Genomic DNA, 136,457 nt, shown 5'->3' on the forward strand with positions numbered 1-136,457 from the left:
TGCCTCTTAAAGCGATCACGACGTCTCGTCTTCCCAGCCGTGAGATCACTTCTTGATCTTGACAGACTGCCACGTAACCAATCCAGCTGGACTGTGTTGCGACCCAACTTGGTGCCTTTTCAATCCACCAGCGTGGAAGATTGGTACCTGACGTGGCACGTAAATTCTTCGTCAAACGGTAACCGGTTTTAGGAAGACCGGACCGGTCAAGCAATGTGTTTTTGGGGAAGCGGCATGTCGCGTATGAAGGAGACGAAGGGTCAAAGTCAAATGACTTATAAGCAGCTTCTACGAAATCACCATATCGAAGAATCTCGCCGCGCAAATTATCATCCAATGGATCAAGAAGCCCTTCCCAGTTTTGCATGCCCTGATACTCCATCCATCGGTCACCGAGTTTAACTGGCACTCTACTGCTAAACCGGAAGCAGTCCGAGTAGTTATAGTTAACTGGGTCAAGCAAGCGTTCCAAATCCCAGCAGTTCTTCATTACTGCAGGTTGGTTCTGCGTTAAGGGTTGGGTGATGGTGCAGCAACGAAAACGAAACGTTGCGCGCTTTGAAGGTGTAAGTGGAGATGAGAGTGTGCATGGGAGCACAGGTTTCAAAGAGAGCTTCATTTTAATTTTGTGTAAGAGGAAATGCTGCTGCTGAAGCTGAAGCTACTGAATGAATGATGCTAGCTTTATAGATCGATGGGAATTGGCTGGACAGGGGGCTTTTTTTAATTTAGTACCACTAAAAAAAAAATGAAAAAGGTGGGACGGAGAGAAAAGGTGATCAATGGATGTTGATGAAAAGAGCCGAAAAAATATAAATATTTTTATTAATATTATGCATTTTTTTGTGACTCTAGATTTGAAATAATTAATTATGTGTGTGTGTGAGAAACTGGAAAAGGTGGTGGTGGTATACGAATCGAGTTAGTAGAGAGTAGAGAGAGGGAGTGAAGATGAAAAAAAGAAAGGTGGGTACATACGGTTGGTGGGGAGAAGGATCGGGTTATATAACTGGAAAAACCGCAAAATGGGAATCCACCAATTTACTGATTGAGGATCAGATGATGAGAGAGAGAAGCAAATGGGATTTGTAGGGTAAAAGTCACATCGAACAGTCCACATTCAATCAAGCTGGATGCTTTGACTCTTGCCAAAATTTTCAAACAAAAAAAATAATGGCAAATTTTTTCACTTTCGGGAAGTATCGGGCATTATAGCATGCTAACTGTAGAGCCTTGAGACGGATTTCTCGATCGGCTTAGCTGGCAGACACACACACACACAGAGAGGCTAAAGTGTTAATTTTAATGCACACATATATATGCGAACTAGCTAGTTTGAGATTGAGAGAGTTTAGGTTATGTTTGCGGTTAAGTGGTTGTAGATTCAGTCTTATTGTAACCACATGTCTTGTTAGGACAAACGAGGTAGCCAGCAATAATACACGTTCTCTTATATGATCTTGTTTGTTAATTTACGTGATGAGGCATCGAGACTTCACAGTTTTACATGTTAATCTCACGTTTCAATTTTTGCATGTGCCTAGCTACAGCTCGATCTATCACGTTTGAATAATTTCCCCAAGTTTCTTTTCTTTTAAGAGTTAATTCGGCAGTAACCTTCCTTTGTGAATGTGTTTTCATTCCCTTCTTTTGGTTGTTTCAATTCATACACATCTTTATCCATTTTGTCACATTGTGTTTTCATATTTCTTTTTACCTGTTTTTTCCCTCTTTTTCTTATCCTTTTTTTAATCTATGTAATCGATAAATGTCGTGTATTCGTTATTTCCGTATACGTTTAAGTATTTCCGCTCAACTCAGAAGCTCAAAATGATGTGGAATTTTCCTTACAAGAAGATTTCTTGGTAGCTTGCCAATAAATTGATGCATCAGTTTGTATGGTATAATTTAGAAGATGGTTTAACTTATACGTGTTAAGACCAAACACTTTGCATATTATATGCTTAGAAGTTGACACCATGTCAAAACTTCCCAATTTCTTATGGTCATAAAACTGCGATCTTGGAAGGAGCAAAATGAAAATAAATTTGTGCGAAATAATCTTGGCTTGTTTAACTAGTTTAGAATTTCTATAAGACATTTTAACTTGTCTGAGTCTCTTTGTTTCAATCTCTTTATTAGAGTCAAATAAGACCAAGCTAGCAGATCCCGATCTGCTTATAGATTCTATAATACTAATCTGTCATATAAGTGCTTAGATCTTCGCGCGAACATCTACGATTTGGATTTCAAGCTAGCAGCATCATAATGACTCAGGTCTCTTGTTTATTTGCAAACTTTATGACTTAATTAATTAGTTAGCTGCTACAAGATTTTTCTTGCATAAATTTTGATTAATACTTCATTCAAAAAAATTGGAAAGATCATATTATTTATTTCTTCCATGCATTCTGTCAACTTATTACATATATAGTGAATATATACCATTTCTCAAAATCTGATGTGATGTCATATAAATTAAAATATTGAAATAAGAATTGGAGAAATTAATTTTTCTTCAAAATTTTCTTGGCTGCAATGAAAGGGAAAAGGAGCCACAAGTTTATAAGATTGTGAGAGTGAAGGAGTCCACACACATACATGCAAGAAAACCTATTAATGGTTTGTCAAATATTTCCTTTTCGAATGCGATTTTTATGTTAATTTTTTGTTCTTGGAGAGAATTAAGCTATATTTAGGTACAAATATCTCCTGCGAAATTGATGAAGAAAGTTCACAAGAAGGCCCGATTCCATTATTTCTTACTCTTGGTTTGGTAGCATCAGAAACCGTTAAGGCTTGTGATTATTGAACTGTTACTATATAAACATGTAGGTCATGTACTATAAATAAATTGTTTCTATTCTCAGGAGCAGATCCAAATTCCTATTTTCATGTCCCCTAAGAATAGCAAATAGCAATTGGCGAAGGGACGATGTAGTTACGGGATAGGTGAATTCAATAATTACAAGATGGGCAAAGTGGACCAATTCATGCTATAAATATTGGTTTGTGTTAAGCAATAATTTCATGGCCATGGAAGTAATGGAAAATTAATTAACTACATGAGACTTCAGAATATCTCCTAGTATTTGTATGAGCATCCTCGATCTCTTAACTAATCCGAAGTCTCTACTTCTTAGCTTTTAGTTAAGGATCTTAATCTTCCTTAATAGAAAAATAAACTGAATTAAGAGCCTGGTGATGAGTAATATGAAGAATTTGAAAAAGGGATAAATGTGAAAGTTGTAAAGCACATTGGTAGAGATCGGCAGTGCTAGCTGGTCGCAAGAGCAATAACTGCTCAAGTTGATACTTCAAATTAAATATGTAGTTAGCAGGTCTTATTGTACCCTTATACTGTATTTATTGCACTGAGAAGTCCTATGTATAGTTTTTTTAGTGAGAATATTTACTTCGTTAAAATATGGAGCCACCAAAATATAATATATATATATAAATATAATGGAGACTGTATTTTTTGTATGTTCATATATTGAAATTTGTGTTTTTTTAAATTTGTTAGTAACATCTTCACTTTGTTAAAATGAAAATGTTTTCTTTAAAAAATTATTAATTAAGCTATATGGTTTAATATAGTCGGTGCAGATAAACTATTAAATCATATGTCTTTATAACGTATCCATCAAAATTCTTTAGACCATTCTAATCTAAATAATTTGCAAAGGAAAAAAAAATTGAACTGTTGCAATTATTATTTACTTTCTTGTGCCTACCATACTACACAACTGCTTTATCCTGTTTTAGTTTCAGGGGTAAGGTTTATTACTTCCTCTCTCCTACTAAATGAACTTCTTTTTAGGGTTATTATATTTAATTACTTCAGAAATTAAAAAATTATAAATGGTTGAAATAAGTATTGGTGATATACTTTACTATTATGTCTTTATAGAATCATACATTCTATTATGTTTTTGTTACCACCATTAGTTGACTTGTTATACGCAAAAAAGTTTTTCTTTTTATAAATCAATTTATAATGGGTTAAAAACAATAATAGATTAATATTTGAAGTTAAAAAGAAGTTTTCTTGTTCAAATTCATCTTGTATTATAAGTTTTGATATATTTGAAAGTAAAGTCATTTTTTCCTCTGTGACGTCAGTATGACATCATAATTTCAATAAGGATATTAAATAAAATATAACATTTTATATATTACGCTTCAATATTTCTTGCGCCAGTTAATTGTTTTACGAATCTTGAAATAATCAAATAATTACAACTCTTATTTTTATATGATTCCAGCCTTTTTTTTTTTCCCTCCCTCTATCGTCAGTGCACTGTCAAAAAAAGATACGGAATATACAAAGTCCGAACAGTGCAAGAAGTCTTATTGGCAATTCCATGCACCCCTCGCTAGGTAACATTCCAAAGCCAATTCATCTCCATTGTCTAATAGCCTCCACAATTTTAGCAAATATCAATAACAATAGAACATCAAGCCAACAATACATACCAAGCTAAGATTTTTTCATATTTACCTTATAAATCTTTTTATACATGCATTAATTAAAGATTAAAAGAGCAATTGTACATGTGAAGCGCTTGCTTACCAAGCTAAGATTTTTATATTTGCCATATAAATCTTTATATATATATGCATTAAAGATCAGATGAGTAACTGAATATATGATGCTATCTTGAAATACTTTGTGAATACAATCACTCATGAAATCATTATCTTATATATAGAAATTCTTAATTATTTTACTCTACTCTTTAGCTATTATTCCTTCTTTATACATAATAAGCTACCGAATAAATTCTCCTTTAGTTGATAAGGTTATGGCTATTCATATGTTTTTGCTTGATGATCTTCAATTATCACTTAATAGAATCAATATATTATAAGTTAGCTGTAATACATGTTGCCGCTTATAAGTTATAACGAAGGGAAACCATATTGCACAAACAACGCATACTCGTGAAAATCGTGGGGGAAAAGAGGAAAAAAAAAAGAAAGAAAGAAAGAAAGAAAAGGAATTTATTAAAAGCGCATATGCATCTCATGCAACTTCTAATTCGGGCAGTCATTCAATATCCACTCTTGTCACTGCTTTTTGTGCCCTACAATTTTAGACCTTTTTCTCACGTTTTATTAGGTATGTGTGTGTGTGTGTGTGTGTGTAATTATTTGCGCTAACATATTTGCCAACCCATCTTTCTTTTAAACAAATATGGCATAATTAATGGGACCCAAAGTATTAACCATTAGATAGCAGGGGACTCACGTTGAATAATTTGAAGTAAATCCCGTTTGATTATTTATTCTAGCAAAAAAAAATTCTTTTGAAAAGGTCCAGACATACACAAGTGTGGGTGTGTGTATGTTCATATCTCACGAGGACGTAAAAATATAGATTTCATGTAGATTTGTTATTTTATTATATAAATAATAATATTTTCATTCATTTAATTATTATAGGCACAAAATCCACATTTAAACATCTCCACTGAATAAAAGTAAAAAAAAAAAAATTAATAATTAGAGACTGTACATGCGCGTACGCTCATATGCCTCATTCTTTTTCATTTTTAACCTAACAGATAGTTTAAATCTTTATTTATAGATGACCATATGTTATGATATATATTTACAATATATCATCACGAGGCATAAAAAATAATATGCATAAAAAGTTAGTAGACGAAAAATGCATGAGATGCCGTGACTTGCACATTATGCCAATATTCTTGGTACTTATAAAATTTGTGTATTTCTAAGATTTAATTATAAATTTATACATTCTTATCCATAAAATATGATTTTGTATTTTGCTCCACGAAAAGTACCGTCGTCATGGAATCGAATTTCGCTCTACATGCATACATATATCATCTTCATCATCTCATAATTACCTTATAAATATACATAATTTTTTCCATTTTCAGAATAAAACAATTCTTCAGCTGGCTGCGGATGCATATTTTAAATTATAAATTTGAAGTTATATTACAACTAAATAATAAATTATTGTGATCTCCGCAAGTTGGTTTGTAGCCCTCAAAAAGTGTTACAAATTTGCAATGAATCACTACAATTCTTCGTCAAGTAATTTAGAAAGAATCTTAATAGATCATTCAATTATACAAACCTTTTAATAGATTAAAGAACATGAAATAATCAACTAATATCCTTGCTATGTAAATGAAAATCGATTGGTTGATACGACAAGGTAAAGGAAAGGCAGGTTAGCTAGATTTGTTATTTTGAAACTTTTACTTAGCCTTAATTTTGTTCCAATTTCTAAACAAGTTAATTATCTACAAGAAGTTTGTTAATTAGTGGAACAATCACTCGTCTATCAACTATATAATCCAATCGATCGGGGACCCAGAGGCCACGATTGAGACATATGATCAAAATTCATAAATCATGGCTTGACATGTGTACATATGATTGACTGGCGATTAAAAATTTAAAAGAAACTAATCTTGAAAGCCTTTAACACTGTTTTAGTAAAAGATATGCAATGTGCTGGCTTCTATTTTGCTCTTCCTGCGGACGGATCAGGTAATTTTTCTTGAGAGAAAATAATATTAGCTTCCTATTAAATACATGGAAACAACTTTCTTTTGAGCATTTTGGATGAAGTAGCTATCAAAGTATCAGTTAGAATGGAAGTAGCTATCAGCAAAATGGAATTTTCATTTGTGATAAAACAATTAGGCATCAGCCATTAGGTTTCATCTAAGGGTCATTTTAACATATAAATTAGTGGACCTGAAGAGATAAATTAATTAGGGTTAAATATCACCATCGCCCAAGATTTTTGTACTCATCAAATCCCTCATTAAACCCATTTACTCTCTACACCCACTAACGAAAATAATATTTTCACTTTTTACTCCTTTTATTTTCATAAATACTACGCTTAACCAAATTATCAAATGAAATCTCATAGGAATTTTAGAAAGAATTGTTTTCATGAATAAAAGTCCTACAATTGTGAAATTGATTCTCTATTTTTTGAATTTTAGTAAATCTAAAAGAACCACTTCTCCCACTAATTTCTTGCTTGGGTTCATCGGCACTTCCTTCCCTGAGCTATAGAATGGGATGGTTCAATCCTGCCAATGCCGAACTTAAATGGACTTCAATTTGTTAGTTTAAGTTGGGTATGTTGAACTTTGATTGGCTTTGGTCATATTGAATATAACATTAAAAAAAAAAACTAGTTTTACTTTCTAGATATGTCTCTAAGAATTTATAAATATAAGGATTTTTAAAAAAAAATTATGAGCACGGTTGATTTGGTTTTTAGATTTTTCAATTTTCCAGAAATATCCCAAGAATATTTTAATTTTCTCTTTCAAGTATGGATGATTCCATCTAGAGCTATAATAGAATATAGAAGAAACTGATTTTCAAGAGTATAGTCTTCAAACATGTATTGTATTTGATATTGCTTAAATTCCAAAGTTTTAGTTTGAATGAGCCACTAATTTTATTTAGATTTAAATATTTTCGATAATAAATAGATGGGAAAATTATCATTGCACCACTTCTGTTTTATCATATATTCATCCAACCACCACAAAATTCTAATACGTTCTCTGCACCACTTTTTTTTAAAATTTGTATTAATTAGCCACTTTTACATTAACACTATTAAATAATTTAAACGAAATAATAATTTTACCCCTAAATAAATTAAAAGACCATTTTATTTTATAAAAATTTAAAAAATAAAAAATTATAATTATAAAAATACCCCTAAATTTAATAAAAAATAAATCCCAAAATTAGAATTTTTATTTTTTTAATAAAAATTATTTTAATAAAAAATTATAATTATAAAAATAATTACAAAATTTTGGGATTTATTTTTTTAATAAGTAAATTTAGTTATTTTAATAGATTTTGCCAAATTATAGTTTTTAATAAATAAATTCAGTTATTTTTTATTAGAATTTTACAAAATTACAAATTTTTAATTTAAAAAATTATTAAAATTTTAAAAATCTAAATTTAATAAAAATAAGTTGAATACCTCTATTCGGGATTTTTTAAAATTAAATTTAGGGGTATTTTCATAATTATAATTTTCTTATTTTTCAAAATTTTTATAAGATAAAATGATCTTTTAATTTATTTAGGGGTAACATTATCATTTCATTTAAATTATTTAACGGTATTATTGCAAAAGTGACTAATTGATACAAATTTACAAAGAAATGTGGTGTAAAAAACATATTAGAATATTTTAGGGTTTGATGAATATAATGCAAAATAGAAGTAGTGCAATGATAATTTCACTAAATAGATGTAAAAGACATGCCTTTTATATTAGAGTCGAACTATTAGCACCCCTCCAAAATCCTATTGAAACCCTTTTTTCAATTGTATTTCATTTAATGCCAAAAATATCTTCTTCTTTTTTCCAATGAATACTCTTTTTATTTTTGAATTTTTTAGTTTCTAATATTTTTCTCACTCTTTCAACCTTACTATTTGTATTCATCTCTTCAAACTTTCTTTATTAATTAATTTTTAAAGAAAAATTAAAAAATAAGAAAAACATTATACTTAGAAAATAATAAATATTTTATGGGTTTAATACAATTTTATCCTGCCTATAATATTTTTGGTTAGCAATTAATTTGAGAATTCTTAAAAAATTATTTGCAATAGGATAAAATTTTATTTCACTGATTTTTCCACTGTATTATATCTTAATTAAATTGTTATGTTTATTACAAGAATTTTGTTTTAGCTTAGACGATTACTTCTTAAATTCATATTATTTTATTGATAATAAAATATATTTATATTGTGCAAGTATAATAAAATTGAAGAGAACAAGAAAATATAAATGAGTTAATTCTATTTATATTTATCCTTAAATATAATTATAATATAATAGGAGTTTTATAAGATTAATAAAGGGGTGCCAATAGTCCAACTCTTAATAGTAATCTAATCAAAGGGTATCGTTGTAACATAAATTTTTATTAAAATAAGTGTTTAAGAGTATTTTACCCTTTAATTTATTGTGGGGCTATTTAAATCCACCAAATTTCTCTCTGCACCCATTTTAAAAAGTAAATTTATTATTAAAAATTAAAAATCTCAAAATCTCAAAATTACCTTTCACCAAACACTCAATTGTGTATTCTATCACTCTACTCTCAAATTCTGCAAGATATATGAATATTATAGCATTATAGTATTCTATCACGCTACTCTCATATTCTGGAAAAATTTTATTAAAGGGTTATATTGAGATAAAAGATTTTATTATGGGGTCAAATATTACCATTCTCGATGCTAACAGGTGAGATACAAGACCTTAAGAAACCCCGGTTTTTATTCTTTATATCTCTTTCCTCTATGAAATTACAAAAAGGGAAATAAAATAAAATTATAATTTTTATCTTTACTATCATTTAGAATAAATAAATTAAATTCTAACCATACTATTATTAGGTAATTTATTTCTTCATTATTTTGATTTTATCAGAAAAAATAAGTTTTCATATATTAGAAATAAGAAATAGTTGGAGGCTTATGATTTATCCAGAAACTTTAGTTTAATTAAATTTATATTTGTCATTTTATGTAATTTTCACTGACAGTAAAATTATGGTTATAAAAAAATGGAGTGTTCGGAGGATATTAACAGGGTGTGAAAAGCATTACTAGAGACACAAACACTGCATGTATAGGCCCAGCTCACTCGTATAGCAATACCTGGGCTCTCAATAAATTTTACGGGGGCCCATCTTTACCGGATCAAAATCATCCCCCATGCGAGATTCAAGTGCAAGATAAAATATAAAGAATACTCGATGCAAGTTACGATCACTTTCGGTCTTTGAAACTGACTCACCAAATCATGGTAAAAAATTTTGGATTTCAAGACTTCTATTTCAAGCTGATAATACATTTACACATTTCTTTTTGTTTGTCTTTGTCCTCTTTATGAATGTTTGATGACATGTAGCAATCGATTTTGATCTCCAAGAACTCAAAATGACAAAATCAGAGTATGAGAACTTAATTTACACTACTATCATCTTTTCTGATCCATTGTCTTTGGTTTCTGAGATTTCTTCCTCTTCGCTTTCTCATTCCCGAATTCCAGTGCTTACTACCACTGGCCCTATTTGAGGAACCGGTGGCATTTATCTCTGCAGGGGCAGACTGCTCTCCTTGTTCCTGCTCAGTGGTTTCTTTGGTTGATGTTGGGGTAGGCAATGTCGCTGGTTGTGGGAGAAACATACCAGGCAAAACAACTAAGTCCCTTTTGGGTTCAATAAGACCACTATTTTCTTCCTGCAATTTCAGTATGGCCTCAAATTTCTGTCTTCTTATGTTCTCCGAATCAGAATGAAGGTACTTATCATCATCATCAACTTCATTTCCATTGGAACTCTGAAATTCAAGAAATAAAATAATTTACTTCACCAGATTCATACAAGGAGGAAAAAGATTACAATGATGAAATTTTGAACAGAAGATCTGAGAGAGTATAATTTACAAGTCAAACATTGCTACTGCTGAGCAACAAATGCATTAAGATTGAAGGTAAAGGGAACAATAAGCTAAAATGTGATGACAAATTTTATTATACAATGAGATAGACGATATACCAGATGACTGGATTGACTGCCAACCAAGTTGAGCACATGTTCAAGATCCTTGACATGAAAAACCTTGCGGCAAACTGGACAGTTTCCCATGTTTCCATCAATTGGTCCAAGCATGTCTAACGATAACAGTTACATATGAGATATAAACATCATAAAAGAATATTAAAATAAACAAGATCTTAAATATCTTCACTTTTAGAAAAATAAAAACTGCAAGATGGTACCTCATGAAACAATGTTTTACTCGTCAAGAAATGTAATTCATAACACAAGTGCACCTTAATAAACAAGAGTGCAAAAACAAACTGTGAAAGCCCACCACAAATAGAACAAACTTCTTATCCATGAAGTAGAAAATTTTTATTCATGAGAAAAGGATAGAAATAACTGGTTATCAGTTGTATCAATCTTTAGAATCAATTCTAGTATCACATTTCAGAAGCATACTATGCAGAACTCACTCAACTGAACAATTAATACACCTAGACTCTTAATAAAAAGACACAAACTCCCTCGTCAATTTAGATTAAAGTCAAACCTTTTTGGTTCCGCATGTCTGTATTAGGATGCACAGTTGCACAAGAATCGGTTTCTATCCCATTCTGCAGCCAATTCCACCACCTAACAATGCACTCACTGCCATACTAAACAAATTTAGAAACCAAAACGAGTGCCTGATACCAAGTAAAATAATTCAGTGCCAGAACTCTTACCTATGAAAGCAATGGAAGCAAGACATCAACTTCATAAATGGCAAGACTTCAACATTCTTGTCTTTTCGGAACAAAGGATACAAACATAATGGACAGTCACCATCAGGGTGATTCATAGCAGAAAGCTTTGCCACTGCTTCCTAAATATAAATATCATAATCAATGTTTACAAAAAGAAAAAAAAAAAAAAAAAAAACTCCAATATGGAATAACTGCACAAACCACCAACCCAAAGTAATTCATCAACTAATAATGCTACAAAAGTAAATGATTCATATGTATAAATATGAGTAAACGAATAGTATCACCAGAAGGGGAGCAACAATTACCTCACAAAGTGCTACAAGCATTAAACAAGAGGTGAGCTCATGAGCTTTGTCTTGTATACAACTTATCAAATGTTTTTGCCTTTGATCATCAAGACCCTTGGATTCGATAAGATCAATGCGAGGTGGATGCTCAGGATACTACGAAAACAAGTAGATTTTTTTTTTTTGCTTTAAGTTAGCACATAAACTAATAATGCTATAAAATGAACTTTCACATTTCAAATAAACATAGAAAATAATATTTCAAATTAACATACCTTAGGACTTGCTCTTATGCCAATAACTGCTTCCACAAACTACAAGAGAAAATAGTACAATAATGTTTTTAAAATATTAATAATAATCAAGAGCAGAATAGTTTAATTTGTTTACAACAATAATCATGGAGAAATAAAAGCCTACGCTATTACTTACACAATAATGAGTTAAAGTAGTTAACTACTGATAATTTAACGTTAAAAAAAAATCACTGGATTTATTTTCTATTATGCTTAAATGTAAAATTAGAGAGAGAGAGAGAGAGATGGACCTGCTGAGAGGAGACGTCGGCTGTTCGAGGTTTGATGCGAAGATGAAGATGTGGAGGATATGAATCGAGAACGACACACTCGTCGCCGTATACGGCTTGTACGGCTTCCAATTCCATAGCCACTTCTTCCTCCGCCATATTGCGTGCTCTCGCCGACTCGGCCTTCTAGATTTGTAATCTCCGAGTTTTGTTGTTAAGGCTAGTGTTAATTGTTTCCTAATAAAATATGGAATTTAAGACATTCATTTCTTGCGCGTATTGCCGTTCAAGCCCCAAGGGGACAAATTCCTCCGTAATCGGGGGTAGATTTTTGAGTTATTGTTCTGTAACTTTGGTATATGTATATCTGCTTTTCTATTAGATTCCAGATTAAATATTTTTGTAGATGTAATAATTCCCCCCCCCCCCAAAAAAAAGAAAAAGAAAAGAAGACTTTTAGTTTGCAATTTACCGGTTAACTTATTTATTTATCATTTTCTTTAACTTGTTTATTTCTTTCGTTTGTATGGTAATCTCTTATATACTATTAACAAAAAATCAATTGGTTATAAAACAATTTAGTTTTTATTGTAATCTCTAGTATAATATTTTTTAAAAATCAACTAGGTATTAAGATAATGTTAAAGGTTTGTTTGTAATTATTGTACTTGATAAAATAAGTTATTTTTAGCATGCTAATGAAATGAAGATAAAAGCGAATTAATAAATTATATTGTTGAAATTATTGTGGATATGGGGTAAAAAAAGAATTGGCAAATAATACTATTGAAATCATTGTGAATTTGAAAAATATAATACGTATGTTTGATCAATTTTATTCTTAAAATGTTGTTTTAAAAAGAAAAAAAATAAGTTGTCAAGACATATCCCTACTTTTAAAAATAAAATTTTTACATTTAACCGATATATATGGAGAGAGAATCATGTTACTTTAGCTTAAATGTTATAATATAAGTTTTTAGTATGTTACCAATCACTGTAGTTGAGAAAAATTTTATAGCTTGTCTATTTTATAAATTTACAAAACCCTTTTTTATTATTAAATAAGTTTTTTTTTTTTTTTGGTGTTCTAACCATATTTACAAAATTAGGTTAAAAATTTTAAGTTGCAGTTCTAGGCAAGAAAGTTATTGCTTACTCTTCTGAACATTAATTGAAGCTAATTAGTAATTACTGTTCGTAAAAATGGTAAAACCCTAAATAAAAAAAAAAAAGGAAAATGGTAAAACTCTAAATAAAAAAAAAATAAAAAAAGGGAAAATGGTACTCGTACAGTTTACGATTACGATATCATGCTGCCATTACCGAAGGGGATGGTAAAACTTACGGCCGAGAAGCAGGAGTACAAAGTAATTTCCAACTGTAAAGAACATTTCACTAGGAGTCTCCCTCATATGACTGCTACTGGCTAAACGCTAAGGCTCATTTGAAGCCTCTGAAATACTGCGAGCGAAAGAGCCAGCCATGGCAATTCTGGCATTACCGTTAGCCATTTCAATTCTCAAACCCCGCGCTTCACATCTCTCTTTCTTCTGCGCCGGCAATCCAAGCCCTAGCTGGTTCTGCCTGTCGCCACTATGTCGCCGTCAGTTCCACAGAACTTCGGTCTGCGCAATCACCACTTCAGCAATTCAAGAGCCGCCGTCGACTGAACCGAATAACGAGCGGCAAAAAGCTTCGGTTCCTACTTTTCAACAGGCTATTCAAAGGCTCCAGGTCAGTTTACTTTCCATTCGCACTTTCTTGGACATTTTTCCTGCGCCTTCTTTTCTTTTAATTTTTTTCGGTTCTTTTTACTTTGTTCTTTTGTGAACTTTTTGGTAAATATATATAGGAATATTGGGCTTCGGTTGGATGTTCCGTAATGCAATGCAGCAATACAGAGGTAATGTTTACTAATTTTAATTTTTATTTGCATTAGAAAATTAGTTTTTTTTTTTTAAATTTAATTTTATACTCTTACTGTGTTGACCAGGTTGGAGCGGGAACTATGAATCCGCTGACGTTTTTGAGGGTTCTTGGTCCAGAACCATGGAATGTCGCGTAAGTATGCTTTGGAATGTAAGTTTGTCAAATATTCACGCCATTGTGATAGTAATTGTACTAATATTTTGGTGTGAAGAAAAGCTGATGTGGCATTTCGGTTGAAAGGTATGTGGAGCCTAGTATTCGTCCAGATGATAGTCGTTATGGAGAAAACCCTAACAGGCTCCAACGCCACACTCAATTTCAGGTTTAGTTTAATTTTGGTTTTGCTCTTGTGCATGTGTGTGGGTGTTCTTTTTTCAACTCTTATGTCATATTTTCCTTTTCCTTTGATTGTTAGGTTATATTGAAGCCTGATCCTGGAAACTCACAGGACCTTTTCATTCGCAGCCTATCTGCTTTGGGTACTGAGCAATTTTCTTTTCTTTTCTTTTTTTTTCAAGAAATTTCAAGTCAATTCATTGTATTCTGGTGAAAACTAATCATGTCTGTGGGTACCATCTTGAAGGTATTTTTTTCATCTGTATTTCTTTTGAGTATTTGTTTATTGTTTTGATGCTTATGTGCTTGGCAGGCATTGATGTAACTGAACATGATATACGATTTGTGGAGGACAACTGGGAGAGCCCAGTAATATATCATCTTTTGCTGCTGGATTTGCAAACATTTGGTTCAATTTTCTTGCATGTGTTTAGTTATGAGCATATCAAATCTATCGTACTGTTTATTTGAAAGATTTTATAGAGCTAATTGGTGGAATGATGCTTACAGGTACTTGGTGCATGGGGATTGGGCTGGGAAATCTGGATGGATGGGATGGAGATCACCCAATTCACGTACTTCCAGCAGGTGTTTTTTGTTGTTTTAGAAGTTTCAACTTATGTGTTAACATTTTATTGTTCGGGATGATTATTTTCTTTGGTTGATAAGTTCTATTTTGCTACTCTCTCTAGGCTGGAAGTCTTCAATTGTCACCGGTTTCTGTGGAAATTACATATGGTCTCGAGCGTATACTCATGTTGCTTCAGGTCCATTGATATTACTAGAATTCTTTTGCTTCTCTTTTGTCAGCTTTATAAAGTTTGCCTGAAGTTTTCATTCGAAAATTTTGCAGGGAGTTGACCATTTTAAGAAAATTCAGTATGCTGATGGAATCACATATGGGGAACTGTTTTTGGAAAATGAGTAAAGAGACACTTAAATTACTAGTTATGGATTATAATTGTTGTCTTTTTTGTAATCTTTTTCTTTATAGTAATCCAACTTTTGCACTATTGATATTGTTAAGCTTGGGTAGTGAATAATTTTCTTCTGGTAGAACTTCAATTCATCACATAGGATGGAGCTACTTTTGTTGGAAACTTTATTGGTGACATGCCTTCTGCTAGCAGTTTGAAACTTACTGTTCCTAGAAATATGAAATTAGTTCTGTTTATTTTTGTGATAACTTCAAACTTCTAGATAGTTTCATTATGGACTATATATTTTGCTTATACTCTTGACAGTTATCCATGCTCCATCGTTTATCTTTTCTCTTCTGTGAACTGTGATGTCTGCGGATAACTTGTATGTGCTATGTTTACTCTGATTATTTAGTGTAGATGTAACACGATTATGCATCTCTATTTCAGGAAGGAAATGAGCGCATATTATTTAGAGCATGCCAATGTTCATCATCTTCAGAAACAATTTGACTTTTTTGAGGAAGAATCACGTTCCTTACTTGCTTCGGGACTTGCAATTCCTGCGTATGTTTAGGAACCTTCGATGTATTTTCCTTGTGCAGAGTAAAATATCTTGATTCTACTGTTTTCCTGCCTTAAAGCTAACATTTGCTCAAAACATGCTAGGTATGATCAGCTGTTGAAAACATCCCATGCTTTTAATATTCTCGACTCCAGAGGTTTTGTTGGAGTAACTGAGCGTGCCCGCTATTTTGGTCGAATGCGTAGGTGAGGTTACTATCTCCTGGCATATGTAGAAAGAAATTATCTCATTTGATCAGGACACACCATATAAACTGATGAAATTGGTGTCAGAAAATTTTTCGCTGCGTCAGATTCAGGTCTGAGTCTGTAGGGCACTCTTAATTTTAGTGCTACTCTGAACATAGTGGTTTTTTTTTTTTTATAACTCTGATATTACAATTAGACTACAACTGGTAATACATCATACTTTTACTAATATTTATAATTAGAGAACTACTGGAACTACTTTACATTTTTGAAAGCACTACACCCTCACTAATATTTGAGGGACGTCTACTCCACTTACATTTTGTAAGGGAGAAGGCTGTCTCTACTCAATTGAGAGGGGATTTAAGTCCCCAAATTGCAATATGGGGACTCGAACTCATGCTCTTACATTTGTGGCTGGTATTTTTTTTTTTTTTTTTTTTTTTATATGTTGAGATCAAGGCAAAAAAGTTTTCTATCTTGAATTTCTGTTGATCCATTAATATTTTCTGCTGTACCAGGGGGGAATTATGTAAGATCTGCCATACTGTCATTTAGGGCATATTACTTGTGAGTAACAATATAGAGGAGTCTTCTTATGTTAAGCTAAACCAGGGGAATATGGACCATCACAATATAAAATGAACAAAAATAGAAATTGATTATATTTTACTTTACTCTCTGTCTTTTTCCTTGAGTCCAGAGTGAGCAGTTTTCTCCATTTCTCGATCTTTAATCATAGTTGTGAATCTGGATGAAGATGGAAAAATTATGATACAAACAAGAGCCAGTACTTTGGTGCTTTTATGTCTTTTGGACTTTTAGTTTGTTTCAGGTCTGAAGAGGTATCATAACAATCACACAGAGGGACTAAATGCAGGGTTGCTAGCTGGAAACTCATTATCAATGGAGGAAAAGATAACTTGGCAGTTGAATGAAATTAAGCTGCACAGATCTAATCCTTGAATGAAAATAGATTGCTTGATATGCAAAATAAATTTTTTTATTATTCCTTCCCCAAATAATTTATTCTGTGTTTATTTTTACAATTTATCAGTTTAGCTCGCCAATGTGCCCAACTTTGGTTGAAGACCAGGAAGTCCCTTGGGCATCCACTTGGTATCGTTTCTGAACCTGTTGATCTTCCATGTCCTAAAGAGTTGCTGGAGGCTGCAGTAAAGAAGGTTAGACTGCATGGGTAGATGGCAATTTCTTTCAATAGCTATTTAGATACAGATTAAAGTTCTCTTGTGATGTTTTTCAACTTTGCTTTTTTTTTTTGTTTTGGTTGGGGGGGGGGGGGGGTGGGGGGGGGGGGGAGTTGACATAATTCTGTCATTTTTAGCTAATTGGTTATAAATGGCTTGTCAGCAATATGCTTTTTTCCGATTCTACTACTCATTTTGCAGTTGCCAGATGATCCGAGATTATTTGTTCTTGAAATTGGGACTGAAGAGATGCCGCCTCAAGACGTAGTTAATGCAAGCCAGCAAGTATAGTTTGTTTTCTTGGGAAATGTCATTTTCTTTTTGTAAACATTTTTATGCCTCAGCTTATATTTTTCTCCATCTTCTCCTTTTTGGTCTCTTTTGGGTTTTATCGAATGACTTCAATTGAATTGTTATCGAATTATTGTTCTTTGCAGCTTAAAGATTTAATGTTGCAGTTACTAAATAAACAAAAATTGAGCCATGGGGAAGTGCAAGCATTTGGTACACCTCGCAGATTAGTGGTACAGCTAATTTAGTATTAACCTAAACTTTGCAGCTGCTAATAATTTTATGTTTATATATTCTTGAAACCATATTCAATACTGAGAATCAGACTCCTGTAGTATCAATACTATGTTCTGAGTGTCATTTTACTGTCTAACTTTTAGGTTTTTGTCGAGAGTCTTTGCCAAAAGCAATCTGAGAATGAGTTTGAGGCTCGAGGACCTCCTGTTTCGAAAGCCTTTGATCAACAAGGGAATCCCACAAAGGTTTGCATTTTCTTGCATGTAAATTTTATCTGAAGGTCTTTGAGCTTAAGGAAACTTGATTTTCTGTCAAGTGAACTAGTTGGTGGGTTAGTACATAAAGATGGCAGTGACTGCCGAAGGAGCATTCTTGTTATAATTTGCATAACTTTGTTTTCCTTATTTTATGACCCCCCCCCCCCCCCCCCCACCCCCCCCCAACCAAACACCCCACACCCCCTCTTTTGGGTTTCTTTTCTAGTGTCTGGCTTTTTTGTGATGTGACAGAAACAATTATTAGTAACTCTCCCTTGATGCTTTGCTTGGTTATGATAGTGACTGCTTTTGCATCTAGTTCTAATGTTTTAGCTTTTCCTTTAGTTTCGCCCGGTGTAAAATATGAATTTTACTGTCGTTTAATTATAATACTTAAGACACTTCTTCCTGCAGGCTGTTGAGGGTTTCTGTCAAAGATATGCTGTTCCGATTGACTCATTGGTTACAAAGGCTGCTGGTAAGTCAGTCTAATGCTTACACTACATTCTGATTGATGTTATAGCTACTGACTGTCATTGTATCTTGATTGTATTGGAACAATTCTATCCAAGTTGTTTGAAACAATGTTTACACTTGCATTACATCCTCGTACGACTTCCTTCACACTTTTCATACGTTCCGAATTAATCATTGTTGAATTGGAATTGCTGCCACCATCTGTTATCAAAGATCAAGATTTGGTTTTAATATCAAACATAAGCTACTTGCATATGGCTTGCTATTCATGATGTCTTGATCATGAATTCTCCAAGTGTTTTCATATTGCAGGGAAAACTGAGTATGTTTATGCCCGTGTGAAGGAGACAGCTCGGCTTGCATTGGAGGTTTTGCATCTGATCTTTCTCTAGTTATATTTTGGAGGTTCGATTGATCAGTTTTAGGAACCCCCACGCATGGTTGGATTTAGGATATTTATATAAGGGTTGGGTTCCCTTAACTCAAAATTTTGAATTAAAACAATGACTTAAATTTCCATCCATTGGATACATTCAATTTAATGGTGCAGATCTAACGTAAAGAAGTAGCATCTAAGTGATTATTCATTTACCATGGAACTGAATGGATCCCTTGAGATAACTCTCTCCTTAACCTTTGGACGATCAAAGCAGGACATTTCCTCCTTTCTAACCTGGATTGTTCCTCTGTCCCATTAGTAGTTTATTCACTAAGTGTGACACCATACAAATATTCGCTAGGTTGTAGCATATTTTATTGAATTTGACTACTGATGCAATACATCAATAAATGATGGCAGTATCTTGAATGTTTCTTTCTTTTTGCTGATAAATGAAAGTGTCTCTCACCATGTAACATGCTATATGATTTGTATTTATGAAGATTTGCTTTTCTAGTGATGTTTGTGGCGATTTATAGGATTTGAATTCTTTCTAACATTAATTATTTTCAAGTACCTGTTTATTATCATATTCTAATGTCACTTCTACTATGACATACTAGGTTTTATCTGAAGATGTGCCAAGTATCATTTCTAAATTATCATTCCCAAAATCAATGCGTTGGAACTCTCAGGCATGTGCATTTTCAGTTATTTTTATCCGAAATACCTTGAAATATCTGGACTAGTGGTTATATTTTTAATTTTTGATAAATTAGGATTTCAACTGTTTCCTTGTTATTTTAATGTAGGTAATGTTCAGCAGACCTATTCGGTGGATTATGGCCTTGCATGGAGACGTGGTTGTTCCATTCATGTTTGCTGGAGTCTTGAGGTACGTATTGTTAAATGTTTCACATTATATCCTTTATTCAGAAAATAATTCTGTTTATAATACGTATGTTCTTTAATAAAATTAAGTGGCTCTAATTAGCTCTTGGGGGTGTTGAACTTTCTGCTTACTGTTTTCCATTTTATAATGCAGTGGCAACCTATCATATGGTCTTTGTAATACTCCTTTAGCTACTGTTAAGGTATGGGAACTTGATTGCTTATTATTTGACCTGCCGCTACATTTACATGAAGTGTAATGATTGTCTGTAATATAGCAATATGGAGAACTCATTGGATAATCTCTCCACTTAGCTGGTCAAAAGGTTAGGCTAATTAACTTTTTGGCTATAAATGAAACAAATTCTTAAGAATGGTTGGAATTCGCCCCCGTGTCAAAAAGGAAGCTTTGGTAGCCCATACAAGCATGTGAGGAAAGGCTTCATATTAATCATCCAGTCTCTCTTCCTCTTTACCGCTGAGGGTTGCCAACTTTGGAAGCCCTTCATGCAGTTCATAATATCTATCTGTCTATCTACCTATCTATCTATATATATATTAACCTCTCTCTCTCTCTCTCCCACCTTGGGAAGGGAATTTTATTTATATTTTTATCTTAAGCTTTTGAATAATTGAATATGGTACTGGTCAATGTCCTAGATGCATAGAAGCTTTGGGTTTTATAATTGTTGGATACAATAAGGCAAATGGTTAAATGCAGATAAACAGCAATAGGATCAACTGGATCTTATACAATAGGTCTTGGGTCTAAATAGAACGCAGGAAAAAAGAGGCAAAGAGTATTGGTTGGTGGTAAATTCCCAGTGCTTGTGAAGCCCTAGGTGTCTAACCTATATTCAACCCAATCCAATAACATCTAACTGTTACTCAGCAACTATTTCCTGAGTCTAATTGAGCTATCCATAGTGATACTCTTTGTATGTTTATTTAGTTTTTAATTATTCACTTTTGGAGTGACTTTTACTTACTAAAGTTGTTTTACATATCAGGTACAGAATGCAGAATCTTATGCAGGTGTGATGAGGAACGCTGGAGTAAAGATTAAAATTGAGGTATCCTGAAGTAATTTGATTCTTTCCTTTTTTTCTACAGATCTGCTATTTCAGTCCTATATTTAACTGTCAGGAATGAGGTTTTTTGACTGTAAAGTGGTCTGTAAAAATTACTTCTATTTGCAGGATCGAAGGAAAACAATTTTTGACCGCTCCAATGCATTAGCAAAAAGTGTTAACGGACGCATTATTTTTGAGGAAAGCTTACTTAATGAGGTAACGGATTTGATGTTTTTATTGGTGCATTCAAAAGCACTTCCTTGACATATCTGTTCTCAATATATACTAGGTTGTAAATCTTGTTGAGGCACCCGTTCCAGTTCTTGGAGAATTTGAGGATTCCTTCTTGGAGCTTCCAGAAGATCTTTTAACTGTGGTAAGCTGTCAACTTTTGAGGACTTGTTTGATACCCGTTCTAGAAGGAATAAGCAAAAACCATGTATCCATCTTTGATCAGGCTGAAGTTTTCAATAGATTCCATTGATGTTATGTCCTTTCTCGTGTTCTGTTGTCATTGAGGATGAGTTCCTTGGGATGTTGCATTAGGTTTCAAATATGTGATGATATTGATGTTGGCTGTGGTTCCCGATTTGAATTTTGCCAGATTGAAATTGTAGTAGGGACGTAAAGAATTCTGGAAATATGAAATGCTTATTCCTTCAGTTGTTAACTGCTGTGCGCCTTCATGCAGGTTATGAAGAAGCACCAGAAGTACTTTGCTTTGACTGATGATAAAGGGAGGCTGCTGCCATACTTTATTGCTGTAAGTCTTTGCTTAATATATGTTTATGCTATGAAACACGGTTTTTGCTCTTAAAGGGGCTAAGTTGAATTTATCACTAGTAATTCAGATGATGTGGGGCTTCATTTTAGGTTGCAAATGGAGCAATCAATGAGATGGTGGTAAGGAAAGGAAATGAAGCTGTGCTTAGGTTGGTTTTGGTCTTATTTATCTAATTTTTTTCAAGTTGAAAGGATTAAGATATGCTTCTAGATAGGGCTTCAACGTGTAATCCATGTCCAAAATTGTATTCACTCCTCTAGGCCAGTTTTCTCATCTTGTTTTGCCTCTTTTTAACTTGAGTTTAGCTTATTATTTGGAAACAGATAAGCTCCTTATACTCAGAAAAATTTTCTTTCATATTGTTTAGGCATTTATTGGAGATTAACAATTAGGCAAGTATTATATTTGCAGAGCTCGCTATGAAGATGCTAAGTTTTTCTATGAGATGGATACACGTAAGAAGTTTGCTGATTTCCAAGGTCAACTAAAAGGGATTCTTTTTCATGTAAGTTGCATCACGTTGGTATGATATTTTTGTTAGCCTTACCCTTGTTCTACATTATCGCCATTGTCTCTGATTTCTTAAAAGATTGTAGGACTATTGCTGAATGCTAATTTTATGTGAGATGACTTCATAGAATAAAGCTTTTAATTTTATTGTATTGCAAGCTTACTCTTTTTTCCCCCCTTTTTTTCCTGAATGATGGATGTCGTTCGGTATGTAATAGCTTGTATACTTTGGTAATTTAAAATGACAGGAGAAGCTAGGAACAATGCTGGACAAGACAATGCGTGTACAAAATATGGTTAGGAAACTAAGTTTGGACCTGGGAATTAATGAAGATATGCTTCAGATTGTTCAGGAAGCTGCATCACTTGCAATGTCAGATCTTGCAACTTCTGTCGTGATGGAGTTCACTTCTCTTGCAGGAGTAATGGCCTGTCATTATGCACTTAGGGATGGCTATTCTCAGCAGGTTGTTTAACTTACTCATAATTATTTATTTTACTTTTCTCGTACAGCTAATGTATTATCTCATTACATTTGTTATTCATGTATTGTTCCCACATATTCTGGCTAACCACAATTCTATTATTGTTTTTTGTTCTATATGCAGATTGCCGAGGCTCTATTAGAGATCAACCTTCCTAGATTTTCAGGAGATGTGCTTCCAAAAACTGATGTGGGGACAGTTTTGGCAGTTGCTGACAGGTGAAGTTTAACCACTGATGTGCTTCCAAAACTTTGCCATCTAATGTACTTGATGGAAATCAACTTGACTTTGGTTTAACGAATGTATGCCATTTGGGGATGCTTATCTCTTAACAGATTCTGAAAAAGAGAAGTTTGAAATTATGAGAATTCTAAATTTAGGACAAACGAAATGGGGTGGGCCGTACCAAAGTACTTGAAAAATTAGGAAAGAAGTATCTATACATAAATTCTTTGCCTTTAGCAAGTACAACCTTTCAATTGTACGTGTAGATCATGCATTACATTTTTATATTCTTCGGAAGTTTTGAAGTTAAACTTGTCCAACCCTATCTCTATCTGTGTCACCTCTTAACATCTGCAGATAAAATCAATTGTCATCCTCTGTCATTATTGAATTCCTTGCTTTCCTAAATCTCTGACAATGGCAAAAGAAATGAGGTTCTGCAATGTCTTTCTTCTAGTGCAATAGACACTAACATGCTTAAGATAATTAATCGTGTCCTCTCGCCATCTTCTCCCTAACTAGTACCTACTGCCTGGGTTTCTATAGAAGTCTTCTCTAACCTTTCTCTCCATGGTTTGCTTCTTAGAAACTTTTCATATGCTTTGCAGTGTCTTTCTGTGCCCTTCACAGTGATTTTTGTGTGGTTGTCCCATTGCAGATTGGATACTCTTGTTGGCTTATTTGCTGCTGGTTGTCAGCCTAGTTCCACTAATGATCCATTTGGTCTACGAAGAATCTCCTATGGTCTAGTATGTACATGATTCCAAAATTTTTGAGGAGATATTGGATTACTTTTACACTAAAGTAATGCTTCTTTTGTTATACAGGTCCAAATACTGATTGAAAAGGATAAAAATCTTGATTTGGAGCTTGCCTTAAGACTTGCTGCTGATGTTCAGCCTATTACTGTTGATGCCAGCACAATAAATGATGTAAGAACAGAGAAAGCTCAATACTTGTATTTTCATGGTTACGATAAGCTCTGCTATAACCACATAAATCCTTTAAATATGGCAGACACTTCATTTATCATCCATAAATTTTGGTAATCAATGGAATCACTACATCTTCTGTGGCAAAAACCTTCATTTATCATCCATAAATTTTTTATTATCAATGAAATTACTACATCTGCTGTGGTAAAAATGCCATTGCATAAGCCATTTTTCTGATATATTTGACAAAGTTTTAACAATCAAATTGGATATAGTGCCACAGCAGGTGCTTCCTTTATTTGGATACTGATATTAACATTTTTTCCCTTACGTATTGCACCAATGGAAACCAAATAGCTTTGCAATTCATGTGAGTATAGTTTGAACCTGAAAACTCTTAGATGTCACTCTAAGAGGTTTTACTAGTTGAACCAACTAACCAGTACCCACATACCACTATTACCTTTTACATATTCAGTCTGTCACTATTTGTTTGTCATTTCTCTGTAATTTGTTCATAGTCATTTGTCATGAAATCATGACGGTTTTCTTTCATGATTTTTAGGTACATCAATTTGTTACTCGAAGACTAGAGCAATTTCTGGTATGTAGAAGTTTAGTATCAATTAGTTCTATGCTTGATTCATTAATCAGTAGGGCAGGAATGATGTTGGTGGACTTAATTCATTGCACCCTTCATAAAATTTTGTATGATGTGCATGGGCATGCTCATAGCTTCTTTGATAGAAAAGCAGACCAAGCTAGGTAAGTGAGCGACTGGAAAAATGAAAGTGAACCCAAACTTTAAGCTGGAAGAGAGGGGGGAGAGAGTAGAAGTTTTCTTCCTTTTAAAGGCACTATACACATATTCCCTGACACCATTCTAATATCGGTTCCAAAAAATGGCAAGGGTAGTAGGAATTGTGTTGGGCCAACTTCTTTTAAAAGTGCTGGTATCTGATTTACTAATTGACAGGTTCCTCTTTGTATGTTCAAAGATTTGTGTTTGTGCCTTTTTTGTTAGTGGATAGTTTATTGATGCAGCCTGCGGATCGCCACTTGTTACTGTTTAATCATGGCCAAAATTGCATTTCTTTGTAGTATAGGGTGAAATGGAATATTTTCTGACAGGATATAACATATCTATACACACATTGGCTGCAATTTGGTTATAGGTGGACAAGGGGATAAGTCCAGAAATAGTTCGTTCTGTCCTATCAGAGCGTGCAAATCTACCCTGTTTGGCTACAAAGACGGCATATAAAGTAAGTTTTGTATTTGTAGCTCTTTAGTATTGGTACTTATAAGATACAAGTATGATGCTTGAGCATTCATGAAGTGTGCTCTTATATGATTTTCATGTAATGCTTTTTTCCTAAATTGTTTTTCTAAGTGGACTTAATTAATATTAAGAAATATTTTGTGGAAGCATCATTCTTTTCTTAGTTAATCAATGTGATGAAAATGGAAAAGACATTCTTAGATTCGGAAGGTGTATCAGAATCCCTTTTGTTACATGTAAACTATTGTTTGTAGATGGAGGCCTTGTCAAAAGGCCAGCTTTTTCCCAAGGTTGTTGAAGCATATTCTCGTCCAACAAGAATCGTCCGTGGAAAGGATGTAGACACTGCTCTGGAGGTAATTTTCACCCAACCCAACCCAATGTTGAATTTAGGCCCTTGAATTAATTCCTCCAATTGTCATGCCTGAAATTTATGAGTTATGCTCTTTCCCAATGTTCAGAGATTATTATACCATATCACTCTTTTTAACGTATTTCTTATTGGATAACATACAATGGAGTAGAATATATTGAAGTAGAGCTAAAATTTGTTTCATTCATTATCAGAAAAAGGATTACAGCCCTTGGTTTTGTAAAATTTAGGGTATCTTTTCTTATTGCATCTAATTAATCTTTTTAGGTGGATGAGACTGCGTTTGAGACCATTGAAGAGAAAGCTTTATGGACTGTTTACCTGTCAGCCAAAAACAAAATTCATCCTGGTATCTAATCATAATTTTTGAGATGTTGCATTATGAGCTCTATTTTTATATTAATTTGTTTGAAGGACCTCCCTTGTCACTTGCCAAGTGAATTTACCATTTCTTCCTGCAGGTATTAATGTTGATGATTTTATTGAAATATCTTCAGAGCTAGTACAACCACTCGAGGACTTTTTTAATCATGTCTTTGTAATGGTGGTATGTATCTTCATAATCCATTCAAATAATTCTCCACTTGTAAGTTTTATATCTAGTGCCTCCCAATGCATCGAAAAAAATTGATAACATGAATATCATCCTCATCAAAGCTAGAAAAATATTTTAACAATTTGAAAAGTTGCTTAAGAACAACAAATTTGAAGTTCTAACTCATTAGTTACATATATTAATATATAAAGGGATCAGCATTTTTTTTTTCTTTTGTGGGTAAATCTAAAATATTAAATGGAGGAATAAATTAATAAAAGATGTACACTAACTGGATTATATTCAGTTTTTATTTCTCAAGAACCAACTGATCTGCCAGGACTGGGTCAATCCAATCCATTATTTGTGTTTGTTTTCCGGTCTCGTGTTCTTGTGTGGCTGGGTCCATCCCTTTGGTCTTACTATAACCATCTATGCCTTGAATCTCTAGTTTTACATTTGTAATCATTCATATCATTTCCTTACAAGGCTGCTCTTTTAGTTGTCACTGTATCCATTTTCTATATTTGGCAGTAAATGAAGTTACCGATATTGATGATCAGTGATCACATGTATTAATTTTGATCTTATTTTCTCATTTTATCTTTTTTTCAACAAAAAAAAAAATCTGGAAATTGTAGTTTGTTTTCGAAGTTTGAAATCTTAATTGCTTATAGTTAGCTTCAATATGGTTTTACTTGGCTATTTGTTATGGAGATAGAGATTAATTAGCATACAATTGCTTTGGCTCTAAGCAGGAAGAAGAAAGAATCAGAAAGAACAGGCTTGCGCTGCTCAAGAAAATTGCAGACCTTCCAAAAGGCATTGTGGATCTGTCGCTTTTGCCTGGATTTTAATTCAATTCAACAATTTATTAAATTATCATTTTTTTTAAAAAAGAAGGCGGTAAATAATGTGCAAGAATAAGTAACGAAAATGAGGAAAATGATTTTTCGTTTCAGTTTGTTTTGAAAATTGGTAAGTTATCGACGGTGTTGAGGATTTTATAATTTTGTAATACTATCATACATTGAGCAAAGTCGTAAAAAATTGCTTAAAAATCAGTCAAACCCCTAACGGCAATTAATTGGTTGTTAGTTATTGTTGCTTTGTTAACGTTGTTTGGTCATTTAAATATTTAATCAAAATTTGATTACTGTAATATTTAATTTCTTATCTAAGTTCTACTGATTTTATGTCTCCGGTACATTTTATTTTGAACCAACAAATAGAAAAAGAAAAAAAAAACACCTTGAAGCAATTGGTAAAGAATAAGGACTTAAAATTTAATTGGTAAACAAGTCATTTAAATAAAATTTAATATTCACATTAACGAATTTGGCTGATTTTGCTTATCAGGTGCATTTTATTTCTAACTAGCAAAGAAAAATGTAAAGAAATTGATGCGTATGGGAAAGAACGTATGAACTATGAAGTGTTGCATCTTCTTCTGCAATTCGAGTATTTACCAACATCTATCCGCTGTTCCATTTCCCAAAATTAAACGTTACCCCCAATTCAACGGTTCTCACCAAGCCACGTGGCACTCGAATATGTTCATCGAAAATCAAACACGCGTGTACTTTCAGTGACGAGATGACGTTTTTTGAAGTTTAGGATAAGCCCAAAGGCCAGAACCCTTCTTCCGATCCAGAATGGTAAATCCGTAAATAACACAAAAGCTAGCACCAAAATTAATTAAAAACCGGGGATGTAATACGGCTGGTACTTGATTTCTGTAATTCATCAGATGGACAATATAATTATTTAATTTGTATCAAGTGGAGGTGGCAAAACAGGTCACTAAATCGTGTTGATGTCGTGTCAGTCAGTGTTGTGTTATATCAAAATTAAGTTGATTCAAATCCAATTCATTTTTTATTCGTATTAAAATATTAAGACCAAACACAATATGAAAAATATACGGACTAACCAATAATTCATTTAATATCTATATATTTAATAAAATTTATATCAAATATTTACATATATATATGTATGTATGTATATGTGTGTGTGTGTGTGTGTGTGTTACACACACCTTAAAATATTACACATTTATACTATTAAAGTTCTAAATCTATATAAATTTATAAATGAAACACTATTTTTGTGTCTATCCTTATAAAAAAAAGAGAGAAAATTACATCTAATATTTAAATTTTAATGAAAAGAACCTATAAATTAATTTAAAATAAAAATATATAATCATTTCATTGATCGAGTAAATAAATCAAAAATTTTAATTCTAACTCAGCACAAAAAAATTGTGTCAATCCCGAACCTAATTCATTTAATAATTGTGTCAAATTTAACTAACCATACACATTTATTCTTATTGTATTCGTATCAAATAATCAAATCATGTCAAATTTTATCAGTTCTAAATATCAAGTAAGTCTCAAACGACTTTTGGGCTTTTCCTTTCTTTCTTCATATTGTGATTTGTGCGTGTATGTGGATCTTTGAATTTGTTGATACTGAAATAATCACGAAGACTTGGGACTATTTGATACTAAGAGGTAAGTAATGTCCTCGTTTAAACAAATCATAAAAAAAAAAATTAAAGACTTACATGTTACTGTAATTTATCAAAAGAAAAAAAGAAAAAGATAAAAAAAAAAAAAAAAAACTCACTAGCTCCTGTACAAATCGAGAGGGGAAAAGAAACGAAAAAGAATCAATATTAAAATGAACGCGACACACCACACGAGTATGGGAGTATGGAGACCTAATCCAATACGCTCAATTTATCGCCGTTGTTTGTTGCTCTAAATTTAAATTTTTATAAGTAAAAATAAATTAAATTTATTTAATCCTAAAAAATTTAACTCAAAATAAAATCAAATAATAAAAATATATTTTAAATATATTATACCAAACGAACACAAAAATGTATATTATTTATTTTACATTTTTATTTCATTATTTTCTAATATAATTTTTATATTATGAATTTATTAATTAAAATAACTTCATAATTTGTATTAAAAACTCTCAGTTACAACTAAACAACTAAAAATTTTTTTAATAAAAACTATAGTTGTAGAAACAAATTCCAATTAAATAAGCTGTCTATACCAAACAATGTAGCATACAATTAAACAAATTATTGGTTCAAGTCTTCAATAACCGCTGTCAAAACGGACAAAAGGTAGTGCTATTGACAGTATTCAAACATGCTATTAAGGCCAATTCACAATAAAGAATAGGACAGAAAGAAGAATACTAACATCAAATTAGCATTTCTACTTTGTACAGGCCTTTTCATAAACCACAAAGGGACTGGAAGGGGATCATCTTCTGAGTGTTGGTCCTGTAAACCACAAAGGGAGAACAATTTTTGATGAGGTTGGTCCAGATGACATAGCTTTCAACTGAAAAGATGAAAAGCATTACACACCATTAGGTCCAGCAGACCCACGACAGATATATTACAATGATACTTAAGTAGAGCAGCAGCCACTCTTCTGTGCAACAGGCTGCCCTTTGATCTGTACAGTTGGAGGCCTTGCATTGTTCATGGATGGTTGACTTGCCATTCTGCATACAATTATAAACTTAAAGCATTATTAAACACTAAACATGCACAAAATAAGCAATAGTAGTATATTTAAAGGCCTTTCATGTGGAAGCAGGTAATATAAGTAACTGTATGAAGTTATGGCGTTATGTAATCTGAAGACTTCTTCAAAAAGAAGGCAAAATACGATACTCCTATCAATCTATTTCGCGTTTAATATAGAAAACAAATATAGCAGGTAATATAAGTAACTGTATGAAGTTATGGCGTTACGTAATCTGAAGACTTCTTCAAAAAGAAGGCAAAACACAATACTCCTATCAATCTATTTCGCGTTTAATATAGAAAGCAAATATGCATCAATACCTATCCTTGATTGAAGCAGCCATGGCCATGAATGCCTGTTCCACGTTGGTAGAATCTTTTGCACTAGTTTCCATGAAAGGTATTCCAATTTCATCTGCAAATGCCTAATAAAGAAGAAGAGTACAAGGGGTCAACAGAATGCTCGCCGGATGTATCACTTATCCCGCTCCTAAGGTAAGGAGTCTTCGAGTTATAATCTTTGAAGGAAGGCTTTTTATCCAACTCAAACTCTAGTGCCTTTACTGGCCAGCAACTAAAGACTATCTTGATGAATGCAATACGAATCGACATAAAGGTTCACCATTAAGAATGGTGGAAATAGCAATTTCGGATCATTATACAAAATTTACTTTGACACATAATTTGGAGGGGGGAGGAAGTGGCTTGAACCTTGTTAAGGGGAGGGGTAAAAAAAGAAAATGCCAGTGTAGAGAAGTAGATATACCTTGGCTGTTTCGTACGAGACAACCTTATTTGCAGTGAGATCACACTTGTTTCCAACCAGAAGTTTGTTGACATTATCACTAGCATAACGGTCAATTTCATTCAACCACTGCTTGACATTATTGAAGCTCTCTTGGTCTGTCACATCATAAACAATCTACCAGAGGAGACATCCAGTGGAAATATTCATTGTAAGAACAAGCAAAAAGGAGTTGAAGATGAACTGAAAGATTGTTGTAGAAAAGAATTGAGATCACCCACTATGATACCATGTGCCCCACGGTAGTAGCTGCTGGTGATTGTCCTAAATCTTTCTTGACCAGCAGTATCCCACTGCATATCAAACAAATAGCAAACCAACTTCTTGTAAGTCATTTAAGAAATTGTTTCCCTAGGAAGAGGTGATGGCAGAAACTAAGGACCAAAACTGTGAAAAGCTTGGAGCTAATGAGCAACAAATTATTGTACTAAATGACATAGAATATAAACAATCTGCATGGAGAATCAAACCATACAATTTGAAGTTTAATGGTCTTCCCATCTTGCTCAACAGTGCGTATTTTCTATCCAAAAAAAGACATTGATATCAGATTATCAGTGTTGGTTTGTCTTTATGGGATCAGTATTGGTTGTGACACAAATAAAACATAAGTAAATTTTACTTACAAAATCAACTCCTATGGTGCTGATGTAACTCTCAATATATGAATCATCCTGGACCAAAGCATAAAAAATAAAATAAAGAAATACAATGTCAACAAAGAAAGATGCATTCACTTTCAAAATTTAACGCAAACAACCCTCTAGAAGCTTACAGCAAATCTCAAGAGAAGACAAGATTTGCCAACACCGGAATCTCCAATAAGCAGAAGCTTAAACAGATAGTCACTGCAAAAGCACAAGAGAAAATCCAACTTCCTGTGTCAGGCTTATGCTTCATTGGAATAGACTGAAACATTAAAGGAAATTTGAAGAAAAGAAAATGATAGATGAGAAAACAAAACTAGTTGCTTATCATTGCAAAATATGTAATTCTTTATATGTTGTTCCGAGAAATGTTATTACTGGAGATTTCTTAAACCTGATCTAGCTCCACATCACGCTGCAAATTCCTCACAATTTATCATCCACCTCACCTCAGCAAACAGAGGACGCTTTCACCAATCATTTAATTTTAAAAGTGCTATAGTGATTAGAAAACAAAACATTCTCATACATTAAGATTGAACACAACGAATCAATTGATCCCAAATAGACACTGAATAACAAAACAGTTAATAAAATTAAAAGGACGTCGTAATTTCCAAATAAGCTCAAAAGAGTCAACAGAGATGTAGACAACAAACTTGTTCAAAACGGAATCATTGATCCACAGAGGTACGGGTAATTAATTCAACAGAATCATCATCTCAACAGAAATCAACGGATCTAAGAACATTAAATTGACAATCAATACTAACTAACAATTCAACATAAGAGGACGGGATTCTCAGATCATAATCAACACCCTAAAACGACGGCGCATAACAATACAAAATATAATACTACATATACTACTTAAAAAAAAAATAGATATTAAAAAATTAGAGGAGCTTACTATTCAGGATTCATCGTCGTAGATTTGTGTAAAAGAAAAAAGCTTCGGGTTCGGTTAACCAAAACAGATTATTATCTTCGGCGAGATCTCGTGATATGAGTTTCGCCGGGAAATTAAATGTCAACAAAAACAGAAGACAAGACAAAAAAGAAAAAAAAGAAAGAAAATACTGAAACGACAAGCAAAGGCTTAAATGATCCCCCCCCCACAGTGCCGCACCACCCCCTTAAGTTAATTAGGAGAAGACAATAGGAGATTATTGGAAATACACAGACTGTTGAGGAATATTCGATTTATTTATTTATTTATTGTGACGTGTTCTCATTTTTCGGGCTTTGGCCTGCTTATGTTCGTTTAGCTTGATCCAGTCCAATTAATTTTCTTTTCTTTTTTTGGCTTTGATGGTAAATATTAAAAGAAAATACCACATGTTTACAAATTTTTTACCAACTAATTTCGCGGTAATCATAATAATAGGATCATGTTACATACGATGATATTTGCCATGAATTAGTTGGGACGCTATTTATATTTTTAAAAAATGAAAGTGAAATTTGGAAATATTTATATGCCTGGAGCTCCACTGCAATTTCTTTATTGCTGTATCTTCAGCGTATCAATGAAACTTCAATTTGTGAAATCATTGCTTGAGATAAAGTGAAGGAATTCTCTGAAACTGAACATTTTGTAGGACTCTGGATGCCGTTCGTCCGCAAGCTTCAGAGCTGGGCCCATTTCCTTGCCTGAAGCTAGACTGTGATAATTTTATTATATTTTTATTTTTATTTTCTTAAATATGGAAAATTTTAAATTAGGGTTTGTATATGGGGCCGATAAAATCTCCGAACCCAAACTTAAACTATTTTAGGGCCCTGTGCTTATCCTCAAAGTGAATCCAACTTTTTTTTTTTTTTTTTTAAGCTTTTCGGAACCTATATCCGACCCAAAGTAATCGGCCCCCACCTGTTTAGGACCTGTGGGAATTGTCACCATTCCTAGCGTACAAAGTGGACAAGATTTGAGGTAAAAATATGATGTGAAAAGGTTTCTTATGTCCCCTTGTAGTTGTCATTCCAATCTCATTCTCATCATAAAAGTCTTCTACGCATGTTCGTGCTGCATTTGGGCAAGCTTGGTCTGCACTGAATTTATTAGTGTGCAAATTGACCGGCCGCACCTGTTTTATTGAGACCCATACCCACCATCGGGTTTGTGCAAGTCTCGTTATTTTTATTTTTTAATAATATTAATATATTTATTTGATTTGATTTCATACAATAATATTAACGCACCTGTTTTATTGAGACCATACCCTCCGTCAAATAATATTAACTTTAATACATTTATACATTCATACGTGTGTGTGTGTGTGTAATACAGTCCATACAATACTAAAAATGATGTAGTACCAATTTACCATGATCTAATACAATATATTACAATCTAATTTAATTCAATTCATAGAGTGCGGCACAACAAAAACACCCAACTATACCCCCATTGAATGAAAAGATTTTGTGATGCCAAGCGAGAGACGAAAACTGGAAGCTGCTTATTGCTAGCCGAAGAGCTATTATACTTTCCACTACTTAGGCCAAATGAGAAAGCTGAAGAAGATTTTGTGCGACATTCTTTGGTTGATCAATTGAAGATGATCCCACCACATGCTCAACATGATTTATTTAATTTTGTTATTTTATATTTTCATTCATCTAATTATATATGTATGGAGACGTTATTTTATATTTAAAATAATTTGTCACTATATTCATTCTATCTATTTGAGAAAAGAGGAAAAAGAAGAAAAAAAATGATAATGTTATTTTTCTCTTCTCATAAATAATTATAACTCTCTCAAAACCTTACCATACGATGTAAGTATTAGATAAACCAATAAATTCGAGAAAATTCTTTTTAAAGGAAATAATTGAACGGGTAAAAGTCCATTTAGTCCCTGTATTTTAATATTAGTGTTCATTTTAAAATGTCTCGAAACATCCATGCCGTTAAAGTATTGATACCCCTACCGTTACTTTTTATTTTTTTGACTTACTTTTATAATATTACCTTTTTATAATAATTTTTTTGTTTGGACATTAATGAAAAGAAAATAATTAAATTACTAATTTAACCCTAGAAAATTAAAAAAATTATATTAATTTTTTTGCAAGCACCATTTGCACACTTGGTAGTTTCCATACAATTTTTTACAATGAAAAATTATCATTTTTTTATTTTCTAGGGTTAAATTGGTAATTTAATTATTTTTTTATTAATGTCCAAACAAAAAAATTATTATAAAAAGGTAATATTGTAAAAGTAAGACCAAAGAAATAAAAATTAACGGTAGGGGTATCAATACTTTAACGGCAAAGATGTTTCGAAGCTTTTTAAAAAATATAAGGACTAAATGAATACTAATCTTAAAATATATGGACTAAATGAGTTTTTACCCTAATTGAACCAAGTTAAAAGAAGGAATGCTAAATAAAATAATCTTATCGAAATAAAAAGGGGGAAAAAAAAAAAGAAACCAAAGTTTTGGGTCTGAGTGTGTGTGACTTTACCAGATTTATTTGCATGAAATACGCCATTATTATGTACATGTTGCTGAATTGATAATTTCACACCTTTTTAATTATCTTTTGATAATGTTGACGTGAACTCGAATCAATTCTTTGCCTAATTGCAATACTATTATACACAAGTTAATTTGAGTTTGTGTTTTTTTGTTTTTCACTTCATTGACAGAATTGATGTAATGGCACGGAAAAATATATATATATATAATCAGGAAGATTAGGCGGCCAGAATAATTTTAAGATTTGACCACTCACATAGAATTTAATAATAATAAATACAATTTGTTTGTTATTATTAAAGAAGAAAAAAATCATTTCTGATGCATAAAATAACGAATGCTTTAACAACTCTAAGTACCGACTCCTTCCACACATGCGTTCATGGTCAATATATATACATCACATATGACCAAACATTTTATTTAGACAACTACTACCATTTTCATTATGTGAGGATAAGAAGATGTGGGCTCATGCTAACCTAATCCCTTCATCATGATCTATAAAAAATTAGGTGACTATCATTCAAGAACTATTTAATGTGAAAAACGTTGTGACCTATATATATATTGGAGAATAATTGGATTTGGATAGATGTTAGCTTGCTTGCTTGGCACTACGTACATGTATCTTGGGACAAGGTTATGTATATATATATATATGTGTAACAGTTTTGTATAAGACTATAAGTTACAGAGACATTTGCGTATGAGAATTCTTAACAATAATTAATATGTTTTAAAGCATGGTTACCACTGAATAAAGTACTTACATTAAGCCACAAATGTTAACATCTTCAAATGGATTGGCACTTGAAGGGTGATTGATGAACTCAAATAATTGACTTATGAAACCGTAATGTTACCAGTAATTCTTATTATAAAAAAAAAAAAAAAAAAGGTACTCCCACTCTCTCCACATTATTTTCTGAAGAGGGAAGAAGTTTCTGTAAATTTTGCAAGAAAAACAAAAAAAATATATATGGTTAGTAAATAAGCAGCCAGAATCCTAGATGAGCTTCAAAGTCATCTCCAGCTAGCTTTAAATTTCTAAATGCATTAGGTAGAAAGAATAGATAAATATTCAGATTTAACAAATACATTGTTAGGTTGTTAGTTGTATGAAAGGAAAGAAAGCAGCATTAAACAAATAAATTAAAAGTTGGAGACTAGAGTGATGATTTTAACTTAACCCCAAGACATAGGCATTATCTCACTGTTTCTCTATATAACATGTAACATCCAAAGCACTTCAATTTGCAACGTCTCCACTAGCTAGCTCTAGCTCTCTTTTGAGTCCTTATTTACCAGGCTTCATTAGAATTCAGAAATTAACACGGCCACTATGGCAACTGCTCTCCTCATTCTCCTCCTCGTTGCTCCGGCTGTTTATGCCGTTGAGTACACCGTTGGCGACACCAGCGGCTGGACTCAAGGTTTTGATTACACAAGTTGGGTTTCTGGTAAAACATTCAAAGTTGGTGATGTTCTTGGTAAGGTTTTTGTTTTTAACATGAATATATATATATATAAATGTACGTAGCATTAGCAACTTGAAAATAATTATCTCGTCCCATGTAGATGTCTATAATTTTTTTAAAATTCCGGATGCATTAAAATTAACCATGCAACTTTAATTTTGTGTAGAGTATTGAACAAATATAGTATCTCTAAAATACATATATGTGTATATATATATGTAGTTTTCAATTACGGAGGACTACACAAGGTGGACAGGGTAAGCGAGAGCGATTACAACAATTGTGCATCTTCAAATGCACTTGAATCACACGATGATGGAAACACGAGAATTAATTTAAAAGCACCTGGAACACAATACTTCATTTGCCCAACCGCAGGTCACTGTCCCGGAGGTATGAAGCTAGCCGTCACTGTCGTCGCAGCATCTCCCCCCGGCACCAACACCCCAAGTGGCTCTCCGCCGTCCACTCCCGCCACCACCGGCACTCCCCCATCCACCACTTCTTCACCCCCTAATGGAGCTGCTTGTTTTTTCTGTAGTTTGTATTACAACGTCATGGCTGTTTTATTTTCTTTCCTCGTGGTGGCTGTGATGGGCTAGCTAGGGGAGAGGCAGTGCTATTGGATTTGGATTGTTGGACTTGGATCTCCTTGTTTTCATAAATTTCAGTAATTTTTATTTTAGCGAGATGTGTAAATTTTATATTTTTATGTAGTGATTTTACAAGTAATATACTGTATACTTACAGTATATTAGATTTAAGAAAATTATCATTTTACTATCAAAGTTATTCTGACATATCATGTAAGTATTATGGTTTGTCGAAAAGTGCATTTTACTACCAAACATTTGTGCTATTATCAATTAACTACTATTATATAAAGAAAACGTTAATTTTTAACAAAAATTAAGTTAAAAGTCGATTTTACCCCCCCAAGAATTTAAAAGATAATTTTACCCGTTGTAATTTAACCATTATATGTCAGAATAACTTTGGTAATAAAATGATAATTCCCCTAAAAACTTAGTAATAAAATAATAATTTATCTATCAAATTAACAGACAATTTTACTCTTACAGCTGAAAATGTCTTTAATGCTCTTATGACATCAGTAAGACATCAATAAATTTTTAACGTTCTTAACGGAATAGTAGTGAATTGATAACAGCGCAAACGTTTGGTAGTAAAATGTATTTTTCAGCAAACTATGATATTGACATAATATGTCATAATAACTTTAGTAATAAAATGATAATATCCCTTATATTTATATTCTAATTAATTAAGCTCACAATATATTCAGTCATGCAATTACGTTACATAGGACTAATATTAATAATTAGTAGCTGATTGGTATTATGCATCTCAAAATTTTTATATCAAACGCGACGTTTATTTACTAATTGATCAGTGAAATTATAATTTATCAAAAACATCACTTAAAATTTATGAAGAAAAATATTAATTATTTAATGAATAACACATCACGAGCTACATTCTTCAGGATAAAATTTTGAAATTTTAAATGTATATTTATAAAATAAAATAATTGGAGTGTATTTAGTGTATTCAATTAACAAGCCCAGCCCGCCCCGACCCGATTCAGCCCATTGTCGATTAAATAAATTTTTAATCGTCCCTGTTAAATCTGTCATAAACATACATATACTAGGGCTAGGAGGGCATTGGATTTTATCTGTCCTCTCCCCTCTGATTGAAAGTCGAAACAGAAACAATGGCCGGAGAAGAAGATGGAGAGTTTTATCTTCGTTACTACGTAGGGCACAAGGGCAAATTCGGTCACGAGTTCTTGGAGTTCGAGTTTCGGCCAGATGGCAAGCTCCGATACGCTAATAATTCCAACTACAAAAACGATACTATGATTCGCAAAGAGGTCTTCCTCACCCCCGCCGTCCTCCGCGAATGCCGCCGCATCATTTCCGAGAGCGAGGTTCCTCTTTTGTTTTCCCTCTTAGGGTTGCCGTTTATTAATTTTATTATTACTATTATTATTTTGTTTCCATTAAATTTGTTAATCTAGGGTTTTATTTATTTATTATTTTTATTCCTGATTTATTTTGTTCTCTTTCAAATGGTGTTGCTAATAATTTGTGCGCAATAAGCCGATGCGCTGGAATTCGTAGATGCCTGATGAAAGTGGCATGGTAATACTGCATAGAAATTGAAATGTAAAGAGGGTCTGATGCCCATCCATGATGATTCCCTCGGTTACTGGAGTGGCTCTGATTTGAGGGTGTACGGTCATGACCTACACCTTTCAGACAATGTTCTGGGGGGAGCTTGCTTTTATATTTAAATTTTATATTTTGATAATATGTGTACAACAAGCCGATGCTCTCGAATTATTAGAGACAAACGTAGCATGGTTATGTGCACAGAAATTTAAATTTCAATTGGAGTCTTCATGTCTACTCTTGTTGATGCCTTCTTTCTCTAGGGCTCTGATTTTGGGGCCTGATTATGACCTACATTGTTTTTCCATGACATATTAGTGCGTCTCTTGTTCATGGTTGTTCTGATGGTAAAATGTGGGTTTTTGTTCAGATCATGAAGGAAGATGATAACAACTGGCCGGAGCCTGACCGTGTTGGACGGCAGGAGCTGGAGATTGTAATGGGAAATGAACATATCTCCTTCACTACTTCAAAAATTGGATCACTTGTTGACGTCCAGAGTAGTAAGGATCCGGAAGGCCTTCGTATATTCTATTATCTTGTTCAGGTCTGCTCATCAACTTGTTCTTTATTTTTCCCCAGATCTAGTTTCTTTATTTAAATATGTTAGACTTGGTTCCCGGCTTCTTATTGATGGGAATAGAACGTGTTTACTAATTTATAATTGCTTTTGCAAGCAGTGAGAGATTGCAAATATTTCGTTTTACTTTCCATTGTTTGCCTGATATTATTGTTACTGAGTGTATGATATTAGGAGTGAATACTCTTTGGTGGATGTGCTTTAACTTGAGAAGTACGAATTTCATTTTATGAGGTTACTGAGTCTTTTATATTGGTTTTGTACAATCATTCCAAGGTTTTAGTAAAATTTAAGGATTAGGATTTTATCATGATTTGATCTCCTCCTAAGCTAAAGTATATGTGGTTGATTGATGGTTAATAAATAAAGAAAATAAAGAAGTTAAATCCTACCATACACTGTCACTAATAGACATATGGCACAAGATCCTTAAAAGCTCAAAAGAGCTAAAATCAAAAGCTGATCTTAATCCAAAATTAGATATGAGGTTTCCACTGTTGAGATCTTGCATTTCCTGCTTTAAGTTGAGAAGTGTGAATTTCATTTTTTGTTATCCTTGAAGTTGCATCATCTCAAGGTTTATCAAAATTTTGATATGAGGTTACTTGAGTTGAGATCTTGCATTCTCTTTAACTGAGAAGTATGAATTTCATTTTTTGTTATCCTTGAAGTTGCATCATCTCAAGGTTTATCAAAATTTAGATATGAGGTTACTTGAGTTGAGATCTTGCATTCTCTTTTAACTGAGAAGTATGAATTTCATTTTCTGTTATTCTTGAAGATGCCTCTTGGCAAGTGATGTTGAAGTCTTGACGCTGCCATTTTTCTCTTGCTTGTGCCTTGTGCTCTCTCTTCTTAAGAGTGATATGCTGAGTAATAAAGAAATCAATGCTCAATTCTGTTAGCTGGAAAAATGTGTTCTATGAAGTTATTGGCTCATCGAAAGGTCCAAATTAACACATCATTGACTTTTTAGCTGCCTTTGCTGTGGTTGTTTAGGATAAGTTTACTGAACATGTGAGTAGGAAACCTGTGGGAGGAAAACAATGTGATGCTCCAATGTTTAGCAGCCACCTAAGTTCAGTAGTCTTGTCACACCCGTCCAATAATTGCTTTACATGCATATTTGAGTTTTTTTTTTTTTTTAATTCTATTTCCCATCAGTTTTGTGGTAGACTTCATATCAACTTGCCAACTGTGGATTTTTCCTAAGTTTGCATTATGTGTCCTTGCACTGGTTGGTTCTTATAGGTAATTTTTGTGGTTGCAGGACTTGAAGTGCTTTGTGTTCTCTCTCATCTCACTTCATTTCAAGATCAAACCTATATAAACAGCAACATGGTTTCTGCCTTACAATATCTGTTCGGGGGTCTTGCTTTTGTGTTTGTAACAGCTGCTTCATTAGTATGTGGACTTTGTAGTTTTACAACTTTTTGCCTTTGTTATTATCTGGGTTTGTGTGTGGCTTATGTAAGGATCTGTGGATTTGGAGCTGAGTAGAATGTTCCTGTCTGTTATGGCTGGCTTCGGGCTTTTTGAACAATCTTTCCCTTTGCGGTTGATAACCACTTATGCTCTGTTAAAAATCAACCCACCTCTGAGAGCAAGTGACCGAGTCGCTGTGATGTATGGTTCGCTTACGGAAGAGGGAAAAAGAAAAAAGACGACGACAAATCTTGTAAATTATGTTACACCATAATTTAAAAGTTAAAAATTAAAAAAAAAAAAACAAACAAACTTCTAGATCTGTGTAACGCACGAGTTAACAAAATTAAAAAGCATATAAAGATGTTTGAAGTGAAAACTTATTGTGCCGTCATTGGATGAGACCACCTTCTCTTTACCTCTGATTTCCATCTGACTTCTTTGAGCTTCCCATCTAACCCATAATCCCTTTCCATAACAAGATTGGTTCCCTCATAGGAATACCATCCAACTCCAATACAAAGGACTCCATCCTTACCAACATCAACATAACCTGTCACTCCTCCTGGCAGCCAGAGGATGGTCACGTCTTGCATGTCTAGGATTTCTTCCTCTCCAAAGTAGACTGAACTCTCGGGCAAGCTTCTCTTTTTTAAGGTTTCTGTGCAAAGATACACATACGGTGTGCCATTGCTTTCCTGCATCATCAGCTCATCGCCAAACACAGGAGTAGCGCTCACCTCAAACACCTTCCAAGCCCCAATCAGCTCTGATGGCTGGGTTCGTTTCCTCTGTGAAAAGGGCTTTATATCGAACTCCAGATCACTGTTTACAAAATTACATTAGTTAAGTTTCTGCATGAAAAAATGTAAGTTGCTAAACAGTTAACCGGTAGTCAAATCTTGACCAACTCATGTAACAAATGGGCCCAAGTATAGGAGGAATACCTTTCATCACGAATATTTACAGGGCTGACCCACTGTTCTTCATAAACAGCAACTCTCATTATCTGTATGTCTGAACCCCCATTACTGAATTCTAGGGTATGAACAATACGGAGTCTTTTGTGGCATCCTTTAACCAAACACTGAGAAAGAAAACATTAAGAATTGAATAATAGGTTCGCTATTTGTAAGCTTTTGAAGATCTACTTTGAACTCCCTCTAGTTCAACCTGAAAAAAGGTATATTCCACACAAACTTGTACAAATTAAGAACAGTAGAAGAAAGAACAGAATAATTCAGTGCATTAGACACCATTCAACAATCATTTAGGACTTGGGAGTGGAATCAGCCCAGGCAAAGAATGCATCATTAAACCAGTAAATTAAGCATATTAACAGTTCTATAAGTACAGTAGAACTCCCTCAGCTACTGCTGAATTGATAAAATTGGAGGCTCAACCAGGCACACTGAAAGGCTGCAGTCCTTGCATATAAATCTAGATCATAGATCATAGCAGCAGCTACTGAAAAAAAAAAAGTATAATAATGAAAACAATTCCTGGCAATAATAAATATGACGTGCTAAACTTAACTTGTTCAAACTTGAAAGTAGGCGAAAGGTAATATTTCGAATCATCAACATCACCAACAGGAATATCAACTGGACCCCTAGAATAAGATCCATCCTGCCAATCAAACAGTTAAATCATTAAATTATTAATGTCTTGACATAGTAACTTTTTCCCACTTCAATTTACAATCAAATAAAATGTGATATGTTGTAACTAATGCCCATCCATGGTGGAATACATCATACCTCAAAGAAAACAAGGCCAGGTTCATTGCCCATGACATCTTCTTCCATCACATCACTTGCTTCAAAGTCAAAAGACTTTAAATTAGGCAATGTTACACTGCCATCAACCACTTCCTCTGTAGGCGAAAATCCATTCCTATCCTTGAACACTTGTTTACTTTTACTATTATGAGTGCTTCCAATATGCTGCAACATTTCACCATGAGGGTTCAGAGTCACCCAATTTATCTTCCTTTGAATCAGAGATGTCTGTGCTCCAGAAGATGAAGGCACCGCCTCAACACGAGAAAGAGTATAACAGTCGTACAAGTTTTCATTCTTCTTTCCAATTTCAATTGGTTCCATTTCAGCAGTCATGGGAGAAAACACTGCCCCAACCCCCTTCCATATCCCACTCACACTGCTAGCAAATGTGTACCATGCCGGTTTTATTACAGGTTCCTGAATTGAGCCAATAAAATTCAAAATCAGTTTTTTTTTTTTTTCATTTAATATTTATATATTTGTTTATCAAGAAAGAACTGCAAATACAATATAATACAATTCCCGGAATTGAAAAAAGAAAGAAATTCCAACGAATAAAGATAAAAATAAAAGATAATACAGTAGAGTAGTAGTACCTGAGTTTGAAGGACAGTTTCAATTTCCATTAACATGGCGGGAGAAACCAAAACCTGACCAGTCTTCCCCTTGGCTTTGGCGCCCCTCCTTCTCCCTCTTCTCCTCGTCCTAGACTCTTTTTGCTTGGCTTTTGCGACTTCATTATCAACGCTCCAGACATTTTCCTGTTTGCCCCTGACCTCCACTCTATCTCTATTGTTCTTCTCTTGGTTGGCCTTGTAGCTCCGCAGCTTCTTAGTCTTAGGGTTCGGTTTAGAATTTGATGCGTTAAAATTCATCAAATATGGAATCGTGTTTGTGTGTGATGATGTGAGACTCACTGTGTGATGAAACAACCCTAACTTAACTGTGCTGCTGTTCCCAAATCCAAACGATTGCATTTGCTGCTGCATCTTTGCAATTTTCACTTCTCCTCCGACCGCTCACCACACCGCCGTTGTACAAGTGCTGCTGTTCAACTACCTGAATTTATTGGCTTTTGTAATTGGATTCCCGAAATAACCCTATCAATATTCTTTTTTACTTTTCAATGAGCAAACACGGGGTAAATTATGCAAACCCCAACCTTCTTATCCGGTTCTGGTATTTACTATGCAGTGTAGTGTCTTCTCTTCTCATTATTCTGTTTTATTTTATTATTAGCTAAGAAATGATTTTTTTTTTTTTTTGGGTAACAAATCAAAAGCCCGTGATGAAACTGCTTTTGGGCCGTAATAACGAGGATGGCTGCCCAATTATTCAGGAGTTAAGCTTTTGACACCACTTAAATATTCCTGTAAAACCCCTCATCCAACTCATGAAAACCCCCTCGTAATTCCACATTTTAAACCTTAATTATAATTAACTTAGATGGCAGAGAAAATGTATGAGTTTTCTCTCTCATTGAAATAATTGTTCACACACGCCTAAGATATTTCGCCTCTTGCACTGTGCTTGGCTTTCATTCTTTTTTCTTTTTCTTTTTTCCCTCTCTCATTTTGTATGTTTTAATAAGAGACCCAAGTTTACAAATCACTTGCATGTGAAAATTAAAAAAAAAAAAAAAAAAAAACTGGGTTCTTGTTTTCTGCACTTGGATTGGGATTTTGTTTATTAGAGCTTTTGTTATACTCTGTTCCAGTCTTATATATTTTCAAATTTCTTCCTCCTTTACCGTGCATGGTCAAATTACAAAATTTAGATCCGACAAGTGTCTTGATAAAACAGAGCTTCCACGTCTGGTACCTGAAAATTGTTATTAATGGATAGGCCTAAGCCCAACATATCATGTCGGCCTCATCGATCCGTATTTTGACTCAATCTAAATCAAATCAATTAATGTTCCACACTTCCATTTTGTTGAATGTATGCACGAGGCTTTGCCTCAAAATACATTCCTACAATAACTACCAAATAGTTTGTCTCCTGAGGCGGCCGAGATTATTTTTATTTAACATCTCTTCAAATATCCGATTTCATATATATATATATATATATATATATATATTCCTTCTTAATGAGGTATTCTCAATAAAATGTCAGTAAAAGATTAAAAAAAAAATGTAAATTTCAATACATTAATAAATAAAAAATATAATTTTTTTTTGTATCTTAATTCACTTTAATAAATTCTCGTTTGAGAATAATTATGTACATGTATACACACCCCTTGGTACATCATTATAATTCAAGGGTGAGCTACGCTGTGCACCTGGTGCATGGTGCCTACATTAACCCAAATTTTTTTTCAACGACATGGATGTATTTTCGTTGGTCCATAGCATTGGTGTCCCTATTGTTTCATGAAAAAGCAAAAAAAGTGGAAGGTTCCAAAATTTGACACATAATTTTGAATTGTTTCAAATTTTTATATTTTGATCAATTGACCTTATTTGACTATTAATATTAGTGATAATGTAAGCGCAATAACTTGTAAAAAAAAATATATTAGTGATAATTTAGCACATAAAATCTTTTTTTTTTGGAAACAACATAATATCTATTTTATCTATGATAAATAATTTAAATTTGTAATGGAGATATATTAATTTACCAAAAATATTAATTTTTTTTTGGAAATAACATAAAATATATTTAATCCATAATAAATAATTAAAATTTAATTTACCAATAATAAAATGACCTAATAATAATGTAAACAATTTCATAATAATCCAGTATGATCTAGTATCCAAGAGTAAATAATAGAAATATAATTTAAGTGGAAATAATAGAAACATGTACGACTTATATAGTTATGTGTTAAAATTGTTGAGATCTCTAATATTTAGACCAATTAAAATTACATTATCTGATGCATAATCTTTACTTAATATTAAATTTTACAAATCACAATTTTTAAAATGCGGATGAGAATAATCAGGCTTTTTTTTTTAATCACAATGTAACATTAAAACTTCGTTCAATGCATTCATAAGATATATAGTAGCTTTAGGTGCCCACCAAATCCACGGACATAATCTATTGTATACCATTTACTCCGTCTTTTAAGGTCAATATGTTGGTTGGATTTAAATAATAAAATATTTATTTATTTCTAAATCTTTGAAGATTATATTTACCAACTTACAGAATGGAATTGTATGCAGTTGGGAGAAAACTAATTAATATTATATCTCAATATCAGTCAAATTCGTTTGTTCTATGTCACGTCAGTTGAACAATTTATCGTGCGTCGTCGGTTATCCTGTCACGTATAGTCAGCTCTTTTTTCTTTTTTCTTTTTTCTTTTTTAATAATTTGAATAACAATTTATGTGCAACATCACGTAGAGTGCAGGCAACAGCAACACCTTATAAAAATCAACATTCCCTATTCCCCTGCGGTAATGTATTGATTTACAGTAATTGAAAAAGTAAAACAAAAAATCTTATCGTTGTGTGATATTACATTCAAGATAGATAGATAGATACATACATACATACATACATACATACATATGTGTGTTAAGTAATTTTTATTTTCATTTATTTTTGTGGTTGTTCACAATGGCCGCCATGTTTTTGTCCAAAAGCACTTTACATGCTTTGTTGTAAAGAAAATAATATGAATAATTCGTTGGTTTGTCCTTTACCTACACACTTTCTATCACATTTCGGGGTAGGAAAATTTGGGTTGAGATCGAGTTTATTTATAATTTGATCTGATTTTATCTTAATATAATTCAAATCGAATCGAAAGTTTAAGCTAAATTTGGATCGGATCGAATTATAATTATATGTGTATCGCGTTAGATACCTAATATGATCAAGTTCGAGCCTTCTTCGGCATCCGATATAAACCCAAAATTTTTCGATCAAATCAAGTTATTTGATCACCCTAATCATATCCTTTTTGCCAAACAAATGTTACTATTCATCACACATTTGTTAACCGGTACATCCTCAAAAAGCCTTATTGCCAAACAACTACTTTATCAAATGGCCTATTTTGAGATTTAGTTCTTTTTTTTTTAATTTCCTTCTAATGACAAATTACTTTTTTTTCCCCTATAAGTAAGATTCGATCCCAATTCTCTTATTTTCGCATTAAATATTTTTATCAACCAAACTAAAACTTAAATAATTCAATTGATTAAATTTTTTTCTTCTCTCCGGCTCCTCTTGTTGCTTGATTATTCCTAAGTACTAAAATTTTAAATTCAATTTAAGAATGAAAGAGACTTAACAAATTATACCAATCGCTTTGTAACTACAGCCTAAGCAGTGTTATTGACACATTAATCATCAATTGCAAGGGTCCGCCTATGTTGCAACAGTTATACCTTACAACACTTTTTGTCTTTTTCCATCAACATCGTAGGATGCTGTCAAATTTAATCTGACGGTTGAAGTTAATTATTGGATAATTTAATCAGCCACCGGCAACCTTTACAACCGATTATATTCTCACATTTCTCAGCTGCCGAATAATCCTTAAGAAAATGACGAAGCGAGTGACCAACACACAGACCACTGAGAAAGAAGACGAGAGAAGAGATGACGATGGGCCCTGCTAGCACCAAGGTTCTTCGATTGCTCAATTTCATCGGTGCCGGATTTATTTGCACAGTTGCAATCAACAAGTGGCGGGCACTCGAGCAAAAGTCATTGCAGAAGAAACAGTAAGAGAGCGATCTACGGATTAATGATAACTCGGCAACTGTGGTACAGAAAGCCATCAAATGATCTTTTTATTTGATTTTTGATGAATTTTCAAAAGTTTGGTGGTAATAAAATCTCTCTTAATTTTTCATTTCAATGGCCTATTGATTGGGTTATTATTATGCATAATTGTTGGAAGAGTTAGGGTTTTAGTATTGGATTTTGGAATTTGTACTTTTGCTTTGATATGTTATTTTTGTGATGTCAATCAAGAAATTTATGACAACACTCTCCTCAGGTTTGGTACTGTAGCTATTGAATTTTTACGGCAGATATAGATTTTTCTCTAGAAAAAACCAAAAAAAAAAAAAAACTTTGCAACCAGTTATGTATTCATTTAGGAGCTGTTAACTGAGCATGAGCTCCAGAATTGTCCAACCAATGATTAGATTTTCATGGAAAAATCTCAACATTGATCTTCAGGCAACGTTTAAGACTGAAATTGGTTGTAGTGGATTGAATTTGGGCAATTAAAAATTTCCGATCATTAGTACATGAAAATGGCCTCTCACTTGTAGGCAATCATTAGATGTAATGTATCGAGTTTCTGAAATCGAAAGCAGAGTGAGTTCTTAGGTTAGATGTACCTACATGCATTAAGGTTTGAAGATGTAGGACATGCCAATTGTTTGATGTCCGCTCTGCTGCACATGTTCTGAAATTGATCATTCATGATGCCTTGGAAGCACTGTGAAGATTTGAGGAAGTATTAAATATGTTGAAAGTTCACAATTAACACAAGGAAAGTTCAATATGATCACTCAGCAAATTGAAATCAACAGTCAAAGAGCTTAAAATGTGATGTTTTTCTCTTGGATTGTTTTTTTACTTTTCGTTTCAAAGCTGATAGTGTAAATATTTTGTTTGTAAAAGTTTCTAAAAAGTAATTGAGTCAAGATGGTTAGGTATTTTATAACTTCCTTTTTACTCTTAACTGGATCCATGCAGAGTTATAAAATTAACATAAATTTTTCTTTCAAAAGTGATCAATTAGACACTAATGAGATACCTCACTTTTGATTCTTTCAGCTATTATATGCCACGAGAAATTGTTGAATTATATATCTTGGCATTTCTTCATTGACTGGATTATCTTTCACAATATTTCAGCTTCAAATGGGTACACTGCAGAGCCGGTTGGATGTAGAATTCCTTTTGGCTCATATGTACTCTGTAAAATTCAAATAATGAATAGTGGTTTTAGCAACTCTTTTGAAACAATCTAAGTTATAATGCCCCCATTATTGCTTTTGCTTTATCTATTTTACCTTGCAGTATTTTGGAATTTATGAGAAGCTCTAAATTATTGAGTCAGAATTGAGGATCTGAACTTCGGTAAAAATATTTGTATTTTAAAATCATAAAAGTATTGCATCTGATGCTTTTAGGTGGAACTTAGGTCACTGTGGGAAGGAAAATTATGTTGGATGCATAACCAGATGCTTTTCAAGAGGAAATTTCACTGATATTTTTTTAGGGATTTTTGTTTGGCCATCTCATTTCGGGCTGCTTGAATTTTTTCTTTATATCATATTGGTTGTGATAAGTATAACTCATTGAATTTGCTAGCACTTTTGTTGGATGTGTCTTTGATATGAGATTATGGTGATAAAGTTTGGAAGCCCAAAAGTATGATATAGAATGCTAGATAGAATAAAAATAATCATTCTTCAGGCATCCAAAGATGATTGTATTCAAAATATCTGATTTTGACTTTTGAGACGGTATAAATAACTATTATGATAGGTATGCACAAGCTTAATCACTCCAATTCCCCTGAAGCTGTTGCCTGATTTATTGTGACAGTGTGCATGACGATAAGTATCCTTGCATGTTAAGATTTTCCTTCTGGCTCTATGCAGGTACTTTTTGATCTTCTGCGGCGTGATATGTGATTATGGGAAGCATATGCAATCACTTTACAGGTATTCTCTTAATGTTTTAGATAGTGCTCAAGATGACATTCAAATTGGCTATTATTAGGTGCAAAACTTACCATGCTCTTGTTTTGCTGTTTCTAGTCTTACCCCACATTTGCAGAATACCTTGATCTGCTTGAAGCCTTGGATGAAAAAGTTTCATTTGTTGTGGATTCTACAAAGAGATGAGGGTAGCTTTTCTGATGTTGTTTGGCAACAGATTGGGACTAAATAAAGTAATTTTCTTAATGGCATGTCCAATGACTGTCTGTTCAGACTCCCAAGTGATGAATTAACCTCAGCCTCTCTATTCTGAATGAAGATGATGACAATGATACCAAGTCAGCGAAGTGTCTGAGACCTCCCTTTTGTTAGACACAGTTTATTCATGCAAATAAAGGAGGACTACGCAGAATAGACCGTTTCGAGAGTTTTTTTTTTTTTTTGTATTTTCCATTCTTTTGAAATTCTATATGATGGTTATATTGTCTGTATGGCTACAGATTTAGTATGGAAGTATCATAAGTTTATGGAATAATTGTAAATAAGAACTTTAAAGTTTTAGTTGAAAGCAGTAAGCAGTTGTTATACTTCATCCGATTGTATCCAGATTACAAAGATTGGTGGCCTTATTTAAAGTGAAGTTCCCACAGGCCATTTGCACGCAAAAACATTCGAAATACGCAAACATATTGACATAGAAGCATATAGAAATTAATATTCTGGATATTTGTAAGTAATGCATTATGAAATAATAAAAGTGAAGTTGGGGGTAGATAGTATTTACAACATGTATTAATAATAGAAATGAAAGCAATTATTCCCAAATAAAGTCACTTAGTTCAAAGCATTGGCTTGAGTTAAGTTTTTTTTTTGGCAATATATTCATGACGCTACTTGTATATTTCTTGTAGTAGAAGGCAAAATAGAACAGGTTTAGGTAATACCAACGAGTTTGCATTTCAACCAGTTCAAGCAAGTAGTAAACACCATTACAGTAATTATAGAAAAATATCTATAGCAGAATTCCAGGCATACTGCCAGTGGGAACCTGTTTAGACATAGAAGATTACTTTAACGGCACAAAATTCAAACCAAAAGGCCAGACCACGTACAGCATTGCCAATTGTGTATTACTGATGTCCTCAACGGCCATTGGACTCAGAGCCTCGGCCTGCACCCCATCTGCTCAAGAAACTTGGTAAGACGCAAATGCTTTGCAGACCATTGCTCAGCCAGTTTCTGCTCCTTGGCTTCAGCATCCTTTCTTAGTCCAGCAATCTGTTCCCTGTATTCTGCTTCGATCCTATCCAAAGTAGCCCTCTGCTCATCCCCAAGAGCTTTCACCTTAGCCTCTATCTCCTCCATTTTATCCCTCCTCTGACATGCTTTCTCTGATTCCAGCTGCAACTCTACCCTTCTCAATCTCCACGCTGCTTCTTTCTTATGTGCTGCCCAAGCACGGTGCCCTTCTTTCAATTCTCTACAGCACTCCATCAGCTCAGATACCAGCAGGTTCTCTCCACATATAGGGACAGAGCCATGTGGCGGCATATTTCCTAGAACAAGGGTGTTGTCTGACCCTCTCTCAGGCTGCAGCCATGGGATTAGAAGAGGAGCTGCTGCAACTGTTGAGGGAGAAAGACTCAGGGTTACAGAAGGAGATGGTGGCTTGATATTGGAACTCGAATTTGAAAGCCATGGGGGAAGCAGATTTGGAGGGGTAGCTGGGTCAGTATGAAGAAAACCTCCGTTAGAAGTTGCCATGACAAATGAATGATTGTTCACCAGCTTCTCTGCAAAAGTCTCTAGAATCTGATCGTACTTGCGCTCATCAATTGGATCAACAAAGACACTTCCATACTAAGAATTCATACCCAATTATTCAATAAGCATAGTCTACTTCAATTCTTTCAACTTCAGCACCGTATAAGCAAAATGACGACTTCATTGATAAACTTAATCATCTCTATCAACCCTAGTAATCACCAGCTAATCCAAACCCCACCACGCAATTGCCTTAGCAACATTCGTGGGCTCCCAAAAGGTCAGGGGGTGAAAGTGCAAACGACTTCTTCACATTGCAAATCCTTATATTTCCAATCAATCCCACCTAATTAACAAACATTCCAAATTCATAATAAAACAGGTGCTATTTAATAAATCCAAATAATTACCTGCAACAGAGAGTATAGGTATCATCCAGGATCATAACTGTGTCCGTAAAAATTGCCAGTCTCGTCGGCAGACCAACACTCCTCCAAATTAGGGCACTTGCCCTCTTCACAAAATGTGCGAAGCATCGACCTGCCCAATTGATTTCTACATCTGATTGTAATTATCGCCTCCGGGAATCGATGCCTTCATCCATTTGGCCTTTGCCAGAGGCTTCTTTCGATTATCACCTTAGCTTCATAAATTCGTCAAATTTACTTTAACACAACAGTCATCGTGTAATTTCAGATGTGAGTCACCGATTTTGTCACATCCAGATTTACCTTTTATTAACCGACTTCCCCGGTATCTTTAACACAAACGTGGCTATCTTTGAAGCGTTCGATTGGCTACTTTTAAATCCAATGGTTACATTCAATGAGGACAAAAAGTGTTGTAAGGTATAACTGTTGCAACATAGGCGGACCCCAATTGCAAATGCATATTTGGCATTATTTATTATTGTTTATTTTTTTGAATTACTTCAATTTTAGTATTGCTATAGTGATTCCACTTAAAAATGAAAGGGAAGGCGACGAACAGGTGATAGAAAGCGGTATTGTGTTCTTTTTTTAAATATAAATTTACTGGAATAATAAAATATTTAATTGAATAATGTTAAAAAAGAGAAAAGGTGAGAGAATTTTGAGCTCTCTTTATCGAACCCACTCCCTCTCTTTTTTTTCAACGCATTTTCTCTTGTCTTTATCTCTTTAGCATTTTTCTGTTTAATTACGTGAAATTGACTCTAAGATAGACCGACGTTTGCTTTCATAATGGAAAGTAGAAAGTCGAAAAGAAAGCACCCATGCCATGCGTGTGGACCATTACCCTCATTTGGAGGCTATCATAAGTGAGCAAGTACAAATTATGTTACTGTGGGGTCTCACTTAAATGAACTCATCCATCGTGCGCTGGTCCAATCCTTGGCAACATCCCATGTGACTTTTTCGGTTTTCCCCCCACTTTTCTTCACAAGGGTAGTTCCGAATTTTCACTTCTCCTCAATTCCAATTCAGTGGCGAAATTAGATTTTCATTTCAACCTAGGGCCAAGCTATAATAATATACTTCAATAATTTGTATTCATCGGAAGTTCGGTACCAATGCTAAACTTTTTTTGTTATATATATATATATATATACACACACACACACACTGTAAGAGGCTAATATGAACATTACTATTGTTATACAGAGTATAGAAAACAATGAATATTACTTATTTCTTTTTTACAGTTAATAAGAATTATTTAAAATTATCTAAGTTTAAATTTTTTTTTCTAAGAACTATCGTCTTAGCTTTTGACTCTTGTTATAATTTTTACATCAAATTTATCACTAATGTACAGCAAAGTGCGAACAAGAAACGTCTAATTGTAATTCAATGTTGTATGTATCTGAACAAAATCCACTAATTTCAACAATATTATTTCAAAAATCTTAATAAATTAATGACAATATTTCCTCTCAATCTAAGAATGAACTTGAAGATATACAAAATGACTAAATTACGCCCAACAGTTACTTCACAGTGGAGTGGGTGCCCAGCAACCAACGGCCTTTTCCCGCACTGCGCCCGTTATCTTCAAACGACATGAATCACCATCATCATTCGATTAAATTGGCAATACGTAAGCGCTAACCCAAAAAATCCTAAATCCTTTTTCCAAAACAAATAATAAATAACAATAATTAATGTGAGCTATAAAAAGATTCAACTTCCAAAAGGCGTTACCTAATTAATAAATGCCATTTCGTAATCTCCGATTCGCTTTTCTCTAAATCGGCCCCACCGTTCCCCTAACGAAACCCGCCAACAAGGCAACAGCAACAAGGCAACACCACCGGTCCACCACCACCACCACCTTACGAGCCAAAAAAGAAAGGGAAAAGAAAAAGTTGTATTTCTCTGGAAGTTGTAACTTCTCTCTCTCTCTCTCATCTAATTGACACCTTATTTGTAGATCTCGAAACCCTAGCTTTATCGTTTAAAGATTCTTCCAAGAACCAGTCCACTCTTTTAACCGAGCTCCATTTTTTCCGCTGCCAGTTGTTTACAGAGCTGACTTTAATTGAACTCATTTTAGTATTTCTTTCTTTCTCTTTTCTATCTACGAATATTCTGGAATCTTCTGTGATTTCGGAGTGAGTCACTGCTATTACCGATCCGGTTCGATACTGATTGTTCCTACATTTTCGGTTCCGGTTCGCTTTCGCCTGCCTTCAGGTACTGTTTGGATTCAGTTTTGTCTCTATTCTCTTATCCGAGAAAATTCGAACATGCGGTGTCGTTTTGATTAGAATCTGATTCCCTATGTGTGCGTGTGTTTGTTAGGGTTTGTGAATTGGAGATGATGATGTGGATGACATAGAGAGAGGAGAGAAGAGAGAGAGATGGATGAAAGAGGAGGTTCTTTTGTCGCTGTGAGGAGAATTTCTCAAGGACTGGACAGAGGGAATACTTGCCATTCAACTTCTGGTAACTTTCACTCTCTCAGTTTCTCTATTAACACAATAATTGTTCTAATTCACACTGAAGTGATTTTTCTTTTTCTTCTATTTGAATTGATTGAATTTTGGATCTGGAGGTTAACTCAGTGTATGCTTAGCTTCGAAAGCTTCTTCTTCATGTTTTCGGAGATTCAAATTTGTTGTGGTGGGTGAGCTTGTTGTAAAATACTAATTTCTATTTTTGAATTATTGTTTTTTTGTTGTTAGGTTAATATGTAATTCCGAAGATGGTGAAATTTGGCAACTGCAAATTTCTTATTGAAATATTTGATTACAAACATGTCACCTGTGTTTCTACTCATTAAACTCTGTTCAGTATTTCTTAATTTGATAAGCATTACTTTTCATGCTGCTTCAATTTGCTTTTAAATTTTTATGAACATTTAAGTTTGTGTGGATTTTCTTCATTATGATTTCTGCTTGTTGATTTCTTTGGAAATTCTGAAAATCCTTATGCTTGAAAAACATACTCTGTGGATACTATTTTGCGACATGGAAATTCTATAAATATCATTGTAAATAAATGATGAACTTGAGGAGAGATGATAGCTCGCACTTTGCAGTTGAAGGTCTAAGTGGTCCATTTTCATGAGCAGATGGTTTTATTTGTTACAGCTGAGGTTGTCGCAGGATCAGCTGCGTGGCTGGGTCGAGGTCTTTCTTGTGTTTGTGCACAGAGGAGAGAGAGTGATCCTCGTCCTTCATTTGATTTAACCCCTGCTCAGGTAACCTTTATTTATTTATTTTGGGGTGGAGGTGGTGGTGGGATTTGAATTTGCAAACAGAGTAGAGAGTGATCCTCATGTCTTCTTTTACTGTTTTCCTTTCTATCTTGTGCTAGAAAATGCTCTTCAGTTCTCTGCAATTAATGTCCAATCAAGTACTAAAAAGGAAGCAGACTTGTATCATCAATTTTCTTTTGGGTCCCATCTGTCTCAATTTTGATTTTTAGTCAAATATCACTGATGTAAATATGTTTAATTTCCACTTTTGGTGCTGTCAGGAGGAATGCTTGCAGAGGCTGCAGCTTCGTATAGATGTTGCCTACGACAGTTCAATTCCTGAGCACCGGGTAAATATCTCTTGATTCCATCAGCTCTATAGACTTAATGTTAGAAGTGTTTAATTTCTTTCCACGGAATACCATGGTCCTAGGCTTGTCATCATTATAACCCTTGTTCATTTTCTTTATTTTGGAAAAGGAATTTATTTATCATTAGGTGATCAGTTGTTGCTGTATAAAACTGCTAGTCTTATTCATATCAGAGAAAGAAGCTTCTATTCTCACTGTTGTATGCTACCATTGCTCCACTGTAGGAAGCTCTGAGGGCCTTGTGGAATGCTGCTTTTCCAGATGAAGAGCTTCGTGATTTAATATCTGAGCAGTGGAAGGAAATGGGTTGGCAAGGAAAAGATCCATCAACAGATTTTAGGTAGATTGGTAGTATTCCATCGTTATCTATTTCTTGCCCTAATTCTGTGTTCCCATCAAATTTTTACTGGTAATGTTTTTTGTATTTGGATGTCTTGCAGGGGTGGTGGTTTCATATCTTTGGAGAATTTGTTGTACCTTGCTAGAAATTTTCCGGTATTTTTTTTACTTGTGCTGTCTCTCACCCCATTTGTTTTTCTGCTAGAAATATCTTGTGTGCTACATGTTTCATTACAAATTTGATGTTTAGAAATTGATAAAAAAGTTCTAATAAATATTTGTTTGGTCACTTCTTCTGGAATTCTAGTATGATGGTGTATAATTTCAAATATTTAGGTTTGGAGGAAAAAAAGGTACAATATATAAATGTATAAATATAGAAGACAATAATGGGATCATGTACGGAATAAGTTGAACAGCTTGTTCAAAATAATCTTTAAGAATGTTGGTGCCTAGAATACATCTGTCATCCCCCTAGTTGGTCGGTTTGCAAGCCTGAGGGATAAAGCTGGTTCCTGTTCAAATGCTTAATACCTTTGTCTTAGGTACCGGCAGAAGTAGATATGTACAGGCATTTGTGTGATAGAGATGTTTGTGTGTTTGATTATTTTACTTTCAGTTTTAACCCTGTACCTTTATTTTCTTCATTTTATTTTTGAAGTTTGTCTGGTTAATAATAAACTGTGCATATGATACTGGTAATTCTCCAGAAGTCCTTCCAGGATCTTCTGCGAAAGCAGGAAGGTGATCGGTCAGTGTGGGAATACCCATTCGCTGTAGCTGGTGTAAACATCACATTCATGCTCATTCAGATGCTTGATCTTGAAGCAGGTGCATAGTATTTCTTTTTAGTTTTCCCCTTCAAGCCCTCTCTTCTTCTCCTTATTCTTCTCTTTTTAATTTATAAACCTATATTAAGAGAAATTCTGTTGCTGAGAATCTGAAAGAAGCATCACAAACTGCAGCTTTTTTTTTTTTAATCATTTATAACTGGTGCTGCTTCTATCTAGCACATGGGTCTGCTAGAAGTCCAGTTCTGTGTTTTCAAAACTTGTCTGTATGACTATGTTCCAAGATATCAGTTCAGTTTTTAGAATATTGCATTCTGTTCTCCTTTTTTCAGTTATGTTGGTAGGCCTGTGGAAGAATTTATTTTTTTTGATATAATGATGATTTTTATAAATTAACAGCATGCTTTAACTTTACAGTCAAACCACGAACAATGGTGGGAGCAACATTTTTGAAGTTTCTTTCAGGTAATGTCAAAATACTTGAGTTCTCACAAAATCTGGAGTTGATCCACCATGTAAAGTTTGTTGCAGTCGGTACTCCCTATGACCTGTAACATTTTTGCTCTTATGCTGCAGAAAATGAATCAGCGTTTGATCTTCTCTATTGCATTACATTCAAGCTGATGGATCATCAATGGCTTGCAATGCGAGCATCATACATGGATTTTAATGTATGTGTCCCTTCTACTTGCTAGTTCCCTGTGTGATTATTAATTTCAATACTGAAAATTGATATATCAACCATCTTTAGGTTGTGAACAGATAAAGTCATTTATTTATATTAACAAAAAATTATCCGGTTGTCACTTTTCATCAGCTGTCTATTTCACTAGATGTATGTTCTCTGATATTCTTTTCTTTGCAGACGGTAATGAAATCCACACGCCGACAACTGGAAAGGGAGCTTTTACTTGAAGATGTAACTCGGCTGGAAGATTTGCCCTCCTACAGCCTTCTTTCTCGATAGAATAGCTGTTCCAAAAGCTAAAAAATGGGCTTGTAGCGGCAAGATGCATGCTATCGTGTGGGCGCGTTCTCCTTTGATCTCATAACTAAATGGTGCTTTGTACATGATATGGTTCCTACTTCCTTTTATAAAACTCATCTCAAAGCCATGCTTGTGCATTTTCCACTTGATTCTTCTAGGAAAGTGTTGATTTTCGCAAGTTTTCTGTATCCGGAAAAAAGGGGATTATTGAGTTTGTAAGGTTGAGACTAGTGTGTAGAATGATTTGTTGCTTTCATGTGCGGACGGCTCCCAACTCCGTGGTTCTTGTGGAAAATTATTTCCCTTGGCATGATAACCTCAAATAATGTAGGCAGGCCCAGTAAGTAAGGTGAACGGCCTTTTTGGTTCAAATTTCACCACTTGTAAAAGAATGCAAGTTCAGATGAATTTTATTACTCCATGTCATTCCAGGTTCACAATGCCAAGTTTCCTGTTTCCCCACTCAATGTTGCTTGATTTGATTTATGAAAAGTGTATTTTCTATGATGCTGGTTAGAGTTTTAGCGCATCAGGTGCGTTTTTTTTTTTTTTTTTGGGCGTGGGGCGGGGTGGGAGGCGCTGAGGTGGTTAAGATACAATCACATGCAACCCAAGAATTGTATCTGATAACATCAAATAAGTCTTCCAGTTCTTGAATGCCAACTTGCACGTCTAATCTTTTATAAATATTACGTTTCAAAATCTTTATAAAAATAATACGAATCTAATAAGGTATCGCAAATAGCAAAATCTAGTAGGGTCTAATAGGACGTGTTGAAATAGATTTGATGATTTTACATTTCACTTAATAATAACTTGTCTAATTAAGGTAGAATCTATTTTTTTTTTGTCAAAAATATGAGAATTTATATTTGTTTTGTTTTGTTTTATTAAATATCCAAATATAAGTGACATTTTTTATTTTTATAAATAAAAAACATTTTAAACATGATTATTTAACATTTACATCTTTATAAATCAAAGAAAAAAAATTAAATTTTATAGTTGAGAAAATAAGTATGTTTTATAAAAATATTATTAGAATATAATAATTATTTCTCACTTAAACCTTTTCCCATTAATAGAAAAATCAGGTGTAAATATCTGAAAATCAAAATAAAAGTTACCAAAAACAAACAAGTAAATTTTTAAAAAAATTAATAAAATTTCAAATTTCATACATTTCACAAATAAGCCTTAAATTCTCTTCACTGGTTTGTAATTCAGCCATATTAAAAATAACTTTGTCTATTTTGTTCCCAGTAACCTAAAACACTGCCTCAAAACACTCATTAACCCATCCAAGACAGAACTAGTTCAATCAATCAATACATTTTGACAACCTGATAAAAGATGTCATCAACAAAAACATAAAAAGTGCAACCATCATGTGCTAACCATTAACAAACTCAATTCATAATACAGTCAACAAAAAAGCTTAAATATTGTATATGGCAACCACAAGAATAAAAGCAGCCAACATAACCAGGATTGGTCTCAATTTAACTCAATACTTCATAACAGTTCACCAACAAGGAGTAACCATAAATAAGGAAATAGGGATAGGGATAGGGATAAGTCTAACTGCAGGAACAATTAGGCTCCTCAACCAAACATTAGTTTACTCATAGATCCAAGGGTGAAGGCTGCTCTGCCAGTTAATAGGGCCATCAGGGAACCACAAGGCGATTTCTTTCTGGGCACTCTCAACTGAGTCACTTCCATGGATAATATTCCTGCAAAGAGAATACTCAGGACATAAAATATTTTAACATCCAAATGCTAAGCTCATTGATAATTTAACTTGCTTCGAATTAATCAATAACCACAAATGAAAGAAGCGCTAATTTAATAAATAACCTGCCCGTCACGATAGCCAAATCACCACGGATGGTTCCAGGAGCAGACTGCGCAGGGTTGGTGGCTCCAATAATAGTGCGGCCAGTCTTAACAACACCTTCACCCTCCCAAATCATAGCAACAACAGGACCAGAGGTAATGTACTCAATCAGAGAACCAAAGAAAGGCTTCGATGACAAATCCTCATAGTGCTTCTCAGCAAAAGGGCGGTCCACAGTCATAAGCTTCAAACCTTTATTCAAATAAACACATAATAAATTCAGCAATAAGAGAAACAGAGCCAATAAGAGATGATTCAGTTTCAGCAAATTAGGTCTGAATTATATATAAACAATTCAGCAAAGTGTGGCTGAGAAAAATTGGCACGTTGAATGTTTCAATACAATAATTTGGATCAATACCAAAACAATATAACATTCACATAAAATAGAGATTGGAAATTACCCTTCAAAGAGAAACCCTTCTTCTCAAATCTGATGATGATTTCACCAACCTAAAACATATAAATCAATTCAGAAAAATAAACAATAAATCTAAATCAAATAAAAGGATAGTCCAAAATGAAACTCAATTTAGATACAACAATAAGTTATTTCAGTTTAATAACAAACGACCCCCCCCCCCCCAACCCACCCAAGCAAAAAAAAAAAAAACACACACACACGAACAAATGAAAAATAAGAGAGAGTAAAAGTTGGAAACGTACAAGGCCTCTTTGGACCCCATCGGGCTTGATCATGATGAAAGTTTGTTCCATTTCTTTGAGATTCAGAGAAACCAACTTGTTTTGAGAATTGAGTGAAATAGCACAGCACACATGCGAGAGAATGAGCTTGCCGTTTTGCAAGTGAGTATATATGTAAAGAAACGCTGAATCGTAACCCTAATCACTAATCACTAACGAATATTCGCCTTTGTAGCGTCGGTATTTTTGCACGAGCCCACACACACGTGCCTCCCACCTTAAGTTATTACTTTGTATTTTCAAACTTTTTGCCTTGACAATTAAATGAGGCTTTGTCCACCATCCCGAAAGCATCGTAATCGGTCGGGAATTTCGTGGGAATACTAATATTGGTACGTATATGTACTTGGTAGAGCGTATTTTAATTATCGACTTTTTTATTTGTGGTGGGTTTGAAAACAGATGCGGATCGGAGATTTTCTGATAAAAATAAAAGATACTCGCCTCCTCCTCCTCGTATCCCCTCTCTATCTCTTTTTATTTTTTAACATCTACATACATTAGAAAAAAAAAATCTTAATTATTTAATTCTAGATAGACATGCAGTATTTCATTCTAAAATATTTTACAAAATTACTTTTAATTTTAGGTAAATATTAATTATAATTTGATGATTATTAAGTTCAACTTTAACTAATTCATGATTAAATATTAAGATCGAAAACAAAAGTTTCTCTTTTGACATTTCTTTATCCATCATTCGCTCCTTTTAGATAATTCTGATTTTAAACATTATTCTGTCTATATTTATTTTTACTATGACCATTTAGTATGGTCTATTAAATGTCAAGTCTATTAAAGTAGTACAATATCATATTGGATAGTTGTTTGGATTGCTAAGCTGCAAAATGCTAATAATTATGCTTTAGGATTTTAATTATTTACTTTATTATTTATTGATTTAGCTATTAATTTTCACTTTTTAAACATTTACAAAAATTAAATAGTCAATATCAAAATAGGTTTTGGGTATGAGTATTAGTATTTTATACCCATATCCGACCGGCCCAATCAATGGGTATGAAAAATTATATTTATACCTATTCTTTCTATATATATATATAGAAAATAGAGATAAAATTAGACTCGATATTTGACTCTATTATAATGAGTTCTCATAACCTTATATTCATGGGGGTATTTGGCCGTCCCTAATTTACCTATGAATAAATATGTTCGTTTAATTTAGTTTAGTTTAATTATCTTTTAATGTTTACCTTTTAAATACAAAACAAAACATAAAAAATTATGTTCGAGTTTATTCATTCAACTTTAATATACTAACGTTTGTGATCATTTTGAATTAACCTTGTACTCAAATTAATTTGAGTGAAAATGTAATCCATTCAAACTAGATTCAGGAGTGAGGTGCTCGCAAGAGCCGAGGCACTTGCAAGAATAATCCAATTTAAGCCCATATAAGGGCTGCAGCTAGGACCACGATAGGCCGCTAAATGGGCTCAGAAACTTAAAATAGCTTCAATTGTAGGCCTAAAAGCAATGGACAAATTAAGGGTTGGGCCACAACATTTGTGGGCTTAGCTCGTGTTTGCATTCTCATCCGGTATGCATAATGAATCTGATGGGAGCGCAGGGGAATTCGGAGAGTAGAACTAATATAATCTGCTACACTGATCGATGACACTCAAACAAGAAAAGCTAACTAGATTATAACGTTTGACAACTAATTCTAAATTTTTTTATTACCATACATATATAGTTGCCGTAATTGTATACATATGAACAGATGATCAGAGATTCGGAGTATTGGATTCAAGCCTAAAAACAAACAACCCTTAAATTAATGTCTTTGATGACTGATAAAATAAGAGACGTTGAAGCCACAGGAGCCTTTTTTTTCTTTCTTTTTTTTAAGGAAATTATTTATTGATATATTGTGAGTGTATATATGTAAAAAAAAATTTATGTGAAATTTAGACATTCAAACAAAGGTATTGTTAAAAGAAAATATTTCCATAACCATACGAGTGCTATGATGTCATATATTTATGATCAAAGAGTTGGTGGGGATTGTTTTTTTTTTTTTTCTTTTTTTTTTCTTTTTTCATCATTTATAGTTGGTAAGGATTGTTAAGTCTTACCTGAAGTAACAAATCCTTCAAATTTGAAACCCAAATTGAAGAAACGAAACAGTAAACAGAATGGACAAGCTTGGAGACATGGTGGGACCAATCAAATATATGATGTATCACTCTATCATGATGATTTTTGCAAGACTTTTGAAGTTGATTGGAAATGCCATGATTGTTGCATGGAATTCTGCATATGTTGCCTTCGTCTACCTCTCTTATTGCTTCAAATTGTAATTTTATTTGGAGATTTATTTATTACACGTTTGAACTTTGCATTCTTTGATATCATGGAGTTGTCGGAATTGCAAGTTAACTCATCTCATTGCACAAGTGTGAAACGATTGTTTGGTTGTTTTTTTCTGTTGCTTTGTGTTTTCGGAATCACCAGTGATATCACTATTCTCTCTAACTTTCTTTAGCTAGCTAGGGTTCCATGGACTTCCTCACGGTCATGGATAGCTCTCTCCTTCATGCACATACGGACCATGTGCACGTACCAATGAATATTTACACATACATAATAAGTTTCAAATTATAATTAAATTAGGGTTTTGCACAAGTATGTAGTCAGAAATTTTGTTTAGTTTGGGCATGTCCAAAAATATATTATAATTTTAAAAATTCATAGAACAATAAATACTGCAATCACTATAATATTTATTCTTCTCAACAAGTGTTCATGTTTTTGAAATGATGTATGATAGTTTTATTATCAATGCGTGCTTAGGATAGCATATTGGTGATGGCAACATAATGGCAGAAACAATGGGTTAGTATCCAATGAGATTAGGTGATGTACCTAGGGTTTAATTTTATTACTTTTTGGTTTTTAGCGTATGCTTATATATGTTAGTTATTTTTCAGTATTGTGAAAAAAAAAATTAAAAAGAAGAAAACGTCATTTTTCCGTATAATTTATGTTTGTCATTTGTTATTTATTAAGGGTAGGTAACACATTTTGTAAAATCAAAACATCAAATTAAACTCTAAAGAATTGGGCTTTTTTGAAAACATTTGTTAAAAACACTTCAAAATCAATTGGAAAATTTTCATAATTTCATTACTTAGATGGGGTATTTTACAAAATTCAAAGAAAATAAGTTTTTTTTTTAATTTTTTTTGGGGAAATCATACGTTGAAATTTTCCAAAAGCCAACTGGGTCCATGCCTCACCTGGCCCCTATACTTGATCCGCCCATGATTTTGAACAATTCACATTCATTCATCAATACTTGTCACGCATTTTAATGCTACCATTGATCTCTTACGTAGGAAGAGCTGATAAGGTGACAACCCACATGGCCGATCTCCTGAAGCGAGCTGTAGGTCGGTCCTATTACACAACTCCCTTTGCCAGGTTGGCGATTTTGTAACATATAATATTAGAGTCAATAATTCGTTTCGAATTTTATCTGTTTTATATTTTATCATTGTCTCTTATACAATAACTGGATCCTCTTAAACTTTTGGGGTGTAACAATTTCTCTATCAACAATTGTGCTACAGAGACTAGAGGCTTTATTTTATTTATGATACGGTGCTGATGAAATTGATGATGAAGATGGGAGTATTTTAAAACACGAATTGTTTTCTGTTATTTTATTAATTATATTTTTCTTTCTTTATTTTTCTTTTTTTTTTTTTTGGATTGCAAAATGAAACAGTTAAATGTCTTTATTTTAATACTAATAATAATAATAATCATTATTATTATTATTAAAAAAAAAAGAAAGAGATTAAGATCAAATTTTCAGTTGATGCTAGCAATGATATATAAAGAGTCATATCCGTCAGTTGCGCTGACAAGCCTGCAATCATTCATATATGCAGTGGCCATCAATAAATAGAAATGGCATCCAATCTGCAGGTTTCCTCCAAGAGCTAGCTATCGTACTTACATCCGGGCGATTCACGTGGGCTCTAATTATAATAACTTGGAGAAAAAATGATAACTAATTTTTATCAGTCTTATTATATTAACCTTCCATTCAGTATCAAAAAGTAATCAAATTTTAAAGGGGAAAAAAAAAAAAAAAAAGGTTATCAAAATTTTCTGTGCTTCATTGTTCTCGCTGGCTTTCCGAGAGGTACATAAAAGACAGAAGCTTAATTAATTATTGGCAGAATATTTTCTCCTCCTCGTTGTCGTGTACACATCAAACCCAATTATTATTATTATTATTATTATTAATTATATCTATGAATGCACGGGTTAAGATAAAATTAATTTGTAAACTTTAAGATTGGAATAAATTTGATGATATTTTGGGGACAGGGCTTGACGACCATTGACCATTTGTAAGGCACACGCGTGTTTGTTTGAGATTTGATGATGACCAGGAGGGCCGGCCGGCCGGCCGGCAAGAATATTCTTTCGATTTATAATGATGAAGTTGCAACTGCAACTGTGCATGGGGCAACTTCTGGTTAATGAATTTCAAGCCGTTAATTATGACTTATGAAATATTTTTTGAGCGGGAGCGAGGTTCGATCCCCAACTTGTTAATTGCTACAGTTACTTTTTAAGTGTCCAGCTTTTGTTAGAGTTTCTAATTACCACGTTAACCTACAAGCTTAATTAATGAGCTTATTATAGTGGTTAAAGGCCTAATTCTAAACAGCGATATTTAGACTTTGCTGGACGACACAATTCAATCACCGAGTTAATAATAACAAGAAGCTACCTTTTAAGTATAGTCCATATTACTCAGTATCTCTTGACTTAATTTTGAAGAAATTAAAGATCTTGAAAAGAAATTAGAGGGAGACAAGCGTATATACACATAATCTTCATATATATCTTTTGTTATATATTCTACCTTTTGCAGCTTCTTTATCCATCAGCCAGCCGCATGTTCCTCCTAAGAGATTAGAAAGAGACGTAAAAAGAGAAAAAGGGTTGGCCGACCAACGAATACGTTAATACTTTCAAATCCTTCGCATCAAACAGTTCGTGAAAACGATGGCTTCAATTCTTCGAACGACCGACTTTAATTAACAAGTACATAATTAATGCTCATAACCTTTTTTTTTTTTTTTAATTACCACTTATAATTTTTCCTAGATCTATTAAATTTTCTAGTGGTGGCCATCATCATCATCCCCCAATTCCTATCACTCTGACTTCGAGATCTTCAAATGGGTAATATTATGGCAAAATTCAGCAAATTTATTTTTAAGTTTACCAATCTTTCTTTCATTTTCATTGTTAATTCTTCGAAATTGTTTCTTGAATTTTCTTTAAACACGCTCTTTTTAAAAATCCAACACTTATCGTCATATGCTCAGCGTTGCCAACAATATGTTGGATATAGCCACATAGGGCTCTTCTTCTTAAGCCCTGATTAGTGCATCTTTTCAAGTATAACTTTTATTAATAGAGTTTTTACAAAAAAAAAAAAAAAAAATTAGTTGTTTGGTTATCAATAAAAACTTTTATTAAAAATTTATGAAATTACTTTAATAGAATTTTTTTAAGTTATATTATAAAAAAATAAAATAATATTGTCAAATAAGTAGAGGATATTTTAATATTTAAAAAAATATTTTCAACCTCAACTCCCCAAAGCTCAAAATTTGAGTTTTTGCTAGTAAAGGCAAAATAAGTTATTTAAGCTTTAAAAGCTCTATTAGAAAAACAACTAAACAACAACAAAAATTATGATAAAAACTTATGGGATTAAATAAGTGCTTATGACCATTAAATAAGTCATATCAAATATATACTTAGTAATAATTCTATAAGTTTTTTCCCTTCTATATTAAATCTATGAGAAGATTAGAAGAATGTGAAGATTTTTTTCCTTTTTCCTTTTTCATTTTTTTCCGCATATAGTAGAACATGAATATTAAAATAGAGAGTAAATCTTAAAATAAATAAAATAATGTGTGTGTGTGTGTATTATAATATAGTACCACATGTCAGTTATAGGCTGGCTAGAAGCACTCAAAATTTTTTCTTGTTCGTTATAATATATTTAAATTTTTAACATCTTGCATGTCACATTTGTTTGAATTTTATGTTTTGTTTTTAAAATATTAGATTCAATAGTTACAAAAATAATGACATAGGTATTTTGATAAAATTTTAAAATATTTGGACGAATTGAATAATTAATTCAAACTATAAGGAAAAAAGATTTATTTTACCTTTGCAATCCAATAAAAAGGGTATATAACAGGTTAGGTCAAAATTGAAATCTTTGAACTTTTGGATTTATCATCGGTAAAGAAATTGAATTATTGTCCTTATACTAAGATTTATGCTAACAAATTCAAACGTGACCTTAAAAATTGTGATATGAAACAAAAGAAAACATGAAAGTTGAGATCTGATAAAGTTGATAAATATGAGTCGGCTATGTAGCAGTAGCAAGTTGAAATTGTCCGTGCGCTGGACCAAAAAGTCAAGCCAAGTAATCTAAAGGTATGTTTTCAGCTTCAGCATAACTTTGAAAATATATCACCTTAATGATAAAGCTAGGGTTTCGTTACGAAACAGACATTCTGGTAAAAATTTGCAAGAGAGAGAGAGAGAGAGAGAGAGAGAGAGGATGTGATTACTGAGGGGCAGAGATAATTTTTCGGTTCAAATGTTGTTGTTGTGGGGGAAGTTGTGGATGTCTTTTCATGGTGAGAGATAAAGGAATAAAGGCAGAAAAGAACTGTGGATGAAGTTACAAGTGAGAGTAAGTGGAAGGCTGGGGAGGATAGCAGAGAAAAATATAATTATGTGGGACTGGGGCGATAGCTAGTGTTATCATTGAATTCTTTTTTTTTTTTCTTTTCTGCAGAAAAAAAGCGTGGCCCAATTGACAAGTTCATTATTATTCATTTGTGTATTATATTGGAATTTGATTTGGCACCATTTCTTTTTCTATCTTTCAACCGCCTTCGACACTTTGACATGGATGGAAGGTTTGATGTTTCCTACTACTCATTGCCCTCAAGACTCTCGACTCTCGACTCTCTCTCTCTCTATTCTTCCTCTTTTTTTTTTTTTACTTTATTCACTAATTTTTGTTGTTGCTGTACTAATTATGGATTTTTTTTATAATATCAATTTGATTACAAGACGGAGTAAATACATTAATAGAATCCTACAACTCAAATAAATAACATATTTCAATTCTCACTTTTCATTGTAAATTCAACCTATTTTCAAATTCGACTCGTTCATATTCCTACTTATTTCAATTTTAAGTTAATAAAAACACCCTACACACACATGTATAGACATATATTCTCGGGCATGGATGTCCTTTTTTTTTCATGCGAACATGTTATTAAGCCAAAGGGTTTGATATAGTCGGTGCTTAATTCACTATAAAACCTTATAGTTTAATATATTGTTTTATATCGTGTCCACATAAGAAAAAAAAATGAGGGCAACTAAACTTGAGAAGTACTATATATATACACACACACAAAAATCCATACACCTCTTCTTTCTCAAGAAGAGGTCAGCCTAATTGGACTATCATAAGATCATTTGAGGATAATTCTATGATTCTTTATATAAAGTATTTTCCAAATTTATAGTGAGAAAGATACGACTAGTGTGTGGGGGTTAGATTTGGATTCAGTGTTGAGCTGATTTGTGCTTAATTTTTCATAATTTCTATCATATGTGCATGTATAGTAAAATACAATCAAGATTTAATGAGTTTTATATTCTTATTTAATAACTATCAATTATATCTTTTTAAAAGATTAACGAAAAGAACAGTTCAACAATGAATCCAAATCCGCGTAATGTGACTGTAGTATAATTCTATAATTCTTTAGCTAAGATTGATCGTAATTATCTCCACATTCTCCCACACGTTCTAAGAAAATTCTATGAATAATGCTTGGTTAAATTAATCCAAAAAAAAGTTATTAACCATTCACTTTGAGTAAAGAGGATAGCCAACTGCTCGCACATTACGGGAAATTAGTTTCAGCACAGAATGCGCTAATATTTTTATCGAACAAACTGATGATCAATTACTTAATTCATTTCATTACGGAATTATTTTTTTTAATGGTAATATTAAAATTAGTTTTAATCTATATCTCTTTTAAGATTTAAATTTAAATGATCAATTAATTACTAAAAACAACTCGATCTGGACACTCCAACTAAGTTAATTGTGTAACTCATTTCACTAATTGTGAAAAACGAAAAAAAAAAAAAAACATATTGACGGTGGCTTTCATTAGATGGCGAAAGACAAAAAGGAAAGGATTAAGGAGCTCTATATAATTTTGTACTCTTTATTATCCAAGATTTACAGCTTTCGCTGTTCTAAAAGTTTGATCTACTGTGAAACTCGATTATCCAAGATTTTGAATCACTGGCATTGTCAGGAATATGTATGTCATCATCAGGATGTTCTAGTGCAATTATATAAGATTAATTTCGCGATGTGATCAACTTACATTATATCTAATATAAAAATTAAACTCAATAACTCATGGTATACATTGATAATCAATCAATACGTAGCTTACATCCAAGGTAAAATTTATACGCAATAATTTAGGACATATTAACAATCAAACGACATTTTTAAGTTTTTGGGGACTATCTTTGAGTTGATGTATAAGGTACAAAATTTAAAAATCATTTGGATTATGAATTGTGTGAAAATGTATCAAGGGCTAACAATGAATTAATGTTTGTCATCGTTAATGATGGCGCAAATTGCGTGTTAATAAATTTGACATTTATGGGAAATGGAGTACTCTCGTCTAATTAGATTAGGAAAACATGGAAATACAATTGCCAAACGTGTTGATTTTGTTGAAAATCATAAAAATGCAATTCACTATATATTAAAGCACATCATGAAAGTTCAATAACTATCATGATTGGTAGATTTTAAAATAAATATGTATATAGTATATAGATAACATTTTATTAGGCAATGGATCTCATAAATTTTGAGTGACGTCCTATACATATAAAATTTTGCTATATGCGTATAATAATAATAATAATTTCTTCATATATTGGTACTTTTGCACACAACCACATATTTCGCAGTGATAGTAGTAAATTCGTAGAAGAGCCATTGGGCCAAATAGTAAATAGCTGACTTCCTTGTAATGGATGGCAGCTAGTGGAAAATCACTCGGGCAGGCTCTTGGGTCATATATTAGTAGCATTGTAATTGCAAATTAAAAAATAAAAAAAAGGGAAAAAAAATCTGAAGAGGAAAGAGTCGAGAGCCGCCATATCTCTAGACAAATACTGTATCCTTCTGTACCGTATAGGAAGAAGTAGAAGCCTCTGAGATGAGGAAGGAATAATAAATAAATTAATTGATTAATTCCCAGGAAGGTTTCCATTCAGTCTGATGATGCTACTAATTGCTTGACCATTAGTCCCGTTCCGCGTGTGAAAGTAAAACACAGCAACGACTATAAGTTACGCGCACAACGCATATAATATATACATATATATAAATGTCGACGCCAACCAACAGTATTTAATTTCTTACAGAGCTCGAATCTGGAATATATGCATCCGTATGCATATATTGTTGTACGGATCGGATCATCATCGACGACGACTCCACTGTCCAGTTGCAAGTGTAGCAAGAAAAAAAAAATAGAAATCAAACACAACAGCTAGCAGCTAGCAAACTTATTAAATTTCGGTGTTAGCTTAGCCTTAGCCTTTGCTAGGGTTTTTAATGGAAGGAGAAAAATCGTCAGCAGGTGCAGGTGTAGGTATACCAAACTACGAGGTACAAGCTTCGTTCACAACGGCTGAGGCTGAGGCTGCCGCTGCGGCTGCGGCTGCACAAGGGATGGGATCATTTGTTCATGATTTCGATGAAAATCATGAGCATCAGGTCTTAAGTTTCATGGGCGCTCCTCCTTCTAACTCCCACTCACACTACTCTTCTCCCATATCTCTTCACCCTCTTATCATTAATAGCCGCCACTCCACCGAAAACTCTGCCCTAGGGTTTACTCATACTAGTAATCACGACCATCATCATCAGGTGGTTTATTTGTTTGATCATTACTTTGCTTGCTTCTGCTTCCTAATTAATTAAATTTATACAATTGTTATTTGATTGCTTTTGTATTTTGGTTCTTTAATAATGGAAATTTCGTAGGTAGGGCCATTGAATCCAAGGGCTGTTAACAACGAAAATTGCACCAGTAATCATGCTAGCGACGAAGGCCACAATTCATGGTACATAGATATATCTCCTTATTAATTTTTTTTTTACATATTTTTACTCCCCCCCCCCCCCCCCTTCTTCTTAATTTAATTTCCACGGATCTAATTTCTTTCTTCTTTATATATATATATGTATGTGTGTATGTGTGTCTCTGTCTCTGTGTGTGTGTCTGGGAGAGATGTTGCTTCGGTGCTGTCATATATATATTCATCATCTTTTCTAATATGGTCTCTCTCTCTCTATAGTTCATAATATATATATATATAGTGGGTTCTGATTCTGAAGATGCAAGTCCTTGATACACATTGATAGCAAAATCCACATATATATGTCTATATATATCAATAGATGACTGATCTAACTTTATGCTAATTAATTATAAAGCAAATTAACTAAAAACCATAGCCTGAGCTTTCAGGTGGAGGAGCTCATCATCGTCAGAGAAAATCAATAAGGTGAAGGCAAGAAGAAAGCTTAGAGAACCAAGGTTTTGTTTCCAAACAAGGAGTGATGTGGATGTGCTTGATGACGGTTACAAATGGAGAAAATATGGCCAAAAGATCGTGAAAAATAGCCTTCATCCCAGGTACTTACAATTACTTTTAATATCCATTCAATATTTCATTCCATCACTTTTTCATTCATTATGAATCAACACCTATTATCAGTCTCTAATTTTAAGTCTATACATATGTAAATTGTTTCAGAATTAATATCAAAACAAGATAATAGAGAATATTTTTGGTACACTGTCTTCGCCATTTAGGCTTGTTTTAATCATTGAAGCAAAGAAAAAGGACTTTGCAGGTGCTGGGTGCTGCTTTTGTTCAGGCATATATTTCTTTTCTTTAACAGTTGGTGGAACACGTACATCCATAGGATATAGGTTGATTTTGCCTTCTTCAGATTTAAGTATACCATAATATGTCTCAAATCTTGGCTTTTGGTCTTTTAACTTTTTGATGTAAGATCTTAGAAACAACTTAAGAATTGCATTAACATACAATTTTTATTCTACGTACCCAATATGTAGTCTTATTGCATAAACACCGTGATTAATTTTGATAAAATTGAAACCGTCAATTCATGAAGACATTCAATCGAGTAAAGACTTAATAAGAAGAGTCCAGTGCGTAATGAACTTTCATAAATGCTGTTACAGACTCAAGTAGTTAATTGATGTGTCAAATACAAAAAATGTACTAGTTTCATATGAACATTATTATATCTAAAATGAAACATTTGTAACGTTTTGCATGCATGGGGGCATGCTTAATGGTACAAGAAATACAGCCATATTCTAAGATTGACATTTTGAGGACCTCATAGCTGGTTATGAGCTGATTGAAAGCTATTATCAAACGAACTATCATTATAATTTGTGCAAATTTTCTTTTCTGCAAAGCTTGGTATTGTCATAATTAACCAATTAATTAATTAATTTGAAAAAAAATGCTTAATAATATTGGTCTCATTGATTCTTCGGATCTAATTAATTGCAGGAGTTATTATCGTTGTACACACAATAACTGTCGAGTGAAGAAGAGGGTTGAACGATTATCAGAAGATTGTCGAATGGTGATAACTACTTATGAAGGTAGACACAACCACTCTCCTTGTGATGACTCAAATTCATCCGATCACGAATGCTTTGCCCACTTTTAATTAGCAGCAGCTATCTGGCTTAATCTTCAGTGAACGTAATTATCATTGTTGTAATGGTTAATTATATATATATAATTTAATTAGTGCGACAATCTTAATTTGTTTCCAAGTACATCTGGGATTTCCTCCATGTATTATATATGATTCTCCTTCGAGATTAATCCACCTGGAATGAATTAGAGTGCTTTCACTGTCACTTAGTCTTTGTAGCGATCATAATAGTTTGAACTAGAGTTTGTGAAGTATATATGTTGATATATATGAAGTATAAACAACGAGTGATGCTGGAATAAAACTTACCAGTAACGTCAAAATATCAAAAACATATCCCCACTTGGTTGATTTTGCATGTTTACATAATTCTTTGAATTCAACAAATAGACATACAATTATCCATTTTGAATTCCAATAGATACGTGTGTGTGTGTGTGTGTGTTTAAATACAGTATACATACAGATAAATGTAACACGTGACTGATGAACATCATCAAATTGAACTTTCGATTAGTTATAATTTTATCCATCCACAAGATTTTGATAGGATGCAACTAATTATCAATTTATAATCGAAATTAAAGATTGAATGAGAAAGATGATGAAGCTTTATTAGCAATCGAATAAGGGTGAAGTATTAACAGTGCAGCTGGAGCTGGTTTAGGTTGCAATAATTCCCAAGAGTAAGGCTGTAACAGTACTAAAGGGTATGGCATTTGATGGCTGCTGGCATATATAGCTCCACCCCCCACCCGAAAAAAAAAAAATCCCATGGCCATGGATGAGGACAGGGATTAGGATGCGGATGAGCTTAAGTTGTTGCCACCACAGGCCACTGGACCGCCGGCCGAAACATTGGCATCCAATGAAATTTCAAGATAGGGAGACTCATATTGTTTATCATCTCCAAGATTACACGCAAATTCAGTACTATGCGAACATCTTCAGGATTGAACACTGAATATAACAGTTTATATGAAACAGCATCACGTAAGGGATTTCAAAATATACATGTCCCTATCCCTAGTAGTAGGTACCGCTGGGTCTCAAAATTTTCCCAAATATGAATCGAATTATGATCTTACCATTCTATATCACGATTACTAAGGCTCCAGGAATGTCAGTGGATGATCTAGAAAACTCCAATATCTTAGAGATAATCTCCGCTGGATTCTCAAGATACAACCCCCACTTAATAGTCACTTTCTCCAAGACATGTCCATTCTTAAGCGGAAAACACATCAGCGTAAGGTCATTCTCAAAACCTTCACATCAAGGAGCTCAGCGGCTTTGAGATGATTGGTCAAATGTGAAATAGCCTTACTTGTAGGAATAAGAATGATTGAATGTATTTATTAACTAAATTAGATGGGAATGAGAATTAAGTATCTGAATCCCACACACTTTTGAAATTAGCAAACGAAATTTGATTCCCAAAGGGATTACAATTTCCTAATTTCATAAGTAAACACACTATAAGCCTATTTTATCAAGTTTTCATTTCTAGAAAACTATTTCTCCCCATTAAATTTTAATAGTTCCCAAATTATCCTTAATTAAATTTAAAAAATATAAATACAAAAAAATCAAAACAAATTTCATCAAATTCTTAAATCCATCAACATCAAAACCTACCCACAGAGAGGAAAACACCCCCTTATTGCCTCTAGAGCTGTAGCTAGTTGCCGATTGGCCAGTATCTTGTCTTTTATGGTTGATTTATTATCTTAGATTTTGTTAGTTTAATTTTTTATTATTTATTTATTGTTCACATCTTGTTTTAATTGTATAAAGAGAAAAAAAGTTAGTTTTCGCCTAATCTGCACTTGTTAAGTTAATTATTTGTGGGTTCCTTTCCTAACAAAACCCAATGACATCAACTAATCTTTTACTATTTCTAGGAATGAAAAAAATAAAATAATGAACAAAACTTTCTCAAATGTAATTAGTAATTTCAAACATATAATATTGCGGAGTCCTTCGAATATCTTATACATATCGTACTGACACTCTTCAAGCATAACATGCTGAGTTAGAGAGTCAATATGCTAAAATCCACATTCAGCAAAGAGTTTGGATCCTGAAAGTCGAAGTCCTTTAGCGATCATTACAAATTTCTCTTTGCTAACGGACTAGTAATATGCATAGATGTGAGACTTCGACAAAGAACCTTTAACTCACAGTTCTCTAAACCATCACCACCGTGATCATTACAACCATTATTTATAATAAGATTCTTCAAATTAGCAGAACAAACAGAAAGAATCTTCAAATCACGAAAAACATAAGATTGCAGACTCAAATCCTCAATACATGAACAACTTGAGATAAAGTTTCGAAGTGAAGTACTATCTTTTAACTCAATATTGTTTAGGAAAAGAGACCTGATGCAGTTAAAACTCCAAAGGGCAGAAATTCACAAGTTAAAAGACAATGCGGTAACTCAATGACTGTCTTTGGGAACACAATCAAAGCAATGGCTTACACATTTCATCTTCGAGTTCATCATTGACTATTTAAATAGAGCAAGTTTTTACTTTGTCAGACCAAATTTTATGGAAAATGCTGAAGTTTAATGAAGGCATTGAAACCCATAAAAAAAAAAAAAAACTCTTTGATTTAATAGTCATAAATTAATAATCTCTATTATATAATAATTTTCTGTGGTTCCGACTTAGCCAAAAGGTTAATTTAATAAAATAATATTTAAAAAAAAACTGCTACAATTTTGGGGTCTTATTCATATCATAAGTTAATAATTTACAGAAGTTATAAATCTCATGTTATGATATTTTATTAAATAAGATATCACTCCATTGTTATTTTTTTCTTGAAATTTAAATATAATTGGATCTCATGTTTAACTTTATTTATCCAGGCTAATATTGCAAGAATTTTTTTTGTATATTTAATTTATCTTTAGTGGATTAATTTATCTTTATTGATTAGATTGGTAAAATATAGTAAGTTTTTAATTGATTGAAATGTATGTTCATCGAATTGTATATATAGCCTATAAATCAATGAATTACTAATTTTTCTATTAATTAATACCTTTTTAAATTAATAAAATTTATATGGTCTTGACATTATTAATTAATTTATAGAGATTTTACTGTACTTATGTCTTGTTTTAATTTTGAATCTAGTGAAAAAAATAATAATTTTGATAAATGGACTTTTGATATGAAGTGTATAGTTGAGCTCCTAACACACTCTTATGAAACCCTAATTATCATGTTAATAGCCTTACCTTTATTAAAACAATAATGTTAGGGATCTCGACATTTAAATCCGAACTTGAGTCTCAATGCTATGTGCCACTTATCTATTGGACGATAGATTTTATAGCTAGTAAAATTACTTAACCACCATCCAATAAATGAATGACACGTCAATTGGGACTCAAATTGGAATTTAAATGTTGAGATACCTAGCATCGTTCTTATTAAAATTGCAAAAAAGGATAAAACATTATAATAAAGTTAATTAAATTTAAACATACTTTTTGATAATTAATAAGTTAATTAAATTTTACACATACTTTTTAATCATCAATTAGATTTTACACAATCTTTTTAATAATAAAGTTGGATAATTTATTACTTCATTGTCTCAAAATTATTTTGATTTTATTAAAAAAATAATTATATCATAAATCAAGATTTAAAAAGATGAGAGGATCCATTATTTGTAGGTGTAAACATATTTTAATTTAGTTCAATTCATAATTGTCCTTTATCTTGTTTCATCTAGTAATAGAAGTATGATAGGAGAAAAAAAAAAGTTTTATAAGGATTGTAAAGGGGTGCGGAAAGCATTACTCTTAACTTTAAGCCAAATAAATTGGACCGGTCCAGGAATTACAAAACCCGCTTGAGGTTATCGGGATAACCCACACATATCGACACACAGCAGCCGTGAAGACGATTCACCGCGGCCTAGGATAAATTGTGTCTGATACAACAGAATTACATGAACAAGGAAGCTAAGGGCGAGAGCCAAACATAACATGAATCCGGAAACAATCTCAAGCAACGAGAATATGTGATGAATAATGTGCTCCGGAAGATTGCCGAGTCTATTAATAGTAATTCCATTTTATCACTCCTCCTCCTCCTCCTCCTCTATTAATAGTAACAATTTATTATTATTATGAATAATAATAATAATGATTATAAAAATGATAATTATTATTTCAAAATGAGAATTAAATGATTATAAATAATCATAATAATAATGATTATTAAAGATAAAATGAGAATTTCAAAATTTAGGCGGAGGTAATATGGTCACTTTAAAGAAAGAGATTAATAATTATAAAAATGATAATTCTGATTTATAATCATTTAAGGTTAATTTAGTAATTTGTAATAATTCATTGCGATTTCTAGATATAGCAAATACATCAATGACAATACAGTTCATTCTAATTCTGATTCTTACAGTTGAAATAAACAATTTATTTTGATTCTCATTCTCTATTCCGATTCAAAATAAACAGTTTATTTTAATTCTTATTTCCTATTCCGATTCTAGCTCATTCTCATTCCCTATTTCGATTCAAAATAAACAATTTATTTTGATTATTATTTCTCATTTTGATTATACTCCACTATGATTTCGGCTCATTTCGACTATTGATTAATAAACGCACCAATAATGTTAAAGATACATTTCGGTGGGTCTCTATGAGTCTATTGTCTAGCCCCTTTTTTTTCCTTCAATTAAAGTAAGGGATTGGGAAATTCCGGCGACAGAAATTAGTATGGTGGTTGACCAAATTAATTAATTTCCATTCAAAACAAGAATTTAATTTATTTATTTTCGGGTATTTAAGTAATTTTAATTAAAAAGAATTTTACGTGGAATTTAAAGAGGAGTCAAAAGGACCCAGACCTATTTACATTCACCACTGGCTTTGAACAATGGAACTTACCGGCCCAGTTATTTCTTCTTCTAATTTCTAAAAAGTGAAATATCCAATCAAATGAAATAAAATAAACGTGCTAGCTTCTCCGATAGCACAAATTTCGCGATGAATTCATCATCTTTTTCTAAGTTCTTGAAGATTTACGGTATGCACACGGTTTACATTTTATTCTCAAATGCTGTTGTATATTGATTTCTGGGCAAATTTGTAGGTTACGACATCGTTTTGGGATTGATCGCTACATTTTATGTACTCGCGATGCCGTATACGAAAGTTGAAGAGAGTTTCAATGTTCAGGTGTTCGAATTATCTTTTCTTTCTATTTAGTAAATTAACCACTTATTTTTTTGACCGGAAGAGTATTAACCACCTGTTTTTGCCAATAGAATGTACGTAATAAAAGAATCGTTGAATTTTAAATTATAGATTTTTTTCTTTCTTTCTTTCTTTCTTTCAATTTTTTTTTTTAATTGTGCTGGAGTTTTTGACTTATCCAAGAGTAATTGGAAGCTTGAATCTATGAGATACAAATTCTTTGAATTTTAATATTTGCGGGGCATAATTAATATTAAGACATTTGGTATTTTTATTTCAAAATTATCAGGATTTCCTGTTTTGCTTTGCTTCTTCTTCTTCTAACTTATTTTTACCCGCTATGCTTTATTGTCTTCTGTCAAGGCAATGCATGATATTCTTTATCACCGGCATCACTTAGATATTGTAAGTTTACTTGCTATACTTTCAAATCAATATTTATTTTTATCTTTGTTTTTAAAACTAAGCTGCAATGGGATGTAATGTATGGGGGTTTAAATGTTTACGTCTTGTATCAGTATGATCATTTGGAGTTCCCTGGAGTTGTTCCTCGCACTTTCATTGGTAAGCTTCATATATTCCCAGGTGTAGTGAAATTGTTTTAGTCTTTTGACAGTCTTGTGAAATAGTGGAGTAACTTGATAGAAATGCTGGGGCAATACAACCCCATCACATAGCATGTTTTAATTGTAACAGAAAACTATTCCATTTGTTTTCTTGGTTTTTAGTAGTTTATCTATGTTCCAAGTTTTGTTGCTTTACTCACATCCAGTTCAGAGTTCAACCATCTTATGCTCCAAGCTCTTCCCAATGTATTGGGAATGGTTTACTTGTTATAAATAACCTTAATTATTAGTACGTGTGTACATGAATTGTCCCTTGCGTTTTACAACTTGAGATTTTAATATCCTTCAATGTACTATTTATGTGAATAATTATTTGAATAATTCTAGAATGCTATGCTAATCAACCTCTAACTATAATTTTTTATTTTTTGGCAGGAGCGTTGCTCGTATCAGTTTTGGCATCTCCAATTATCTTAGTAATGAGCTTCTTGCACTTACCAAAGACACATGGTCTTATTGCAGGTTGTTTTACAGAATGCTTAGTTACATTCATGAAGTTTGTCTTGGAAGCAGTGAAATAGATTCTTTTGAGGTGCTGTACCATGTGATATCTAAAACATAAAATTGTCGTTTCACTTGCTGTTGTCTTTTCTTTCTATTTTAGTTAATGTTAACTGTAGCACTTCTTTGGCTTGAATTAGAGAATGTCAGCAGTGCAGATCATCTCAGTTTTGGGTCTTGTGACACTGAATATGGTTCTCACAGTGACAATTCACTTTTCAGTTTTGTTATATACTGAAGTAATCTGAAAATAAATCCAAAAAAACACTTTTGTCACCCTTTGAAGCATTGTTTCCTTTATTACCATGCTACATTAGCTCATGGTACATCCCTTATGAATCCTTGTCAATCATTTTGGAATTCTTTTGCATCATTCTTGAACTCTTCTAGCCCTATGTATGTTTCAGGTATATGTATATGTCTATATGCATAGTTTTCATTTTTAAACTTTAGTTGTGTTCTGACTTCTTATCCAGTTTTATAATTCAATCATTTCTGCAATTGACCGACTTATTTAGTTTGTGTTTTGTAGTACGTTTGGCATTGGGTTGCATCACACTGTCTACGCTGCGCTTCTTCCGTGCTCAGGTTTTTACTTTTGTTTTATTTTTAACTATGTTTATGTTTACCTACTATACTCTTTAAGGGGTAATCATTTATTAAATTATGAACCAAAGTTATTGTTTATATACCCAACCTATGTGGTAAGAATTGTTCTTTTTTTGGCTGGAGGATGATGTTTCAATCTCAATTGAACTAGTGGCCATTGTAATGTCAGAACTTGCAGCCAAACACTATTTCTGATTATGATATTTATAAGTCACATACTCCACTTAGACTCTGAGACCATAGAATTTTCGTATTTAGTTGGTTTTGGTGGTGTTGCAGTAGATCCTTTTCTAAGGAACGTGCTTTCCATGTGTTTTCAGCATGCTATATAATTGGAGGGTTGGAAATTGGTAATGCAGTTTAAAATATGTCTATCAACAAATTATTTCTCTTTAAATAAAATCTCTTCTGGTTGCATAGGGGAAACAATGGTTAAACCACTTGCGCTGCATATTATGGCTAACTTATCCTACATAAATTTTAAAGTTTGAGTCTATTGATGATTGATTCTTATAAAAGAAGATATATATCTTATATAATTGAGTTATTAAGGTCAAATTTCTTGTAGCAGGTTAGATACAAGTTTGGAAGCCAAGTAGAAGCCTTCTTTGTGATACTAACTGCATTTCAGTTTCACTTGTTATTCTATTGCACTCGTCCTCTTCCTAATATCCTAGCTTTGGGTATAGGTAATTACTCCTTGTCTTTAACTCCCTTTATGTTTTCCTTGCAAAACTAGTGAGTTTATTTTCCTATGAAAGCTTGAAATTGTAGTTTTTATGGACTATATAGAAGTGAGCATTATCTGGAGAAATTTAATAGGTTGCACTTTATACTTATCTAATTATTTAAATCACAAGAAAGTTTCCAGCCTCAAAACGATTATATGAAATTTGTAATTGTTTAGTGTAATTCTGTTATTTTATCTTTGGAGGTGTTTCAGATATTTTTCATAGTCAACGTGTGATGGACTCTAAGTTTCAACACTTGGGAATTGGGTTTTAGGCTGTGGCTTAAAATTGATGGGACTCGTCATCATTTTTTTTTTCAGTGTTAAGAAATTAGAAAGTGTCCATGCACTCTTCTGGACTTGGTACGTTTATTTTTGTGCTGTTCCAGATTTTTTATTGAATAATGTGACGGTGGATCTCAACTGTGTGTCAAACTATAGTGTCTGTCTAGTGAATGTTTCATGCATGTTAATTGACCTGTGCGATTAATATCTATGCTCCCAAAGGGAAAGCTGTGAGAACTATACTACCAACCCATGTGCAGAGTACCAGTGATGATCTTTTTAATTCTGTAAAAGAATTAAGCATTTATAATCTTTAAGAAGAAGTTCATATTTTCTTCGGGTCATATCTACCTAGTTTATTATCTTTATTGGCTAGAAAAGGTTGTGTGTGCAGTTTTCTCTTGTTTTGAACCCTTTCTACATTCAAGCGATGCAGAAAGGGTTTCTGGAGAAAAAGAAAAAAGAAAAAGAAAGTGATGGACACATTTTAAAATAACTGTTGCTAACTCTTTTTCCTCAATTTTGTGCAGTCAATCTGGCTTATGGGTTTTGGCTCAAAGGGGACTTTTATGCCGCATTAAATTGTCTGGTTTGTCTGCAGCTATTGCTCAAATTTTATAATATTTGTGGTTATGCAATGTTCATTTTCGAGAGATAGCCTTCGGTACTCCTAAATTCCCACATTGCAATGCTGGTGTGCTTATTGCATCCAATTAAAAAGTGCCAACTGCTTTCACATGTCCAGTTCTATCATCATATTCTTTTGGCTTTTTTCAAATTTCTAACAACTTTCTGTTCTATCATGTGATTAGATTTTCAGTGCAGTTGTCTTTAGATGTGATATGGTGTTACTTCTTTGTCCTCTAGGCCTGGTGCTTTTGTTGGTATGACAATTTTTCTCTCATAATGCACATTTTATTACCACAATTTTCTAATTTAGCGGGCATGTTTGATGAACGTTTCTGCCTTATTATAAGAACTTCAGTATGTCAATGACAGACCAAATCAATTTCATTATGGAAGGCATTGAAATGCTGTATTGGAATGGTGCTACTGTCTGTAGGTAAATAATTTGAGTTTTTTATTTGGACTTTTATTTTTGTTTTGGGTGTTTAAATTTATGTTAAAATTGTTCATGATCTTGGTTCCTGAATTAGCATCCACTCTTGGGCAGGTCTTACAGTATTGGTTGATTCAATTATGTGGAAGAAGTTAGTGTGGCCTGAATTCGAAGTTTTATGGTTCAATTCTGTTTTGAATCGGAGTTCTGAATGGGGTGTATCCTTCTTGGAAGAATTTTCTCTTCCATATTTTGATTGGTCATAGAATTTTACGGAGTTCTTGGATTTCCTAATGAGAAATCTACAAACCTGAGCAATATATGTTGAACTAAAATAGAAATTTTTGCATGTAGGTTCTTCTTTCTTGATTATCAATTATTATAGGTTTTTTATGTTTCCGCTGAGAAGTTTGCTCTACGACATCTAGGTAGTGATCAGCGTAAGGTTTTCTGTGTTCCTTCACTGTTTTCATTAGACACATTCCTTCCACTGGTACTTCACTTCTGCACTTCCACGCTCATTGCTGGCTGCATATCCTCTTTGTTTTGTGAGTATTGAAACTACTTGATTCCACATTGCAGCATTTTTCTGTTCTATTTTGATACTGATCTTGATTGTTCTGTGCGTCATCATGTTTGTTGCTTAAAATGTGATTCTGTCTTTTATTTGAATGTTGTCGTATGGAACTGATCATTAATACTATAGTTGCAATATATCTAATAAGGTTTCTTCCTTGCATGAGGGGTTTGTGAAAATTTTTTGTGTACTAGACTTCCATTTTTGTGTGGTTGTGTATTCCACTCTATATTATTGCCTATGCACATTAGCATGACCAATCAGTATGCGACTTGTTAAACATCATGTTTACAGTTGCACAATGTAAATGTTTCTTAACTGATTGCTTGAATGTGTATTTACAATTTTAATCAATCATCTTACCTCTTGTATATATGATACATAATCTTCTTCCTCCAGCCATTTATGTGTTTTAGCTAGCAATTTGTTTCTGGGGTCCACTGGTTTCCATTAAGTTATTTTTATTAATTCTGATACTTTATTTTGTATCAGGTGCTAATTTATGTTTTTCATTTCACTCATTTTGGTCTCTAAAGACATGTTTCCATTTTTGCAGCTTGGGGCTTTACTTGATAGGAGGGTTCTGCCCTTCGTTATCCCAGTTTTCACTTTTGTGTTACTTTACTCTAAGCTTCCTCACAAGGTATTGCACATGGAGATTTAGTGATTTGTCTGGTATATACATTAGTATGAACTCAATAGCATAATCATATTTTTTAATGATACAGGAGCTTCGTTTTATTATTAGTTCAGTTCCAATTTTCAACTTGTCTGCGGCGGTTGCAGCTAGCCGAATGTATGTTACTTGCGGTTTCTTCATCATAATCTGAAATAATTTTTCTTGCTTTATCTTTTTGTATGCACTCAATTAGATCACTGTCTCTCATGTATTTCTCAATTTTAAAACTTTTTTGTTTTCAAATGCTAATAGACTTTATAATTTCTTGTACACAGCTTCATGAATAGGAAAAAAGCTTTCTGGAAGTTGCTTAGCATTATTTTGATAGGATTTCTTTTGATCAGGTTGGAAGAGGTTGTTTTACTTTATGATAGTATATTACTTCCTCCATGTTTACTTATTTTATGTTCTTTAGTCTAGGGTGCACAGCTGTAACTTTCATGGCGTCCTATGAGAATTATCCCAGTGGTTATGCTTTAAAGTATTTACATCAAATCGGTGAGTTCTCTTTTCCTCTTCCAAAACTAAATGAATACTGCTGTCACACTAGTAAAGATATTGCACGTGGTAAAAGTATATGACGTCCTCAGTAGAAAACGTATATGAAAGAACAAATTTTAGGACCTCTGCTTGTTCTAAGATTTATAGAATATACTTTTTTGTTGAGAGCCATACGTTGTGGTGTTATTTTGTTTGGATTGTCAAGTAAAAAATTTTGTATTTTTTCTTCTTTCCTTAATAGCATAAGTTAAGAACAAACATCCAATGAATGTTTTGAACAAAATTTAGTTCATCAAGGAGAAACCATTTCTTCTCCCTCCTCTTCCCCCCCCCCGATTGGACATTGTAAATGTAAACTTTTGATTATTATTTTCTTTTAATTGGCATTTTCTTTAACTGATTCTTGTTTATGGTAGGTCATCTTGCTAGCAATACTGAGGAACAGTGGGTTCACATTGATCCGTATTCAGCCATGAATGGAATTTCCCGCTTTTGTGAAAATGATTTCCCATGGAGGTAAACTTGATTTTCATGTGTGTAAACAAAGTTTAGCCTTATTTTAACTGGTGTGAAAAAAATGAAAACATCAAAACGACAATATTTCTCTGCTTTTGTGAGATTGACCATATGGGTATGATTATTGGTCAGTACATAATCAAGCCTACGTGGAGACACTGACATGAGTTATTAGAAAAAAAAAATTGACTTATTATTGTTGTACTAGGAAACTTACAGAAATTGGTGTTTAACGTAGTAGCGTACTAGCATGGGATCCAATATATTTATAATCCCAAGATTTGGTGATGAGATGAGCTGTATGTCACATTCAAGTAATTCAGTTATTTGCATTTCTCATATGAGCATTACTGTTCCATGTGGTGTACAGTAATCATATCTTCTATTTTCAAGGTTGATCTATGTGGTTATGACAGTGCTACTCTGTAATGCAGATACTCCAAAGAAGAAAGTATTCCTCTGAAAGAATATCAAAATAGAAACTTCACCTATCTAATAAAGTAAGTAACCTATGATACTGAAGTTTTCTTCTTGACGTGGCTTTGGCCAAAAAATGCCATGAAATCAGTTTGGGGTTTTGCAATTTCTTTCCCATCTTATAGGATATATAAGACAGCCAATTAGATGTGTGCGCACAACAGTAAGTGTTGTAAGGTGCCTCCTGTTAATTATCATTTTCCTTTTCCATTGCAGTGAGCATTTGTTAGTTGAGGGATACAAGTGTTTATTTTCCATGGATGGTTTCTCGAGGGTTCGTCCTCAGCTGAGGTTTCCACCCTTCTTATTGGTAGGTACTCAATAGTACTTCACTTAGGAGTGAATATGATATTCAGATCTGAAAGATGTGTTATTCATGATTCTCTGCAGATTAAAGAGCCCAAAGTGTATGTTCATGGAAATATAAAAAATGAGGATCTAATGAACAAAAACTGGCCAGGATGCTAGTGAGTCTTCCAGATCATACGTTAAAAGTTTCCAAAATTGTAGATTTATAAAAGAGATGGTTATTGTGGTTTCTCCAAATTTTTGCTCATTTGTAATGCTTTTCAGGTACCTGTGCTCTTTTATTATTTTCATATATCTGTTTAAAAGCGTCACAAGTTAGTTGAGATGTATTCTTTGCATGGCTTTATTTTGCGTTGTTAGTTATGCGAATTCCTGCATAGCTACGGTTGTGTTGTTATATGGTACAATGGTAGTAGTCTACGCAACCTGGAACCAAGATGTTCCGACTTGTGCAACCAATAACACGTAAGATATTTGCTGAAAGTTATTTTAATCTACTGGTTTAAGCCATTTATTAACTCACAAAGCTTGGAGAATCGAAACTATACGCGTTGAAAGAGGTGATTTTAGGACAAACATAAATGAAGAAAAAACTCGCATAAATAAATAAATGAAGAAAAAAGTAACCCCACCCACATGCTTTAGAGCAGCTTCCTAAAACTAGACTGATCCAGCCCTTCTTCTAAGCCGTTGCAGAGCATCACCGCTTCAGCCATTGTTTTTACCCTAACTGACAAATTGTAAAACAACCCCACTTGGAAATTCTCCTAAATTGTTTGTCTAAGGGCTTCTTAAGACTTTTTTTTTTTTGAAAGGTTTAAAGGTGATTTTAAAAAATTCAAAATTAATTTTAGTGTTTGGTAAATTTTTTTTATAAATTACTTTTGACTAAATCATTCTATTCTATAATAGATTTGAAAAAGAGGGAATGAGTAGCTTTTGAAATTTTGATTTTAAAAATTATTTTTATACTTAATATAATTTTATATACATCTTTATATAAATTATAAAATTATCATTATTAATTAGGAAATAAAATCATCAACTTATAAGAGATTATTATTATTATTATCAAATATAATGAGATAATAAGATAAAAAAATTAATAATATAAAATATTTATTTTAATTATTAATTATTATATGTGCATAATAAAAAAAATATTTTATATGCATGTTTATAAATATTTAAATAAATTTTTTTCAACGTTATATTTGATTAAAAAATTTATAATTTTAGAGTAGTTTAATACAGAGATTTATTAAACACATACATCTGTCTTCAAAATATTATTGTGCCTTTAAAAATAAATTTTATCAAATGTTAATTAATTCTTTTTCAAATTGACTTACAGCGGATTATTTATAAAACACAATTAAAATTAATTAAAATATAAATTTTAATAAATTTGAGACTGTATTTTATCTATATATATATATATAATTCTTTAATTAATGAAGGCATCCTCATTTTAATTAAAAATAAATAAATGTATGTATGTATGAGCTCCGATGTGATTTAACTCCGCCGTCTTGAGATCGAGATAATTGATATACAGTATGTATTTGTCAAACATGAAATAGCCTCGTTCGATATTTTTGCAATAATTGTAAAAAAAAAAAAAAAATGTCATACGTATATTCTACTCGTCAACAAAAAAAAAATTGAACTACTTCTGACATTTTTACAGTTGCTGATTTTATGGCCTGTAATTATTGGTCATGCACAGCCATAAAAGATCAAACTTGATCAAAGTTCACATTTTAAAATATAATTATTCATATGAAAATTTATTATAGCACAACCTTATGTTATATAGCACGACCTCAAATTGTCGCAGGGACTTGAAAGCAACAAACGTAAAGTCGATGTAGAGCTTTGCTTTCTTGTTATTTTATATATGGGTTCAGTTACGTTGAACATCCCAACGCAGAGCAACTCTTAGAGTTATTAGATGTATATTATTACGATTATTTCAAATTCAGTTACTCACATTTAGCTGTATATATCCAACAGTTTTGGGGACTACATGCTCCAACGTAACAACTGCCTTTATATATATGTAAGTATGAAAAGGTTATTAAACTTGTAATAGTTTAATATGTATGCATGTTGCTGTTCTGGTCCAATATCTAATATTATAAGCTTTATTAGAGTTCCAAAAAAAATACAATTTCATTGTACTATTAAACTCTACATTTAATAACTTTTTCAAACTTATATATGTATGTATGTATGTATGTATGTATGTATGTATGTATGTATATTTAGATCTGGATTCTGGTCCAAGATCAAAATGCGGTGGGCGCGGCGCAAAATAAAAATATCGATGCGGGGTGGACATCGAAAATTGAAGATAAAGAGCGAGGCATCAATGTAATTACCGCTCTCGACTTATCACTTATCTCCAAGGCCCCGAACGAAAGCAAGTCTCCTTCGTTTCACAGTTGACGGTCATTAAAAATTGTAAAGCTTGCCTTGGCTTGTCTCCTCGAAGGGTCTGAGAGAAAGAAAGAAATGATACTTCAACCGAGTCTGCACAATCACCATAAGATTTGTCTCTCACAGTCACGCACTCAACCTCTCCCCTGCAAAATCCCCAGATGTTTTACCCGTCTCCATCAGCAAAGTGCAATAAAGCACCAGAGACAGAAGCTGCCGGTCATCAAATGCTCGATGTCACAAATTCACAGCTATGGAACAGTGGACTTCGAGAGAAGACCCATGATTAAATGGAACGCTATATTCAGGAAATTATCTCTTATGGACAACCCTCAACTGGGTTCTGCTTCTGTCTTGAATGATTGGGAGAAGGGCGGCAGAAGCCTCACCAAATGGGAGCTTTGTAGGGTTGTCAAAGAGTTGAGGAAGTTCAGGCGCTACAAACATGCTCTTGAGGTTGTCTTGGATTGCTCTGTTACTTGTTCTTTACTAAATGAAATTGATTGAAATCTTTTTATTTTTTGGGTTCTTCGGGTGGGTTTATGGTTCCCTTCTCTTCAAACGCACACAGCTTTGTATATGCCTTTGAAAACCTAGTCTTCAATTTCTTAGTGTGTTTGATTGAAAAAATTGTTTAGAGCTGAATGATTAAGCTTGTCAGCTAGAACTTTAACCTTGTACCACAAAGATGTGGTGGTGATGCCGATGCACTGTGCGTACAGATATTAATGAACTGGTGATTTGATTGATGCCATGCGTCATAGTGCTATGATTGGATTTGGCTCCTCACCATCATTTTTGCTGTTCTAGTCAAGTGTTACAGAGTTTGATAAATGATATACCTTATATCATGGACATGTTTATTGAAATTTCTAACATTCTTGCAGGTATATGACTGGATGAACAATAGAGGAGAGAGGTTCAGATTATCTGCGAGTGATGCTGCTATTCAATTAGACCTAATCGCCAAAGTGCATGGAGTTGCCAGTGCTGAAGATTTTTTCCTAAGTCTTCCTGATACTTTGAAGGACAGGAGAGTATATGGGGCTCTTTTGAATGCCTATGTGCGGGCTAGGATGAGAGGAAATGCTGAATTACTAATCGACAAAATGAGAGATAAAGGTTATGCTGTGCACTCACTTCCATACAATGTGATGATGACTCTTTATATGAAAATCAAAGAATATGATGAAGTTGAGTCAATGGTTTCTGAAATGAAGGAGAAGGGCATACGACTGGATGTATATTCTTACAACATTTGGTTATCATCTTGTGGATCCCAAGGATCCACAGAAAAGATGGAGGGGGTATTTGAACTGATGAAAGTGGATAAAGCCGTTAATCCGAATTGGACTACATTTAGCACAATGGCAACAATGTATATTAAGATGGGACAGGTTGAAAAAGCTGAGGAGAGCTTGAGGAGGGTTGAGAGTAGAATTACTGGTCGGGATAGGGTACCATACCACTATCTCTTAAGTCTATACGGCAGTGTTGGTAAAAAAGAGGAGGTGTATAGGGTGTGGAATCTTTACAGATCAGTTTTTCCTGGTGTTACAAATTTGGGGTACCATGCCATGATCTCTTCTTTGGCTAGGATTGGGGATATTGAAGGGATGGAAAAGATATTCGAGGAGTGGTTGTCAGTAAAGTCATCTTATGACCCTAGGATAGCAAATCTTATGATGAGCTGGTATGTTAAAGAAGGGAATTTTGATAAGGCTGAGGCTTTCTTTAATAGCATAATTGAAGAGGGAGGAAAGCCAAACTCAACTTCATGGGAAACTCTTGCCGAAGGGCATATCAGAGAGAGGAGGATTCTGGAGGCTTTGTCTTGCTTGAAGGGAGCTTTTGCAGCTGAGGGAGCCAAGAGTTGGAGGCCGAAGCCTGTAAATGTCATTAACTTTTTCAAGGCTTGTGAGGAAGAATCTGATATGGGAAGCAAGGAGGCCTTTGTAGCATTGTTAAGACAACCGGGTTACCGTAAAGAGAAAGATTATATGTCACTCATTGGCTTAACTGATGAAGCTGTTGCTGAAAATAACAAGAAGAATGATGAAGACAGTGATGAAGATTCTGAAATGCTTCTCAGCCAACTGCAGTTTGCAGAATAGCCTGTTTTATATACATATAAAGCCTTCATTTGAGCCCAACCTGGAAGTTTTTACGGTAGCATTATGTTTCAAAGTGCTTTCTCCTGCTCACACTGTCACAGCGGTCAGAAAATGTGGGAGTCGAAAACTTTCTATGCTCCTTAGACGGTTGAGTAGACGTGTGAAGTTTAGACCCAATGGAGTTTCCTAATCGTACTATTTGTTTAGTACCAGATCATAGGAATTTCGCCATAGCCTTATAATTGGTTCATAGCTGATTAGTATTGCCGCTTTATTTAATGCTTTATCAGTTCCATTTTCTCTTTTTCAAATATTTTTTGTGTTGTGTTTCTATTGATCTTTATATATTGAGCTCTGTCTTTAATGCTGTGAGTACATTTTGGATTTAGATTCTGGAGTGGGGAGTCCTCAGAATCAATTTTTCACGTTCCTTTAAAGTGGGCAGTGTAGGAGTCTGACTATATTGAGCCCAGTCATTAAGTACTTGTCCTCGACCCTCCCATAAATTTGCAGACTCGAAATTCCATTTAAATCAAAGATACATTTAAAGGCAGTCTAATTGAAGTTCCTTGCTATAAAATCGAAGTTATTTTCGAGAATAAATTCATTTTAAAAAATGGATTTTTAGCAAGAAAAATGATTGAACAAAATTTAGCCATTCGTAGAAATAAAAAATAAAAAAATTATGTTCACAGTTGTCTTTCACTCCTAAATTTCATGTCTTCGTGGTACATATTTTGTGAGGCTGACTTCAAAGTAAATTGAGGAGTAACTATTTGTTTCTTGACTTTAATTTTAGTACATATTTTCAATCTCCACATATGGGTAAATATGCACACTTTTGTTCTCTCATTTTTGTATGCTCTCTTCAAAAATTTTTTTTTTTTTTAATCCTTTTGTTCTTTGCGGGCGATTAAGTTGTGTGATTTTAAAATATAATTGAAAAAGAAAATGGAAGAAGAAGAAGAAGAAGTAAGGAAGCAGAGAGATGATGGGTTACACCGTCTTCACTCTTAAGATATGACAGAGAAGGGGGACAAATTGGAAATTAAATGGGGTTTGATATTCTATTTTAAAAAGTGAGGTTAAATGAGATAAATGGAGGAGATTAATACCACCACTCTTAAACTTAGAAATTAAGAGTAATGATAGATATCTTAAATTTTATTTAAATAATCTGTTATTTATTAAGCAGTTTATAATTTTTAACAAAATTTAAGTGAATTAATTATATTATCTCATTAACCATTAATAGTAGTACTATTGGACTTTTTATAAATAATAATGCTTAAGATTCTATCATTTGAGTTCAAGCTTAAGTTCTAATATTATGTGTCATTTATCTATTGGATAATAAATATAATATTATTTATTACTTATTTTTTATCATCTAATTTATGAATGTCACATCAGTTGAAACTAAATTGGGATCCCTAACATTACACTTTTATAAATCTCATTTTAGTTCTAAAATTACCTTATCTCCCTCTTCTGCAGATGAACTTTTAAAATATGGCGGTCTTCATCCGTCAATCTCTTGAGCATACTACTTCAACAAACAGTAAGAATTAAGATAAATAAAAAAGAAAGTTCCAATTCAGAGTGCTTTCTTCTGCTCACAGAGTCACAACGGCCAAATATGTGGGAGTCGAAAACTTTCTCTGCTCTTTAGAAAGTCGAGTAGAGTGTGAAATTTAGACTCAATAGAGTTTCATAGGAACAAAACCATGAAAGTGATAATTTTTTTCCCCTGTAAATCTATATAAAATTATAAATATTTGTCTCAATTTGAAAATAAAATTAAAAAAAAAGTCCAATTCAAATGCCACGAATAATATGTAGTGGAATTCATGAAGAAAAAGAATCCAGGGCCAAAGAGAGTGAAAGATAAGTTTTTAATTTGCTTGAAATTATGTAGAGAGAACAAGAATTTTGAGATTTTAAAATTCTAATAATTATTGTACTTTTAAAATAGGTGTAGACAAGAATTTAGGAAGTTTAAATAGTCCATCCAAACTCAATATGTATTTATCCATTGTTTTAAGGGGTGTGGCGAGATTTTTTTTTTTCATTTTTTTTATAAAGTTATTGATATGCTAATAACACTACTCTTATGATGCATTTAATTTTTCGAGTGAGAGTAGGGAGTATGGATTCAGAAGAAGAAGAAAGAGGTACATTAAAAAAAAAAAAAGTGATGAAGAGGATGAGGAAGCATAATAAACGAAGATGAAGGGAAAAAATTAAAATTAAGAAAAAAGAGAAGAAGAAGAAAAAACTTTAAAATTTAATTAGATATCATGGCTAATCTTTAATCTTTATTAAGCTACTTGACAAAATAAGCCGTCGGTGGGAAATTTAATTCAAAAGACATGATTAAAAAAAGAAAATGCCCAAAAACCAATAGCATGTGCGGCAGGAGCCGAACAAATACGAATACAATTTCATTCGTACAGCTGATCTCCAAAATCCTGGGCTTATGCTTGGAGTTGGAGGGAGGCCTTACTACAAGAATGCAATTGAATAAAGAATGTGTAAGTGAAGTGGGCATGTTTTAATTTAATCCATTACGTATGTATGGTCTTTAATCTTTATATTATACATACATAAATATAGTAATTGTTTATTTTATTTGTGAACTGTGGTACAAATTATATGATGTAAGGGAGAATTCACATGGGACAGCACATGGCTTGGGGATTCAAATACGTAACTGCCACCGACACGCGATTAATCCCACACCCATTTCCTAAATACAACTAATTTTCTTGTCAATTTGTTTTTTTTTTCTTCCTTCTCATGCCCTTGATCCTTAATTACTTTTTTCTATTACTATTATTATTTTGTCGAGTTTAAACTATCTTATAACCACTATATATGCTACAACAATCAGACCATTTTCATTAGATTTACAAACTTACGAGTTAATTTGAATTGAAATGTCTAATGCAAACTCTCAAAAGTGTTACAAAATTTGTGATCATTAGATTATAATTATTGCGTTGTATATACATATTGTTTATAAAATAGTCCGAACTAGGGTATCATAGTTGTATGAATCAATTTAAATGATAATGGATTTGGGGTACTATGGTCCATTTGATGAAATAACTATTGTTATGGACCATCACGTTAGAAGCTTGGAAGTTATTGGTGCGCTTGTTGATTGGTAATCAAAATAAGAAATGTAAATTAGAATAAGTTGTTTACTTAAAATGTAAGAATTGAAATAAAAATGAATTTATATTGTTATTGATGTATTTACTTTATCTTAAAATTAAAATGAATACTGTTGTTGTTATTATTAACATTTAACTAACAACAAAGATTGAAGAGAAGGGTGCTGTTGGATTTGCAGACAGATTATGCAAATCTATTTGGATCTTTCAATCTGGCGGCTACTTAAACATGCCCTGAACCCGAGCCATGCACGAACCATAAACGCATAATTTTGAGCATACATGTATTTGGAGCATGTACTTCATGCTGTGGACCAGCATAGCAAATCCCATGTTCTATCACGAAATTGTAATTTGTGAGGACTCATTCATCACACATGCAAGATCTCAAAAATGTGGAACCCACAAATTAAATTAAAAAATTTCACATGTAATCACATGATGGGTACGACATGCCATTGCCATCGCCATTACCACAAATAAATCACCGTAAACTTCAATTTCATCCGTCTCTTTTCAAGATAAAGATACTAATCCACTATGATACCCACCAGTATCCACTATGATACCCACCTTTCGTTCCCTCTCACACAGATCAAACTTTGAAATTAAATAATCATAACCCAACTCAAAAGCCCAAAACTTGCACCTCAAAAAGAACTCAAAAGATTCAATACCCCACTAATTGGGACATGCTAGTCATAATTCAAATTCTCGAGGGCTCTTTTAATTTGTTCAAAAATAGTTGGATATATATAAATTGGCTATATATATATATATATACAATTTATAAAAGCAATTCAAATTAAACTTTTCCAATTTTAATATAAAAAAAAGATCACCTTTAATAATAATGCTATAAAGTATAATCACATGTTAATTCGGCATATCAACCGCATCAAATATATGTCTATATAGACGATCGACTATGTTTGTTGATGGTGTTTCTCTTAGGCATTATTATCTGAATGATTTTTTTTTTTAACTGAAAAGAGGGAGAGAGAGAAATTTAATTTATAACATTTTTATTTTTTATTTTTGGGTGAGAAAACGAGCATAACACAAAACTAATGCTTTACGACATGAGAATTTAGAACATTTTTATAAATTACCATAAATTTGGGTTATTTCATTAAATTTCCGTAAAAGTTGCCACCCATTGACCACCGAACCTGTTTCTTTCTTTTTTCTTAAAACCTTAAATAGCTCAACTTGAGCATTGACAAAACTCCACGCAGAAAAAGTTTTTGCTCATCAATGGCAGAGCTAGAGAATCCGAATGTAATGACAAAGCTCATCACTTTTCTCTCTTCTTTCCTTCAAAGGGTTTCCGAATCTAACGACATTAACTGTCGGTTTCAGCCTCAAAAAATCTCAGTCTTTCATGGCCTAACTCGCCCTTCAATCTCAATTCAAAGCTATCTTGAAAGAATTTTCAAGTATGCAAACTGTAGCCCTTCTTGTTTCATCGTTGCATATGTTTATCTTGATCGGTTCGTTCAAAGGCAACCCTCGCTGCCAATCAATTCTTTCAATGTTCATCGCTTGCTTATCACCAGTGTCATGGTTGCTGCTAAGTTCTTGGATGACATGTAAGTTATAAGCTATGAATTTCTTGAATTTGAAATCGGGTTTTGTTGATTTTCTTGAAATTTGATGCATACACAGTTTAGCTTTAATTTAGTGAATTTTGATATCTTCTAGAGCTTCTGGCTATAATCTCGAAGAATTTTGTGAAGCATTTTGAATTTTCTACTTCCCAAATCCCAACTAAATCTAGTCGTGTGAATCCCTTGCTGGTTTCCAGATAAACAGCCAAAATGCATATATATACATATATATATATATGATGTATGATGGATGAAGATGTTTCTGTAAGTGTGCAAATTGTTTAATTAAAAATCAATAACTCCTTTTATCACCATACCAATGTAAATGCATGTGCTTTAAAAGTTGAGGCAATTGGCAAATCCATTTTCATGTCTCTTTTAGTAACTCACATTTTGCATTTTTGACTTTTTACAAACTAAGGTTCTTTCTTTCTTTTTCAAATAATTAATTTTCAGGTACTACAACAATGCTTACTATGCAAAAGTTGGAGGAATCAGCACAATAGAAATGAACTTTCTTGAATTGGACTTTCTATTTGGATTGAGTTTCCATTTAAATGTGACCCCAAATGCTTTTCACACTTACTGTACCTATCTTCAAAGAGAGATGCTACTGCTACAGCCTCCACTAAATGTAGCAGAATCATCTTTAAGCATTGCAAGATCAGCGAAGCTCCACTCGTGTTTCAACGAAGACGAAACCACCTCACAACAAAAGCAACAACAGCAACTTGCTGTTTAAAAGCTTTAATGCAAAGCTGTCAGTGTAGTTAGAAATAGAGAGTAGTGACTGTGTTTTACTCTTGCTCATTTTTTTGAGTTGGCAGACACAGTGGACTCATAATTTGGTGTACTATAAACTTTTGTTTTATGTCTTGTATTTGTTTTCTTTTCTGGGTTTTGGATTTCAAATTATTTGGTGCTTGTAAAGTACAGATATTGTAGTTTCTTCTTTACAGTCTGGCTAATAACAAAGTCTCTAATGTAAATTAATTCATTAATCTTGTGGCTTCTCATGCATATGATGTTGTGCATTCTCTTTAACTTTTTGGAGGTGCCTATCAAAAGTCCAGACAGGGTTGCAAAATTGGGAAAGAAAATGAGTGGTGACTGGTGAGCGAGAGAGGAATGTAGGGGCAACAAGGGTAGGTGACAAAAGCGAATAATGTAGTACGTGTAGGTAAGTACAAATTTTATAATTTGTTGTGATCGTTTATTTATTTATTTATTTAATAATTTGTTCGTTTTTTGACAGTTGTACTGATTCTTCACGGGGAGACACTTGGACGAGCGAACATGTGCGAGTGCAATCATGGATGAAAGTTTTTAAGACTTTGGAGAGGATGAAAGGGAGAGATGTTGAGCAGCTTGAGCTAGCTAGCACTTACCCTCATTTGCAACATGGCAATTTGGTCACATTAAGCCCATTTTAGTTGACCAATTTATCATGCTATTGCAACATCTAAATCTTTACGAGCAGTCTTTATCTAGTGTGAAAAATGCGGATGCATTAAAACACAGAAAAATATATTCAAAGTTTGTATTTAAAATGTCCAGCCTAGACAACTATTATTTTTACAAGTATAATTTTTTTTTTTGAAAAATACTATGAATCTAATTTAGATGCTCTAAATCAATGAGCAAGACAATAATACCAAATTTTGTAGGCCAAGGTTTAGAGTTGTACTCTTTCAGAGGTGTTCCCTCATTTGATCATAAATTTACCTATAACAATGTGAAATTCCCTTTTCTATATTTTCTTCACTAAAATAACTAAAAAAAACATACAATTTTTTTACAACACCCTTTTAGTATAAATTCTCCAATACTCGTTAAACCTCTGTTCTTTTACCTAATCCTTAGTGTTCAGGCATTAATCAAATGAAAAATAAAGACCTAAAGTGTAATTGAAAAGTTTAAGAAATTTGTATTTTCAACGAATTTAACCGTTGAAAGAACTCAACATCGGTGGTGGAAGAAGAAAATAGGTGAAAGAAAGTTGGTAGAAATCATCCTTGAAAGAGTGAAATACATGTTCTTGCATATTTATCACTCTCGTGCCAATTTCACTTGAGAGGTAAAGAAACCAAAATGCTTCTTGTTCAATGCTTAAAAAAGAAGATGTCCAGGCCGTTATTGTTACTGATCCTGCAGAACCAAAGAAGTTTTTGGGCTTGCCATCTACTCCCGGCTAGGGTTAAAACTTAATACAGCGATTTAACTCAGGTTAAAACAATAAATATGTTGAAGGGGCTGCAAGAGGACTTTGAGGGGGCTGCCAATAGCACGTCTAATTTCCCAAAGCTTTATAGAGACAAACATTGAACTGGCCTGTGTCTAGAACATTACCTAAAGCCCAGCCCAAACCCATTCTAAGAAGCTAGAATTAGCTATGTCGTGGGTCCATGATAAAATTAAAAAAAAAAAAAATCCTTTTAAAACCCCTCTATTGATTTTATTCTTTTAAAATAAAATATATATCTCTCTTTCTCTCTCTCCCTCTCTACTCTTACAATAAAGGGTAATGATATTTGTATCTTTAACCCCGACTTTTTAATTATCTCCTTTATTTCCCAAATTACCATCTTTTTGAAAATAAATAAACAATTCTTTTTTTCTCTCCCATTTGCTTTCTCTGAAAGTCTCAATCTCTTAGATTATCAATTTCTGAAATTTGAGCCGAAAGTAAATTGAAGGTGAAATTTTTCAGAAAGGATGTTAATATGAAGAAGCCCGAAGAGATTACCATTGAGAAGAAGTCCAAGAAGTCCAAAAACCTCTTTCATCCTCTGTACTTTCGTTTGTCAATTTAATTAATTAATCAGTTATTATTATTATTATTATTATTATTATTATTATTTTCTTTTAAAAATTTTGTATTGCTCGCTTTGATGACGGGAAGTCTATGCGGTTTGGGTAGTTAGTTAATGTGGGGATGATCACGGACGCATTGATGGAATAATATCCTTTCTGAAAAAATTGAGAATTATTTATTTATTTTGTAAGGGTTGGGTTATTTAAATCCACCAAATTACTTAATAAATTTATTTTTTAAAATAATTTTTTATGATTAAAATACCCCTAAATTAAACTATAATTATGAACATTAGAATATAATAAAAAAGAAAGAAAAATTAAAATTTGTATTCTTTGAACTCATCTTTATATTCAACATAATTTTATAGAACTCTAATAAGATTTTTATTAAACCCTAATCAATCAAGAGCTGTGATTCTTCTATCAAGCCATATATTTTTGTTAAATGACACATGTGATTCGATTTAGAGCAACAGAGTTGGTTGTTATTGATTTGATGGATATTAATTTGATGGAGGAACAAAACAATATTGACAATAATTTGAATCATGAATAGATATGAAATTTTTTTATTTACATTTGATTTTTTATTTTTTTTTTCTTTTCCATTCGAAATTGATAGAGAGATACATTCAAAACCAGCAACATAACAGACAAATATTTAGTGTCCTTCGTCAAAGATTTTTCTTTTCACTCCAAGAAAGCATTTTCTTGTCCTTGGAGGTTTTCTTTCGGTTTCCTTTATAAATCAACTTCAAATACCTTCAAACAAGTATCTCATGAATGTATTCTGAAATGTTAAAAGCAATAAATTCGTTTCCTTTCCTTTTGTTTCTTTTTTTATTTTTTCAGAAGAAGATTTTGACTTATATTCAACCGATTTTTCAGAAGAATTTAATGGGTTTATAAATAAATTTAATGGGTTTAAGTAAAATCACTATTATTAGAAAAATTGGGTTTAGTAAGGGTATATTAGATATTTAAGTGAGTTTACTGAGTAAAATTAAAAATTAAAAATTACAAAATTTGATGGTAGATTTATTTAGTAAATAAGTTTATTGAGTAATTTGGTGGGTTCAAATAGCCCTACCCATTTTATAATTGATTAGTGTATGTATTGTATTAATAATTGATTAATGAAGCATGTCAAATCCAATATATAGACATTGATAAAAGAGATAGACATGGTTAAAAAAAAAGTATATATATATATATATATATATATATATATATATATATATATTTATAACATACAAATAATTATTACCACATGGGAGCTGGTTCTTTAAAACTAGGGGTAGAAGCTGGAAACTTTAGTTGTAGTCAAATAACAATTAGATATAAGCCCAAAAAAGTAAATGTGAAAAAAAAAACTCTTAACATCGGTTCGATGTCCTTTTAACGAATAAAAATTATTCATTATTGACTTATTAAATGATAAAATAAAATATTACTTAGCTTGGCTCGACTTGCTATGAATGTGCATTTTCCTCACAGTCACTCAACTTCAAGTTATATGACCTGTTTGGGGCAACTGCTCCCCAGGCTAATTTTAGGGGAATATTCCCCTAGAATTGGCCTGGGGGGCAGCTGCGCGGTGGCAGCGCATCTGCCCCAAACAGATTTATAATATAAGTAAATTACGGTGTCTAATGGTTAGTGTTTCTCATCCCATCCAAAATAAATCATAAAAAAAGAATAAAATATTAGTTGAAAAATTAAAGGAAAAAAAAGTCGATATTAAGTTAGCATTATCAAAGATTGGAACAACAATAAGATTTAGAGACGAGTTGAAAAAAAAATATTTTTTGAATTGAATATTAAACTAAAGAAGATGGTTATGTTTCTTACTACGTATGACAAAAGATAAGTTGTAATGAAATTACAACAACATTTGTAGGACTTTTACAGGTACTTAGGTAGGATACAAAAAAATTAAAGATATTGGGAATATACTAATTAATTCAGGGATATTTTTCAACTTCAATTATAATTTAGATGTAACATTTATATATTAATTTTATTTTCAAAATTCACACTGATGCTGCAATCCCTGTCCGTTTTCATTATGGTTCGCCGCTACTTAAGACGAGATTTTAAAAAAAATTATAATTTACTATAGTTTATAGTTCATTCTTATTTACTATTAGCCTAAATTAAGATTATGGTTTTTTTTATGACTATAATAAAATTACTCTTATTAAAATTATAAGGATTCTAGCGTATATGAAAAGAGAAATTTGAAAAATAAATAGAGTTAATTAGAAAGTGAAATTAATGAAATAAATAGAGAGGCCAAATACTTTCACAATTCATAGAGGCCCAATTTCGGTCTTTCTTTCGCACGGGCCTTTAAGCATTTCCGTTGAAGCTATTGGCGGACCACCACAAGTGTCAGTTGTAAAGTATAAGGGTAACGCAATTCCCAACTCGAATAAAATTGGCCTTAAAACTCCTCAATCCTCCCCAACAATTATCATTTGGTTGCCTCTACCTCACCTCTCAGTCCTCACTCACCGCCGCTCCATTGAACCAACACAACTAAGCTAAGTTCAAAGCACAAAGCACACTAATAATTCTACTATTACTACTCTATTAAGAAGAAAAAAAGTTACACCACCGCAGTAAAAAATACCAAAACTCACGGCACCAATAATCCATCCACACGCACACACACAAAACCCAATCACCACCTAATTCTAAACCTAACCCCACCCACCCACAGCGCTGCGATGGGTGGGTTACTGCATCCACCAACGCTACTATTCTCATCTCATTCATCTAATTGACCATTTATACACACACACATAAACGTATATTTTATATTTATTCGATAATAATGAGAAACCACAACTGGTCGCCAAACAACAACAAAGTCAGAAAGTGTGGACCGCCTTGGCCTTGGGTGCGCAAGCGCAACCCCGCACCCCACCCCACCACATCACCCCCGGCGCACGTTAGCCCCCCACCCCTCTCACACCTAAGCGGTGGCCTCAATCCTCACTAACTAGATCTCAAAATCAGCCGCACCCCCCCCCACCCTCCCCCCCCCCCTTCCAATCAATAATATGTCACCAAAACCAAACCCCACTTTCTCCACCACCACCCACGCCCACACCTACACCTACACTCACACGCTGTCGTTTCATTATTATCATTCTCTTCTTCTCCTTCTTCTCCTCTCTCTTCCTCTCCTTTTGTCGTGCGCGCCTTAACCGTTCTCCTCTCCCCCGCACAAAACGCCATGTCGTCTCCTCCCACGCCCCAAGATCCGATCCCTCAAGAAACCCCCCCACCACCGCCTGCGCCTCTACCTGCTCCGCCTGTACATACGCCCTCAGTCAACCCTCGCCGCCTCCCGCCTCCTTGCTGGTCCCACGACGAGACCGTCGCCCTTATCGACGCTTACCGCGACAAGTGGTACGCCCTCCGTCGCGGGAACCTCAAGGCCACTCACTGGCAAGAAGTCGCCGACGCGGTGGGCCGACGCTGTCCCGCCGCCTCACCCGCGAAGACGGCCGTCCAGTGCCGTCACAAGATGGAGAAGCTCCGCAAAAGGTACCGTACCGAGATCCAGCGCGCTAAATCGATGCCTCTCTCCAGATTCTCGTCGTCGTGGGTTCACTTCAAGAGGATGGACGCCATGGAGAAAGGTCCGTCTGTGAAAGCCGATTACAACTCGGATAGCGGTGATGACGACGACAACGATGACGAAGACGATGAAGATTTGAATCAAGATTTGTACCAAGATCGCTCGAATTTCAAAAACGGCGTCGTCAATACGAGGAGCGTTCATAATTTATATCGCAATGGTATTAATTCTGGCCCTAGTAGTGGTGGTGGTAGTGGGTTTAGAATTAGAATCCCCACCGGAGTTAGTATAGCTCAACCTGGGCCTAAGATTTATGCTAAGATTGGAACAAACCCTAACCCTAATCCTAACCCTAACTTCAATCACAAACCTAATTTCGGTTCGGCGTCGGGTTCCGGGTCTGGGCCAGCAGTGAATTATGGGACAAGGGTATTGAGAGGATGTGATGATACGGGTACGGGGATGGGGAAGAGAGAAAGGGAGCCTGTGGTGGCTGAGATGGTGGCAGCGATTAGGATGTTGGGGGACGGGTTTGTGAAAATGGAACAGATGAAGATGGAGATGGCAAGAGAGATTGAGACTATGCGAATGGAAATGGAGATGAAGCGTACTGAGATGATTTTGGACTCTCAGCAGAGGATTGTGGAGGCCTTTGCTAAGGCTGTTTCGGAGAAGAGTAAGAAGCCAAAAAGAATGCCAGACTCTGAATCTTAGGACGTGATAATAATCCAATTTGGCTTATAATGTGTAAGATTTCTAGTTTGCTTTTTATTTGTTGAAGTAGATTTATGAACACATGATCTTGTAGTTGGATTCTTAGGTTTAGATTATTCTTATTGTAGTTTTTCCTAGTGTTCATGTCAAACTTGATTAGCTGTTTCCTTTTATCCTTATTTAGTTATTTATGTACCTTTTTCAATTTAATGTAATTCTACACGTAGAGCTGTGTATTGAGCTTCAAGCGATAGGGTTCTATTGGTAACTTGCTGGTGCTTTTGTGTATGCTTGTGTGTGGAAATTGGAATAGTTAAGATGCATGTGGATTATGGGCTATGGCAATTTAATTTGTTGTTCGCTGTTCAATGACCAATTATGCACTCAATGGTCAATGGAAAAAGAACTTGAGATGGATGTAAATTAACTTTCTTGGTATATGATTCCTTTATAGAAGGAATGTTGTAAATAAATTCTAAGCTCACCTTTTTCTTAGCTCTTAGCAAGGTATCTGCTACACACAAGATTTATGCCTGGAATAGGTCTGAATGCCATTTGTATGGGTACACAACAATTTTCTTGTTATGTAGAGGCTAGAGAAATTTCTTGGTGTAAATTCAATTGGAATTTCTTTCTGCTAAATTTAAATAGTGTTGCCTGGAATTTTTCTGCTCGATTTAAATTCTGTCACATGATTCAAGCAACATGATTCAAGTGTGTAAAAGCTGTGTTGCTTTTTGCTTGAAATGGGTACACTATTTTGTAAACATGCTACATCTCAAAGATCTACCCTTCATGTCTGAGCTTTATCCATTTGCTTTTTTCTGGTCCAGGGATTTGCTTTGGGATCTCTGATTTCTTTCTTGAGTTGTCTCTGAATATCTTTAAAGCAAATCATCAATTTTAGCTATAAACCATGATAATCTCCTTGAGATGTTCACTTGATGGCATATGGTGATCGTTCTTGATTGCTTTGAGTCCCTGAAATCTGTTCAACTATTGTCATTAATTGTGATTTTTTTATTTTCTTATTATTATTATTTTTTTCCCTCCACAAGACAGTTTTAAACTGCAGAATATGAGTTTCAGGATCTCTTGCTCTCTCCAGAATATAGCCTGGTTTGCAATTTACCGTGTCAGATGCCATATGTACCATCTGGCTACTTCAGGCCAAGACGCCTGTTAGTGAACTAGTTTTAAGACTGATCCAAAATCTATTCTCCGCAGATTAATAATAATCAAAGGTGACTAAGAATTAACCAGTGCATAATCTTTCTATTCTTCAATAGAACAATTGCAGTTTTGATCTGAATTGTGCATAAAACTGTAGTGGTGAGGAGCTTGAAGGCATTTTCAATAATTGTGATATCAACTATCACGTGAAATCTCTGTTGTATTACGTTTTGCATAGAGACAACATTCTGTTTGATTTCTAATAAAGTGATAAAATGTTCTTTGATCTCCAATTGATGGTGCAAGCCTCCATTCTTTTCAAAATAACAACAACAACAACAACAATAATAATAAAAGAGTGCAAGTCTTCACAAATTTTTTTTTTAATATTGATTACACATCATATTACTGTATTATATAAATATTTACAATTGCTATTAAAGTAGACATTATACTGATATTTACAATCAAATATATAATTGAGATTTATATTATTACATTAATTTTATAAAGTATATGTTTAGATATATGATCCTCACAAGCGAGAGATATCTTTGTTCCATTTGCATTTTATAAGGGAGAAAGATTGACAAATTAATTCTACACAATTTTTTACTTAATTGAGAGAGATTGAACTTCTGAAGACTCGAAACACTACTCTCGTAGTCTTGCTTAACTTTGAGAGTAGTGATTCACCACCGAGCGAAAGCCCAAGTGGCCCAGTCTTCACAATTTACTAGAAAACAACAAAGCTGGAATAGGAAACGATTTGTTTGGAACACTAGTAATTCCAAAGATCTAATTTTTAACAAACCTAATGAGCCATTTATGGGGACAAATGGGAAGGGATACACCACCACCTATAAGGTCAAAAACATTTTTATACAAATTGATGCGTTAATAATTTAATTAGTTAAATTAAAAAATTAATTTTATTATTTACATTTCCATTCAATCAATTATATTATCTCATATTTATAAGTATTTATGGCTATATTATTCATACGCATGCTCAGTCAAACATATTGAAACGGAAGTCCGTTTAAGAAACCAGCCTGTTGTATATCTAAACATTGAAGATTAGCAAAAAGCCAAGGGGTCTTCACGATATTAGCCCAACATAACAGGCACGCACGGCGCACATCACTCGACCCCTCGAAGTCAGAAAACCCCATTGCAGATCGGATTGCTCCCTTAAAAACAAAAAATAAAAATAAAAATAAATAAATAAATAAATGATCTGGAAAATTCATTAGCAATACTCGGTTTCATGAAACCAAGCAAATTCAACTAATCCAGGGTTCACCAGAATACCAAAACATGTGGAGAAACGTCGTCGTCCGACGACTTATATCTTATTCTCAGTCCAATCGGAGTCAACATTCATCGACAGAATTAGGGTTTCTCGTAAACAGAAAATGCCACGGTGTACGATCTTCTTCTTCAGCTTCAGCTTCGGATTCGGCCACCGGTGCAGCTGCTGATCCGTTCTCGTTGATTCGCCATTACGGTCGCTGCTATTGGGAACTCTCCAAAGCTCGCCTCAGGTTCATGTTCATCACTAATCTTAATAATTTTTTTTTTTTCAAAAGCATAATTAGACTATTTTGTATTATTGTGTATGCAGCATGTTAGTTGTTGCTACATCAGGAACTGGATTTGCATTGGGGAGTGGAAGTACCATTGATTTAGCTGGACTTTGTTGGACCTGTACTGGCACTATGATGGTTGCTGCCTCTGCTAATTCTCTTAATCAGGTTCGAGGAAGCATCTTTTGTTATGTTATAAAACATGTGGTGCGTTGTTGGTATTTCACTGATTTTTCCCCCCCTAGTTGTTTGAGATAAGCAATGATGCCAAAATGAAGCGAACAATGCGAAGACCTCTGCCTTCTGGCAGAATTTCGGTACGCCATGCTGTCACCTGGGCATCTTCTGTTGGTGTTGCTGGCACTGCTTTATTGGCATGGAAGGTGACCCAATAAATTTTTTTTCAATTGCTGCCTCTCCTTTTCTTTACCATTTGTGTGATTTTCTCTGAGCGGAGAGACTAATAGTGGAGTTTGATGACAAGGTTTTTGCAGGCTAATATGTTGACAGCTGGGCTTGCAGCCTCTAACCTTATTCTTTATGCATTTGTGTACACGCCATTGAAGCAGATTCACCCGGTCAATACGTGGGTGGGGGCTATTGTTGGAGCTATTCCACCTCTTCTTGGGTAATTTCTTCTTTATTTTTTAGGCTTCTTTTTTTTTGTCTTTTTTTTTGCCCCCACGTTTGATTTGGGGTTGACAGTTATGCTTTGATTGTATTAGAGAAAAGTGCTTTTGCACTTTGTATAGCAAGTGCTACCATCTGAATTGATATTTAATGCACGTTTCGAGTTCAATATGTGATGGGACTTCTTCATCCTAATTTGGTACGCTGAGCTTAATGGATGGGATGAAGAATTAGTATCACTTTAGCAATTAAGTTATTAAGAAATGCAGTATTGGCAGAAAGTGGTTAGTTAATGTATTCCTTACACAATTTTGATGAAACCATGGAGATCAGACTGATTGATATAGAATCAGATTGATATTTCTAGAATCATAATTCAACCTGACTTCATACTTTGACGTTAAGTCAAAACATATTAATCATGCATGATGCAGGCTCATGCTTATCTGTTTGTTCTGATTCTCAGGTGGACTGCAGCTGTTGGCCATGTTTCTCTAAATGGAATGATTCTCCCTGCAGCTCTCTATTTTTGGCAAATACCCCATTTTATGGCTCTTGCGTACTTGTGCCGCAACGATTATGCTGCCGGAGGGTATGTATATTTGTCGTAGTAGATGGATTGATTCATGTTTGAAATATTTAGTGAATCCTCACTTGATCATCAGGCAGTACCCATAATAATTTTCTTTGGTATCAGTTCAATGGTTTTGCAGCGATAGTTTTTAAGCTAGTGAAGTCTATTAACAGTGTACTCTGCTCTTAGTGCATATCTCATTTTTATTATGCATTGCCTCTCCAGATATAGGATGATCTCACTTGCTGATGCTTCCGGTCAGAGAACTGCTTTGGTGGCCCTCAGGAACTGCCTGTATCTGGTCCCTTTGGGATACTTGGCCTATGATTGTGAGTTGCATTCTACCAAAGAATGTCTTTCTTTCTTTCATTCATTCATTCATTTTTGGGTAAACATTTATGTGCAGGATTTCATTAGATATCAATTACTATAGAACAAGGATGCTTAATTCACATTAGCTGCAATAAATTTTTGTCTTAACATGTGAACTGCTAAGACCTTTCTTCTATAAACTATATGGAATGAATTGTTTTTCTAGAAATCTGTTTCCTCTTGATTTCTATATCAAGCAGGTTTAATGAAATTGCATGTATATGTTTGATCTTATCTTAGTTTCTTGCAAGGATTGATCCCATTTCACCTTTGAAAACTTAATGTGCTTTGCCCACAGGGGGGGTGACTTCTGGTTGGTTTTGTCTTGAATCATCACTGATCACTCTAGCAATAAGTGCTGCGGCGTTTTCGTTCTATCGAGACCGAACTACTCAAAAAGCCAGAAAGATGTTTCATGCTAGCCTCCTGTATCTTCCAGTCTTTATGTCCGGGCTCCTATTTCACCGTCTCACTGATAACCAGCAATCCCTACCAGAAGAAGATTCAGAGAAGATTGTCGAGCTTTCTTCATCTTCAGAGACTGTCCCCGTTGAGAGTGAAGATATGAATAGGAAAAAGAAGTTGAGTTATTATTCCTCACTTGGCAGACAAGTGCGCGCACCTGTAGCATATGCTTCTGTTGCCCCATTTCCCTTTCTTCCTGCCCCTTCCTATGCTGAATGATTGAGGCTTTGATTTTTATTGGTTGAGGTAGTAAATGTGGGAAGGCAACTTATGCAAGTTTTCTGGGTTTTCTTGAAAACTTGTTCCTTTTCCTTTTATCATAAAAATTTCCTCAATTTTCTTTTCTGGGGGATTTTTCTTGTTGATAATACGCTGTGTGGGTTGGACTCTTTGTATCTGCAGCAACCATGCAGAAGGGAGAACTTTTGATGATCTGCATCATTAGATAATTTGGATCTTAAAACAAATTCCGCTGCAGTCAGTCGCAAGCGTTAAAGCATCCTGGGGATGAGTGAACAATTATTCTGTAAGTCCCATTTATTATTTCAATAATGTATGATCATTTGTCATTCTGTTTCTCTATAAAATTCGACGGATGCCGGCTAGAGAAATGTGTTCTTTGGTTGGGTTGTTCTCTGTCTGTAAAATTCGACGTGCAAAATGCCCCTTCTTGGTTTTTCGTTTTTGAAGGAGTCGCTTTATTGATTCTTTCTTGTATTTCATTAGCTTTACAAAATGGAGGCGGCCCCGGCCCAGGCCAAGCCCACCTTTGGTGACGGGCAAAGAAACGAGATGTTATTAGAACTTGAAACTTTAACACAAAATGAAAAGATATATGCGTGGTGCTAAAGTACCAAACGAGGAACAAAAACAACCTTGAATTTCGAATTTGATTACTCAAACCAGGAAAGTGCAGGACGAGAACCGCGTTCACTCTACTCAAGACAAAGAGGGCGGTTTTGTAATTGTATATACGTCTATATACGTGTATTGAGTGAGTTTAAAGAGTTGCTTGACTTGTACTGATTCTACGAAATCTCAAGGGAATGGGCTTTTCCAAGACAGACACATTGACATTGCTCCAGACCTCCTGTTTGGTCGGAAGCCGTGCAATTCTCTCAGCAATCGCCATATCTTCGGGGAAGAACAATACCAAAGACAGTGTATACTTTTTTCCACTCATTGTGATTAGCCAAGCTGATGAAGAACTCCGGGCCGGAACCAACCCACGCTACCGACCCTCTCCTTATGGTTGAACAGACCTCTAATGGAATTTCTTTGAACGTGATACTGTGTGTTTCAAGCGATCCTTGAATTAAAGCAAATGGAGGGCCGTATCCTCCGGGAGCCTGTCAAGTGAACCAGCATTTTTGTGACGACGATAATGATGAGGATATTCGAATAGTGCGTTTCGTAAATGTCAAAAAGGCCTTACATTTTCAATGTGATTCCCTTCTGTATCCAATGGGTCCCTCGGCTCTCTGCACGATGAAACTGACATCCCACACAATGTCGAGAGGCCAACAGCTCCAGCATATAAGCAACAGATAAGGGGGCACTATCAGGCAAAAGCTGCAAAACCAAAGATCATAAAGGAAGCCGACCGATACGCAAGAGAGACCCATTCCATTAAGAGAATCATGGTGAGTAGCTGAACTCGAGTATAAGGATAAGAAATAAGGTACCACTAACAGTAATTAAATGCCAAATATGATACTGTGACATCACAATGTGAACAACAAGAATACTTCAAGCCCATGCAAGTACAGAACGAAGGTCAGGGAGAGGAAAAGAATTCATGATGATGAGGATTATGAAACTTTGATTTGTACACCGCGGATCTATTATGGTCAAATGTTTAATAGCAATCATAAAGGCTTGGACGCATGACAAAAGAAGGACCAACAAAGATGGGACTTTTCAGGTTACAGTTAGCAAGTGGGAAATGCGAAAGACGTATATGCAATAGAAGTATTACTTAGCTGCAACTTAAAGATAGTGATGATGCGAATTATCTCTCAAGAAAACTTACTTTCACATGAAGAGTCCCGTATTCAGTCTCTAACCTGACAATGCCCTACAAGGAAAAGTTAATGATAAATATTAGCAAACTGATCTAAGATTAAACCATTAAGCATGTGTTATCAAGATTCGCACAACATAACAAACAGGTCTTTTTACACTATCACACAATATACCAATGTCAAATATATCCACTTTTATGAACCTCTAAATACATGAAATGCAAATTTGGAAAGCTCTAAATCAACCTTTTCATACAATAATTTTACTAGCAAAAAGAAGAAAGGAGAGAGACTTTCTCTTCAAAATTTACCAGATATTACCTCTCCTTTCCCAAAGATTAGACCCGATGTCCACATAACTTGATCACGTGCGTCTCGTGGATTAGGCTCCAGTGCATCTTTCTGCTTCTTCAGCCAATCTTTATTAAGCTACTTGACAAAATAAGCCGTCGGTGGGAAATTTAATTCAAAAGACATGATTAAAAAAAGAAAATGCCCAAAAACCAATAGCATGTGCGGCAGGGAGCCGAACAAATACGAATACAATTTCATTCGTAGCAGCTGATCTCCAAAATCCTGGGCTTATGCTTGGAGTTGGAGGGAGGCCTTACTACAAGAAATGCAATTGAATAAAGAATGTGTAAGTGAAGTGGGCATGTTTTTAATTTAATCCATTACGTATGTATGGTCTTTAATCTTTATATTATACATACATAAATATAGTAATTGTTTATTTTATTTGTGAACTGTGGTACAAATTATATGATGTAAGGGGAGAATTCACATGGGACAGCACATGGCTTGGGGATTCAAATACGTAACTTGCCACCGTACACGCGATTAATCCCACACCCATTTCCTAAATACAACTAATTTTCTTGTCAATTTGTTTTTTTTTTCTTCCTTCTCATGCCCTTGATCCTAATTACTTTTTCTATTACTATTATTATTTTGTCGAGTTTAAACTATCTTATAACCACTATATATGCTACAACAATCAGACCATTTTCATTAGATTTACAAACTTACGAGTTAATTTGAATTGAAATGTCTAATGCAAACTCTCAAAAGTGTTACAAAATTTGTGATCATTAGATTATAATATTGCGTTGTATATACATATTGTTTATAAAATAGTCCGAACTAGGGTATCATAGTTGTATGAATCAATTTAAATGATAATGGATTTGGGGTACTATGGTCCATTTGATGAAATAACTATTGTTATGGACCATCACGTTAGAAGCTTGGAAGTTATTGGTGCGCTTGTTGATTGGTAATCAAAATAAGAAATGTAAATTAGAATAAGTTGTTTACTTAAAATGTAAGAATTGAAATAAAAATGAATTTATATTGTTATTGATGTATTTACTTTATCTTAAAATTAAAATGAATACTGTTGTTGTTATTATTAACATTTAACTAACAACAAAGATTGAAGAGAAGGGTGCTGTTGGATTTGCAGACAGATTATGCAAATCTATTTGGATCTTTCAATCTGGCGGCTACTTAAACATGCCCTGAACCCGAGCCATGCACGAACCATAAACGCATAATTTTGAGCATACATGTATTTGGAGCATGTACTTCATGCTGTGGACCAGCATAGCAAATCCCATGTTCTATCACGAAATTGTAATTTGTGAGGACTCATTCATCACACATGCAAGATCTCAAAAATGTGGAACCCACAAATTAAATTAAAAAATTTCACATGTAATCACATGATGGGTACGACATGCCATTGCCATCGCCATTACCACAAATAAATCACCGTAAACTTCAATTTCATCCGTCTCTTTTCAGATAAAGATACTAATCCACTATGATACCCACCAGTATCCACTATGATACCCACCTTTCGTTCCCTCTCACACAGATCAAACTTTGAAATTAAATAATCATAACCCAACTCAAAAGCCCAAAACTTGCACCTCAAAAAGAACTCAAAAGATTCAATACCCCACTAATTGGGACATGCTAGTCATAATTCAAATTCTCGAGGGCTCTTTTAATTTGTTCAAAAATAGTTGGATATATATAAATTGGCTATATATATATATATATACAATTTATAAAAGCAATTCAAATTAAACTTTTCCAATTTTAATATAAAAAAAAGATCACCTTTAATAATAATGCTATAAAGTATAATCACATGTTAATTCGGCATATCAACCGCATCAAATATATGTCTATATAGACGATCGACTATGTTTGTTGATGGTGTTTCTCTTAGGCATTATTATCTGAATGATTTTTTTTTTTAACTGAAAAGAGGGAGAGAGAGAAATTTAATTTATAACATTTTTATTTTTTATTTTTGGGTGAGAAAACGAGCATAACACAAAACTAATGCTTTACGACATGAGAATTTAGAACATTTTTATAAATTACCATAAATTTGGGTTATTTCATTAAATTTCCGTAAAAGTTGCCACCCATTGACCACCGAACCTGTTTCTTTCTTTTTTCTTAAAACCTTAAATAGCTCAACTTGAGCATTGACAAAACTCCACGCAGAAAAAGTTTTTGCTCATCAATGGCAGAGCTAGAGAATCCGAATGTAATGACAAAGCTCATCACTTTTCTCTCTTCTTTCCTTCAAAGGGTTTCCGAATCTAACGACATTAACTGTCGGTTTCAGCCTCAAAAAATCTCAGTCTTTCATGGCCTAACTCGCCCTTCAATCTCAATTCAAAGCTATCTTGAAAGAATTTTCAAGTATGCAAACTGTAGCCCTTCTTGTTTCATCGTTGCATATGTTTATCTTGATCGGTTCGTTCAAAGGCAACCCTCGCTGCCAATCAATTCTTTCAATGTTCATCGCTTGCTTATCACCAGTGTCATGGTTGCTGCTAAGTTCTTGGATGACATGTAAGTTATAAGCTATGAATTTCTTGAATTTGAAATCGGGTTTTGTTGATTTTCTTGAAATTTGATGCATACACAGTTTAGCTTTAATTTAGTGAATTTTGATATCTTCTAGAGCTTCTGGCTATAATCTCGAAGAATTTTGTGAAGCATTTTGAATTTTCTACTTCCCAAATCCCAACTAAATCTAGTCGTGTGAATCCCTTGCTGGTTTCCAGATAAACAGCCAAAATGCATATATATACATATATATATATATGATGTATGATGGATGAAGATGTTTCTGTAAGTGTGCAAATTGTTTAATTAAAAATCAATAACTCCTTTTATCACCATACCAATGTAAATGCATGTGCTTTAAAAGTTGAGGCAATTGGCAAATCCATTTTCATGTCTCTTTTAGTAACTCACATTTTGCATTTTTGACTTTTTACAAACTAAGGTTCTTTCTTTCTTTTTCAAATAATTAATTTTCAGGTACTACAACAATGCTTACTATGCAAAAGTTGGAGGAATCAGCACAATAGAAATGAACTTTCTTGAATTGGACTTTCTATTTGGATTGAGTTTCCATTTAAATGTGACCCCAAATGCTTTTCACACTTACTGTACCTATCTTCAAAGAGAGATGCTACTGCTACAGCCTCCACTAAATGTAGCAGAATCATCTTTAAGCATTGCAAGATCAGCGAAGCTCCACTCGTGTTTCAACGAAGACGAAACCACCTCACAACAAAAGCAACAACAGCAACTTGCTGTTTAAAAGCTTTAATGCAAAGCTGTCAGTGTAGTTAGAAATAGAGAGTAGTGACTGTGTTTTACTCTTGCTCATTTTTTTGAGTTGGCAGACACAGTGGACTCATAATTTGGTGTACTATAAACTTTTGTTTTATGTCTTGTATTTGTTTTCTTTTCTGGGTTTTGGATTTCAAATTATTTGGTGCTTGTAAAGTACAGATATTGTAGTTTCTTCTTTACAGTCTGGCTAATAACAAAGTCTCTAATGTAAATTAATTCATTAATCTTGTGGCTTCTCATGCATATGATGTTGTGCATTCTCTTTAACTTTTTGGAGGTGCCTATCAAAAGTCCAGACAGGGTTGCAAAATTGGGAAAGAAAATGAGTGGTGACTGGTGAGCGAGAGAGGAATGTAGGGGCAACAAGGGTAGGTGACAAAAGCGAATAATGTAGTACGTGTAGGTAAGTACAAATTTTATAATTTGTTGTGATCGTTTATTTATTTATTTATTTAATAATTTGTTCGTTTTTTGACAGTTGTACTGATTCTTCACGGGGAGACACTTGGACGAGCGAACATGTGCGAGTGCAATCATGGATGAAAGTTTTTAAGACTTTGGAGAGGATGAAAGGGAGAGATGTTGAGCAGCTTGAGCTAGCTAGCACTTACCCTCATTTGCAACATGGCAATTTGGTCACATTAAGCCCATTTTAGTTGACCAATTTATCATGCTATTGCAACATCTAAATCTTTACGAGCAGTCTTTATCTAGTGTGAAAAATGCGGATGCATTAAAACACAGAAAAATATATTCAAAGTTTGTATTTAAAATGTCCAGCCTAGACAACTATTATTTTTACAAGTATAATTTTTTTTTTTGAAAAATACTATGAATCTAATTTAGATGCTCTAAATCAATGAGCAAGACAATAATACCAAATTTTGTAGGCCAAGGTTTAGAGTTGTACTCTTTCAGAGGTGTTCCCTCATTTGATCATAAATTTACCTATAACAATGTGAAATTCCCTTTTCTATATTTTCTTCACTAAAATAACTAAAAAAAACATACAATTTTTTTACAACACCCTTTTAGTATAAATTCTCCAATACTCGTTAAACCTCTGTTCTTTTACCTAATCCTTAGTGTTCAGGCATTAATCAAATGAAAAATAAAGACCTAAAGTGTAATTGAAAAGTTTAAGAAATTTGTATTTTCAACGAATTTAACCGTTGAAAGAACTCAACATCGGTGGTGGAAGAAGAAAATAGGTGAAAGAAAGTTGGTAGAAATCATCCTTGAAAGAGTGAAATACATGTTCTTGCATATTTATCACTCTCGTGCCAATTTCACTTGAGAGGTAAAGAAACCAAAATGCTTCTTGTTCAATGCTTAAAAAAGAAGATGTCCAGGCCGTTATTGTTACTGATCCTGCAGAACCAAAGAAGTTTTTGGGCTTGCCATCTACTCCCGGCTAGGGTTAAAACTTAATACAGCGATTTAACTCAGGTTAAAACAATAAATATGTTGAAGGGGCTGCAAGAGGACTTTGAGGGGGCTGCCAATAGCACGTCTAATTTCCCAAAGCTTTATAGAGACAAACATTGAACTGGCCTGTGTCTAGAACATTACCTAAAGCCCAGCCCAAACCCATTCTAAGAAGCTAGAATTAGCTATGTCGTGGGTCCATGATAAAATTAAAAAAAAAAAAAATCCTTTTAAAACCCCTCTATTGATTTTATTCTTTTAAAATAAAATATATATCTCTCTTTCTCTCTCTCCCTCTCTACTCTTACAATAAAGGGTAATGATATTTGTATCTTTAACCCCGACTTTTTAATTATCTCCTTTATTTCCCAAATTACCATCTTTTTGAAAATAAATAAACAATTCTTTTTTTCTCTCCCATTTGCTTTCTCTGAAAGTCTCAATCTCTTAGATTATCAATTTCTGAAATTTGAGCCGAAAGTAAATTGAAGGTGAAATTTTTCAGAAAGGATGTTAATATGAAGAAGCCCGAAGAGATTACCATTGAGAAGAAGTCCAAGAAGTCCAAAAACCTCTTTCATCCTCTGTACTTTCGTTTGTCAATTTAATTAATTAATCAGTTATTATTATTATTATTATTATTATTATTATTATTTTCTTTTAAAAATTTTGTATTGCTCGCTTTGATGACGGGAAGTCTATGCGGTTTGGGTAGTTAGTTAATGTGGGGATGATCACGGACGCATTGATGGAATAATATCCTTTCTGAAAAAATTGAGAATTATTTATTTATTTTGTAAGGGTTGGGTTATTTAAATCCACCAAATTACTTAATAAATTTATTTTTTAAAATAATTTTTTATGATTAAAATACCCCTAAATTAAACTATAATTATGAACATTAGAATATAATAAAAAAGAAAGAAAAATTAAAATTTGTATTCTTTGAACTCATCTTTATATTCAACATAATTTTATAGAACTCTAATAAGATTTTTATTAAACCCTAATCAATCAAGAGCTGTGATTCTTCTATCAAGCCATATATTTTTGTTAAATGACACATGTGATTCGATTTAGAGCAACAGAGTTGGTTGTTATTGATTTGATGGATATTAATTTGATGGAGGAACAAAACAATATTGACAATAATTTGAATCATGAATAGATATGAAATTTTTTTATTTACATTTGATTTTTTATTTTTTTTTTCTTTTCCATTCGAAATTGATAGAGAGATACATTCAAAACCAGCAACATAACAGACAAATATTTAGTGTCCTTCGTCAAAGATTTTTCTTTTCACTCCAAGAAAGCATTTTCTTGTCCTTGGAGGTTTTCTTTCGGTTTCCTTTATAAATCAACTTCAAATACCTTCAAACAAGTATCTCATGAATGTATTCTGAAATGTTAAAAGCAATAAATTCGTTTCCTTTCCTTTTGTTTCTTTTTTTATTTTTTCAGAAGAAGATTTTGACTTATATTCAACCGATTTTTCAGAAGAATTTAATGGGTTTATAAATAAATTTAATGGGTTTAAGTAAAATCACTATTATTAGAAAAATTGGGTTTAGTAAGGGTATATTAGATATTTAAGTGAGTTTACTGAGTAAAATTAAAAATTAAAAATTACAAAATTTGATGGTAGATTTATTTAGTAAATAAGTTTATTGAGTAATTTGGTGGGTTCAAATAGCCCTACCCATTTTATAATTGATTAGTGTATGTATTGTATTAATAATTGATTAATGAAGCATGTCAAATCCAATATATAGACATTGATAAAAGAGATAGACATGGTTAAAAAAAAAGTATATATATATATATATATATATATATATATATATATATTTGTAACATACAACTAATTATTACCACATGGGAGCTGGTTCTTTAAAACTAGGGGTAGAAGCTGGAAACTTTAGTTGTAGTCAAATAACAATTAGATATAAGCCCAAAAAAGTAAATGTGAAAAAAAAAACTCTTAACATCGGTTCGATGTCCTTTTAACGAATAAAAATTATTCATTATTGACTTATTAAATGATAAAATAAAATATTACTTAGCTTGGCTCGACTTGCTATGAATGTGCATTTTCCTCACAGTCACTCAACTTCAAGTTATATGACCTGTTTGGGGCAACTGCTCCCCAGGCTAATTTTAGGGGAATATTCCCCTAGAATTGGCCTGGGGGGCAGCTGCGCGGTGGCAGCGCATCTGCCCCAAACAGATTTATAATATAAGTAAATTACGGTGTCTAATGGTTAGTGTTTCTCATCCCATCCAAAATAAATCATAAAAAAAGAATAAAATATTAGTTGAAAAATTAAAGGAAAAAAAAGTCGATATTAAGTTAGCATTATCAAAGATTGGAACAACAATAAGATTTAGAGACGAGTTGAAAAAAAAATATTTTTTGAATTGAATATTAAACTAAAGAAGATGGTTATGTTTCTTACTACGTATGACAAAAGATAAGTTGTAATGAAATTACAACAACATTTGTAGGACTTTTACAGGTACTTAGGTAGGATACAAAAAAATTAAAGATATTGGGAATATACTAATTAATTCAGGGATATTTTTCAACTTCAATTATAATTTAGATGTAACATTTATATATTAATTTTATTTTCAAAATTCACACTGATGCTGCAATCCCTGTCCGTTTTCATTATGGTTCGCCGCTACTTAAGACGAGATTTTAAAAAAAATTATAATTTACTATAGTTTATAGTTCATTCTTATTTACTATTAGCCTAAATTAAGATTATGGTTTTTTTTATGACTATAATAAAATTACTCTTATTAAAATTATAAGGATTCTAGCGTATATGAAAAGAGAAATTTGAAAAATAAATAGAGTTAATTAGAAAGTGAAATTAATGAAATAAATAGAGAGGCCAAATACTTTCACAATTCATAGAGGCCCAATTTCGGTCTTTCTTTCGCACGGGCCTTTAAGCATTTCCGTTGAAGCTATTGGCGGACCACCACAAGTGTCAGTTGTAAAGTATAAGGGTAACGCAATTCCCAACTCGAATAAAATTGGCCTTAAAACTCCTCAATCCTCCCCAACAATTATCATTTGGTTGCCTCTACCTCACCTCTCAGTCCTCACTCACCGCCGCTCCATTGAACCAACACAACTAAGCTAAGTTCAAAGCACAAAGCACACTAATAATTCTACTATTACTACTCTATTAAGAAGAAAAAAAGTTACACCACCGCAGTAAAAAATACCAAAACTCACGGCACCAATAATCCATCCACACGCACACACACAAAACCCAATCACCACCTAATTCTAAACCTAACCCCACCCACCCACAGCGCTGCGATGGGTGGGTTACTGCATCCACCAACGCTACTATTCTCATCTCATTCATCTAATTGACCATTTATACACACACACATAAACGTATATTTTATATTTATTCGATAATAATGAGAAACCACAACTGGTCGCCAAACAACAACAAAGTCAGAAAGTGTGGACCGCCTTGGCCTTGGGTGCGCAAGCGCAACCCCGCACCCCACCCCACCACATCACCCCCGGCGCACGTTAGCCCCCCACCCCTCTCACACCTAAGCGGTGGCCTCAATCCTCACTAACTAGATCTCAAACTCCGCCGCACCCCCCTCCCCCCGCCCCCCCCCCCTTCCAATCAATAATATGTCACCAAAACCAAACCCCACTTTCTCCACCACCACCCACGCCCACACCGACACCTACACTCACACGCTGTCGTTTCATTATTATCATTCTCTTCTTCTCCTTCTTCTCCTCTCTCTTCCTCTCCTTTTGTCGTGCGCGCCTTAACCGTTCTCCTCTCCCCCGCACAAAACGCCATGTCGTCTCCTCCCACGCCCCAAGATCCGATCCCTCAAGAAACCCCCCCACCACCGCCTGCGCCTCTACCTGCTCCGCCTGTACATACGCCCTCAGTCAACCCTCGCCGCCTCCCGCCTCCTTGCTGGTCCCACGACGAGACCGTCGCCCTTATCGACGCTTACCGCGACAAGTGGTACGCCCTCCGTCGCGGGAACCTCAAGGCCACTCACTGGCAAGAAGTCGCCGACGCGGTGGGCCGACGCTGTCCCGCCGCCTCACCCGCGAAGACGGCCGTCCAGTGCCGTCACAAGATGGAGAAGCTCCGCAAAAGGTACCGTACCGAGATCCAGCGCGCTAAATCGATGCCTCTCTCCAGATTCTCGTCGTCGTGGGTTCACTTCAAGAGGATGGACGCCATGGAGAAAGGTCCGTCTGTGAAAGCCGATTACAACTCGGATAGCGGTGATGACGACGACAACGATGACGAAGACGATGAAGATTTGAATCAAGATTTGTACCAAGATCGCTCGAATTTCAAAAACGGCGTCGTCAATACGAGGAGCGTTCATAATTTATATCGCAATGGTATTAATTCTGGCCCTAGTAGTGGTGGTGGTAGTGGGTTTAGAATTAGAATCCCCACCGGAGTTAGTATAGCTCAACCTGGGCCTAAGATTTATGCTAAGATTGGAACAAACCCTAACCCTAATCCTAACCCTAACTTCAATCACAAACCTAATTTCGGTTCGGCGTCGGGTTCCGGGTCTGGGCCAGCAGTGAATTATGGGACAAGGGTATTGAGAGGATGTGATGATACGGGTACGGGGATGGGGAAGAGAGAAAGGGAGCCTGTGGTGGCTGAGATGGTGGCAGCGATTAGGATGTTGGGGGACGGGTTTGTGAAAATGGAACAGATGAAGATGGAGATGGCAAGAGAGATTGAGACTATGCGAATGGAAATGGAGATGAAGCGTACTGAGATGATTTTGGACTCTCAGCAGAGGATTGTGGAGGCCTTTGCTAAGGCTGTTTCGGAGAAGAGTAAGAAGCCAAAAAGAATGCCAGACTCTGAATCTTAGGACGTGATAATAATCCAATTTGGCTTATAATGTGTAAGATTTCTAGTTTGCTTTTTATTTGTTGAAGTAGATTTATGAACACATGATCTTGTAGTTGGATTCTTAGGTTTAGATTATTCTTATTGTAGTTTTTCCTAGTGTTCATGTCAAACTTGATTAGCTGTTTCCTTTTATCCTTATTTAGTTATTTATGTACCTTTTTCAATTTAATGTAATTCTACACGTAGAGCTGTGTATTGAGCTTCAAGCGATAGGGTTCTATTGGTAACTTGCTGGTGCTTTTGTGTATGCTTGTGTGTGGAAATTGGAATAGTTAAGATGCATGTGGATTATGGGCTATGGCAATTTAATTTGTTGTTCGCTGTTCAATGACCAATTATGCACTCAATGGTCAATGGAAAAAGAACTTGAGATGGATGTAAATTAACTTTCTTGGTATATGATTCCTTTATAGAAGGAATGTTGTAAATAAATTCTAAGCTCACCTTTTTCTTAGCTCTTAGCAAGGTATCTGCTACACACAAGATTTATGCCTGGAATAGGTCTGAATGCCATTTGTATGGGTACACAACAATTTTCTTGTTATGTAGAGGCTAGAGAAATTTCTTGGTGTAAATTCAATTGGAATTTCTTTCTGCTAAATTTAAATAGTGTTGCCTGGAATTTTTCTGCTCGATTTAAATTCTGTCACATGATTCAAGCAACATGATTCAAGTGTGTAAAAGCTGTGTTGCTTTTTGCTTGAAATGGGTACACTATTTTGTAAACATGCTACATCTCAAAGATCTACCCTTCATGTCTGAGCTTTATCCATTTGCTTTTTTCTGGTCCAGGGATTTGCTTTGGGATCTCTGATTTCTTTCTTGAGTTGTCTCTGAATATCTTTAAAGCAAATCATCAATTTTAGCTATAAACCATGATAATCTCCTTGAGATGTTCACTTGATGGCATATGGTGATCGTTCTTGATTGCTTTGAGTCCCTGAAATCTGTTCAACTATTGTCATTAATTGTGATTTTTTTATTTTCTTATTATTATTATTTTTTTCCCTCCACAAGACAGTTTTAAACTGCAGAATATGAGTTTCAGGATCTCTTGCTCTCTCCAGAATATAGCCTGGTTTGCAATTTACCGTGTCAGATGCCATATGTACCATCTGGCTACTTCAGGCCAAGACGCCTGTTAGTGAACTAGTTTTAAGACTGATCCAAAATCTATTCTCCGCAGATTAATAATAATCAAAGGTGACTAAGAATTAACCAGTGCATAATCTTTCTATTCTTCAATAGAACAATTGCAGTTTTGATCTGAATTGTGCATAAAACTGTAGTGGTGAGGAGCTTGAAGGCATTTTCAATAATTGTGATATCAACTATCACGTGAAATCTCTGTTGTATTACGTTTTGCATAGAGACAACATTCTGTTTGATTTCTAATAAAGTGATAAAATGTTCTTTGATCTCCAATTGATGGTGCAAGCCTCCATTCTTTTCAAAATAACAACAACAACAACAACAATAATAATAAAAGAGTGCAAGTCTTCACAAATTTTTTTTTTAATATTGATTACACATCATATTACTGTATTATATAAATATTTACAATTGCTATTAAAGTAGACATTATACTGATATTTACAATCAAATATATAATTGAGATTTATATTATTACATTAATTTTATAAAGTATATGTTTAGATATATGATCCTCACAAGCGAGAGATATCTTTGTTCCATTTGCATTTTATAAGGGAGAAAGATTGACAAATTAATTCTACACAATTTTTTACTTAATTGAGAGAGATTGAACTTCTGAAGACTCGAAACACTACTCTCGTAGTCTTGCTTAACTTTGAGAGTAGTGATTCACCACCGAGCGAAAGCCCAAGTGGCCCAGTCTTCACAATTTACTAGAAAACAACAAAGCTGGAATAGGAAACGATTTGTTTGGAACACTAGTAATTCCAAAGATCTAATTTTTAACAAACCTAATGAGCCATTTATGGGGACAAATGGGAAGGGATACACCACCACCTATAAGGTCAAAAACATTTTTATACAAATTGATGCGTTAATAATTTAATTAGTTAAATTAAAAAATTAATTTTATTATTTACATTTCCATTCAATCAATTATATTATCTCATATTTATAAGTATTTATGGCTATATTATTCATACGCATGCTCAGTCAAACATATTGAAACGGAAGTCCGTTTAAGAAACCAGCCTGTTGTATATCTAAACATTGAAGATTAGCAAAAAGCCAAGGGGTCTTCACGATATTAGCCCAACATAACAGGCACGCACGGCGCACATCACTCGACCCCTCGAAGTCAGAAAACCCCATTGCAGATCGGATTGCTCCCTTAAAAACAAAAAATAAAAATAAAAATAAATAAATAAATAAATGATCTGGAAAATTCATTAGCAATACTCGGTTTCATGAAACCAAGCAAATTCAACTAATCCAGGGTTCACCAGAATACCAAAACATGTGGAGAAACGTCGTCGTCCGACGACTTATATCTTATTCTCAGTCCAATCGGAGTCAACATTCATCGACAGAATTAGGGTTTCTCGTAAACAGAAAATGCCACGGTGTACGATCTTCTTCTTCAGCTTCAGCTTCGGATTCGGCCACCGGTGCAGCTGCTGATCCGTTCTCGTTGATTCGCCATTACGGTCGCTGCTATTGGGAACTCTCCAAAGCTCGCCTCAGGTTCATGTTCATCACTAATCTTAATAATTTTTTTTTTTTCAAAAGCATAATTAGACTATTTTGTATTATTGTGTATGCAGCATGTTAGTTGTTGCTACATCAGGAACTGGATTTGCATTGGGGAGTGGAAGTACCATTGATTTAGCTGGACTTTGTTGGACCTGTACTGGCACTATGATGGTTGCTGCCTCTGCTAATTCTCTTAATCAGGTTCGAGGAAGCATCTTTTGTTATGTTATAAAACATGTGGTGCGTTGTTGGTATTTCACTGATTTTTCCCCCCCTAGTTGTTTGAGATAAGCAATGATGCCAAAATGAAGCGAACAATGCGAAGACCTCTGCCTTCTGGCAGAATTTCGGTACGCCATGCTGTCACCTGGGCATCTTCTGTTGGTGTTGCTGGCACTGCTTTATTGGCATGGAAGGTGACCCAATAAATTTTTTTTCAATTGCTGCCTCTCCTTTTCTTTACCATTTGTGTGATTTTCTCTGAGCGGAGAGACTAATAGTGGAGTTTGATGACAAGGTTTTTGCAGGCTAATATGTTGACAGCTGGGCTTGCAGCCTCTAACCTTATTCTTTATGCATTTGTGTACACGCCATTGAAGCAGATTCACCCGGTCAATACGTGGGTGGGGGCTATTGTTGGAGCTATTCCACCTCTTCTTGGGTAATTTCTTCTTTATTTTTTAGGCTTCTTTTTTTTTGTCTTTTTTTTTGCCCCCACGTTTGATTTGGGGTTGACAGTTATGCTTTGATTGTATTAGAGAAAAGTGCTTTTGCACTTTGTATAGCAAGTGCTACCATCTGAATTGATATTTAATGCACGTTTCGAGTTCAATATGTGATGGGACTTCTTCATCCTAATTTGGTACGCTGAGCTTAATGGATGGGATGAAGAATTAGTATCACTTTAGCAATTAAGTTATTAAGAAATGCAGTATTGGCAGAAAGTGGTTAGTTAATGTATTCCTTACACAATTTTGATGAAACCATGGAGATCAGACTGATTGATATAGAATCAGATTGATATTTCTAGAATCATAATTCAACCTGACTTCATACTTTGACGTTAAGTCAAAACATATTAATCATGCATGATGCAGGCTCATGCTTATCTGTTTGTTCTGATTCTCAGGTGGACTGCAGCTGTTGGCCATGTTTCTCTAAATGGAATGATTCTCCCTGCAGCTCTCTATTTTTGGCAAATACCCCATTTTATGGCTCTTGCGTACTTGTGCCGCAACGATTATGCTGCCGGAGGGTATGTATATTTGTCGTAGTAGATGGATTGATTCATGTTTGAAATATTTAGTGAATCCTCACTTGATCATCAGGCAGTACCCATAATAATTTTCTTTGGTATCAGTTCAATGGTTTTGCAGCGATAGTTTTTAAGCTAGTGAAGTCTATTAACAGTGTACTCTGCTCTTAGTGCATATCTCATTTTTATTATGCATTGCCTCTCCAGATATAGGATGATCTCACTTGCTGATGCTTCCGGTCAGAGAACTGCTTTGGTGGCCCTCAGGAACTGCCTGTATCTGGTCCCTTTGGGATACTTGGCCTATGATTGTGAGTTGCATTCTACCAAAGAATGTCTTTCTTTCTTTCATTCATTCATTCATTTTTGGGTAAACATTTATGTGCAGGATTTCATTAGATATCAATTACTATAGAACAAGGATGCTTAATTCACATTAGCTGCAATAAATTTTTGTCTTAACATGTGAACTGCTAAGACCTTTCTTCTATAAACTATATGGAATGAATTGTTTTTCTAGAAATCTGTTTCCTCTTGATTTCTATATCAAGCAGGTTTAATGAAATTGCATGTATATGTTTGATCTTATCTTAGTTTCTTGCAAGGATTGATCCCATTTCACCTTTGAAAACTTAATGTGCTTTGCCCACAGGGGGGGTGACTTCTGGTTGGTTTTGTCTTGAATCATCACTGATCACTCTAGCAATAAGTGCTGCGGCGTTTTCGTTCTATCGAGACCGAACTACTCAAAAAGCCAGAAAGATGTTTCATGCTAGCCTCCTGTATCTTCCAGTCTTTATGTCCGGGCTCCTATTTCACCGTCTCACTGATAACCAGCAATCCCTACCAGAAGAAGATTCAGAGAAGATTGTCGAGCTTTCTTCATCTTCAGAGACTGTCCCCGTTGAGAGTGAAGATATGAATAGGAAAAAGAAGTTGAGTTATTATTCCTCACTTGGCAGACAAGTGCGCGCACCTGTAGCATATGCTTCTGTTGCCCCATTTCCCTTTCTTCCTGCCCCTTCCTATGCTGAATGATTGAGGCTTTGATTTTTATTGGTTGAGGTAGTAAATGTGGGAAGGCAACTTATGCAAGTTTTCTGGGTTTTCTTGAAAACTTGTTCCTTTTCCTTTTATCATAAAAATTTCCTCAATTTTCTTTTCTGGGGGATTTTTCTTGTTGATAATACGCTGTGTGGGTTGGACTCTTTGTATCTGCAGCAACCATGCAGAAGGGAGAACTTTTGATGATCTGCATCATTAGATAATTTGGATCTTAAAACAAATTCCGCTGCAGTCAGTCGCAAGCGTTAAAGCATCCTGGGGATGAGTGAACAATTATTCTGTAAGTCCCATTTATTATTTCAATAATGTATGATCATTTGTCATTCTGTTTCTCTATAAAATTCGACGGATGCCGGCTAGAGAAATGTGTTCTTTGGTTGGGTTGTTCTCTGTCTGTAAAATTCGACGTGCAAAATGCCCCTTCTTGGTTTTTCGTTTTTGAAGGAGTCGCTTTATTGATTCTTTCTTGTATTTCATTAGCTTTACAAAATGGAGGCGGCCCCGGCCCAGGCCAAGCCCACCTTTTGGTGACGGGCAAAGAAACGAGATGTTATTAGAACTTGAAACTTTAACACAAAATGAAAAGATATATGCGTGGTGCTAAAGTACCAAACGAGGAACAAAAACAACCTTGAATTTCGAATTTGATTACTCAAACCAGGAAAGTGCAGGACGAGAACCGCGTTCACTCTACTCAAGACAAAGAGGGCGGTTTTGTAATTGTATATACGTCTATATACGTGTATTGAGTGAGTTTAAAGAGTTGCTTGACTTGTACTGATTCTACGAAATCTCAAGGGAATGGGCTTTTCCAAGACAGACACATTGACATTGCTCCAGACCTCCTGTTTGGTCGGAAGCCGTGCAATTCTCTCAGCAATCGCCATATCTTCGGGAAGAACAATACCAAAGACAGTGTATACTTTTTTCCACTCATTGTGATTAGCCAAGCTGATGAAGAACTCCGGGCCGGAACCAACCCACGCTACCGACCCTCTCCTTATGGTTGAACAGACCTCTAATGGAATTTCTTTGAACGTGATACTGTGTGTTTCAAGCGATCCTTGAATTAAAGCAAATGGAGGGCCGTATCCTCCGGGAGCCTGTCAAGTGAACAGCATTTTTGTGACGACGATAATGATGAGGATATTCGAATAGTGCGTTTCGTAAATGTCAAAAAGGCCTTACATTTTCAATGTGATTCCCTTCTGTATCCCAATGGGTCCCTCGGCTCTCTGCACGATGAAACTGACATCCCACACAATGTCGAGAGGCCAACAGCTCCAGCATATAAGCAACAGATAAGGGGGCACTATCAGGCAAAAGCTGCAAAACCAAAGATCATAAAAGGAAGCCGACCGATACGCAAGAGAGACCCATTCCATTAAGAGAATCATGGTGAGTAGCTGAACTCGAGTATAAGGATAAGAAATAAAGGTACCACTAACAGTAATTAAATGCCAAATATGATACTGTGACATCACAATGTGAACAACAAGAATACTTCAAGCCCATGCAAGTACAGAACGAAGGTCAGGGAGAGGAAAAGAATTCATGATGATGATGATTATGAAACTTTGATTTGTACACCGCGGATCTATTATGGTCAAATGTTTAATAGCAATCATAAAGGCTTGGACGCATGACAAAAGAAGGACCAACAAAGATGGGACTTTTCAGGTTACAGTTAGCAAGTGGGAAATGCGAAAGACGTATATGCAATAGAAGTATTAATTAGCTGCAACTTAAAGATAGTGATGATGCGAATTATCTCTCAAGAAAACTTACTTTCACATGAAGAGTCCCGTATTCAGTCTCTAACCTGACAATGCCCTACAAGGAAAAGTTAATGATAAATATTAGCAAACTGATCTAAGATTAAACCATTAAGCATGTGTTATCAAGATTCGCACAACATAACAAACAGGTCTTTTTACACTATCACACAATATACCAATGTCAAATATATCCACTTTTATGAACCTCTAAATACATGAAATGCAAATTTGGAAAGCTCTAAATCAACCTTTTCATACAATAATTTTACTAGCAAAAAGAAGAAAGGAGAGAGACTTTCTCTTCAAAATTTACCAGATATTACCTCTCCTTTCCCAAAGATTAGACCCGATGTCCACATAACTTGATCACGTGCGTCTCGTGGATTAGGCTCCAGTGCATCTTTCTGCTTCTTCAGCCAACACTAAAGCAAGAAGGAGAGCGAGATCGCATCATCATAATCACCCTATGATGTCCCGTTAGATATTTGTAATAATCAAATCTGAATTTGTACACCCAGAGACACTATTAATTAAATTCTATTTCAGCCTGTTAAATTTCCACAACCCAGTAACCATTAACCACCTCCTATAATTACAACGAAAATAAGGTTTTTTCTTTTTCTTTTTTTTTTTAAATTGTTCTTTCCCACCGGAAAAAAAAAAAAAAAAGAAGACGAAAAAGAAGAAGAAGAAGAAACATTTAAAATTAAAAAGACGAGTTTTGATTTAACAGAATTGAAAAGAAAACCACACCTCACCGAATCTAGAGCCACAGGCTTGTTTATCTCCACAAAACACCCAAGAATCACACGAACAAGGCCGATCCTCAGCCTCACACGTGTCCTTACAAGCCATGCAACACTCTTTCGAAGAATTCACCTTGAAATTAGCACCCCATTTCACCGCATCACCCCAGAGCTCCAAATGCTCAATTCCTCTGCAACATCTTTCTTCTTCTTCTTCTTCTTCTTGGCCGCCTCCACTGAATGACAGTGTTGAATCCAAAGATACATGACTAGTGCTTGGTTTATAGCCTACAGAGAAGCAAAAGTAGAACATGAAGAAGGAGATGCAGCCCAACACGAAGATTATTAGAACAGCTAATCTGCTGAGTTCTGAGTCGGTTTGCCTGCGGCCCATATCGAGTGGAGTTCGCAAACCCAGAAATTGACTCTCTTATTATTTGTTTGTATTCATTCAGATTCTCACTCCTCATTCTGCGAGCTTTTAAAACGAAAGGGACTCTGTTTTGAGTGCATGGACCTGTCATAGGCTGACGTCAACTCAACTGACATCCTTCGATTTGTTTAATGTATTCTACGTACTTTTTGACACGTGTCGCATTTCCTGCATATGGGCAGTAGATTTAAAGGAAAATTATATACACTTGAGGCACCAATGAACTTGATAAATACAAAATTCTAGGGCATCTTTATCATTAATTTAAATTTTAAATGTACCTATTAAATATTTTAAGAGTGATGATATAGTTACAAATTTTTGGACAAACTTATCTTGTACAAATTGATGTGACAATAATTCATTGGTTGAATGAAAATATAAAATAATATAAATAAATCATATGGGGCAAGTGATATTTAATTCAACTAATTTTATCATGTCACATCAATTTATACAAAATAAATTTATACAAGAATTTATAACCATATCATTACTCATATTTTAACTACTCAGGTGAGTGTGAAATTGAAGTTCGCTCTCTAAGAAATCGGCATTTCAACACTTATTGTACAAAGAATAAAAAATTAATTTTTATAAGATAAAAGTTTCAAATTAGTGCTTATCAAACTACAGAATTGGACGTTCACTAAACATTTTAAGTAATTTTACCCCTTTTTTTCTGGATGTTCACTAAACATTTTAAGTAATTTTACCCCTTTTTTTCCCCACTATATTAAACAAATACGCAATCAACTAGCACATGTTGAGTTGATGGAAATAATATGTTCTTTCGTAGCCACTAGTTTCCTGTTTCAACCGCAATCACCGTCAGATCCATGCATTTTAACCTTTCGCGCCGAAGCTTCTTGTGTTAGGTAACGCTAATCGGCAGCAAGCAGTGTGCACAGACCAAAAAAGAGAGAGGAAAAAAAACACTACTCCAGCTGCAAATTACTTTGAGAGCAAAGCTTTTGGTTGGGGGCATATTTTCTGATATGCACACGTAAATCGTTTTTGTTGCTTATTGTCTCGCCGTCATCTGAGTTACGAGTCAAAGCGTGTTTACTCGAGCTAATGCGTAAAATGAAATAAAAGAGACGGTGATTATAAATAATACTTGACCGCCTGTGGCAGCAATAAGATCAATGTTTGCATATAAACGTGTGGTGTTACAAACAGAACAGTATACAAAATAATCCGCCTCCAAGAACATACAGTTCTCAACTATAGTTACCTCAGAGAGTCAAATATTTACAGAGCTGAATTACATAATTGATCACAAAGAGCAGGACTCAAGTATCAAACAAGTTGCTAAAAGGGCCGTTAAAAAGAGGATAATATGTAACCAAACACTAAGCCAAGTGGAGAATGCCTGCACAACTAAAAATCATCTATCATGAAAACTCATACAAACAATAAATTAGTACTAGTAAGCTTTAATAACTTCTCTGCGAATTGGGCAATATCACTACTGTATTAATCCTGAGATATCAAAAACACACAAATGAAGACATTCAACAAATTCCTTAACTAAGATGAAAAAATAAATCATTGCAAAACAAGCTAATATCATTTCACCACCAAAAGAAAAAGCAGAAAAATGTTTTAAAAGAATCAACAAAAGATGGGACAGTCAACAAAGAATAGGTTACAACCCTCATGCATATGATGAAAATACAATAAAAGCCAACATAGTGAACAATCTGGAACACAATCAAGTACCCGGAAGTGTTCATTCAAACAATTCTAGAGGAGAACATGAACTTCAGATTTGTTAAAGTAAGAAATGAACCATCAAGGTCATAACTAAACTTCCTTAATTACTATACAAACCATCAAGGACATAAAGAAAAAACAATTACCGTGCACACAAAGACCAACCATTCTATATCATGCAGGAATTAACCAATCAGAGATCTAATAGCAAGCACCTAAATTTTATGCACCATGTTTCCGCTATACCCACTATTTAAAGGACACCTACCGTCATGAATTAAGGTCCTGAGATACAAGTAAACGAAAAATATAGGCTAAACCAACTAAGATAGGTTCCAGCCCACATCCCACAAATATCCTATTTCCAAAGATTGCACTAAGAACTTACACAGAAGAACCAAAAAAATCCAACTCAAAAGACGTGCGTAGCTTCAAACCAATAAGTTAACATCCAATTCAAGGATCTTGTTCCAAGATTTAGTGAAGAAAGATCTTGAGAATAAGTTCAGCAGTCGATAATAACTGATTTTCATTATCTAATGCAGTGAAGCCCGCTTTGATATCATCCACCCTGCGCCTTCTCTAGATATCAAATGAAAAGAACTTTCATCACTACCACACTCCAAAACACACCAAGCATCTGTGGTTTGATGTTAAAAGAACGGAAGTTACAGGACGAGTCCATTGACAATCCACCGAACCACTCATAAACCCAACAGCTGAACATGGGATATCTTTAATCGAGAAATGAAATCATGTGAAAACGAAACAGCAAATGTTAGGAATATATGGCAACAGACCTTCAGTCTAAATGACATCATAACTTGCTGTTGGTGACATAAACATAGGAATTTCAATCTTTCACCAGATATACTTCAAAATGCCAGTTCATAACTCAGAAGACCAAAAATTAAACGCGAGAAACACAAATCTTAGCATATCACTTGAGGAGATGTCAACAAGTAATTGAAAATTAAACAAACACTAGATAGACAAAACAGCTAAGGTGCGAACAATTTTCATGTGTTCTTCTCCTTTAAAATTCAACTTTTGTTTGTCTTTCCATTGTCACTTAGATTGCAATTCCATAAGAAAATCAAAGCTATGCTGAAATGCAAGGAGCATCTATATGCTTCACAAGCCTATCTGTAGGCTAAGCATGTGCAATACCACTTATCAACTTCCGTAAGTGGTACCAAGTGTTAAGATTAAGAAAACTTGTTATGACCATGCAAAATAATACTCATTGATTTCTTCTTACAACCATCAATTAGTTGCTTGTTAACTCGCTTTCATATTTTCATTCAGGCTTGCGGCACTGAGAGCATACGCGGTCCAACATGACTAAATTGCCTTCTATATCTCATTCAGAACTTATCCAGTGAATTCAGCATAGCAAAACATCCAAAAATGTTTTACCATATAGAGGAAAACCTCAATCTCTCATCAAAAGCTGTCCATTAAACAGATTATGCAGATGCCTCCACATTGTCCATCAAGTGGAGTTCTTATACAGAAAATAAAGAAGCAATTCGTACATATCACACACTGAACACTTCTTATTTTCATCTCTAAATGAGGGAAGTTTCCTTACAGCATTAAGACTTGACAAAGTAACCAGTCTGTAGAACCAAGAATGGCCTAAACCAGTGCAGCCCTTCTCTTACTACAAAATGTTTTAAGTTAGGAAACTTCTTCCATAACATATAGAGGCTACTAAGCCCAGCAACTTGATCCCCTCCAAAATGGTTGGAATCCTAATGCGGGAAGCTTCATATAGTCCACACCCTACAGCAGCCTCTTTTGTCATCTCAAATCTGTTCCATAGAAAATTCACTTGTAACCATAGATTCCTTTGTCGTGAACGATATGTCTTTAGGAAACTAGAGAGATGCCAAAGTCTTCGGTGAACCATTGTCTCTCAGTTTACAATACACTAGGAATATTAGATCATTGTATTTTAACATAAAAGAAAATTTTCACTTACAATTCAATTTTTACCACATCAGTAGTATGATCCAGAACCACCACTACCCATGTAACTGCTGCCTCCCACACCACGACCAGGATACATTGATGAGTAAGAGCTACCACCAACCTGCTAAGTGAGACAGAACACAGTCATAAGAAACATAGCAAAGATTGATGATCAAAATTGTCCCAAATCAATAAGGTTTTAAGAGCCATACATCAGATCCACGAGGCATATAATCACTACCATAACTGGAAGAGTACATTCCACCAACATCACCGCCACTATATGAACCTGAAAACCACACAATAGTTTAGAAAAATTTATTAAAAAATAAGTCAAGTGTCTGTAGCAGTTATAACATACTGCAGTACAACTCACAAACAATATATATTTCCATGATATATGGTCAACATCAAGTTATCTAGAAAACATACCACCTCCATAGCCCATGCCCTGACGACTGCTATAAAGTCCGTGAGAATCCTGACTGGAGATTGAGCTTCTGCTGCCACCATATCCTAGATTAGATCTCCCCATTCTGCAACATCAGAAGAAGTGAGTCATCTAAGTAGTGTTGCTGCCTAAAGCAGTAGTATGAACTATAACTGCTTCAACTTCAAATGCATAACAAACCTATCACCATATGCATCCCCATATTGAGGAGCACCTCCACCGAGGTCATAGTCCAGACGAGCCCTTGAGTGGCGAACACCAGGATCAGCGTAACGAGGCGGAACATCATCCTTGGATCAAGTTTTGAAGTGTGTATGTCATAAACAATTTAATAGCTAACTAAATTCTAACAACTGTATGGAATATGTACAAAATTTAAATGAGACTGAAACTAACCACAACAGAATAAGGACGTTTTGACCCAGACACAGTCTCATAATCACGGGCGCGCCCTTCACGGTAACTTGGAGGCGGCCTCTCAAACCTTTGAGCATAGCCATCATCTACATAAGGTCTCCTTGCTGCACCGCGAGAAGTACTTCTTGGCATGTCAGGATAGCCAGAGCCACGGGATGTATACTCATCTCTATAAGGGCGTCTATCAGGAACAACCCTTGAACCATAATCTACTGGAGCTCTACTTCGTGGAGGAGGAACCTCATCTCGGCGACCATATTCTCTCTTTAAGCCAGGCTTTGGGTAAGAAGGAACTGTCAACAATGTGAATAGCATTATACGCATAACAAATCACAGGCTGGTCAATAAATCACGGTAAGGAAATGATGCACACCAGGCGCTCTTCTATCATAGGATCTAGGTGGAGGTGGGGGCATAGGCCTAGCTCTTGCTGTCATCGACATAATAGGACGTCTATCTCTCACAGGAACAGGCCTCTTCACACTAGCTGGAGGGAGACGACTTCCAATCCCCCTTGCACTACGTCCTGGTAAGCTACGTGGTGATGGAAGACCCCATGAGCCCCTTGTTGCCCGTCCAGTCCCACGTCCCGACCGGAAATCACCACGACTAGCATGTTTGCCTTTACCTCTCTGAAGTGGTCTTGACAACCTGGCCCTAACTTTAGCCTGAATCAGGACAAAAACACAAAATAATGATCAGCTGACAGAAACAAAGGCATTACAAGGAAAAGTTACACCAGTAAGAATCAAGATAAAACCTTGTTGTCCCCTTCACCCAACTCAGCATTGTTGATGCTTTTAGCACATGTGACAGCAGCATCATGAGTATCGAATGTTACAAATCCAAAGTCCTTCCTCTTGGCAGATGGCATATTTCGGGCAAGCTCAATCTTAGTGATCTCCCCATAATTCTTTAGAAGTTCGCGGACACGATCTTCATCCCATGAAGCAGGCAGACCATCAACAAATACAGTTTTAACCTGAAATTTGAAAACAAAGTCAGTCTAACTCTCTCACAAGATCATCTGAACTCCAGGTTAAAAAGCACATCAAGATTACACACAAGTATGTGCACAGATAAAACCAACCTACAAACACTTGTATGCATACGTTTTCCAAATTCACAAACAACAACACAATTAGCATAAACAAGCGTTACATTTAAGTTATCAGAACTAATCCCTCAGACCATATCCTCAAAACAGGAAAATATGATTTTGGTGAGCAATACAGTTTATTGCGTGAATCAGAAGAACCAAATCTTGTATTAACTAACCAGTAGCCATACATCATATCCACAGAGCCACAATAACTCCCTGCATTACATTCAACAAGCAGAGAAGGACTATACCAGCAAGAATTGAAACTAACCCAGCAAGCAATGCAGAAGAATCATCCAAAACATTTACCTGAGCCATAATTTCATCGCCCGGGTCAATGAAGGAATCAGCAAAAGAAACCTTTGCTGGTCTATCAACACCAAACAACACATCTCTCTTCTGAAGACGCTTAAAAGCATCCATGGCATCTGAACGAGATGAGAATTCTAAAAAGGCAAATCCTCGATTCATTCCCTCGTTGTTACTATCTTCTACCAAAGTCAAATCTTCAACATTGTCAACTCCATAATGTTTCAGTTTCTCTTTCAACTGAAAAAACCAGTTAAAGGCTAGTCAGGGTATAATGTCTTCTAATAGCCAGTTATCTTTATAATAGAACTTTATGCCTAATTTTTACACCAGGATATACCACAGTACTTACAGCTTCTTTTGTCCATGTCTTACAAATGTTACCCAGAAAAAGAGTGTCGCTATCTTGACTAGGAGTAACACCACATTGTTTGCCATTGATCTGGAATTGAAGTAATTTAGATAATAAAATTTATCAAACAGGAAGACAACTTTAGCCTCTGTCGATGAGAGGGCAGATAAGAATTTACCACAGGATTTTTGAGCTCTGTAACAGCTTGTCTTGCTTGTTCCACAGTTGCAAAACGCAGGAATGCAAACCCCTTATTCTTCTTTGTCTGTGGGTTCATCATCAACCTGACTTCTGTGACCTCACCAACTTGACTAAAAACTTTCCTCAGATCATCCCCAACGACATCCTTATCCAAACCACCAACGAAAACTTCAAACTCCTTACGTTTGCGCCTCTCCTGAAACATTTCATGATGATCATGTTCCTCTGCATCAACCATCTCTGGACGCTCTGCTTCCTCACCAGCATTCTCAACTTCCTCTTCACCTTGTCCATGTTCCTCAGGAACATCTTCCATTTCTCCCTCAGCTAAATCATCCTCTTCTTCCTCACCAACATTCTCATCATCATGTTCATCCTCTTCATTCCCTACTTCCTGAACATCCTCATGTTCTGTTTCCTTGTCATCATAATCCACCCCTCCATATTCTTCAGGTTCGTATTCAGGTTCATTATCATCCAGGTCTAACCGCTCATCCTTTTCATACTCATCTACAGACTCCTTTACCTCATCTTCTTCTGCCATTAAAAACAAAGGCAGACCAACTAGACCAGTCAAGAAAGACTCAAATTGCTTCTTATCCTTTCCAATACTAAAAATCCATAAATTATCTCTCACAAGTCCTAAAGCTACAAAATATTGATTATACTCAAATACTGGCTATAATTTCCATTTGTAAATACACAGTCGAAACAAAAATCTTCTCAAACTATTGGGCCTAAGCAACTTAATGGAGAACCAAAACTGAAGCATTCAGTCACAAGGAAACCCACTAAGAAAAGCACAATTTTTCAAAAATAAGGAAAAAAATCAAAACACTACATAAATCTTTATAGGAAACATAATTTCAAATATTTTTGACAAGGCCCCACAACCCCCACCCCCCCCCCCCCCCCCCCCGCGCGGGGAAAAAAACAAATTGATAGCGTTCGATCTGAATCAAAATTAAACCAAAGAAAAATCGAGAAACTTACTTTGCGTCGCAGGAACCGAGCCATTGACATCGGATTTCGGTTCATCTTCAACAACAACTGGCTTATTATCATCCTCAACAACCGCCTTTTCTTCTTCCTTCACCGGAACCTCTTCTACTTTAACTGTCTCTTCCGCGACCTCTGCCTGCTGCTTCGCCGTCCCTCTCGTAGCTCTCGCCGTCCTCCTCGGCCCCGCTGCTCCTCGTTTTACTGTTCGCGGTGGCATTATCGCCTTTATAGGAAGAATAATCCCTAACCTAATTGACAAGAAGCAGATACCCTAGAATTTGATTTGTGAAAAAGAACCCTAATTTCACCAATTTGATGTAAAGGAATGAATTAAGGAGACTAAACCAAAAAAACCCTAAATATAAAGCGAAGCTGGATAATGTGTTTTTGCAATATAGAACTAACTGATTCTTTTCCGTGTTAAAGTCTGAAAGAGAAAACGAGTGTGTAAGTGTTTTATTGACCACCGCTTGATCCGCTGTTGTCGGTAATTGATTTGTGAAGTTTTGGAGAAATTGATTAGGTATCTGTTATGCGTGATACAGAGGATTAAAGCTCGTCAACGATGACTTGGAAACCAATTAATAATCGATTGTTTGGTTTTATGATGTACTTTTAACCTGAAGTATAGGATCTTGGATTTTTGTTCGTTCAGTCACCAGCATTGCAACGCGACACGTGTAAGCAGGAAGTTATAATAAAAAGAAAAATATAGAATTAGAAAAGACAAATTCCTTGTCTAAGAATTTTTTTTTAATGGAATAAAATACAATTGCTATATTTAGCACCAGAATTTAATATTGTCCAGAATTTTTTTTTTTTACAAATTACTCACAAATTCATCTAAGAATTAATGTTAAAAAAATTCTAAAAAATTTGGAAGAATAATAGCTCCACCCACAAATTAGTGGGAGAGCAGGCAACTCCCATTCTATATATATTTATCCGTTCAAATCCAGGCCCCAGACCCAGAGTCTAATTTTATACTATAAGAAATAATTAATTTAAATTTGAAAGTTTAAACATAAATACGAAAAAAAATAATTATGTTTTTCTAAAAGAAAATATTTGTGAAAGTTCCCTCTTTTATTATATAAATATTTTTTTAGTAATGCTATTTGTACATAAAAATATAAAATTACACACTAAGAGACAAAACAAGAAACATTTCACTAAGAGACATTTATTTAGTTTAGGCTATGGCTACCGCGGAACTGTTATAAAGTAGAGAATGAATCACAGTCACGAGTACGAATCACAGCCACATACGCAAATAGATAAATAGTAAAAAAAATTATGATAACTTTAATCGTGTGGTTATAAAAGTATGATCTACCTTAGAGAATTTGATCGTGTAGTTATGAAAGGGTGCTCTATTTTAAAGCAATTCCAACATAGTCAGAACCTATAACTTATTATATGACAGACAGTCCACAAAAATAACATTAAAAAATCATATAAACAAAATTGACTTTTTATTGATAATACTATGTGTAAATTGAATAAGATGATTGTTTAAGGCACAAGAAAATGATTAAATAAATAAACAAATAATGTTAAAAAATCGACTATAACAAATCTTGTACTAATCATAAAAATCTTGGGTATGCTAAAGTAGAGAGAGATTGAATTGATTTTTTTTTTTTTTTCACAAAGAGATTCAATTGATCTAATAAATTAAAAAAAGAAAAAGAAAAAATAATATCCATTTTCTAATTAGAAGTGTTGTGTTCCTGTTTCCAGGAATTTTTACAAGCGTTGTGCGGGGACCACCGATAGGTCATGGTTTTGTTACGACCCATGGTTGGGTATTTAGCTTTCAGCGCCGTGAAACGCTTCCAGTCACGCAGAACAAACTTGAGATCACTGACTTTAGCATCGATATGACGACAACAATTGGAATGCACGGTGGTCACAGACCAAATATTTTTGCTATCCTGACAGAACCCACTGAAATACTGTGTGTCCAGAAATTTAACCCGCATGCCCAATTGCTTAAAGATGCCTTTTCTCATCAACTCCAGCAGCACGTCTTGCTCTTTCATGCCCGTGGAGTTATCCTTCATGCCGTACCATTTGCTGAATAAATCGATGGTTCTGTTGTTTGATCTGATGAAATAGAAGCCTGTGTTGATTAAATTCTTTTGCGATCGCGGGTCCCCGTTGTATTCGTCAACGCTGATTTGGAGATCTTCAGATTCGTTTTTGTCCAGCATCATAAACGGATTCCTCATCCACATCACGTCAGTGTCCTGCAGTGATTTCCAGTGCCCAAAAGCAATGTATAACGAAAACGGTCTTGTTTACATACATATATGTGTAAATAAATGTAATGTAATGTTACTTAAAATAAAACCCAAGAATTTAATTTTGATGATGTTTCATTGACTAATGTTAATTGCCTCCCGTTCGCCCAAGACACAAGGGAGCCAGTGAAAATCTCAACCAGTATTATCAGGTGCTGCAACACAGAAGTCAAAGTTCAAACTATTATCTATCCTTCAAGTGCAGCACATGGCTAGAAAATGAGAAGACAATAAGGTCAAGGGTACCCGAGTATCTCATAGACTAGAGATGGCAAAGTAACAAACCATGGCAATAATTTCAAAATTCAATCCTGAATACACGAAAATCAAATCAGTTTGCGTTGCAGACGGTCTCCAAAACAAGTCTTTACAAGTTCAAAGTTTTACGCCGTGGGGATTGTTGACCACGGCAAGTTACTCTGTTTGATGACCACGGCGAGTTGAATCATTGCCTTGTAGACATTTGCTTCAATGGTGAAATTGGACTGTTGACAAATCCCTAGTAATTTTCAGCCCGGCTGCTAACCTAAGACATGAAAATAGTTTCGGCCGCCATAATTACTCGGTGGATTTTTGAAATGAATGGTCAGGAATCTAGATGGTCATGACTCATGAAAGAGTCGCACAATCCATGAGTACCCGACTATTCAGTTAAAATATCTTGGAATTTCATGTGCCGAACAGCCAATCGGCCGATAACTCAACCTTAACTTTTGGAGAACAAATATTAAAATAACCCACTGACATTCCCCCACGTGTCAAGAATCCCCGACTGGCACAGAATCCTCCCCGTGAATGAACTTAAAAAACACCGGGCAAAGACAAAGTCAAAATAATTTAAAACGCCCAACTGCAGTTGATTTTATTAATTAAACCTAACCGCCTGCGGCACCCCCACAACCCCCAACCCCCAATCCCGATCGCAGCATTAACCTATCTTGAACCCCAAGCAACTGAACAACCTTAATTTACAAATCAAAATTAAAAATAATAATTGGCAATTTAGCATTGCATGCAATAATAATAATAATAATAATAGTGATATGCAAAAGGAATGTTATAAAAAAAAAAAAAAATACCGTGAAGATGAAGCTGTATCCACGTTTAAGAACATCAAGCAATAAATTAGTCCTCCTCCACATCATCTTGATGAAATCTTGAGACATGTAAACTTTCTCAGTAGCGAAATCAACGCCGTCCGTCAGTAATCGGTAACAATGCAGACGCTTAAAGAGGCAGCGATCATAGGCCGTCTGATCGACAGCGACAATGAGTAGATTATCGAGCAACGGGCGTGTCCCTTCGCCTAACCAAAAACTCTCCAAGAAGAGATCCAGCATTGTCGTATCAGCCTTAATGCTTTGCTCCACATAAGCCCGGTTCACCACCGCGATTATAACTGTCTTGTTCGGCATTGCCGCTTCTTCCAATGCCAATTCGAGTTCATCTATCGGAAGCTTGATCGTTTTCTGCAAAAAGTTTCTTGTTTTATTTTATTTTTTAATCATTAAATATTAATCTAGACATGCACGCACATAATACTACCGGTATAATTAATTAATTAATTAATGACCGATCATATACCCAAATATACAATAACTGTAATAATCAAAATATTAAAAAAAAATGATGATGATGATGATGATGATGATGATCACAAATGAAAGTTTATTTGTTCACTTACGAGTCTGGTATGCGGGCAGATGCGTTGGGGTTTTTGGTACGGTAACAAAGGGTTTGATCTCGACGGAGACCAGATGCAAATATAAAGGACCCCTGCGAAGAGAAGAGAGACGATGAACAAATTTCCCAGAGATATTTTGGAATAATCCATCTGGCATAATAACTGTTTCATAGGATTTGGATCTCTCATGCTATTTGCTTCTTTCATGATTCACATATGTAATGTATTTACGCTGTATGTGATCAAAAGACGATCGATCACTGAAGAAAACTGTAAGGTTTTGATGGGTCTAATATTTTCAACGATCTGCTTTGAGA

The 136,457-nt window shown here is 34.2% G+C and overlaps 23 protein-coding genes, 1 non-coding gene and 1 pseudogene across 43 annotated transcripts in view; 15 read left to right on the plus strand and 10 right to left on the minus strand.

The window, feature by feature from the left end:
- The window catches only part of LOC102626630 (phospholipase A(1) DAD1, chloroplastic-like), a 2,376-nt gene extending 1,026 nt beyond the window's left edge, over positions 1-1,350 (minus strand). The window contains exon 1 of the mRNA XM_006464773.3: positions 1-1,350. This exon is cut by the window's left edge and continues 1,026 nt beyond it. Coding sequence (XP_006464836.2) covers positions 1-619 — 619 coding nt within the window. The 5' untranslated portion in view covers positions 620-1,350.
- Positions 1,351-9,863: 8,513 nt separating this feature from the next.
- Positions 9,864-12,568, minus strand: LOC102625474 (hypothetical protein). Its single transcript, XM_006464354.4, has 7 exons — positions 12,191-12,568; positions 11,919-11,957; positions 11,662-11,799; positions 11,333-11,472; positions 11,158-11,255; positions 10,620-10,735; positions 9,864-10,401 (listed from the first exon to the last, which is right to left on the minus strand). Exons 1-7 carry the CDS (start codon positions 12,326-12,328, stop codon positions 10,024-10,026), a joined length of 1,047 nt encoding a protein of 348 aa, XP_006464417.2. The 5' UTR covers positions 12,329-12,568; the 3' UTR covers positions 9,864-10,023.
- A 966-nt stretch (positions 12,569-13,534) lies between these two features.
- On the plus strand, positions 13,535-27,249 carry LOC102624803 (glycine--tRNA ligase, chloroplastic/mitochondrial 2). Of its 4 annotated transcripts, none has more exons than XM_025097510.2 (36): positions 13,535-13,906; positions 14,025-14,075; positions 14,166-14,233; positions 14,342-14,423; positions 14,517-14,580; positions 14,751-14,806; positions 14,948-15,025; positions 15,130-15,204; positions 15,291-15,361; positions 15,808-15,924; positions 16,027-16,128; positions 17,189-17,315; positions 17,541-17,624; positions 17,777-17,863; positions 18,011-18,112; positions 18,539-18,602; positions 18,914-18,969; positions 19,604-19,675; positions 19,793-19,875; positions 20,026-20,074; positions 20,882-20,944; positions 21,071-21,160; positions 21,234-21,320; positions 21,636-21,707; positions 21,818-21,876; positions 22,140-22,233; positions 22,487-22,705; positions 22,847-22,941; positions 23,607-23,697; positions 23,776-23,880; positions 24,449-24,487; positions 25,059-25,148; positions 25,420-25,521; positions 25,806-25,887; positions 26,000-26,085; positions 26,829-27,249. In XM_025097510.2, the coding sequence occupies exons 1-36, from the start codon at positions 13,655-13,657 to the stop codon at positions 26,928-26,930; spliced, it is 3,216 nt and encodes a 1,071-aa protein (XP_024953278.2). In that variant the 5' UTR covers positions 13,535-13,654; the 3' UTR covers positions 26,931-27,249. The 4 variants fall into 4 exon arrangements, with proteins under 4 accessions (XP_024953278.2, XP_006464414.2, XP_024953279.2 ...); XM_006464351.4 differs by having other exon boundaries at positions 13,537-13,906; positions 26,832-27,249; XM_025097511.2 differs by having other exon boundaries at positions 13,876-13,906; positions 14,166-14,251.
- A 1,867-nt stretch (positions 27,250-29,116) lies between these two features.
- LOC102624523 (ras-related protein RABD2a) lies at positions 29,117-32,250 on the minus strand. 2 transcript variants are annotated; one of them, XM_006464350.3, is made up of 9 exons: positions 32,004-32,250; positions 31,222-31,294; positions 31,073-31,120; positions 30,922-30,969; positions 30,668-30,739; positions 30,408-30,563; positions 29,963-30,066; positions 29,477-29,616; positions 29,117-29,389 (listed from the first exon to the last, which is right to left on the minus strand). In XM_006464350.3, exons 1-8 carry the CDS (start codon positions 32,015-32,017, stop codon positions 29,520-29,522), a joined length of 612 nt encoding a protein of 203 aa, XP_006464413.1. In that variant the 5' UTR covers positions 32,018-32,250; the 3' UTR covers positions 29,117-29,389; positions 29,477-29,519. The 2 variants fall into 2 exon arrangements, with proteins under 2 accessions (XP_006464413.1, XP_024957266.1); XM_025101498.2 differs by having other exon boundaries at positions 29,512-29,616; positions 32,004-32,244.
- Positions 32,251-35,810: 3,560 nt separating this feature from the next.
- On the plus strand, positions 35,811-36,867 carry LOC102626332 (uclacyanin-3). Its single transcript, XM_006464772.4, has 2 exons — positions 35,811-36,077; positions 36,288-36,867. The coding sequence occupies exons 1-2, from the start codon at positions 35,930-35,932 to the stop codon at positions 36,665-36,667; spliced, it is 528 nt and encodes a 175-aa protein (XP_006464835.1). The 5' UTR covers positions 35,811-35,929; the 3' UTR covers positions 36,668-36,867.
- An 855-nt stretch (positions 36,868-37,722) lies between these two features.
- Positions 37,723-40,360, plus strand: LOC102624239 (protein mago nashi homolog). Its single transcript, XM_006464349.4, has 3 exons — positions 37,723-38,019; positions 38,634-38,810; positions 40,114-40,360. Exons 1-3 carry the CDS (start codon positions 37,804-37,806, stop codon positions 40,171-40,173), a joined length of 453 nt encoding a protein of 150 aa, XP_006464412.1. The 5' UTR covers positions 37,723-37,803; the 3' UTR covers positions 40,174-40,360.
- Positions 38,439-38,562, plus strand: LOC112496443 (small nucleolar RNA snoR100). Its single transcript, XR_003063005.1, has one exon. It is a non-coding gene; the product is annotated as a small nucleolar RNA snoR100 (small nucleolar RNA).
- Positions 40,361-40,498: 138 nt separating the features above from the next.
- LOC102623958 (hypothetical protein) lies at positions 40,499-43,247 on the minus strand. Its single transcript, XM_006464348.4, has 5 exons — positions 42,649-43,247; positions 42,029-42,469; positions 41,805-41,897; positions 41,216-41,355; positions 40,499-41,093 (listed from the first exon to the last, which is right to left on the minus strand). Exons 1-5 carry the CDS (start codon positions 43,039-43,041, stop codon positions 40,649-40,651), a joined length of 1,512 nt encoding a protein of 503 aa, XP_006464411.1. The 5' UTR covers positions 43,042-43,247; the 3' UTR covers positions 40,499-40,648.
- A 3,298-nt stretch (positions 43,248-46,545) lies between these two features.
- On the plus strand, positions 46,546-49,305 carry LOC102621450 (uncharacterized). Of its 4 annotated transcripts, none has more exons than XR_369730.4 (3): positions 46,546-46,856; positions 47,902-48,716; positions 48,813-49,305. XR_369730.4 is itself a non-coding variant. In XM_006470282.4 (3 exons), exons 1-3 carry the CDS (start codon positions 46,627-46,629, stop codon positions 48,943-48,945), a joined length of 321 nt encoding a protein of 106 aa, XP_006470345.2. In that variant the 5' UTR covers positions 46,560-46,626; the 3' UTR covers positions 48,946-49,305. The 4 variants fall into 4 exon arrangements, 1 of the variants encoding a protein (XP_006470345.2); XR_369732.4 differs by having other exon boundaries at positions 46,546-46,751; XR_369733.4 differs by having other exon boundaries at positions 46,555-46,856; positions 48,654-48,716.
- A 123-nt stretch (positions 49,306-49,428) lies between these two features.
- Positions 49,429-51,013, minus strand: LOC127900872 (transcription factor AS1-like). The gene is made up of 3 exons (XM_052436131.1): positions 50,944-51,013; positions 50,780-50,823; positions 49,429-50,573 (listed from the first exon to the last, which is right to left on the minus strand). Exons 1-3 carry the CDS (start codon positions 51,011-51,013, stop codon positions 49,872-49,874), a joined length of 816 nt encoding a protein of 271 aa, XP_052292091.1. The 3' UTR covers positions 49,429-49,871.
- A 1,647-nt stretch (positions 51,014-52,660) lies between these two features.
- Positions 52,661-57,087, plus strand: LOC102623664 (uncharacterized). 2 transcript variants are annotated; one of them, XM_006464347.4, is made up of 10 exons: positions 52,661-53,152; positions 53,261-53,404; positions 54,052-54,161; positions 54,440-54,508; positions 54,754-54,869; positions 54,970-55,024; positions 55,579-55,699; positions 56,077-56,124; positions 56,236-56,330; positions 56,525-57,087. In XM_006464347.4, exons 2-10 carry the CDS (start codon positions 53,320-53,322, stop codon positions 56,624-56,626), a joined length of 801 nt encoding a protein of 266 aa, XP_006464410.1. In that variant the 5' UTR covers positions 52,661-53,152; positions 53,261-53,319; the 3' UTR covers positions 56,627-57,087. The 2 variants fall into 2 exon arrangements, with proteins under 2 accessions (XP_006464410.1, XP_015383922.1); XM_015528436.3 differs by lacking the exon at positions 52,661-53,152 and adding an exon at positions 53,514-53,581.
- A 933-nt stretch (positions 57,088-58,020) lies between these two features.
- On the minus strand, positions 58,021-59,386 carry LOC102626041 (nucleoside diphosphate kinase 1). The gene is made up of 4 exons (XM_052438423.1): positions 59,214-59,386; positions 58,952-59,000; positions 58,508-58,739; positions 58,021-58,383 (listed from the first exon to the last, which is right to left on the minus strand). Exons 1-4 carry the CDS (start codon positions 59,262-59,264, stop codon positions 58,269-58,271), a joined length of 447 nt encoding a protein of 148 aa, XP_052294383.1. The 5' UTR covers positions 59,265-59,386; the 3' UTR covers positions 58,021-58,268.
- Positions 59,387-68,556: 9,170 nt separating this feature from the next.
- LOC102623361 (probable WRKY transcription factor 12) lies at positions 68,557-71,461 on the plus strand. The gene is made up of 4 exons (XM_006464346.4): positions 68,557-69,342; positions 69,460-69,539; positions 69,947-70,114; positions 71,031-71,461. Exons 1-4 carry the CDS (start codon positions 69,028-69,030, stop codon positions 71,191-71,193), a joined length of 726 nt encoding a protein of 241 aa, XP_006464409.1. The 5' UTR covers positions 68,557-69,027; the 3' UTR covers positions 71,194-71,461.
- Positions 71,462-76,094: 4,633 nt separating this feature from the next.
- Positions 76,095-83,651, plus strand: LOC102622888 (dol-P-Man:Man(7)GlcNAc(2)-PP-Dol alpha-1,6-mannosyltransferase). 2 transcript variants are annotated; one of them, XM_006464344.4, is made up of 20 exons: positions 76,095-76,265; positions 76,332-76,417; positions 76,799-76,840; positions 76,954-76,999; positions 77,437-77,523; positions 78,095-78,150; positions 78,740-78,860; positions 79,717-79,775; positions 79,999-80,070; positions 80,186-80,249; positions 80,361-80,464; positions 80,723-80,794; positions 81,380-81,466; positions 81,552-81,619; positions 81,778-81,846; positions 81,918-82,000; positions 82,420-82,519; positions 82,954-83,019; positions 83,213-83,306; positions 83,387-83,651. In XM_006464344.4, exons 1-20 carry the CDS (start codon positions 76,226-76,228, stop codon positions 83,462-83,464), a joined length of 1,494 nt encoding a protein of 497 aa, XP_006464407.1. In that variant the 5' UTR covers positions 76,095-76,225; the 3' UTR covers positions 83,465-83,651. The 2 variants fall into 2 exon arrangements, with proteins under 2 accessions (XP_006464407.1, XP_006464408.1); XM_006464345.4 differs by having other exon boundaries at positions 76,096-76,265; positions 78,743-78,860.
- Positions 83,652-85,631: 1,980 nt separating this feature from the next.
- Positions 85,632-88,225, plus strand: LOC102622597 (pentatricopeptide repeat-containing protein At1g02150). Its single transcript, XM_006464343.4, has 2 exons — positions 85,632-86,203; positions 86,635-88,225. The coding sequence occupies exons 1-2, from the start codon at positions 85,823-85,825 to the stop codon at positions 87,859-87,861; spliced, it is 1,608 nt and encodes a 535-aa protein (XP_006464406.1). The 5' UTR covers positions 85,632-85,822; the 3' UTR covers positions 87,862-88,225.
- Positions 88,226-92,185: 3,960 nt separating this feature from the next.
- LOC102622295 (cyclin-U4-1) lies at positions 92,186-93,651 on the plus strand. The gene is made up of 2 exons (XM_006464342.4): positions 92,186-92,632; positions 93,107-93,651. The coding sequence occupies exons 1-2, from the start codon at positions 92,298-92,300 to the stop codon at positions 93,390-93,392; spliced, it is 621 nt and encodes a 206-aa protein (XP_006464405.1). The 5' UTR covers positions 92,186-92,297; the 3' UTR covers positions 93,393-93,651.
- A 4,316-nt stretch (positions 93,652-97,967) lies between these two features.
- Positions 97,968-100,020, plus strand: LOC127901286 (trihelix transcription factor ASIL2). Its single transcript, XM_052438283.1, has one exon. The coding sequence runs from the start codon at positions 98,712-98,714 to the stop codon at positions 99,771-99,773; it is 1,062 nt and encodes a 353-aa protein (XP_052294243.1). The 5' UTR covers positions 97,968-98,711; the 3' UTR covers positions 99,774-100,020.
- Positions 100,021-102,093: 2,073 nt separating this feature from the next.
- Positions 102,094-105,259, plus strand: LOC127901104 (protoheme IX farnesyltransferase, mitochondrial-like). Of its 2 annotated transcripts, XM_052437267.1 has the most exons (8): positions 102,094-102,493; positions 102,574-102,703; positions 102,781-102,918; positions 103,030-103,163; positions 103,632-103,757; positions 103,965-104,068; positions 104,410-104,822; positions 104,979-105,259. In XM_052437267.1, exons 1-7 carry the CDS (start codon positions 102,267-102,269, stop codon positions 104,793-104,795), a joined length of 1,245 nt encoding a protein of 414 aa, XP_052293227.1. In that variant the 5' UTR covers positions 102,094-102,266; the 3' UTR covers positions 104,796-104,822; positions 104,979-105,259. The 2 variants fall into 2 exon arrangements, with proteins under 2 accessions (XP_052293227.1, XP_052293226.1); XM_052437266.1 differs by having other exon boundaries at positions 104,410-105,259.
- Positions 105,260-105,371: 112 nt separating this feature from the next.
- Positions 105,372-108,219, minus strand: LOC127900873 (uncharacterized; annotated as a pseudogene).
- An 811-nt stretch (positions 108,220-109,030) lies between these two features.
- Positions 109,031-110,496, plus strand: LOC127901105 (cyclin-U4-1-like). Its single transcript, XM_052437269.1, has 2 exons — positions 109,031-109,477; positions 109,952-110,496. Exons 1-2 carry the CDS (start codon positions 109,143-109,145, stop codon positions 110,235-110,237), a joined length of 621 nt encoding a protein of 206 aa, XP_052293229.1. The 5' UTR covers positions 109,031-109,142; the 3' UTR covers positions 110,238-110,496.
- Positions 110,497-115,414: 4,918 nt separating this feature from the next.
- On the plus strand, positions 115,415-116,861 carry LOC102621992 (hypothetical protein). Its single transcript, XM_006464341.4, has one exon. The coding sequence runs from the start codon at positions 115,553-115,555 to the stop codon at positions 116,612-116,614; it is 1,062 nt and encodes a 353-aa protein (XP_006464404.1). The 5' UTR covers positions 115,415-115,552; the 3' UTR covers positions 116,615-116,861.
- Positions 116,862-118,934: 2,073 nt separating this feature from the next.
- Positions 118,935-122,100, plus strand: LOC102621507 (protoheme IX farnesyltransferase, mitochondrial). 2 transcript variants are annotated; one of them, XM_006464340.4, is made up of 8 exons: positions 118,935-119,334; positions 119,415-119,544; positions 119,622-119,759; positions 119,871-120,004; positions 120,473-120,598; positions 120,806-120,909; positions 121,251-121,663; positions 121,820-122,100. In XM_006464340.4, the coding sequence occupies exons 1-7, from the start codon at positions 119,108-119,110 to the stop codon at positions 121,634-121,636; spliced, it is 1,245 nt and encodes a 414-aa protein (XP_006464403.1). In that variant the 5' UTR covers positions 118,935-119,107; the 3' UTR covers positions 121,637-121,663; positions 121,820-122,100. The 2 variants fall into 2 exon arrangements, with proteins under 2 accessions (XP_006464403.1, XP_006464402.1); XM_006464339.4 differs by having other exon boundaries at positions 121,251-122,100.
- Positions 122,101-122,278: 178 nt separating this feature from the next.
- On the minus strand, positions 122,279-124,754 carry LOC102621214 (uncharacterized). Of its 2 annotated transcripts, none has more exons than XM_052437268.1 (5): positions 124,195-124,754; positions 123,765-123,863; positions 123,452-123,496; positions 122,852-122,944; positions 122,279-122,766 (listed from the first exon to the last, which is right to left on the minus strand). In XM_052437268.1, the coding sequence occupies exons 1-5, from the start codon at positions 124,579-124,581 to the stop codon at positions 122,419-122,421; spliced, it is 972 nt and encodes a 323-aa protein (XP_052293228.1). In that variant the 5' UTR covers positions 124,582-124,754; the 3' UTR covers positions 122,279-122,418. The 2 variants fall into 2 exon arrangements, with proteins under 2 accessions (XP_052293228.1, XP_006464401.2); XM_006464338.4 differs by having other exon boundaries at positions 122,852-122,989; positions 124,195-124,742.
- Positions 124,755-125,727: 973 nt separating this feature from the next.
- On the minus strand, positions 125,728-132,704 carry RRMP1 (RNA recognition motif protein 1). Of its 8 annotated transcripts, none has more exons than XM_015531457.3 (12): positions 132,142-132,703; positions 131,126-131,685; positions 130,948-131,037; positions 130,596-130,835; positions 129,945-130,166; positions 129,558-129,852; positions 129,164-129,477; positions 128,948-129,057; positions 128,749-128,852; positions 128,529-128,605; positions 128,327-128,440; positions 125,728-125,995 (listed from the first exon to the last, which is right to left on the minus strand). In XM_015531457.3, exons 1-11 carry the CDS (start codon positions 132,365-132,367, stop codon positions 128,345-128,347), a joined length of 2,334 nt encoding a protein of 777 aa, XP_015386943.1. In that variant the 5' UTR covers positions 132,368-132,703; the 3' UTR covers positions 125,728-125,995; positions 128,327-128,344. The 8 variants fall into 8 exon arrangements, with proteins under 8 accessions (XP_015386943.1, XP_015386979.1, XP_024950482.1 ...); XM_015531493.3 differs by having other exon boundaries at positions 125,728-126,003; XM_025094714.2 differs by having other exon boundaries at positions 128,327-128,437; positions 132,142-132,701.
- A 1,051-nt stretch (positions 132,705-133,755) lies between these two features.
- Positions 133,756-136,457, minus strand: part of LOC102620101 (hypothetical protein) — a 2,845-nt gene continuing 143 nt past the window's right edge. Inside the window, exons 1-3 of the mRNA XM_006464333.4 lie at positions 136,141-136,457; positions 135,536-135,925; positions 133,756-134,402 (exon numbers count right to left, since the gene is read on the minus strand). The exon at positions 136,141-136,457 is cut by the window's right edge and continues 143 nt beyond it. Of these exons, the coding sequence (XP_006464396.1) occupies positions 133,863-134,402; positions 135,536-135,925; positions 136,141-136,347 (1,137 nt within the window). The 5' untranslated portion in view covers positions 136,348-136,457 and the 3' untranslated portion in view covers positions 133,756-133,862. The remainder of the gene's footprint in view (positions 134,403-135,535; positions 135,926-136,140) is intronic.

The sequence above is a fragment of the Citrus sinensis genome, chromosome 3 (genome assembly GCF_022201045.2).
Source record: "Citrus sinensis cultivar Valencia sweet orange chromosome 3, DVS_A1.0, whole genome shotgun sequence".
NCBI classification, from domain to species: Eukaryota; Viridiplantae; Streptophyta; class Magnoliopsida; order Sapindales; family Rutaceae; genus Citrus; species Citrus sinensis.

Excerpts from the sequence above, each read along its gene's own strand:
- LOC102622295 (XM_006464342.4), top strand. The coding sequence starts at position 92,298 with ATGGCAGAGCTAGAGAATCCGAATGTAATGACAAAGCTCATCACTTTT. Across the intron at positions 92,633-93,106 it reads GCTAAGTTCTTGGATGACAT|GTACTACAACAATGCTTACT; the intron begins GTAAGTTATAAG and ends ATTAATTTTCAG.
- LOC127901104 (XM_052437266.1), top strand. The coding sequence starts at position 102,267 with ATGTGGAGAAACGTCGTCGTCCGACGACTTATATCTTATTCTCAGTCC. Across the intron at positions 102,494-102,573 it reads CTCTCCAAAGCTCGCCTCAG|CATGTTAGTTGTTGCTACAT; the intron begins GTTCATGTTCAT and ends TTGTGTATGCAG. Across the intron at positions 103,758-103,964 it reads AACGATTATGCTGCCGGAGG|ATATAGGATGATCTCACTTG; the intron begins GTATGTATATTT and ends TTGCCTCTCCAG.
- LOC127901105 (XM_052437269.1), top strand. The coding sequence starts at position 109,143 with ATGGCAGAGCTAGAGAATCCGAATGTAATGACAAAGCTCATCACTTTT. Across the intron at positions 109,478-109,951 it reads GCTAAGTTCTTGGATGACAT|GTACTACAACAATGCTTACT; the intron begins GTAAGTTATAAG and ends ATTAATTTTCAG.
- LOC127900872 (XM_052436131.1), bottom strand. The coding sequence starts at position 51,013 with ATGCTTCGCACATTTTGTGAAGAGGGCAAGTGCCCTAATTTGGAGGAG. Across the intron at positions 50,824-50,943 it reads TTGGTCTGCCGACGAGACTG|GTGGGATTGATTGGAAATAT; the intron begins GCAATTTTTACG and ends TTTGTTAATTAG. Across the intron at positions 50,574-50,779 it reads ATTTGCAATGTGAAGAAGTC|TATGGAAGTGTCTTTGTTGA; the intron begins GTTTGCACTTTC and ends ATGAATTCTTAG.
- LOC102626041 (XM_052438423.1), bottom strand. The coding sequence starts at position 59,264 with ATGGAACAAACTTTCATCATGATCAAGCCCGATGGGGTCCAAAGAGGC. Across the intron at positions 59,001-59,213 it reads ATGGGGTCCAAAGAGGCCTT|GTTGGTGAAATCATCATCAG; the intron begins GTACGTTTCCAA and ends TATATGTTTTAG. Across the intron at positions 58,384-58,507 it reads TTGGCTATCGTGACGGGCAG|GAATATTATCCATGGAAGTG; the intron begins GTTATTTATTAA and ends TTCTCTTTGCAG.
- LOC102621450 (XM_006470282.4), top strand. The coding sequence starts at position 46,627 with ATGACGATGGGCCCTGCTAGCACCAAGGTTCTTCGATTGCTCAATTTC. Across the intron at positions 46,752-48,653 it reads AAGTCATTGCAGAAGAAACA|GTACTTTTTGATCTTCTGCG; the intron begins GTAAGAGAGCGA and ends GGCTCTATGCAG. Across the intron at positions 48,717-48,812 it reads CATATGCAATCACTTTACAG|TCTTACCCCACATTTGCAGA; the intron begins GTATTCTCTTAA and ends TGCTGTTTCTAG.
- LOC102621507 (XM_006464339.4), top strand. The coding sequence starts at position 119,108 with ATGTGGAGAAACGTCGTCGTCCGACGACTTATATCTTATTCTCAGTCC. Across the intron at positions 120,005-120,472 it reads GCTATTCCACCTCTTCTTGG|GTGGACTGCAGCTGTTGGCC; the intron begins GTAATTTCTTCT and ends TCTGATTCTCAG. Across the intron at positions 120,910-121,250 it reads GGGATACTTGGCCTATGATT|GGGGGGTGACTTCTGGTTGG; the intron begins GTGAGTTGCATT and ends CTTTGCCCACAG.
- LOC102621214 (XM_006464338.4), bottom strand. The coding sequence starts at position 124,581 with ATGGGCCGCAGGCAAACCGACTCAGAACTCAGCAGATTAGCTGTTCTA. Across the intron at positions 123,497-123,764 it reads TAATCTTTGGGAAAGGAGAG|GGCATTGTCAGGTTAGAGAC; the intron begins GTAATATCTGGT and ends TTTTCCTTGTAG. Across the intron at positions 122,767-122,851 it reads AAGGGAATCACATTGAAAAT|GCTCCCGGAGGATACGGCCC; the intron begins GTAAGGCCTTTT and ends TTCACTTGACAG.
- LOC102623958 (XM_006464348.4), bottom strand. The coding sequence starts at position 43,041 with ATGCAGCAGCAAATGCAATCGTTTGGATTTGGGAACAGCAGCACAGTT. Across the intron at positions 42,470-42,648 it reads AAACTGTCCTTCAAACTCAG|GAACCTGTAATAAAACCGGC; the intron begins GTACTACTACTC and ends GGCTCAATTCAG. Across the intron at positions 41,094-41,215 it reads GTAAATATTCGTGATGAAAG|TGATCTGGAGTTCGATATAA; the intron begins GTATTCCTCCTA and ends TTTTGTAAACAG.
- LOC127901286 (XM_052438283.1), top strand. The coding sequence starts at position 98,712 with ATGTCGTCTCCTCCCACGCCCCAAGATCCGATCCCTCAAGAAACCCCC.
- LOC102623664 (XM_006464347.4), top strand. The coding sequence starts at position 53,320 with ATGGATGAAAGAGGAGGTTCTTTTGTCGCTGTGAGGAGAATTTCTCAA. Across the intron at positions 54,870-54,969 it reads GATCCATCAACAGATTTTAG|GGGTGGTGGTTTCATATCTT; the intron begins GTAGATTGGTAG and ends GATGTCTTGCAG. Across the intron at positions 55,025-55,578 it reads ACCTTGCTAGAAATTTTCCG|AAGTCCTTCCAGGATCTTCT; the intron begins GTATTTTTTTTA and ends GTAATTCTCCAG.
- LOC102624523 (XM_006464350.3), bottom strand. Across the intron at positions 30,067-30,407 it reads TCTCGTACGAAACAGCCAAG|GCATTTGCAGATGAAATTGG; the intron begins GTATATCTACTT and ends CTTCTTTATTAG. Across the intron at positions 29,617-29,962 it reads GCTGCTTCAATCAAGGATAG|AATGGCAAGTCAACCATCCA; the intron begins GTATTGATGCAT and ends AATTGTATGCAG.
- LOC102623361 (XM_006464346.4), top strand. The coding sequence starts at position 69,028 with ATGGAAGGAGAAAAATCGTCAGCAGGTGCAGGTGTAGGTATACCAAAC. Across the intron at positions 69,343-69,459 it reads ATCACGACCATCATCATCAG|GTAGGGCCATTGAATCCAAG; the intron begins GTGGTTTATTTG and ends GAAATTTCGTAG. Across the intron at positions 69,540-69,946 it reads GACGAAGGCCACAATTCATG|GTGGAGGAGCTCATCATCGT; the intron begins GTACATAGATAT and ends CTGAGCTTTCAG.
- LOC102626332 (XM_006464772.4), top strand. The coding sequence starts at position 35,930 with ATGGCAACTGCTCTCCTCATTCTCCTCCTCGTTGCTCCGGCTGTTTAT. Across the intron at positions 36,078-36,287 it reads CAAAGTTGGTGATGTTCTTG|TTTTCAATTACGGAGGACTA; the intron begins GTAAGGTTTTTG and ends ATATATATGTAG.
- RRMP1 (XM_015531457.3), bottom strand. The coding sequence starts at position 132,367 with ATGCCACCGCGAACAGTAAAACGAGGAGCAGCGGGGCCGAGGAGGACG. Across the intron at positions 130,167-130,595 it reads GCGATGAAATTATGGCTCAG|GTTAAAACTGTATTTGTTGA; the intron begins GTAAATGTTTTG and ends TTCAAATTTCAG. Across the intron at positions 128,853-128,947 it reads GGGGATGCATATGGTGATAG|AATGGGGAGATCTAATCTAG; the intron begins GTTTGTTATGCA and ends CTGATGTTGCAG.
- LOC102622597 (XM_006464343.4), top strand. The coding sequence starts at position 85,823 with ATGATACTTCAACCGAGTCTGCACAATCACCATAAGATTTGTCTCTCA. Across the intron at positions 86,204-86,634 it reads GCTACAAACATGCTCTTGAG|GTATATGACTGGATGAACAA; the intron begins GTTGTCTTGGAT and ends ACATTCTTGCAG.
- LOC102624803 (XM_025097510.2), top strand. The coding sequence starts at position 13,655 with ATGGCAATTCTGGCATTACCGTTAGCCATTTCAATTCTCAAACCCCGC. Across the intron at positions 20,945-21,070 it reads GAGTAAAGATTAAAATTGAG|GATCGAAGGAAAACAATTTT; the intron begins GTATCCTGAAGT and ends TTCTATTTGCAG. Across the intron at positions 25,522-25,805 it reads ATGTAGACACTGCTCTGGAG|GTGGATGAGACTGCGTTTGA; the intron begins GTAATTTTCACC and ends TAATCTTTTTAG.
- LOC102622888 (XM_006464344.4), top strand. The coding sequence starts at position 76,226 with ATGAATTCATCATCTTTTTCTAAGTTCTTGAAGATTTACG. Across the intron at positions 80,465-80,722 it reads ATCGGAGTTCTGAATGGGGT|ACACATTCCTTCCACTGGTA; the intron begins GTATCCTTCTTG and ends TGTTTTCATTAG. Across the intron at positions 80,795-81,379 it reads CTGCATATCCTCTTTGTTTT|CTTGGGGCTTTACTTGATAG; the intron begins GTGAGTATTGAA and ends CCATTTTTGCAG.
- LOC102624239 (XM_006464349.4), top strand. The coding sequence starts at position 37,804 with ATGGCCGGAGAAGAAGATGGAGAGTTTTATCTTCGTTACTACGTAGGG. Across the intron at positions 38,020-38,633 it reads GCATCATTTCCGAGAGCGAG|ATCATGAAGGAAGATGATAA; the intron begins GTTCCTCTTTTG and ends GTTTTTGTTCAG. Across the intron at positions 38,811-40,113 it reads TATTCTATTATCTTGTTCAG|GACTTGAAGTGCTTTGTGTT; the intron begins GTCTGCTCATCA and ends TTGTGGTTGCAG.
- LOC102621992 (XM_006464341.4), top strand. The coding sequence starts at position 115,553 with ATGTCGTCTCCTCCCACGCCCCAAGATCCGATCCCTCAAGAAACCCCC.
- LOC102625474 (XM_006464354.4), bottom strand. The coding sequence starts at position 12,328 with ATGGCGGAGGAAGAAGTGGCTATGGAATTGGAAGCCGTACAAGCCGTA. Across the intron at positions 11,800-11,918 it reads GCATAAGAGCAAGTCCTAAG|TATCCTGAGCATCCACCTCG; the intron begins GTATGTTAATTT and ends TTGTTTTCGTAG. Across the intron at positions 10,402-10,619 it reads GCAGTCAATCCAGTCATCTG|AGTTCCAATGGAAATGAAGT; the intron begins GTATATCGTCTA and ends CTTGAATTTCAG.